Source organism: Bufo gargarizans, chromosome 2 (genome assembly GCF_014858855.1).
Source record: "Bufo gargarizans isolate SCDJY-AF-19 chromosome 2, ASM1485885v1, whole genome shotgun sequence".
In the NCBI taxonomy this organism is placed as follows: domain Eukaryota; kingdom Metazoa; phylum Chordata; class Amphibia; order Anura; family Bufonidae; genus Bufo; species Bufo gargarizans.
The window spans coordinates 687,023,786-687,167,964 of NC_058081.1; the positions used below are offsets into that span (position 1 = coordinate 687,023,786).

Sequence of the window (144,179 nt, forward strand, 5' to 3'; positions counted from 1 at the left end):
TATGTCTTGACACACGTCATATTCTGTTACCAAATAAAGACTTTTTTGGCAATCTACAACATCTGTATTAGTCAGTGTGCAATTTAAGATACACCCATCATTTTCTGTGGTTTGAAACACACACATTTTTTTTCTTCAAAAAACTGTATTTTCCAGATCTGCAAGTGTTGAATTCAAGTTTAATACAGGTCCTTCTAAAAAAAATTAGCATATTGTGATAAAGTTCATTATTTTCTGTAATGTACTGATAAACATTAGACTTTCATATATTTTAGATTCATTACACACAACTGAAGTAGTTCAAGCCTTTTATTGTTTTAATATTGATGATTTTGGCATACAGCTCATGAAAACCCCAAATTCCTATCTAAAAAAATTAGCATATTTCATCCGACCAATAAAAGAAAAGTGTTTTTAATACAAAAAAAGTCAACCTTCAAATAATTATGTTCAGTTATGCACTCAATACTTGGTCGGGAATCCTTTTGCAGAAATGACTGCTTCAATGCGGCGTGGCATGGAGGCAATCAGCCTGTGGCACTGCTGAGGTGTTATGGAGGCCCAGGATGCTTCGATAGCGGCCTTAAGCTCATCCAGAGTGTTGGGTCTTGCGTCTCTCAACTTTCTCTTCCCAATATCCCACAGATTCTCTATGGGGTTCAGGTCAGGAGAGTTGGCAGGCCAATTGAGCACAGTAATACCATGGTCAGTAAACCATTTACCAGTGGTTTTGGCACTGTGAGCAGGTGCCAGGTCGTGCTGAAAAATGAAATCTTCATCTCCATAAAGCTTTTCAGCAGATGGAAGCATGAAGTTCTCCAAAATCTCCTGATAGCTAGCTGCATTGACCCTGCCCTTGATAAAACACAGTGGACCAACACCAGCAGCTGACATGGCCCCCCAGACCATCACTGACTGTGGGTACTTGACACTGGACTTCAGGCATTTTGGCATTTCCCTCTCCCCAGTCTTCCTCCAGACTCTGGCACCTTGATTTCCGAATGACATGCAACAGTCCAGTGCTGCTTCTCTGTAGCCCAGGTCAGGCGCTTCTGCCGCTGTTTCTGGGGAATGCGGCACCTGTAGCCCATTTCCTGCACACGCCTGTACACGGTGGCTCTGGATGTTTCTACTCCAGACTCAGTCCACTGCTTCCGCAGGTCCCCCAAGATCTGGAATCCGTCCTTATCCACAATCTACCTTAGGGTCCGGTCACCTCTTCTCGTTGTGCAGCGTTTTCTGCCACACTTTTTCCTTCCCTTCCCACTGAGGTGCCTTGATACAGCGCTCTGGGAACAGCCTATTCCTTCAGAAATTTCTTTCTGTGTCTTACCCTCTTGCTTGAGGGTGTCAATGATGGCCTTCTGGACAGCAGTCAGGTCGGCAGTCTTACCCATGATTGCGGTTTTGAGTAATGAACCAGGCTGGGAGTTTTTAAAAGCCTCAGGAATCTTTTGCAGGTGTTTACAGTTAATTAGTTGATTCAGATGATTAGGTTAATAGCTCGTTTAGAGAACTTTTTCATGATATGCAAATTTTTTTAGATAGGAATTTTGGGTTTTCATGAGCTGTATGCCAAAATCATCAATATTAAAACAATAAAAGGCTTGAACTACTTCAGTTGTGTGTAATGAATCTAAAATATATGAAAGTCTAATGTTTATCAGTACATTACAGAAAATAATGAACTTTATCACAATATGCTAATTTTTTGAGAAGGACCTGTATATACAGCTTTCATATTCTGTTACCAAAATTACCTTTTTTGGCAATCTACAACATCTGGATTAGTCAGTGTGCAATTTAAGCTAGAAATACACCCATTTTCTGGGGTTTGAAAAACACACTTTTTTGACAAAAAACACTATTTTCAGGCCTTGCAGCATCAGCACGTGTGAAATTACAGGCTTATATACTGCTGTCAAATTCAGTTGTTAAACAAACACTCGTTTGGGCACAAAAAATTTAGTTGGCAGCCTTTGATGCAGATGTCATTGTGAAATACACCCTTAATACATTTGGGTTACATTCAGAGAATTTAAATACCAATATTGAATTCAGGCCTACACTGGTTCACACCGTGTGAGATACTCCTTCTACATACAGGGGTTTGATTCAGGCATTTGAAATACAGCAATTTGAAATACAGCCATTTTGGGCAAGAAACATTTACTTCAGGCCTACAGTTGTTCAGGCCGTGTGAGATACCCCCTCTACATACAAGGGTTTGAATCAGGCATTTGAAATACAGCCATTTTGGGCAAATATATACATACAAGGGTTTGAATCAGGCATTTGAAATGCAGCCATTTGAAATACAGCCATTTTGGGCAAAGATTTACTTACTTCAGGTCTAGAGTGGTTCAGACCATGTGAGATACCCTCTCTACATACAGGGGTTTTGAAACAGAGCTGCTACGAAATCTCGTAGCAGCGATATTCCTTAAAAATTACCCTAACATGTCAGAGCTGCTGCATAAAGTGAGGGCCGTCTGTGCGCGCTTTCGGCGTTCTCACCCTGCTGCTGCTAGCCTATCAGCGCTGCAGCCTAACTTCGGCCTTCCCGCTCACCGCCTCATATGCAACGTGCCCACAAGGTGGAACTCCACCTTGCACATGCTGGCCAGACTGTGCGAGGAGCAGCAGGCGATAGTTTAGTTTCAGATGCAGCACGCACAGGTGAGTCGCTCGGCGGAACAGCACCACTTCACCAATGACTGGGCCTCCACGCGAGACCTGTGTTCCTTGTTGCGCTGTTTTGAGTACTCCACCAACATGGCCAGTGCCGATAACGCCGTTCTCAGCGTTACTATCCCACTTCTATGCCTCCTTGAAAAAATGCTCCTGGCGATGATGGAAGAGGATGTGGCACAGGAGGAGGAGGAGGAGGAAGAGGGATCATTTCGTAGGGTTTCCGGCCAGTCATTCCCAAGTGGCTCCGAGGGTGGGTTCCTGCACCCACCAACCCAAGGTACACAATTGTCCAGCCAGGGCACAGTTCTGGAAGATGAGGAGGTGGAGGATGAGGAGGAGGAGATGGAGGAGGAGAAACCATGTTCACAGCAGGGTGCCACCCAGACCAGCTCATGCCCATCACTGGTGTCTGGATGGGGGGATACAGAGGACACAGACAATACACCTCCCACAGAGGACAGCTTTTCGTTGCGTCTGGGCAGCCTGGCACACATGAGCGATTACATGCTGCAGTGTCTCCGCAACGACTGCCGAGTTTCCCACATTCTAACTTGTGCTGATTACTGGGTGGCCACGCTGCAGGATCCCCGTTACAAGGACAATGTACCGTCCTTAATTCCGTCACTGGAGCGTGATCGTAAGATGCGCGAGTACAAGCGCACGCTGGTAGACGCGCTGCTGGTGGCATTCACACCTGACAGCGAGGGGCACAGTGGAAGCACAAGGCAAAGGCAGAGGACGAGGAAGAGGTTGCCAACGCAGCTGGGGCACCTCCAGCACCTCAGAAGGCAGGGTTAGCATGGCCGAAAGGTGGAAAAGCTTTGTCAGCACGCCACAACAACCAGCACCACCAGCTGATATGGAACGTCTTAGCAGGAGACAGCATTTCACCAACATGGTGGAGCAGTGTGTGTTCACACGCCTACACGTACTGAATGATGTGTCTGCCCCTTCATCTTCTGGATATCCAAATTGGGCACATGGCCTGTGCTTGCCCTTTACGCCTTGGAGGTGCTGGGAGCGTCATCACAGACAAGCGCAGCCGCCTGTCCACAGCCAATGTGGACAAGCTCACGTTCATTAAAATGAGCCAGGCATGGATCCCTCAGGACTTGTCCGTACCTTGTGCAGAATAGACATGTATACCGGCACTAAGCAGCCATTGTTATACTGCAGCGCAATTGCTCATGTTTGTATTTTGGATATTTCACACTCTTTTGGAGTGTACCCTCATTTTACAAAATTAAATTAAAACCAAAAACCTGTGTTTGCTATCTCGTCCTCCTCCACCTCCGCTTCCACCTACACCGCTATGTCCACCGCCTCCTCAAACTCCTACTCCATATAAAACTCCACCTCATAAATCCATTTTTTTTGTACGTGTTTTATTTTATATAATTTCACTACTTTGTCATTTACATTTTCGGGTGAAATTAACAATTTTTGGGGTGTATAGTACCACTGCTATACCTAGTAGACAGGTAAAAAATAAATAAAAAATTGTCATTTACATTTTAGGGTGAAATTCACCAAATTTGGTGTGTATAGTACCACTGCTATACCTAGTAGACAGGTTAAAAAAAAAATTGTCAGTTACATTTTATGGTGAAATTAACACATTTTTAGGTGTAATATACCCCTCCTCTACCTAGTTGACATTTAAATTAATTTCAATAATTTTTCTGTTACATTCTTGGGTTGACATTATACAATTTTAGATGTGAATAAACACCTGCTATACATACAGTAGGTGACAGTGAATAAAATTTAATAAATTATTCAGTAATTAATGCACACCACATCCTTTCATTCAATGCTTAATACACATGACAGCTTCCCCAGCACACTCAGCTCTACTATATCTCTATATATGACAGCTCCCCCAGCACACCCAGCTCTGCTACATCTATACACATGACAGCTGCCCCTGCACACTAAGCTCTGCTATATCTCTATATATCTATCTACTATATAGTAATACTTAGAGATATATAGATATAGCAGGGGGTTGCTGATAGTACAGTGTACCCCTGTCCACTACACAAGCGCACCCACATACATGTATCTGATTTCATGTGGCCTAGCTAGCAAGATCTCTAGCATCATCTGCATCCCGTTCTGTACCAAGTCAACTCTGCACTAAATGCCACAAGCCGCTTTTAGGCTTCACTTCTATTTACTAGGTTACCTAGGTGACGCATACACTTTGCGTCCCACGTGATCACCAGACCATCTCAAAATATTGGCTGAGTGATCACTATTCTGGCCCGCCCCCCGCCACAATCCCGCCCTTCCCACGTGATACTGTCGGCGTGTGGCGTCACTGGCTGCCTCCGCCCCCTGCCCTGTGTGCGGTGACTCTCCTCAGGTTTCCCTGGTGTTTGGGTCACGTGACCGGGCGGACGGCGGTGCTCCTGGATGGCGTCGCGCGGCGATGACGTCAGTGGGAGGGAGGGGCGACTGAGATGGAGCGCGGCCATTTAAACTCGCTATTGAGGCACACATTTGCGGCTGGTCTACCATATTGTTACCCCCAACCACAGGGGTTTCATGAGTTTGGGATCATCATATCCCCCAGACCGTCCTGCACGGGACCACCCCTCCTGCGCCACTCTGCATCCCACCCTGGGTTAAGCAGACTCTGCATCCCACCCTGGGTTTAGCAGACCACAGGCCTTTACAGCCTGTTCTTTTTCCCCAGTGTCAAATTAGCCTAAGGTCAGATACCTGCGGCTACACTGTTACCTCCTGCAGTCGTTCCCCTGAAGAAGTCACGGACAGAAACGTGCCACGTCGGGAGACCACTGGAAGTATCACCATCCATCCATCACTGGTAAATCATTTTTGTAGTTTTAGGGTACAGGTCCACTATAGGGACAGGCTACCGGACGGGGTCGCCTTTTCCAAGGCGAGTGCTCTGTGTAGACAGGTAGTAGCATAATAGCCCCTTTCATCTTGACAGGGATATATAGGACCCCTCCTACTTTCTGATCTACCCAACTACACAGCAGAAGCACCTCCACCCCGCCGGCACACACCCAGTGTCTTCTGTCTCCTGTCATCAAGGAACCTCACCCACTATCTACTAAGGGTCTGGTAAGACTGCTCGCGTCCTCACCGACGGAGCAGAATTTTTTATCTGTACCAGCTGGGCATCATTAAGTTGGTCCTATTCGTATATGTATGTTTCTAATGTTTAGTGAGTCCTTTTTATCCTGTCTACCTTATTATATATTAAAAGCTATATTTTAAATAAGTATACTCCCCCCTTCCTCTGGATAGGGGCCCATTGCCTGTCTACTAGGTATAGCAGTGGTACGTCACACCCAAAAATTGGTGAATTTCACCAGAAAATGTAACTGCCAATTTATAAAAAATTTTCGGTCTACTAGGTATAGGAGTGATATATCACACCCAAAAATTGGTGAATTTCACCAGAATATATAACTGACATTTTTTGTTTAACCTGTCTACTAGGTATAGCACTATACTATACACTATGGTACTATACACCCCAAAATTGGTGAATTTCACCCGAAAATGTAAATGACATTTTTTTTTTTTAACCGGCCTACTAGGTATAGCAGTGGTACTATATATCCAAAATTTGGTGAATTTCACCCGAAAATGTAAATGACAATTTTTATTTTTTTGTTTAACCTGTCTACTAGGTATAGCAGTGGTACTATACACCCACAAATGTATTAATTTCACCAGAAAATGTAACTGACTATTATTTTAATTCTTTTTTTACCGGTCTAAAAGGGATAGAAGTGGTACTATACACACCAAAATTGGTTAATATCACCCGAAAATTTAAATTAATTATTTTTTTCTGGCCTACTAGGTATAGCAGTGGTACTATACACCCAAAAATTGGTTAATTTCACCTGAAAATATAAATGGCAATTTTTTTTTAACGGCCTCCTAGGTATAGCAGTGGTACTATACATAAAAAAATTGGTGAATTTTACCCAAAAATGTAAATGACAATAAAAAAAATTTTAAGGCCCCTTTCACACGGGCGAGTATTCCGCGTGGGTGCAATGCGTGAGGTGAACGCATTGCACCCGCACTGAATCCGGACCCATTAATTTCTATTGGGCTGTGCAGATGAGTGGTGATTTTCACGCATCACTTATGCGTTGCGTGAAAATCGCAGCATGCTCTATTTTGTGCATTTTTCAAGTAACGTAGACCCCATAGAAATGAATGGGGTTGCGTGAAAATCGCAAGCATCCGCAAGCAAGTGCGGATGCGGTGCGACTTTCACGCTCGGTTGCTAGGAGGCGATCAGGATGGGGACCCGATCATTATTATTTTCCCTTATAACATGGTTATAAGGGAAAATAATAGCATTCTGAATACAGAATGCATAGTACAATAGCGCTGGAGGGGTTAGAAAAAAATAAAAAATAATTTAACTCATCTTAATCCACTTGCTCGCGCAGCCGGCATCTCTCCTGTCTCTTTCTTTGCTGATTGCAGGACCTGTGGTGACGTCACTCCGGTCATCACATGATCCATCACCATGGTAAAAGATCATGTGACGGACCATGTGATGACCGGAGTGACGTCACCACTGGTCCTGCAATCAGCAAAGAAAGAGACATGAAAGATGCCGGCTGCGCGAGCAAGTGGATTAAGGTGAGTTAAATTTTTTATTTTTATTTTTTTAACCCCTTCAGCGCTATTTTACTATGCATTCTGTATTCAGAATGCTATTATTTTCCCTTATAACCATGTTATAAGGGAAAATAATACAATCTACAGAACACCGATCCCAAGCCCGAACTTCTGTGAAGAAGTTCGGGTTTGGGTACCAAACATGCTTGATTTTTCTCACGCGCGTGCTGAACGCATTACAATGTTTTGCACTTGCGCAAAAAATCGCGCATGTTCCCGCAACGCATCCGCCTCTTATCTGGGCCAAAAATATGACGCCCGTGTGAAAGAGGCCTAACTGGCCTACTAGGTATAGCAGTGGTACTTTACACCCCAAAATTGGTTAATTTCACCCCAAAATGTTAATGAGAAATGTTTTATTTATTTTTCTAACCAGCCTACTTGGTATTGCAGTGGTACTATACACCCAAAAATGTGATAATTTCACCAGAAAATGTTAATGACAAATTTTTTTAGCGAACAAATTTTTTTTTGCGAATATAGCGAATAAATTCGTTATTTTGAATATTCGTCCTTTTTTTCCCAATGTGTACTGTTATTCCACTTTGGCATGCTGCTCCCCGCTACAGTGCTATAGTCATTTTTTTTAATAGTGTACATATTTTCCAAAACTAAAGTCCAGAAGAGGCAAAAAAAATTAGACAAAAAAATATAGATTATAGCACTATATTAGCTAAATTACAGTCTATATCTGTATTTTACGAATATTCGTAATATTGCTCTAACTTCGTCTTTTAGAATATTCGTAATATTCTAAAAGACGAAGTTAGAGCAATATTATGAATATTCGTAAAATACACATATAGACTGTAATTTAGCTAACATAGTGCTATAGTAATTTTTTTAATAGTGTACATATTTTCCAAAACTGAAGTTCAGAAGAGGCAAAAAAAATTATAGCACTATATTAGCTAAATTGCAGTCTAAATGTGTATTTTACGAATATTCGTAATATTGCTCTTACTTCGTCTTTTAGAATATTCGTAAAATACACATATAGACTGTAGTTTAGCTAATATAGTGCTATAGTAATTTTTTTAATAGTGTACATATTTTCCAAAATTGAAGTTCAGAAGAGGCAAAAAAATTACACAAACAAAAAAAGATTATAGCACTATATTAGCTAAATTGCAATCTACAGACGTGGACAAAATTGTTGGTACCCTTTGGTCAATGAAAGAAAAAGTCACAATGGTCACAGAAATAACTTTAATCTGACAAAAGTAATAATAAATTAAAATTCTATAAATGTTAACCAATGAAAGTCAGACATTGTTTTTCAACCATGCTTCAACAGAATTATGTAAAAAAATAAACTCATGAAACAGGCATGGACAAAAATGATGGTACCCCTAGAAAACACAGAACATAATGTGACCAAAGGGACATGTTAATTCAAGGTGTGTCCACTAATTAGCATCACAGGTGTCTACAACCTTGTAATCAGCCATTGGGCCTATATATATGGCTCCAGGTAATCACTGTGTTGTTTGGTGATATGGTGTGTACCACACTCGACATGGACCAGAGGAAGCAAAGGAAAGAGCTGTCTCAAGAGATCAGAAAGAAAATTATAGACAAGCATGTTAAAGGTAAAGGCTATAAGACCATCTCCAAGCAACTAGATGTTCCTGTGAGTACAGTTGCACATATTATTCATAAGTTTAAGATCCATGGGACTGTAGCCAACCTCCCTGGACGTGGCCGCAGGAGGAAAATTGATGACAAATCTAAGAGACGGATAATCCGAATGGTAACAAAAGAGCCTAGAAAGACTTCTAAAGAGATTCAAGGTGAACTTCATGCTCAAGGAACATCAGTGTCAGATCGCACCATCCGTCGTTGTTTGAGCCAAAGTGGACTACATGGGAGACGACCAAGGAGGACACCATTGTTGAAAACGAATCATAAAAAAGCAAGACTGGAATATGCCAAACTACATGTTGACAAGCCACAAAGCTTCTGGGAGAATGTCCTGTGGACAGATGAGACAAAAATCGAAGTTTTTGCCAAGGCACATCAGCTGTATGTTCACAGACGAAAAAATGAAGCATATCAAGAAAAGAACACTGTCCCTACTGTGAAACATGGAGGAGGCTCTGTTATGTTCTGGGGCTGCTTTGCTGCGTCTGGCACAGGGTGTCTTGAATCTGTGCAGGGTACAATGAAATCTCAAGACTATCAAGGAATTCTAGAGAGAAATGTACTAGCCAGTGTCAGAAAGCTTGGTCTCAGTCGCAGGTCATGGGTCTTGCAACAGGACAATGACCCAAAACACACCGCTAAAAACACCCAAGAATGGCTAAGAGGAAAAAATTGGACTATTCTAAAGTGGCCTTCTATGAGCCCTGACCTCAATCCTATTGAGCATCTTTGGAAGGAGCTGAAACATGCAGTCTGGAAAAGGCACCCTTCAAACCGGACACAACTGGAGCAGTTTGCTCATGAGGAGTGGGCCAAAATACCTGCTGAGAGGTGCAGATGTCTCATTGACAGTTACAGGAAGCGTTTGATTGCAGTGATTGCCTCAAAAGGTTGCGCAACAAAATATTAAGTTAGGGGTACCATCATTTTTGTCCATGCCTGTTTCATGAGTTTATTTTTTTACATAATTCTGTTGAAGCATGGTTGAAAAACAATGTCTGACTTTCATTGGTTAACATTTATAGAATTTTAATTTATTATTACTTTTGTCAGATTAAAGTTATTTCTGTGACCATTGTGACTTTTTCTTTCATTGACCAAAGGGTACCAACAATTTTGTCCACGTCTGTATATGTGTATTTTACGAATATTCGTAATATTGCTCTAACTTCGACTTTTAGAATATTTGTAATATTTTAAAAGACGAAGTTATAGCTATATATAGAATATTCGTAAAATACACATATTAGCCTAGCCATAGTCATAGGAACGTTGCCTTATACTGTCAAAAGAAAAATCGCAATAAGCGAATAATTAAATCGTATATTATTCGCGATAAATAGGATAATGACGAATATTCAAATTCGACGAATATAAGACAAATATTCAATCGAATATTCGCAAAATATCGCGAAATCGAATATGGCACCTCCTGCTCATCACTACACACCACCAGGCCGGGCTTGAGGCTGACTGGCACAAACCACTCATTGGTCTGTTGTTCAAGGCCCATCCACAGCTCCTGCGCGGTGTGGGGTTTGTCCCCCAAACAGATACGATTTAAAACTGCCTGCTGTCGTTTACCCCCTGGCTGTGCTGAAGTTGGTGGTGAAGGTGTTACGCTGACCTGATGAGGAGCTGGTAGAGGATGAGGAAGCAGAGTAGGAGGAGGAAGCAGCAGGAGGCAAACTGAAGTGCCCTGCAATCCTTGGTAGTGGAAGGACATGCGCCAAACTGCTATCCGCCTCAGGCCCAGCCGCCACTGCATTTACCCAGTGTGCTGTTATGGAGTTATAACGGCCCTGACCGTGCTTACTGGTCCACGTATCTGTAGTCAGATGCACCTTGCCACAGATGGCGTTGCGCAATGCACACCTGATTTTGTCCCCTACTTGGTTGTGCAGGGAAGGGATGGCTCACCTGGAAAAGTAGTGGCGGATGGGCACGACATACTGTGGGACAGCCACCGCCATAAGGCCTTTAAAACTATCCATCTCCACCAGACGGAATAACAGCATTTCAAAGGCCAGTAATTTAGAAATGTTGGCTTCAGGGCCAGGGATCGCAGGTGGGTAGGGGGGTACTTCCTCTTCCTCTCCAGCATTTGGGAGATGGAGAGCTGAACGCTTCCTTGGGACATTGTGGAGATGCTTGGTGACCCAGGTGGTGGTGTTGCTGGCAGATCCTCTGTTTGAGGGGCGGCAGGTGGCACTGTCACTCCAGAGGTGGATGAAGAGGCCGAGACCGCAGCAGAAGAGGAAGCAGGAGGAGCCAGAGACCTTTCTTGGTTTTTGAGGTGTCTATTCCACTGCAGCTCAAGCTTTGCACTTAAATGCATGGTCATGCAGGTTGTGCTCAGGTTGAGAATGTTTATGCCTCGCTTCAGGCTCTGATTGCACAGCGTGCAAACCACTCGTGTCTTGTCGTCAGCACATTGTCTGAAGAACTGCCACGCCAGGGAACTCCTTGGAGCTGGCTTTGGTGTGCTTGGTCCCTTGCGGTGGTGGGCAGTAGCAGGCGTACTGTCTAGTAGACATCCGCTCCGCTTTTGCACCCTGCTCCCTCTTCTGCTGTGTTGGTGGCTCTGTGCGACCCCCGCCTCTTCCTCCGAACTACATAGGTCACTTCGCATGACCTTGATTCCATGTGGGGGAGGACCTCATCGTCCTCCATATCATCTTCCACCCAGTCTTCACCCCTGCCTTCCTTGTCGGTCTGCACACTTTCGAAAGCTCCAGCAGTTGGCACCTGTGTTTCGTCATCATCCGAGACGTGCTGCGATGGTCCTCCCATGTACTTATCTTGAAAGATAATTGGTTGGGCATCGGTGCACTCAATCTCTTCCACTTCTAGGACAGGGCTAGGTGGGTGGCCCTGGGAAACCCTGCTAACAGGGTTGGGGCTCAGACTGCTTGGCTGATTTGCAAGGGGGTAAGGTTAAAGACTGCTGGACATTGGCTGCAGATGCCAACTGTGGTCTTTCAGCAGGAGACTGGGTGGGAGACAATGTGAAAGGACTGGATCCACAGTCAGCAACCCAATCTACTATTGCCTGTACTTGTTCAGCCTCACCATTCGTAGAGCAGCATTAGGCCCGACCAAATACCGCTGCAGGTTCTGTCGCCTACTCGCACCTGAGGAAGGGGTTTCACTTGTGCGTGTAGCTGGCACAGAACGACCACGTCCTCTCCATGCAACAGAAGCTCCACCAGCAGCACCATGACCGGGGCCACATGCCTTATTTGACGCTCCCCTCATTATTTTCGAATTTAGGATCTTGCCCTAAAAGGGTGTTTAATTAATAGTAGAATAGAACGACAGTATGTAGAGGGTGTATCTCACATGGCTTAAACCAGACTAGGCCTCAATTAAATATTTCTTTGCCCAAAATGGCTGTATTTCAAATGGCTGTATTTCAAATCCCTGAATCAAACCCCTGTATGTAGAGGGTGTATCTCACACGGCCTGAACCAGTGTAGGCCTGAATTCAATATTGGTGCACCAAATGGCGGTATTTAAAATCTCTGAATGTAACCCAAATGTATTAAGGGTGTATCTCACAATGACATCTGCATCAAAGGCTGCCAACTAAATTTTTTGTGCCCAAACGAGTGTTCGTTTAACAACTGAATTTGACAGCAGTATATAAGCCTGTAATTTCACACGTGCTGATGCTGCAAGGCCTGAAAGTAGTGTTTTTTGGTCAAAAAAGTGTGTTTTGAAAACCCCGGAATATGATGGGTGTATTTTTACCTTAAATTACACACTAACTAATCCAGATGTTGTAGATTTCCAAAAAAGTCTTTTTTTGGTAACAGAATGTAACACTAAAAAAATTGGACTCCCTGAAGCGAAACACGTTGGACAGGTGAAGTGACACTGGGAAGGGGATCACTATCTTGTTTGATTAACTTTGTAACTTGCTGACTGTGATTGTATTTACGTTCTGTAAACCCTGCGCAGTACTGCTGTTACACTTGCAGGCTGTGTGCTTGCTTGATCCCTGCACATTTTCCTCACACCGGTGGTGTGCAGTGGACCAGGCACGTTCCAGCCTCCATTCAGTATTACCACATATAACTCTCTGCACTTGTATATGATTATTACTATCCCCTTCCCATGTGCTCTCCTCATATTCTTGCTACCACACTGGTTCATGTTTACTCCCCTTGCTATATGTATTCTTTAAGTGATATCTAATAAATTACATTTTGCTACGTTGTTGGACTCATGTGCTAATTTGTTGGGTATGCACACCAATTTTTTTTAGGTTTTGTTTCATGATGGAGGTGTTGTTGAATTTAATACTTGGAGATCTGGAAAATACCGTTTTCTGGTAAAAAAGTGTGTTTTTAAAACCCCAGAAAATGATGAGTGTATTTCTACCTTAAATTGCACACTGACTAATCCACAGTTGTAGTTTGCCCAAAAAAAATGTGATTTGCAATGTCCCAAAAGCTCAGATGCAGTGCTGGTGCCGCCCACTAACTAACAGAATTATAAAAGTTATATTTTTTTTAGTCAATGGCCTCAGGGCAGGGTAGATCGCTGAGTTCCCTGAAATCACCAGTCCAGCAGCATCCTCTCCCTACACTAGTAGCAGCAGAGTGACGTGCAGCGCTACGTGACTCCAGCTTATATCCAGCCTGGGTCACATGCTGCTCTGGCCAATCACAGCCATGCCATTAGTAGGCATGGCTGTAATGGCTTCTAAGGTCACACAGTTAAACGCTTGTTGATTGGCTGCTCTGCAGCCTTTCAAAAAGCGCCAAGAAAGCGCCGAACACCGAACCCAAACTTTTACGGAAATGTTTGGGTTCAGGTCCGGAGTCCAAAAATCCTAAAGTTCGGTACGAAGCCGAACCTTATAGTTCGGGTTCGCTCAACCCTAGTCAGCAGTGGCGTAACTACCAGGGAAGCAGGGGAAGCGGCTGCTTCGGGGCCCGTGCTGACAAGGGGCCCGGCGCCTAGCAGCGTGTGCGTGTGACTCTCAGATGATTGTTTAATAAAGCGGCTGCCCCTTCACATACATCGGGGGCCCCTTCACATACAGCGGGGGCCCCTTCACAATTCACATACAGTGCGGCACCCCCCCCCCCTGCCAGCATCTCTCTGGTCTAATTAGGCCCGCCTACTGACCTGACCTGAGGAGGAGGAGGGAGCGGCAGGCGGGAGAAACAGGCATGAAGAGGAGCTCCACGGAAGCAGCGCAGTGCACATGTGCAAATCAGTCACTGGGCTTTTGGGGGACAAACCTGAAAACTTTTCAGGTATGTCCCCACGTAGTGTTGTGCCTTGGGGCTATGTAGCAGGCAGCTTGTGCCCTTGGTTGCTGAGCTGAGCACTGTCTGCAGCCGACCAGTGCACAGCTTCCTGTGTGATCTGTTTGCAGTCAAAGATCGTGTCTGTGTTTAACCTGCTGAATCCCTGCACCCTTTTTCCCTCAGCTTCTGTCTCCTGCTTTGGACTCTCTGCCAGCCTGACCAAAAATGGTGAGTCTGTGCCCCCTGCCCTGTACTATGACCCCTGCCCTGTACTACGCCCCCTGCCCTGTACTGTGCCCCCTGCTCTGTGCCACAAGCCCTGTGCCCCTGGCCCTGTACTGTACCCCCTGCCCTGTGCCCCCTGCTCTGTGCCACAAGCCCTGTGCCCCTGGCCCTGTACTGTGCCCCCTGCTCTATGCCACAAGCCCTGAGCCCCCAGCCCCGTAGTGTGCCCCCTTCTCTATACTGCGGCCCCTGCCCTGTACTGTGCACCCTATGCTGTATTGTGCCCCCTGCCCTGTGTCCTATTCCCTGCTCTATGTCCCATTATAATACTGTGTAGGAGGCATATTACAGGAGTATAAGGAGGTACCCCTATACTTTGCCCTCTTATACTCTACACTGTGCCCCTGGTCATATATTGCACTGTGCCCCCTTATACTCTGTTATCCAGTCACTGTATGGCGGTGTTATCCAGTCACTGTATGGCGGTGTTATCCAGTCACTGTATGGCGGTGTTATCCAGTCACTGTATGGCAGTGTAAGGCTACTTTCACACTTGCGTTCGGAGCTGATCTGTCTGGTGTCTGCACAGACGGATCCCCTCATATAATGCAAACGATGGTATCCGTTCAGAACGGATCCGTCTGCATTATATTTCTGAAAAAAATCAAAGTCTAATTGTTAGTCAGACGGATCCATCCAGACTTTGCATTGAAAGTTAATGGGGGACGGATCCGTTTGAAATTGCACCATATTGTGTCAACATCAAACGGATCCATCCCCATTGACTTACATTGTAAGTCTGGACGGATCCGTTTGGCTCCGCACGGCCAGGCGGACACCAAAACGCTGCAAGCAGCGTTTGGGTGTCCGCCTCCTGAGCGGAACGGAGGCCAAGCAGAGCCAGACTGAGGCATTCTGAGCGGATCATTATCCACTCAGAATGCATTGGGGCTGGACGGATGCGTTCGGGGCCGCTTGTGAGAGCCTTCAAACGGAACTCACAAGCGGAGCCCCGAACGCTAGTGTGAAATTAGCCTTAACCAACCACTGTATGGTGCTGTTATCCAGTCATGATATGGTGTTTTAACGTTGCAGTGTTTGTTATCCAGTCATGGTATGAGCTATTATCCAATATGGTGGTATTTAGTCTCTGTATGTTGGTAATATATAGTCACTAAATTTATTATTATTCAGGGGTATAAATCATTTTTTGTTTTTTTCTAAAGGGAAGTGGAGATCTTGATGTTCCTCAACGCCATAGTCATGCTGAAGAACAGGCGGAGTAGTAAGTCTTAGAATTTTCAATATTAAAGAGCATGTGTAAGCATGATCAACCCTAGTAAACCATATTGCCTGGTAGGGTTGATCATGCTGAGTACTAGGATCTGTATTTTATGTTTATGCTAACTAGGTTCTCGGCCCTTGTCTGAGCCCCCTGACCTGTGCCCCCCTTGCGTCTGTCTACGTTCCACTGGTCTAGATCGTGAGTAGCCAAATGAGTGGGGTTTACACAGGAGGAGGGACTTGCAAAGCACCCGGGGGGCCCATACAAAAATTTGCTGTGGGGCCCAGTCACTTCTAGTTACGCCCCTGCTAGTCAACAATATCTATTCCTGGATAACTCCTTCAAGAATCGGTTAAATTCTGACAAGGGACAAATTGTGATGTCTGTGGTGTTCCTGATATGCTCTGCTGTGCTACATGGGGTTACACAGACCAGAGAGAGTGTCCATACTGACCACTGTCCACTTCCAAAAGTGCCTACAATGGGCATATCAGCATCAGAACTGGACCATAGAACAATGGAGGCAGACGGCCTGCTCTGATAGAAACATAGGAACATAGAATGTGTCGGCAGATAAGAACCATTTGGCCCATCTAGTCTGCCCAATATACTGAATACTATGAATAGTCCCTGGCCCTATCTTATATGAAGGATGGCCTTATGCCTATCCCATGCATGCTTAAACTCCTTCACTGTATTTGCAGCTACCACTTCTGCAGGAAGGCTATTCCATGCATCCACTACTCTCTCAGTAAAGTAATACTTCCTGATATTACTTTTAAACCTTTGCCCCTCTAATTTAAAACTATGTCCTCTTGTAGCAGTTTTTCTTCTTTTAAATATTCTCTCCTCTTTTACCTTGTTGATTCCCTTTATGTATTTAAAAGTTTCTATCATATCCCCTCTGTCTCGTCTTTCTTCCAAGCTATACATGTTAAGGTCCTTTAATCTTTCCTGGTAAGTTTTATCCTGCAATCCATGTACTAGTTTAGTAGCTCTTCTCTGAACTCTCTCCAAAGTATCAATATCCTTCTGGAGATATGGTCTCCAGTACTGCGCACAATACTCCAAATGAGGTCTCACTAGTGCTCTGTAGAGCGGCATGAGCACCTCCCTCTTTCTACTGGTAATGCCTCTCCCTATACACCCAAGCATTCTGCTAGCATTTCCTGCTGCTCTATGACATTGTCTGCCTACCTTTAAGTCTTCTGAAATAATGACCCCTAAATCCCTTTCCTCAGATACTGAGGTTAGGACTGTATCACTGATTTTATATTCTGCTCTTGGGTTTTTACGTCCCAGGTGCATTATCTTGCACTTATCAAAATTAATTTAGTTGCCAGATTTTTGACCATTCCTCTAGTTTTCCTGAGTCCTTTTACATTTGGTGTATCAACCCTGTTACAAATCTTTGTGTCATCAGCAAAAAGACACACCTTACCATCGAGGCCTTCTGCAATTTCGCTGATAAAGATATTAAACAATATTGGTCCCAGAACAGATCCCTGAGGTACCCCACTGGTAACAAGACCATGGTCTGAATATACTCCAATGACTGCAACCCTCTGTTGCCTGTCCCTCAGCCACTGCCTAATACAGTCAACAATATGGGAGTCCACGCACAAAGACTGCAATTTATTGATAAGCCTTCTATGTGGGACAGTATCAAAAGCCGTACTAAAGTCCAGATAAGCGATGTCTACTGCACCTCCGCCATCTATTATTTTAGTCACCCAATCAAAAAAATCTATAAGATTAGTTTGACATGATCTCCCTGAAGTAAACCCATGCTGTTTTTCATCTTTCAATCCATGGGATTTTAGATGTTCCACAATCCTCTCCTTGAGTATGGTTTCCATTAATTTCCCCACTATTGATGTCAGGCTTACTGGCCTATAGTTGCCTGATTCCTCCCTACTACCTTTCTTGTGAATGGGCACAACATTTGCTAATTTCCAATCTTCTGGGACGACTCCTGTTACCAGTGATTGGTTAAATAAATCTGTTAATGGTTTTGCTAGTTCACCGCTGAGCTCTTTTAATAGCTTTGGGTGTATCCCATCAGGCCCCTGTGACTTATTTGTATTAATTTTAGACAGCTGACTTAGAACCTCTTCCTCTGTAAAGACACATGCATCAAAAGATTCATTAGTCTTCTTTCCTGAGGTCCTTTTCCTTCATTTCCCTTTGTAAAAACTGAACAGAAGTATTCATTGAGGCAGTCAGCTAGTTCTTTATCTTCTTCCATATACCTTTCTTCTTTTGTTTTTAATTTGGTAATTCCTTGTTTAGTTTCCTTTTTCATTTATGTATCTGAAGAATGTCTTATCGCCTTTTTTCACTGACTGAGCTAATTTCTCTTCTGCCTGTGCTTTAGAAGCTCTTATAACTTGTTTGGCCTCTCTCTGCCTAATCTTATAAATTTGCCTGTCATCCTCTTTTTTATTTTTTTTTATAATTACTAAATGCTATCTTTTTGTTTTTAATGATTTTGGCCACTTCTGCTGAGTACCACAGTGGTCTCTTCCTTTTTTTGCTTTTACTGACAAGCCTAATGCAATTTTCTGTTGCCTTCAATAGTGCCACTTTTAAGTAGTCCCATTTCTCCTGGACTCCATTGAAACTGTTCCAATCTGATAGGGACTCGTATACCACTAATCTAATTTTAGAAAAGTCAGTTTTTCTAAAATCTAAAACTTTTGTTTTTGTGTGGTGTGACTCAGTCACTGTACTTATAGTAAACCACACTGACTGGTGATCACTAGATCCCAAGCTTTCCCCTACAGTAATATCAGATACCAAATTCCCATTTGTGAATACTAAATCTAAAATGGCCTCCTTCCGGGTTGGCTCCTCAACTACTTGCTGTAGAGATAATCCCAGTAGGGAATTTAGAATATCTGTACTCCTGGCAGAACTAGCTATTTTGGTTTTCCAGTTTACATCAGGAAGATTAAAGTCTCCCATAATGATAACTTCCCCCTTCAATGTCATTTTAGCTATTTCCTCAACTAGTAGATCATCTAATTCTTTGACTTGGCTAGGTGGTCTATATATCACACCTACACGAGTTACCTTATGATTATCAAGCTGCAAGGTAACCCAAACTGACTCTAAATTGGTCTCGCTAACTTGTATCAAATTAGATTTCATGCTATCTTTCACATACAGGGCCACCCCTCCCCCTTCTTGCCTTCTCTGTCTTTCCTATATAGAGAGAACCCTGGTATTGTTATATCCCAGTCATTACTCCCATTGAACCACGTCTCAGTAACAGCCACTAAATCTATATTCTCAGATGCCATTATAGCCTCAAGTTCATTGATCTTATTCCCTAAACTGCGAGCATTTGTAGACAAGAATCTGAGCTTGTCATTTCTTAACCTTTGTGCTACTGGCATCTTCTGGCATTGTTCCGGGGGGCAGTCGGACTGCTGGATTATCACTCTTTTGCCCCCCTTTCCTAGTTTAAATGCTCCTTAGCAAATACTTGGAACTGTTCACTGAGGACATTCGTTCCCTTGAGAGAAAGATGCAAACCATCTTTCTTGTACAGTTCTTTTCCATTCCAACGAGAGCTAACATGAGACACAAAGCCAAACCCTTGGTTCAGACACCATTCACCAAGCCATACATTGAATTCCTTAATGCGCATCTTCCTGTCATGCTGAAGGTTATGCACAGGCAAAACTGCAGAGAATGAAACAGTTGATGCAACCTCCCGTATATCATTTCCAAGTGTGTGAAAAGCTTCCTTCACCTTTGAAACCTCATTGCAAGCCAGATCATTTGTCCCAAGATGGACAATAACATCCACCTCCCTTTCCTGCTTTGCTTGCCTAACAATATTAAGGATCCGTCGTCTATCCCTGCTAGCGGTAGCACCAGGGAGACATCTCACAACACCATTTTCCTCAAACTTCACACCTCTTATGATGGAATCGCCCACCAACAGCTGCTTACTATCAGTCCTCACCTTCTCCTTTTTGTCTTTGGCTGCAGTCTTGCATACTTTAGGCATGGGAGATGATTGTTTCTCACCCACTGTGCTTGAGCCATCCTCCATGTTGCTCTTGCACTCTGAAAGTGCTGCAAATGAATTATGGAGAGCCACAGAATGTGGGACATGTCTTCTATCAACAACTCTCAGTCTACCAGAACCTACAGTAACCCATCTTCCATTTCTAGGGGGCCTCTGTGGCAGTGGCATTGCTGAGTTTGTTTAATGGTTAATTTGCAAATCTCAGATTTAAAAAAATGCAATTTCCTGCTGCATTATGGAGAGCTGTCTACAGATCAGACAGTATCCAAACCTCCGAAGAGTGGAACCTGAAATGAAAGCACAACAATTCCTGCACAGAACCAGGTCTGCCATTTTAAAGAGGGGAAAGATTTTAAACAAACAAATCTTACTTGTTTAAATGGTATCCACCTCCAGATCACCTTCTAAATATCTCCTGAATATCTCCAATGCACTTATAAAAATCAGCACTTTGAAAAAGCATCAAGATATAATTAGGCAAGCTAATACTATGTGGATATATTTACACACACTCCCATAAAAGCTCCTCCCCCAACTAAAAATGTAACACCTTAACCACCTATGCTCATTTGCAATCAGACAATAGTGATAACTTGTTTAACAAATTCCTTACCTGTTTTGAAACACAGGGTCTGAGTATCCACCAGAAACACAGCTCAAGTTCTATTTTGAAACACAGGGTCTGAGTATCCAGCAGAAACACAGCTCAAGTTCTGCTACAGTGGAAAAACTCTAAGTTAGTCTAAGATAGTCTCCTGAATATCTCCAATGCACTTATAAAAATCAGCACTTTGAAAAAGCAGCAAGCTATAATTTGAACGACATTACTTCATGTGGATGTCCATCCAACAAGTCCAATCCATGGAAGCCACACCTCAGAATTTACAGGACTTAAAGGGCCCGATGCTAATGCCAGATAACACAGGACATCTTCAGAGTTCTTGTGGAATCCATGTCTTGATAGTTTTGGTGGCACAAGGGAAACAACACAATACATCATGTCCCCAGATACTCAATATTCTTCACTTCACCTATTAGTTTTAATGGGAACATAAGTTTAAGGGGAACATAAAAATCTTGCTACTACAGCACATAGGAATATTGATGGGCATTTTGGGTGGCCACAGCACCGTAGGAGCCTCAGGGCAAAGACGGCCGGCCACCCAAAGCAACCTATTGAAATCTACCATTGGCTCTATTGATTGTAGGTCTACATATTACAGGACGGTAATGCTATACACACAGCTAAGGCTAGGTATGCAGCGTCCCTGCCACTCTCTGGTCTCTGGGGGGGGGGCTTTTTTCATTACTTTCAGGAAACTGACAGTAATATGACTGCCATTGTTAGGTACTGTAATCCTTTCACAAATATTTAACCTTTAAGTATGGATCAGGTAAGATAGAGTATTTTCAGATTTCATGGTTTGATCTACATGGTTTTACAAGAATTCTTTAGAAGCTGTAGAACTGGTTCCCTTATGCTCCCGCTAGGTATCTGTGTACACATTTGCACCTTGTACAAGCTGCAGTATAAAAGGGCTTCTCTCTCGAAAGCTTCCCTGCAGAGACATACAATGAGGTCGACTGGTGGTCCTGTAGGGGAAAAAGTAAGTACATCTCTGTAATATGCACTTATCTACTCGTCAGACATAGTTTTAAATCTCCATCCAGCTGTTCCTCCCTGTCGCGAGCTGTACAAATACAGCAAAAACAGCTAAACTCTGAGAGCCCCAACAGAGTCACTCATCATGACATGGCAAATCTAAGGAAGTCATGATTTATGTTATTGTCCTGTTTTACATAGACTTGTTGCAACCAGGTTTTATTCATATGACAGTCCCTTATCAGAGATACTTCTCCATATGACTTTTCTGCGCGATACACATTTTACACCTCCTTTCATAATCACAATTTATAACAGTTAAATGCTTTCCAAAAATTGGGCACATTTTCCAATATTCCACTCAACTTGATCTGTACCCCTACTCTCTAGTGGCAACATAGCAACTGTTTTAGCTGCTTCTATAGTACGTGCAACTTTGACTGTAGATAGATTTTCTATATTACACCTACTGATGCACTGACAATTTACTAATCCACTAATCCCACAAGAGAAGATCTAGTTAGGTATCACAGGTAGCTGCTATGATGGAAGCCTGGCTTTGGGGATTTGTCTTATGCATTACATAGCCCGGCCGGAGATGTAGCTAGGTTTCTATTCATGTGGGGCAAAACATTCAATTTGGCACCCTCCCCCTTTGGAAGCTTGAGGTAGTGTGGCCAATTATCATGCAGCAAAATCACACAAGCTTTATCAGAAGTTTTTGCAAAGAGGTTGTCAGGGTTTACTCTTTTTACAGGTGCAACACATTACAGATTAATGTAAAAACACAGTAAAGTGCATTCGAAAAGGCTTTAAACCATTTCACTTTGTTTTCACATTTCCTTATGTAGCTCCTTTTGCTAAATAAAAATATCCACTTTCCCATCATTCTACACTCACTACCCCATAATGAGAAATTGAAAACATAATTTTATAAAAGTTTTTGGTGAATTTAATGAAAAAGAAAAACGTTAAGTTTCATACGGGCATTATTATTCAGATCCTTGGCTGTGATACTTGACATTTAGCTTTAGGGGCCTCCCATTTCTCTAAATCATCTTTGAGATGTTTTAACACCTTGATTGGAATCAACCTGTGGGAAACTCAATTAATTGGTCTTGATTTGGAAAGATAGTCTAGTCTCACAGCTGACAATGAATATCAGAGCAAAAACCTAGCCATTAGGACGAAAGAACTGCCTGAGCTCAGGGATAGGATTGTGTGAAGGCACAGATCTGAAGAAGGGGACAGACATTCCCAAAAGCACTATTAACTATTAAATTGAAGAAATTTGGAACAACCAGGACTCCAACTAGAGCTACCTGCCCCACCAAACTAATAAATTGGGGGAGAAGGGCCTTGATAAGAGAGGTGACAATGAACCCATTGGTCACTCTGGCTAAGCTCCAAAGATCCTGTGTGCATATGAGAGAAACTTCTAAAATGTCAAACACCACTTGCAGCCTCCACCAATCTAAAAGACTCTCAGACTGTGAGAAACAAGATTCCCTGGTATGATAAAACCAAGATTAAACTTTTTGGCCTCAATTGTAAGCATCATGTCTGGAGGAAACCAGACACTGTCCTCAGTGAACAGATCAAAGTATTTGCTAAGGAGCATTTCAACTAGGAAAGAGGGGCAAAAGAGTGATAATCCAGCAGTCCGACTGCCCCCCGGAACAGAAGATGCCAGTAGCACAAAGGTTAAGAAATGACAAGCTCAGATTCTTGTTTACAAATGCTCGCAGTTTAGGGAATAAGATCAATGAACTTGAGGCTATAATAGCATCTGAGAATATAGATTTAGTGTCTGTTACTGAGGCGTGGTTCAATAGGAGTAATGACAGGTATATAACAATACCAGGGTTCTCTCTATATAGGAAAGACAGAGAAGGCAAGAAGGGGGATGGGTGGCCCTGTATGTGAAAGATAGCATAAAATCTAATCTAAGTTAGCGAGAACAATTAAGAGTCAGTTTGGGTTTCTGGAAAACCAAAATAGCTAGTTCTGCCAGGAGTACAGATATTCTAAATTCCCTTCTGGGATTATCTATACATCAAGTAGTTGAGGAGGCCATTTTAGATTTAGTATTCACAAATGGGAATTTGGTATCTGATATTACTGTAGGGGAAAGCTTGGGATCTAGTGATCACCAGTCAGTGTGGTTTACGATACGTACAGTGACTGAGTCACACCACACAAAAAACTAAAGTTTTAGATTTTAGAAAAACTGACTTTCCTAAAATTAGATTAGTGGTATACAAGTCCCTATCAGATTGGAACAGTTTCAATGGAGTCCAGGAGAAATGGGACTACTTAAAAGTGGCACTATTGAAGGCAACAGAAAATTGCATTAGGCTTGTCAGTAAAAGCCAAAAAAGGAAGAGACCACTGTGGTACTCAGCAGAAGTGGCCAAAATAAAAAAGATAACATTTAGTAATTATAAAAAAAAAAACGAGGGTGACAGGCAAATTTATAAGATTAGGCAGAGAGAGGCCAAACAAGTTATAAGAGCTTCTAAAGCGCAGGCAGAAGAGAAATTAGCTCAGTCAGTGAAAAAAGGCGATAAGCCATTCTTCAGATACATAAATGAAATTAGCAAACTAAAACAAGGAATTACCAAATTAAAAACAAAAGAAGGAAGGCATATGGAAGAAGATAAAGAACGAGCTGACTGCCTCAATGAATACTTCTGTTCAGTTTTTACAAAGGAAAATGAAGGAAAGGGACCTCAGTTAGGAAGGAAGACTAATGAATCTGTTGATGCATGTGTCTTTACAGAGGAAGAGGTTCTAAGTCAGCTGTCTAAAATTAATACAAATAAGTCACAGGGGCCTGATGGGATACACCCAAAGCTATTAAAAGAGCTTAGCTGTGAACTAGGCCCGTGGTGCTCGGGCTCAGACATGTCCTCCAAGCAGGTCATGTTGGCTAAATCTCAATTTTACACCAGTATGAGGGTTAGTAAGACCGCATAGTGCACCTGTCTTTGTTTTTGTTATGTTATTTTGACTGCTTATCACATCCACACAATTGCCATCCTGTGTAGGATGTCCATTGTGGTACTTGTGGTCCGCTGCAGGCATCCTCCATTGTATGCATTTTTTATGCACCACTGCATATGGGGTTGAGCACTTCCTGCTTTTTAATACCACACTAATTTGTAGTGTGTATAGGGAGAGGAATTACCAGTAGAAAGAGGGAGGTGCTCATGCAGCTCTACAGAGCACTAGTGAGACCTCATTTGGAGTATTGTGCTCAGTACTGGAGACCATATCTCCAGAAGGATATTGATACTTTGGAGAGAGTTCAGAGAAGAGCTACTAAACTAGTACATGGATTGCAGGACAAAACTTACCAGGAAAGATTAAAGGACCTTAACATGTATAGCTTGGAAGAAAGACGAGACAGAGGGGATATGATAGAAACTGCTAAATACATAAAGGGAATCAACAAGGTAAAAGAGGAGAGAATATTTAAAAGAAATAAAACTGCTACAAGAGGACATAGTTTTAAATTAGAGGGGCAAAGGTTTAAAAGTAATATCAGGAAGTATTACTTTACTGAGAGAGTAGTGGATGCATGGAATAGCCTTCCTGCAGATGTGGTAGCTGCAAATACAGTGGAGGAGTTTAAGCATGCATGGGATAGGCATAAGGCCGTCCTTCATATAAGATAGGGCCAGGGACTATCCATAGTATTCAGTATATTGAGCAGACTAGATGGGCCGAATGGTTCTTATCTGCCAACACATTCTATGTTTCTATTTCCTGCCCAATACCATCCTTACAGTGAATGATGATGTAGCAGCATCATGCTGTGGAAACAGGAGAATGGACAGGGTTGAGGGAAAATTGAATGGACTAAAGTATAGAGATATTCTAAATAAAATAAATCTGATCCAGTGAGTTCTGGACCTTAGACTGGGCTGAAGGTTCACCTTCCAACAAGACAATGACCCTAAGCCCACGGCCAAGATAACACAGGAGAGGCTTAGGGACAACTCTGTGAATGTCTTTAAGTGGCCCAGCCACAGTACTAACTTGAATCTAATTGATCATCTCTGGAAAGATCTGAAAGTGGCTGTCCACCGGTGGTCTCCATCCAACCTGACAGAGATGTAGAGGTTCTGGCTGAAAATTTCCAAATCCAGAAGATTGGAATCACTCCAACTAAATCCTGAGTAAAGGGTCTGAATACTTATGTAAATGCAGGATTTTAGATTTTCTTTTCATTATTGGTCATTGAGTGCAGAATTAGTGGGAAAAACTGTAATTTTAAGGCACTTTATTTTTATGCTTCCACTGGTGGTATAAGTTCTGACAATTTTCTAACGTGTAGCACCGACACATGATCCTGTGTAGGCATACAAAGACATATGTTGACCATTCATTCCTATAGTAAAAATAAGCCTTAAACAGCATGCAGATGGATAACCATGGTGCATGGTGACCTACGTGTGTGCATTAGGACCCTGTGTCAGACTGGGGTTACTTGGGTCCATCAGAGGGAATCATTTTCTGGGCCCACCCCTTATATCATCAGTAGAGTCTAATAGGTTTTTGATCAAAGAAACAGCCCCTAGAGGCAACTGAAGCCAACCCAATGTTTTTTAATTTCTCTTGGATCTTGGATCACCTAGTACACTTTTAAGTCAGTACAGTGCCCCACCTGCCCTCCATCCTAACGTTACTTTGGGAATTTGCCCCTCTTCCCCCACAGTTACCTCCTGAGCTAAGGAATATGGTGAGGAGCTCTGGACAAGATATGAACAGGGAGTTCTTTAAAATTTTCAGAAGTTGAAAAACTCTTTACATCGGTGAATTAATACTCCAATTCAGTGCAAAAAAGGAGGTGCAACATATACCGTACAGTGCCCACATAATATGGCCATAGCGTACCCACAACTAAATGTGAGATGAGTTTTCATGGAGGGAAATTTAAAGTTGAAATAGACTGCATGAAGTGAAATTGGGGTGGAGAGACCCTTAAAAAGTGGGGGCCCAAGTTCATTTTCCCCTTTTGCTTATGCTGTATTCTGCCCTGTGTGCTGTAGATCCAGTTCTACAACATTACATTCCAGGACTGGTTCTTTCTTCTATAAACCTTGATTTTATCTAAGCTCTGTAGATACTTCATGTGCGTGTTTCTCATTTTTCTCATAAATATATTTTTAGTTTTGTTTTTTTAATAAGTGGTAAAACCAGGATCCCTTGTATGATAATGTCACCACATGTCATCTACAGTATAGGCATGGCATGATAATGCGTGCCTGATCCTGAGGGTATGAGGGGCATATATACCCCCCAGTTCTGCCCTGAGCCCAGGATAGCGGTCAAATGCTTGGTTGGCTGGCAGTTATTCCTCCAGACTTCTCCATTAACTTGCCCTCGGGTTTGATCATGCCACCTGCTGTAGTTTCCCGCCAAAGGGAAACCGATGCAAGAACAAGTCCTATTGGATCACTTCTGACATCCAGCACATCAGTTATAACGCCGGATGTCTCCTTGTGCCAGACAGTTGATGCTGAATTTTTCCATCCAGTTCCTTCAGACTATGGACACTAGACCACTGCTGGCCAGTAGAGTTGAGCGAACACCTGGATGTTCGGGTTCGAGAAGTTCGGCCGAACATCCCGGAAATGTTCGGGTTCGGGATCCGAACCCGATCCGAACTTCGTCCCAAACCCGAACCCCATTGAAGTCAATGGGGACCCGAACTTTTCGGCACTAAAACGGCTGTAAAACAGCCCAGGAAAGGGCTAGAGGGCTGCAAAAGGCAGCAACATGTAGGTAAATCCCCTGCAAACAAATGTGGATAGGGAAATTAATTAAAATAAAAATTAAATAAATAAAAATTAACCAAAATCAATTGGAGAGAGGTTCCATAGCAGAGAATCTGGCTTCCCGTCACCCACCACTGGAACAGTCCATTCTCAGATATTTAGGCCCAGCACCCAGGCAGAGGAGAGAGGTCCCGTAACAGACAATCTGGCTTCATGTCAGCAGAGAATCAGTCTTCATGTCATAGCAGAGAATCAGGCTTCACGTCACCCACCACTGTAAGAGTCCATTTTCATAAATTTAGGCCCAGCACCCAGGCAGAGGAGAGAGGTCCCGTAACAGAGGATCTGGCTTCATGTCAGCAGAGAATCAGTCTGCATGTCATAGCAGAGAATCAGGCTTCACGTCAGCCACCACTGCAACAGTCCATTGTCATAAATTTAGGCCCAGCACCCAGGCAGAGGAGAGAGGTCCCGTAACAGAGGATCTGGCTTCATGTCAGCAGAGAATCAGTCTGCATGTCATAGCAGAGAATCAGGCTTCACGTCAGCCACCACTGCAACAGTCCATTGTCATAAATTTAGGCCCAGCACCCAGGCAGAGGAGAGAGGTCCCGTAACAGACAATCTGGCTTCATGTCAGCAGAGAATCAGTCTGCATGTCATAGCAGAGAATCAGGCTTCACGTCAGCCACCACTGCAACAGTCCATTGTCATAAATTTAGGCCCAGCACCCAGGCAGAGGAGAGAGGTCCCGTAACAGACAATCTGGCTTCATGTCAGCAGAGAATCAGTCTGCATGTCATAGCAGAGAATGAGGCTTCACGTCACCCACCACTGCAACAGTCCATTGGCATATATTTAGGCCTAGCACACAGGCAGAGCAGAGAGGTCCCGTAACAGACAATCTGGCTTCATGACAGCAGAGAATCAGTCTGCATGTCATAGCAGAGAATGAGGCTTCACGTCACCCACCACTGCAACAGTCCATTGGCATATATTTAGGCCTAGCACACAGGCAGAGCAGAGAGGTCCCGTAACAGACGATCTGGCTTCATGTCAGCAGAGAATCAGTCTGCATGTCATAGCAGAGAATGAGGCTTCACGTCAGCCACCACTGCAACAGTCCATTGGCATATATTTAGGCCTAGCACACAGGCAGAGGAGAGAGGTCCCGTAACAGACAATCTGGCTTCATGTCAGCAGAGAATCAGTCTGCATGTCATAGCAGAGAATGAGGCTTCACGTCACCCACCACTGCAACAGTCCATTGGCATATATTTAGGCCTAGCACACAGGCAGAGCAGAGAGGTCCCGTAACAGACGATCTGGCTTCATGTCAGCAGAGAATCAGTCTGCATGTCATAGCAGAGAATGAGGCTTCACGTCACCCACCACTGCAACAGTCCATTGGCATATATTTAGGCCTAGCACACAGGCAGAGCAGAGAGGTCCCGTAACAGACGATCTGGCTTCATGTCAGCAGAGAATCAGTCTGCATGTCATAGCAGAGAATGAGGCTTCACGTCACCCACCACTGCAACAGTCCATTGGCATATATTTAGGCCTAGCACACAGGCAGAGCAGAGAGGTCCCGTAACAGACAATCTGGCTTCATGTCAGCAGAGAATCAGTCTGCATGTCATAGCAGAGAATCAGGCTTCACGTCAGCCACCACTGCAACAGTCCATTGTCATAAATTTAGGCCCAGCACCCAGGCAGAGGAGAGAGGTCCCGTAACAGAGGATCTGGCTTCATGTCAGCAGAGAATCAGTCTGCATGTCATAGCAGAGAATCAGGCTTCACGTCAGCCACCACTGCAACAGTCCATTGTCATAAATTTAGGCCCAGCACCCAGGCAGAGGAGAGAGGTCCCGTAACAGACAATCTGGCTTCATGTCAGCAGAGAATCAGTCTGCATGTCATAGCAGAGAATCAGGCTTCACGTCAGCCACCACTGCAACAGTCCATTGTCATAAATTTAGGCCCAGCACCCAGGCAGAGGAGAGAGGTCCCGTAACAGACAATCTGGCTTCATGTCAGCAGAGAATCAGTCTGCATGTCATAGCAGAGAATGAGGCTTCACGTCACCCACCACTGCAACAGTCCATTGGCATATATTTAGGCCTAGCACACAGGCAGAGCAGAGAGGTCCCGTAACAGACAATCTGGCTTCATGACAGCAGAGAATCAGTCTGCATGTCATAGCAGAGAATGAGGCTTCACGTCACCCACCACTGCAACAGTCCATTGGCATATATTTAGGCCTAGCACACAGGCAGAGCAGAGAGGTCCCGTAACAGACGATCTGGCTTCATGTCAGCAGAGAATCAGTCTGCATGTCATAGCAGAGAATGAGGCTTCACGTCAGCCACCACTGCAACAGTCCATTGGCATATATTTAGGCCTAGCACACAGGCAGAGGAGAGAGGTCCCGTAACAGACAATCTGGCTTCATGTCAGCAGAGAATCAGTCTGCATGTCATAGCAGAGAATGAGGCTTCACGTCACCCACCACTGCAACAGTCCATTGGCATATATTTAGGCCTAGCACACAGGCAGAGCAGAGAGGTCCCGTAACAGACGATCTGGCTTCATGTCAGCAGAGAATCAGTCTGCATGTCATAGCAGAGAATGAGGCTTCACGTCACCCACCACTGCAACAGTCCATTGGCATATATTTAGGCCTAGCACACAGGCAGAGCAGAGAGGTCCCGTAACAGACGATCTGGCTTCATGTCAGCAGAGAATCAGTCTGCATGTCATAGCAGAGAATGAGGCTTCACGTCACCCACCACTGCAACAGTCCATTGGCATATATTTAGGCCTAGCACACAGGCAGAGCAGAGAGGTCCCGTAACAGACAATCTGGCTTCATGTCAGCAGAGAATCAGTCTGCATGTCATAGCAGAGAATCAGGCTTCACGTCAGCCACCACTGCAACAGTCCATTGTCATAAATTTAGGCCCAGCACCCAGGCAGAGGAGAGAGGTCCCGTAACAGACAATCTGGCTTCATGTCAGCAGAGAATTAGTCTGCATGTCATAGCAGAGAATCAGGCTTCATGTCAGCCACCACTGCAACAGTCCATTGGCATATATTTAGGCCTAGCACACAGGCAGAGGAGAGGTTCATTCAACTTTGGGTAGCCTCGCAATATAATGGTAAAATGAAAATAAAAATAGGATTGAATGAGGAAGTGCCCTGGAGTCCAATAATATATGGTTATGGGGAGGTAGTTAATGTCTAATCTGGACAAGGGACGGACAGGTCCTGTGGGATCCATGCCTGGTTCATTTTTATGAACGTCAGCTTGTCCACATTGGCTGTAGACAGGCGGCTGCGTTTGTCTGTAATGACGCCCCCTGCCGTGCTGAATACACGTTCAGACAAAACGCTGGCCGCCGGGCAGGACAGCACCTCCAAGGCATAAAAGGCTAGCTCTGGCCACGTGGACAATTTAGAGACCCAGAAGTTGAATGGGGCCGAACCATCAGTCAGTACGTGGAGGGGTGTGCACACGTACTGTTCCACCATGTTAGTGAAATGTTGCCTCCTGCTAACACGTTGCGTATCAGGTGGTGGTGCAGTTAGCTGTGGCGTGTTGACAAAAGTTTTCCACATCTCTGCCATGCTAACCCTGCCCTCAGAGGAGCTGGCCGTGACACAGCTGCCTTGGCGACCTCTTGCTCCTCCTCTGCCTTGGCCTTGGGCTTCCACTTGTTCCCCTGTGACATTTGGGAATGCTCTCAGTAGCGCGTCTACCAACGTGCGCTTGTACTCGCGCATCTTCCTATCACGCTCCAGTGCAGGAAGTAAGGTGGGCACATTGTCTTTGTAGCGTGGATCCAGCAGGGTGGCAACCCAGTAGTCCGCACAGGTTAAAATGTGGGCAACTCTGCTGTCGTTGCGCAGGCACTGCAGCATGTAGTCGCTCATGTGTGCCAGGCTGCCCAGGGGTAAGGACAAGCTGTCCTCTGTGGGAGGCGTATCGTCATCGTCCTGCCTTTCCCCCCAGCCACGCACCAGTGATGGACCCGAGCTGCGTTGGGTGCCACCCCGCTGTGACCATGCTTCATCCTCATCCTCCTCCACCTCCTCCTCATCCTCGTCCTCCTCGTCCTCCAGTAGTGGGCCCTGTCTGGCCACATTTGTACCTGGCCTCTGCTGTTGCCAAAAACCTCCCTCTGAGTCACTTCGAAGAGACTGGCCTGAAAGTGCTAAAAATGACCCCTCTTCCTCCTCCTCCTCCTCCTCCTCCTGGGCCACCTCCTCTTCCATCATCGCCCTAAGTGTTTTCTCAAGGAGACATAGAAGTGGTATTGTAACGCTGATAACGGTGTCATCGCCACTGGCCATGTTGGTGGAGTACTCGAAACAGCGCAACAGGGCACACAGGTCTCGCATGGAGGCCCAGTCATTGGTGGTGAAGTGGTGCTGTTCTGTAGTGCGACTGACCCGTGCGTGCTGCAGCTGAAACTCCACTATGGCCTGCTGCTGCTCGCACAGTCTGTCCAGCATGTGCAAGGTGGAGTTCCACCTGGTGGGCACGTCGCATATGAGGCGGTGAGCGGGAAGGCCGAAGTTACGCTGTAGCGCAGACAGGCGAGCAGCAGCAGGATGTGAACGCCGGAAGCGCGAACAGACGGCCCGCACTTTATGCAGCAGCTCTGACATGTCGGGGTAGTTGTGAATGAACTTCTGCACCACCAAATTCAGCACATGCGCCAAGCAAGGGATGTGCGTCAAATTGGCTAGTCCCAGAGCTGCAACGAGATTTCGCCCATTATCACACACCACCAGGCCGGGCTTGAGGCTCACCGGCAGCAACCACTCGTCGGTCTGTTGTTCAATACCCCGCCACAACTCCTGTGCGGTGTGGGACCTGTCCCCCAAACATATGAGTTTCAGAATGGCCTGCTGACGTTTACCCCGGGCTGTGCTGAAGTTGGTGGTGAAGGTGTGTGGCTGACTGGATGAGCAGGTGGAAGAAGAGGAGGAGGAAGCCGAGAAGGAGGAGGTGGCAACAGGAGGCAAAGAATGTTGCCCTGCGATCCTTGGCGGCGGAAGGACGTGCGCCAAACAGCTCTCCGCCTGGGGCCCAGCTGCCACTACATTTACCCAGTGTGCAGTTAGGGAGATATAGCGTCCCTGGCCGTGCTTACTGGTCCACGTATCTGTGGTTAGGTGGACCTTGCTACAGATGGCGTTGCGCAGTGCACACTTGATTTTATCGGATACTTGGTTGTGCAGGGAAGGCACGGCTCTCTTGGAGAAGTAGTGCCGGCTGGGAACAACATACTGTGGGACAGCAAGCGACATGAGCTGTTTGAAGCTGTCTGTGTCCACCAGCCTAAATGACAGCATTTCATAGGCCAGTAGTTTAGAAATGCTGGCATTCAGGGCCAGGGATCGAGGGTGGCTAGGTGGGAATTTACGCTTTCTATCAAATGTTTGTGAGATGGAGAGCTGAACGCTGGCGTGTGACATGGTTGAGACGCTTGGTGACGGAGGTGGTGGTGGTGGTGTTGGTGGTACATCCCCTGTTTGCTGGGCGGCAGGTGCCAACGTTCCTCCAGAGGCGGAGGAAGAGGCCGAGGCGGCAGCAGCAGAATAGGCCGAGGCGGCAGCAGCAGAAGAGGTAGCAGGGGGAGCCTGAGTGACTTCCTTGGTTTTAAGGTGTTTACTCCACTGCAGTTCATGCTTTGCATGCAGGTGCCTGGTCATGCAGGTTGTGCTCAGGTTCAGAACGTTAATGCCTCGCTTCAGGCTCTGATGGCACAGCGTGCAAACCACTCGGGTCTTGTCGTCAGCACATTGTTTGAAGAAGTGCCATGCCAGGGAACTCCTTGAAGCTGCCTTTGGGGTGCTCGGTCCCAGATGGCGGCGGTCAGTAGCAGGCGGAGTCTCTTGGCGGCGGGTGTTCTGCTTTTGCCCACTGCTCCCTCTTTTGCTACGCTGTTGGCTCGGTCTCACCACTGCCTCTTCCTCCGAACTGTGAAAGTCAGTGGCACGACCTTCATTCCATGTGGGGTCTAGGACCTCATCGTCCCCTGCATCGTCTTCCACCCAGTCTTGATCCCTGACCTCCTGTTCAGTCTGCACACTGCAGAAAGACGCAGCAGTTGGCACCTGTGTTTCGTCATCATCAGAGACATGCTGAGGTGGTATTCCCATGTCCTCATCATCAGGAAACATAAGTGGTTGTGCGTCAGTGCATTCTATGTCTTTCACCGCTGGGGAAGGGCTAGGTGGATGCCCTTGGGAAACCCTGCCAGCGGAGTCTTCAAACAGCATAAGAGACTGCTGCATAACTTGAGGCTGAGACAGTTTCCCTGGTATGCATGGGGGTGATGTGACAGACTGATGGGGTTGGTTTTCAGGCGCCATCTGTGCGCTTTCTGCAGAAGACTGGGTGGGAGATAATGTGAACGTGCTGGATCCACTGTCGGCCACCCAATTGACTAATGCCTGTACCTGCTCAGGCCTTACCATCCTTAGAACGGCATTGGGCCCCACCATATATCGCTGTAAATTCTGGCGGCTACTGGGACCTGAGGTAGTTGGTACACTAGGACGTGTGGATGTGGCAGAACGGCCACGTCCTCTCCCAGCACCAGAGGGTCCACTAACACCACCACGACCATGTCCACGTCCGCGTCCCTTACTAGATGTTTTTCTCATTGTTATGGTTCACCACAACAACAAATATATTATTTGGCCCAATGTATTGTATTCAAATTCAGCGGGATATAAATTTGAGGCCTAGTATTTAGGCGCTGGGTGACCGGTATGGATTTAGTGACAGAATTAGACTTGGAAATGCACAGAAGCGGGTGTGTGTGAAGTTATTCTGAATGACCCAATGTGCACCTTGAATATTATATACCCTTTTAGGGATAGATTTCAAATAGCTCTGATATAGCAGAAACCACTAAATTATGAAATTGTTAAATTGGGAATTGTATTTAAACCCAGAACAAAAAATGTGCTTTGACGGACACTAAATAACTTTCCCAGCCACAACAGGACAGCGTTAACGAGAGATTTAGCAGGATATAAATTTGAGGCCTAGTATTTAGGCGCTGGGTGACAGGTATGGGTTAAGTGACAGAATTAGACTTGGAAATACACAGTAGCGGGTGTGTGTGAAGTTATTCTGAATGACCCAATGTGCACCTTGAATATTATATACCCTTTTAGGGATAGATTTCAAATAGCTCTGATATAGCAGAAACCACTAAATTATGAAATTGTTAAATTGGGAATTGTATTTAAACCCAGAACAAAAAATGTGCTTTGACGGACACTAAATAACTTTCCCAGCCACAACAGGACAGCGTTAACGAGAGATTTAGCAGGATATAAATTTGAGGCCTAGTATTTAGGCGCTGGGTGACAGGTATGGGTTTAGTGACAGAATTAGACTTAGAAATACACAGTAGCGGGTGTGTGTGAAGTTATTCTGAATGACCCAATGTGCACCTTGAATATTATATACCCTTTTAGGGATAGATTTCAAATAGCTCTGATATAGCAGAAACCACTAAATTATGAAATTGTTAAATTGGGAATTGTATTTAAACCCAGAACAAAAAATGTGCTTTGACGGACACTAAATAACTTTCCCAGCCACAACAGGACAGCGTTAACGAGAGATTTAGCAGGATATAAATTTGAGGCCTAGTATTTAGGCGCTGGGTGACAGGTATGGGTTTAGTGACAGAATTAGACTTGGAAATACACAGTAGCGGGTGTGTGTGAAGTTATTCTGAATGACCCAATGTGCACCTTGAATATTATATACCCTTTTAGGGATAGATTTCAAATAGCTCTGATATAGCAGGAACCACTAAATTATGAAATTGCTAAATTGGGAATTGTACTTCAACCCAGAACAAAAAATGTGCTTTGACGGACACTAAATAACTTTCCCAGCCACAACAGTACAGCGGTAACGAGAGATTTAGCGGGATATAAATTTGAGGCCTAGTATTTAGGCGCTGGGTGACAGGTATGGGTTTAGTGACAGAATTAGACTTGGAAATACACAGTAGCGGGTGTGTGTGAAGTTATTCTGAATGACCCAATGTGCACCTTGAATATTATATACCCTTTTAGGGATAGATTTCAAATAGCTCTGATATAGCAGGAACCACTAAATTATGAAATTGCTAAATTGGGAATTGTACTTCAACCCAGAACAAAAAATGTGCTTTGACGGACACTAAATAACTTTCCCAGCCACAACAGTACAGCGGTAACGAGAGATTTAGCGGGATATAAATTTGAGGCCTAGTATTTAGGCGCTGGGTGACCGGTATGGATTTAGTGACAGAATTAGACTGGGATATGGCCAAAAAATAACCACACTATTGCTGGTTAAATGCACTTGGTGACGGGCGCAGCTTGCCCCTGATTTAGTATATGGCCAAAAAATGAACAGACTATTGCTGGTTAAATGCACTTGGTGTCACAGCTTGACGCACCACACTACTGAGGGTTAAATGCACTTGGTGACGGGCGCAGCTTGCCCCTGATGTAGTATATGGCCAAAAAATGAACAGACTATTGCTGGTTAAATGCACTTGGTGTGACAGCTTCACCCTGATGTAGGCTTTAGCCAAAAAACAACCACACCATTGAGGGTTAAATGCACTTGGTGACAGGCGCAGCTTGCCCCTGATTTAGTATATGGCCAAAAAAATGAACAGACTATTGCTGGTTAAATGCACTTGGTGTGACAGCTTCACCCTGATGTAGGCTTTAGCCAAAAAACAACCACACCATTGAGGGTTAAATGCACTTGGTCGCAGCTTGGATGCACTTGGTCGCAGCACCGCACAAGACACAAAATGGCCGCCGATCACCCCAGAAAAAAGTGACTGACAAACGGTCTGGGCAGCCTAAAAACAGTGAGTGAGCATTTGAATTTCAGCAGCTCAATGATGCACAGCTGCAGATCGATCGATTAATCAAGTGAAGTCCTTTGGAGGAGTTAATCTGCCTAATCTCGCCCTACTGTCGCATCCGCAACCTCTCCCTACGCTAATCAGAGCAGAGTGACGGGCGGCGCTATGTGACTCCAGCTTAAATAGAGGCTGGGTCACATGGTGCTCTGGCCAATCACAGCCATGCCAATAGTAGGCATGGCTGTGACGGCCTCTTGGGGCAAGTAGTATGACGCTTGTTGATTGGCTGCTTTGCAGCCTTTCAAAAAGCGCCAAGAAAGCGTCACAAAAGCGCCAAGAAAGCGACGAACACCGAACCCGAACCCGGACTTTTACGAAAATGTCCGGGTTCGGGTCCGTGTCACGGACACCCCAAAATTCGGTACGAACCCGAACTATACAGTTCGAGTTCGCTCATCCCTACTGGCCAGATTTGTTGCGGCACCTTCTTGAGTCAAACACATTCTCAATACTCTTAGAAGGCAGGAAAACACAGGTGTCATTAACTCATTAAAGCTACTCATGATACCCCACTAATTCTTTGGGTTTTTCCATGCATTATTCAAATCTTGACCAACGTGACCAGTTGGTGCAAATGCCGAAGTTCCCCATTCTTGGAAACCATCACCACCTGGGACCTGCTCCTATCTCAAGAAAAGGATCCCATGAAGGGAAGGAAAGCACAATGCATTTGTGTGGCCACCCTCCGCTCACTACTATGGGAGTTCCCAAAAATAGCAGAGCACTGGCTGTCTCATAGCAGTGAATGGAGAGGGAACAGCGTACCCAATCCAATGATGTCACGGTCATCGGTCGCATGGCCTAGGCGCAGCTCTGCCTCATTTAAATGAATGGGGTTGGGCTCTGATACCAAGTACAGCTGTTATACAATGTACGGCGCCGGCGATTAGCTGAAAGGCAGGGATGATGGAAGTCAGACCCCCACTGATCTCATATTGATGACCTATCCTGAGGAGAGGTCAACAGTATAAAAAAAGTCCCTTAACTTCGTAAAATACGGCCTTCTCCAGCATTCACATGCCTGAATCTAATATAGTACCCAGGACCTGGGAGACATGGGTGCTTGACGGTTGATGTAACACCTATAGACTTCAATGGAAAGGTTGTCTCTTCCCATCTTGCATTCTATTTGTGGTCAGGACCAGATGCCTTGCTTTGCACAATGGGGATCTCAGCACCCCTCTTCTCCTGATATACACCTTTCAGACATGCATATCACATTCAGTGAAAGACCCCATTTAAAGGGGATATATTATGCAGTTTGCATCTCATTTATGAAGGCCGCTGTGATTTTGCAATGTGTTCCTTTTGCTTTTATCACCCCCATCTTTTGTTCTGGACTTTGGTCACATGACCATGTCCCGGCAGCACATTCTTATTTCCTGTGATGTTATGTCCATGTCTACAGCACCACCTAGTGGCGGGAACGGTTAGTACAGTGATATACAATTTATGTAACATCTTTCATTAACGCTCTTTAAATAATGTGCCTCCAAAGTACAGTAATAAAATGCATCTCATGTTGAAAAGGTTAGTAGATGTGTTTCTGCCTGAGCTCACCTTCCAGTGAAATGAATGCTAGCCATAAGAGGGGGAGTCCCTGGTACTATGGCTTGTCTGAGGGCTGCCATGTGAGCATCCCTAAAGGTGTCTCAGTGCAGAAGTATCTAGCTAAAATTCCTGCCCTAGCACATTGGCTTGTTGCTCTCGTCTAGTACTTGGGCACGTTACCAGCCAGCACTTTCCATATAGCCATGCCCCTGCCTGAGCAACGTGTACAAGACTGACGGACATGCAGGAAGGATAGAGAAGGGAAGAAACTAATAAAAGCGCCCAGAATGCTGACGACGCAGTGCGATGCTGCCAGACTTAGATAATTTATAATTACTTAACAGTTTGACGCTATTTTACGCATTATAATTAGGTTATTAGCTTTTGTGGCTATAAAAATAATATATTGTTTTGTACTTTTAGGTACAAAACTAACACCCCTATCATCTATCATTGCCTGGCTTCAGTCACATGAAAATGAATCCTGCTGTTATCTTCCTTCTTTTAGTGATCGGTGAGTATATTTCAGCTCTTTTCGGTGCATACAAGTTGCATATAGAATAGATAATGTTATCATTTGTCAATTAAACACCATTTTAATGCTCATGTAATTTTGATAAAATGCTGTCATTACATTACTTATCCTGAACTGATACTAAATTACATCCTGTATTATACTCCAGAGCTGCACTCACTATTCTGCTGGTGCAGTCACTGTGTACATACATTACATTACTTATCCTGTACTTATCCTGAGTTACATCCTGTATTATACTCCAGAGCTGCACTCACTATTCTGCTGGGGCAGTCACTGTGTACATACATTACTTATCCTGTACTGATCCTGAGTTACATCCTGTACTATACTCCAGAGCTGCACTCACTATTCTGCTGGTGGAGTCACTGTGCACATACATTACATTACTTATCCTGTACTGATCCTGAGTTACATCCTGTATTATACTCCAGAGCTGCACTCACTATTCTGCTGGTGGAGTCACTGTGCACATACATTACATTACTTATCCTGTACTGATCCTGAGTTACATCCTGTATTATACTCCAGAGCTGCACTCACTATTCTGCTGGTGGAGTCACTGTGTACATACATTACATAACATCCTGTACTGATCCTGAGTTACATCCTGTATTATACTCCATAGCTGCACTCACTATTCTGCTGGTGCAGTCACTGTGTACATACATTACTTATCCTGTACTGATCCTGAGTTACATCCTGTATTATACTCCAGAGCTGCACTCACTGTTCTGCTGGTGCAGTCACTGTGTACATACATTACATTACTTATCCTGTACTGATCCTGAGTTACATCCTGTATTATACTCCAGAGCTGCACTCACTATTCTGCTGGTGGAGTCACTGTGCACATACATTACATTACTTACCCTGTACTGGTCCTGAGTTACATCCTGTATTATACTCCAGAGCTGCACTCTCTATTCTGCTGGTGAAGTCACTGTGTACATACATTACATTACATATCCTGTACTGATCCTGAGTTACATCCTGTATTATACTCCAGAGCTGCACTCACTATTCTATTGGTGGAGTCACTGTTACATACATTACGTATCCTGTACTGATCCTGAGTTACACCCTGTATTATACTCCGGAGCTGCACTCACTATTCTGCTGGATGAGTCATTGTGTAAATACATTACTTATCCTGTACTGATCCTGAGTTACATACTGTATTAAACTTCAGAGCTGCACTCACTATTCTGCTGGTGGAGTCTCTGTGTAATGCAGGGCAGGACAAGGTCTCCATGGTGAGTAATTCCTCTCCACAGTGGCCAAAAGATGAGGACCCTGAACAGGGACCCTCTACTATTAACTTACAATTCTCTAATAATGTACAGTATATGGAAAATCGCTTTCTGTAACTTTGAAAGCCTTGTTAAAATCACATTTCCCAAAGCAGGCAATGAACAAGCAGGATATGCTAAGAAATATTGGAGGGAGAGAGATTTATGAGGGCAATATTTGAAGTCAGTGTTCTATGAGTCTTTTTAAAAATGTCCCAGTAATAAATTTGTAGTGAAACTCATTAACAAAGCTTACTACACCAAAGCTCCCCCTGGTGGTGGCTGCAGGCATGAAGAATGTCATCATTTCATACCATCTAGAACTTGTCATATGTTCTCTGACATTGTTATTAATACTGAAAAGAAAAATAAACAGATTACAAATGTATAATAAGAATTAATATTAATGTTCTTGTGTTTCAGTTGAGTACAGTGCATCAGAAAACACAGGTAAGCCCAGTGTATGAACTTCTAGAAGCTTAGATATCTCTAAAACTGCAGGAAACCATCAGAAGGATATTATTAATGTGTCACTCGGTTTTTAAACATTTTACAAACTATTTTCATACGTAAATACATTCACATCTACTGCTTTTCAAATGATATAGTAATCTACATAAATTATATCACTTCACCTCATCTTTACTTATTTAGCTTGTATAGGTGGAGCATCTGAGCATTTCTCAGGGCTCATGCACACAACTGCATGTATTTTACGGTCCGCCCAAAAAAAAGGACCGTAAATGGACCAAAAAAAAAGGACCGTAAAGGACCATATTTTGCGGAATGGAACAGCTGGCCCCTAATAGAATAGTACCATCCTTGTTCGTAATGCGGACAAAAATAGGATATGTTCTATTTTTTTGCAGAACGGACATATGGACATACGGAAATGAAATGCACGTGGAGTAACGTCCGTTTTTTTTTGTGGACCCATTGAAATGAATGGTTTCGTATTGGTCCGCAAAAAAAACAGAACAGACATGGAAAGAAAATACGTTTGTGTGCATGAGCCCTTTCTCCGATGCTCCCCCTTGTTCTGTGCTGCGTCTCTCAGGGCAAGGTCTGTTTTGTTTACTTCCTCAATATTCTAGACGGAGGTTTCCACCTAATAGTGACCCTGGTGACGTCACCGGCACAAATGGACAGTCTATAGCGCTGCCCTAGGCTCTAGAACAGCCTGCGGCACTGCTATAAGACAGACCATTTGTGTCGGTGACGTCATTTAGATCACTACTAAGCGGAAGTCTCCGACTAGCATATCAGTAGTAAAGAAAAAGCTCTTGCCCTGTGAGATGCAGGAGAAGGGGGAGCTTCAGAGCAAGAAATTCTCCACTCCAACACTCATATAAGCTAAATAAGTGGAGATGAGGGTATGTCCGGGTTCAGCTCCGAACCTAGACAAATCCTTTAATCTTTACTAATCCTGAGTTACATCCTGTATTATACTCCAGAGCTGCACTCACTATTCTGCTGGTGCAGTCACTGTGTACATACATTACTTATCCTGTACTGATCCTGAGTTACATCCTGTATTATACTCCAGAGCTGCACTCACTATTCTGCTGGTGCAGTCACTGTGTACATACATTACATTACTTATCCTGTACTGATCCTGAGTTACATCCTGTATTATACTCCAGAGCTGCACCCACTATTCTGCTGGTGCAGTCACTGTGTACATACATTACTTATCCTGTACTGATCCTGAGTTACATCCTGTATTATACTCCAGAGCTGCACTCACTATTCTGCTGGTGCAGTCACTGTGCACATACATTACATTACTTATCCTGTACTGATCCTGAGTTACATCCTGTATTATACTCCAGAGCTGCACTCACTATTCTGCTGGTGGAGTCACTGTGTACATACATTACATTACTTATCCTGTACTGATCCTGAGTTACATCCTGTATTATACTCCAGAGCTGCACTCACTATTCTGCTGGTGCAGTTGCAATGAGCAGGATCGTGATACGGTGGCCAACTATGCAGTGGGTCAGGATAGATGTATATAAGTCTATGGTTGGTTCGTGACGCCAATTGCAGCTTGCGCAGGTACTGTAGCAGGGCCCTTTAAGATGTTATAACTCACGTACCAGTTGAGGAATACCAGAGTGGGGATAGTGTCTCTGTGTAATGTCAACGGTGTCTCCTACCTTGGTACGGCTGGACGCCTGGATCCTGGCTCACTTGCAATAAATTGAGTGTAGTTAATAGGAGTAATTGAGGAACTTTGGTAGCAGTAAATGAGATCCAGACTGGTGATATAATCCAACTTGTCTTTACTGAATAGCAGCATAAATCCATACGAGTTACAGCAATAGTCTTGGGTCCCAGCAGGTATTGGCAATATGTGGCAGGGATCAATATCTCTTCTGCTTCTTATCATATGCATGGAGAATCTGGCAGGAATCTGTCTTCTGCTCTGTCTTCTGCTTGGTGTGGGCCTGACTAACTGAGGAGGAATTTGGCTTCTCCTGGTCTCTGGATATGTACTCACAGTGTTGCTCACTGGGAATGGTTCTTCCTGGAGGACTGGAGGTGGCTGCTTGCTTGTCAACCAGCTGAGGCTGATGGCTCAGGCTGGGAATGTTCTCTGGTCTCAACCGAGACAGGGTCCTGGTTTGGGATCCCTATTTTCTGTGAGCTCCTACTAACACAACCTACCCCTAGCTGGGGTGGCTGGTACACTAACTAGAACTTCCTTCTCCTCCTCATGAGACAGGACATGGAACCGGCCCACTTCTGCTTACATAGGGGGGAGGACTAAACTGGAATGAACTATTACAGTCTAGCAATACTAAACTGGCTAAGGTCCTGCTACATACTGCTGCCACCTGCTGGTGCACATGGAAATCACAGCATAATATATAAAACAGGCCTAGAAAATACATATATTAACCAGAAATTATACAGACGGACAATACACATACACTTAACATGTGGTAGCGGGGAAAAAGAGTTTGGTAACATACTCCGGGTCACTGTGTAGACACATTACATTACTTATCCTGTACTGATCCTAAGTTACATCCTGTATTTTACTCCAGAGCTGCACTTGCTATTCTGCTGGTGGAGTCACTGTGTACATACATTACATTACTTATCCTGTACTGATCCTGAGTTACATCCTGCATTATACTCCAGAGCTGCACTCACTATTCTGCTGGTGCAGTCACTGTGTACATACATTACATTACTTATTCTGTGCTGATCCTGAGTAACATCCTGTATTATATTCCAGAGCTGCACTCACTATTCTGCTGGTGCAGTCACTGTGTACATACATTACATTACTTATCCTGTACTGATCCTGAGTTACATCCTGTATTATACTCCAGAGCTGCACTCACTATTCTGCTGGTGCAGTCACTGTGTACATACATTACTTATCCTGTACTGATCCTGAGTTACATCCTGTATTATACTTCAGAGCTGCACTCACTATTCTGCTGGTGCAGTCACTGTGTACATACATTACTTATCCTGTACTGATCCTGAGTTACATCCTGTATTATACTCCAGAGCTGCACTCACTATTCTGCTGGTGCAGTCACTGTGTACATACATTACATTACTTATCCTGTGCTCATCCTAAGTTACATCCTGTATTATATTTCAGAGCTGAACTCACTATTCTGCTGGTGCAGTCACTGTGTACATACATTAAATTACTTATCTTGTGCTGATACTGAGTTACATCCTGTATTATACTCCAGAGCTGCACTCACTATTCTGCTGGTGCAGTCACTGTGTACATACCTTACATTAGTTATCCTGTACTGATCCTGAGTTACATCCTGTATTATACTCCAGAGCTGCACTCACTATTCTGCTGGTGCAGTCACTGTGTACATACATTACATTACTTATCCTTTACTGATCCTGAGTTACATCCTTTATTATACTCCAGAGCTGGTGCAGTCACTGTGTACATACATTACATTACTTATCCTGTACTGATCCTGAGTTACATCCTGTATTATACTCCAGAGCTGCACTCACTATTCTGCTGGTGCAGACAGTGTGTACATACATTACATTACTTATCCTGTACTGATCCTGAGTTACATCCTGTGTTATACTCCAGAGCTGCACTCACTATTCTGCTGGTGGAGTCACTGTGTACATACCTTACATTAGTTATCCTGTACTGATCCTGAGTTACATCCTGTATTATACTCCAGAGCTGCACTCACTATTCTGCTGGTGCAGTCACTGTGTACATACATTACATTACTTATCCTTTACTGATCCTGAGTTACATCCTTTATTATACTCCAGAGCTGGTGCAGTCACTGTGTACATACATTACATTACTTATCCTGTACTGATCCTGAGTTACATCCTGTATTATACTCCAGAGCTGCACTCACTATTCTGCTGGTGCAGACAGTGTGTACATACATTACATTACTTATCCTGTACTGATCCTGAGTTACATCCTGTATTATACTCCAGAGCTGCACTCACTATTCTGCTGGTGCAGTCACTGTGTACATACATTACTTATCCTGTACTGATCCTGAGTTACATCCTGTATTATACTCCAGAGCTGCACTCACTATTCTGCTGGTGCAGACAGTGTGTACATACATTACATAACTTATCTTGTATTATACTCCACAGACTGGGAACCTAAAGTAGACCTGGAAAAAAATAAAAATAAAAGTGAAACTTTTTTAACTTATTTTTTTATAGTGGAGCCCAAATTGACTTAGGGTAGGGTCAACACAAGTAGTTAGAGCCAAATATCATCATAAAATACTGCCCCAGAACCACAAAATGTTCTTCCTATGTGGTGGCTGCACCAGGTGTCACACTCTGTATTCCTACTCCATTTGGCTTAGGATGGCAGTACAGGTAAATTCAGGATTTAGGAGGGAAACCTCAGATCAGTACTTACCAGGGTGGTCCCTGGGGGTCTTTCGAATGGTAAGTTCCCCTGTAGGGTCTATAGCCAGTCCACCCTGTCTGAGAACTCTTCTGACCCCGCTCCACTTCCGCTGCTTTTTTTTCACTGTACAGAGAATATTCTGCAGTGTTGCACTGTATAGAGAATATTCTGCAGTGTTGCACTGTACAGAGAATATTCGGCAGTGTTGCACTGTACAGAGAATATTCTGCAGTGTTGCACTGTACAGAGAATATTCGGCAGTGTTGCACTGTACAGAGAATATTCGGCAGTGTTGCACTGTACAGAGAATATTCGGCAGTGTTGCACTGTACAGAGAATATTCGGCAGTGTTGCACTGTACAGAGAATATTCGGCAGTGTTGCACTGTACAGAGTATATTCGGCAGTGTTGCACTGTACAGAGAATATTTCTGCAGTGTTGCACTGTACAGAGAATATTTCTGCAGTGTTGCACTGTGCAGAGAATATTTCTGCAGTGTTGCACTGTGCAGAGAATATTTCTGCATTGTTGCACTGTAGGAGATGTGTTGCTTTCAGTTTTGCCTAATTTTAATGTCGCTGCAGTATACCATGTCACCTCACATTGTTCGATTTTGAGCCCTTGTGCCTGATGGGGCTTGAACACCCATCTTCCTTATAGATGACACCTACTGCAGTAGGTGGGACCCCGGAGTTATTGTTTGGTTGTCAGAATATTTGTATCTTTGGAGGTGACTACAGCATAATGCATTATGTGAATCGAGAGAACCCTAGATAAAAAATTATTAAAGCATTTACATGGTTAAATTTAAAAAGGGCAAGGATTATGCAAATGAGTGGGTGTTTCTGTACAGATAAGGGGAGTGGCTAAAGCCCCTGTGAATGGGAACTGACATATTGGGGGTTATTTTTCTGTTGTGCTGGGCTAATGTCGCTTCTTCATAAATTCTCTTAAATCGAGGTGTCCTCTATCCGTATGGAGCTCCACTGGACAAAGAAACCATGAAAGCAGATGATGGAGCATCCAGTGCGATTACAGCCACAGTCCCTGTTTTCGGGAAGCAGTATTTATCTATATATGTGAGTATATATGTGGACTGTATATGTGAGTACAGTGAGGAACAGAATTATTTGAACACCCAGCGATTTTGCAAGTTCTCCCACTTAGAAATCATGGTGGGGGGGTCTGAAATTCACATTGTAGGTGCATTCCCACTCTGAGAGACAGAATTTAAAACAAAAATTAAGGAAATCACATTGTATGATTTTTTAAGAATTTATTTGTTTTGCACTGCTGAACAAAAGTATTTGAACACCTGAGAACATCTGTGTTAATATTTGGTACAGAAGCCTTTGTTTGCAATTACAGAGGTCAAACATTTCCTGTACCAGGTTTGCACACACTGCAGCAGGGATTTTGGCCCACTCCTTCACACAGATATCCTCCAGATCTGTCAGGTTTCGGGGCTGTCACTGAGCAACACAGAGTTTCAGCTCCCTCCAAAGATGTTCTATTGGATTTAGGTCTGGAGACTGGCTAGGCCACTCCAGAACCTTGATATGCTTCTTACGGAGCCACTCCTTGGTTATCCTGGCTGTGTGCTTCGGGTCGTTGTCATGTTGGAAGACCCAGCCACGACCCATCTTCAATGCTCTGACTGAGGGAAGGAGGTTGTTGCTCAAAATCTCACAATAAATGGCCCCATTCATCCTCTCCTTAATACAGTGCAGTCGTCCTGTCCCCTTCGCAGAAAAGCACCCCCAAAGCATGATGTTACCACCCCCATGCTTCACAGTAGGGATGGTGTTCTTGGGATGCAACTCATCCTTCTTTTTCCTCCAAACACGACACTGAAGTTTTGAACAAAAGGTTCTACTTTGGTCTCCTCTGACCACATGACTTTCTCCCATGCCTCCTCTGGATCATCCAGATGGTCATTGGCAAACTTCAGACGGGCCTGGACATGTGATGACTTGAGCAGGGGAACCTTCCGTGCAATGCATGATTTGAAACCATGACTACGTAATTTTCTACTGACAGCAACCTTTGAAACTGTGGTCCCAGCTCTCTTCATGTCATTTACCAGCTCCTACCTTGTAGTTCTGGGCTGATTCCTCACCTTTCTTATCATCTTTGATACCCCACGAGGTAAAATCTTGCATGGAGCCCCAGTCCGAAGGGAGACAGACAGTTGTCTTTAGCCTCTCCTATTTTCTAACAATTACTCCAACAGTTGATCTATTTTCACCAAGCTGCTTAGCAATTGCTCCGTAGCCCTTTCCAGCCTTCTGGAGGTCCACAATTTTGTCTCGTGTCTTTCGACAGCTCTTTGGTCTCGCCAATGGTAGTAGTAGGCGCCTGACTGACTGTGGGGTGGACAGGGGTCTTTAAAGAGCTCAGACAGGTGCTACTAAGTTAGATTAATGAGTGGAGTAGAGGTGGACTTTTTAAAGGCACAGTAACAGGTCTTTGAGAGCCAGAATTCTTGCTGTTTCTCAGGTGTTCAAATACTTATGTTCAGCAGTGCAAGACAAATAAATTCTTTAAAAATCATACAATGTTATTTCCTGATTTATTTATTTTATTCTGTCTCTCAGAGTGGGAATGCACCTACAATGTGAATTTCAGACCCCTCCATGATTTCTAAGTGGGAGAACTTGCAAAATCGCAGGGTGTTCAAATACTTCTGTTCCTCACTGTATATATGTGGACTGTACATGTGAGTATATATGTGGACTGTATATGCGATTATATGTGGACTGTACATGTGAGTATATATGTGGACTGTACATGTGAGTATATATGTGGACTGTACATCTGAGTATATATGTGGACTGTACATCTGAGTATATACAGTACAGACCAAAAGTTTGGACACACCTTCTCATTCAAAGAGTTTTCTTTATTTTCATGACTATGAAAATTGTAGATTCACACTGAAGGCATCAAAACTTTGAATTAACACATGTGGAATTATATACATAACAAAAAAGTGTGAAACAACTGAAAATATGTCATATTCTAGGTTCTTCAAAGTAGCCACCTTTTGCTTTGATTACTGCTTTGCACACTCTTGGCATTCTCTTGATGAGCTTCAAGAGGTAGTCACCTGAAATAGTTTTCACTTCACAGGTGTGCCCTGTCAGGTTTAATAAGTGGCATTTCTTGCCTTAAAAATGGGGTTGGGACCATCAGTTGCGTTGTGGAGAAGTCAGGTGGATACACAGCTGACAGTCCTACTCTATAGACTGTTAGAATTTGTATTATGGCAAGAAAAAAGCAGCTAAGTAAAGAAAAACGAGTGGCCATCATTACTTTAAGAAATGAAGGTCAGTCAGTCCGAAAAATTGGGAAAACTTTGAAAGTGTCCCCAAGTGCAGTCACAAAAACCATCAAGCGCTACAAAGAAACTGGCTCACATGTGGACCGCCCCAGGAAAGGAAGACCAAGAGTCACCTCTGCTGCGGAGGATAAGTTCATCCGAGTCAACAGCCTCAGAAATCGCAGGTTAACATCAGCTGCTCAAATTAGAGACCAGGTCAATGCCACACAGAGTTCTAGCAGCAGACACATCTCTAGAACAACTGTTAAAGAGGTTGTCCAGGTTCAGAGCTGAACCCGGACATACCCTTATTTTCACCCCGGCAGCCCCCCTGAGCCTAGCATCGGAGCATCTCATGCTCCGATGCGCTCCCTTGCCCTGTGCTAGATCGCGCAGGGCACGGGCTCTTGTGTTTTCAATAACACACTGCCGGGCGGTAACTTCCGCCCAGCAGTGTGTTTGGTGACGTCACCGGCTCTGAGGGGCGGGCTTTAGCTCTGCCCTAGCCAGTAAAATCTTGCCCATCAGTGCCGGTGACGTCACCGGGGCTCCTGTCAGCCCCATAGAGAGCCCGGTACGTCACCGGAACTCAGAAAAATGCCTTTGCCCTGTGCAATTTAGCGCAGGGCAAAGGAGAGCATCGGAGCATGAACTGCTCCGATGCTCATGTGAGGGGGGCTGCCGGGGTGAAAATGGAGGGCTGTCCAGGTTCAGCTCTGAACCTGGACAACCCCTTTAAGAGGAGACTGTGCGAATCAGGTCTTCATGGTAGAATATCTGCTAGGAAACCACTGCTAAGGACAGGCAACAAGCAGAAGAGACTTGTTTGGGCTAAAGAACACAAGGAATGGACATTAGACCAGTGGAAATCTGTGCTTTGGTCTGATGAGTCCAAATTGGAGATCTTTGGTTCCAACCACCGTGTCTTTGTGCGACGCAGAAAAGGTGAACGGATGGACTCTACATGCCTGGTTCCCACCGTGAAGCATGGAGGAGGAGGTGTGATGGTGTGGGGGTGCTTTGCTGGTGACACTGTTGGGGATTTATTCAAAATTGAAGGCATACTGAACCAGCATGGCTACCACAGCATCTTGCAGCGGCATGTTATTCTATCTGGTTTGCATTTAGTTGGACCATCATTTATTTTTCAAGAGGACAATGACCCCAAACACACCTCCAGGCTGTGTAAGGGCTATTTGACCATATAGGAGAGTGATGGGGTGCTGCGCCAGATGACCTGGCCTCCACAGTCACCTGAACCCAATTGAGATGGTTTGGGGTGAACTGGACCGCAGAGTGAAGGCAAAAGGGCCAACAAGTGCTAAGCATCTCTGGGAACTCCTTCAAGACTGTTGGAAGACCATTTCAGGTGACTACCTCTTGAAGCTCATCAAGAGAATGCCAAGAGTGTGCAAAGCAGTAATCAAAGCAAAAGGTGGCTACTTTGAAGAACCTAGAATATGACATATTTTCAGTTGTTTCACACTTTTTTGTTATGTATATAATTCCACATGTGTTAATTCATAGTTTTGATGCCTTCAGTGTGAATCTACAATTTTCATAGTCATGAAAATAAAGAAAACTCTTTGAATGAGAAGGTGTGTCCAAACTTTTGGTCTGTACTGTATGTGGACTGTATATGTGAGTATATGTGGAATGTATATGTGAGTATATATGTGGGATGTAGATGTGAGTATATATGTGAACTGTATATGTGAGTATATATTTGGATTGTACATGTGAGTATATGTGTTGACTGTATATATGTGGACTGTATATGTGAGTATTGGCTGTTGCCTACATGCAATGTGCAAAAATGTAACAATTCTAACTTTATTTTTCAAATTTTTTGCCCCAGGTGAACAACAATGGCCTCCTGTCATTCGATGTGCTTCTTAATAACACATTTATACAACGTTTCCCCTTTGCTGATGGAACCTTACTGGCGCCATTTTGGGCTGATGTGAATAATGAAATATCCGGGAACATATACTACAGGATGAGCCAAAATTCCAGCCTGATAACCCAGAATGCAAATGACCTGGCATCGTATTTCCCAGGAATTAGCTACACGCCAAAGTGGGTTCTGGTAGCAACCTGGGATAAAGTTGCATTTTACAAATCAGCGACAAACAGGGTACGTACTCATCCCAATCTGTTAAGTGGCCCTGTGGTATTATGCGGGGCACTGGATGGTGGTATTGTATGGACACTATATACCTGTAGTGGTAATCAGGGGTGCACCTAGCCGTTCTGCTGCCTGAGCCTAAAACTGAAATGGTGCCCCAACCCCCCATTAACCCCCCAATGCCAATTTCTTTACCTATCCCTTGCCTCCATCCCTCCTGTTAAAGACATACTTGGAAAACATTACATACAGAGCTACAAAACATACAGGGTAATACAGCGCCACATACTGCGCCCACTGTGCTTCCCAATACTATACTGCAGAAACAGATAATCCTCCCCCTGCTGCCCCCCTCTTGCCCCTACCTGGTGATGCCTGAGGCAATCGCCTCAACTCGCCTCATTGGTGGTGCACCCTGATGTAATATATGCACCGTATGGTACTGTACCATGTTCACTCTATGCCACTGCTATCTTAAAGGAGTTTTCCAGGCTCCTGATATGGATCAACTATTGCCAAAATAGATCACCAGTATCTGATTGGTGGAGGTCGGACACCCTACACCCCCACTGACTAGCCGTTCCTTGCAGCCTCTGGAATCAAAGCTACATTCATAGGGTGGTGGCCAAATGCGGACTCAACTCAAACTGACTTCAGATAATATCCTTACGATAAATTCACCCCTTACCCCTTACCCCGTGTGATTAGGAAACAAAGGCGAGAAGCATGTTTGGACTGGCCCACATGGGAACAGGTGAATCCCCTGGTGCGCCCCTGAGCAATCCTATTACACCTTTCTGCACTGACTGCGGATCCAAATTGCCATTATACTGCTGTCTTCAGGTTTGCAATAGATGATACCTCTGTAATTCCAGCAAACCATTCTTGTTATTGGGGTGCAAGTGCTGTGTGATACAGCCATTAACAGGGTGTATTACTAGGAAATATCTCTACGTCTTATTAGCCCTTGTGTGGTGCAGTTATATGTTCTAAAGCATTTTTTGGCTTGTATTAGTGGGGGGGGGGGAGTATTATTATATTATTTTTCGTTGTGTGGTGAAGTGAGAAAATGACAGCCTTTTTTGGGGTGTAATAATTTTCTTTCGATGTATTTATTTGATCTAACAGTATGTCAGACAGAGAAGTGTCAGGCCCTGCACAGGGGAGGTGCAGAGGCCTAAATGTTTCTGGTGCAGGCACAGGTCACAGCAGAGTAAGGGGGCGTGGCAGCAGGGGTCACTTCCAGAGGACTGAGCTCCCAGTGTCGGCTAGCAGTCGTGTCTTGACCAGCGGCTCTTGAATGGTTGACTCAGTCATCCACTTCGTCCCAAGTCCACACTATGTCTCCTTGCCACTCTGTGGCCTCCTCATACTGCTGCTGCCACCTTCACACTATGTCAATGGGTCACTCTGTGGCCTCCTCATGCTGTTGCTGCTGCTGCCACCTACGCACTATGTCACCTTGCCACTCTGTGGTTTCCTCATGCTGCTGCTAAATCAAGATTATGTGCAACGGGTGTCTCCCCCTAGGGCCCTCTATAATGCGCATCCCAGGTGTAGGAAATGCCAAGTGGTATACTGCGGCCTAAAATGTCTCTTTATGTGTGTCACAGTGCTCCTACATGGACATGGCTGGACCCCAGGCTTTGGGTCCGAAGCAATAAATAGGGGGAATAATTGAGGGATAAAAGAATAACTTGAGTCTAGACCTTGATATGAAATTTAATGGCAGCTTTACTTTGCATAAACGTTCTCCAGAACGATTTACAGCCTTTGTCTTGGTTCGAGCAGGCTTTTGTATGAAACTGGCAGGCAAACTCCACTCTGCTACATCTGTTTCTCTCTGAACCTGCTGTACTGACAGGCTGGCTGTATAACTCTGCTTCTTCTGTATGCTGCACTTCACTTTGTAGTCTGATTCTAGGTTATGCCAGGGAACTTTCCTCCTGGCTGCTGAGGCTTTAAGCTTTGGCCTCCATGGCGAACAGAGCTTAAGGTGCTCTGGCTTGCGTGGGCACATCCGTCAGAGACATGCCCCTGCACACCTTTTCCTTAGCTGGGGGTAAGCTGACTGACTAGAACCTCTGCCCCACCCTTCCTGCAGGAAGTAGGGCTGGACCACTCCCCTACAGAAGGGGGTTAGAATGGAATGTTAAGTTCCCCTCTCTCTAACTATAGCTCTGTCATATTTGCTCCACTTGCTGGTGAACCAGGAAAATTACATGAACAGTTACATAACATTAGAAATGCACAGTGTGGATTACCTGGAATAAATGCATATTATGACATGAGGTTAGACCAATAAAGACAGTAGCAAGCTGCAGAAGTGGTAACACAACTATGGGGTGTTACATATGTCACTGGGTCACTCTGCAGCCTCCTCATGCTGCTGCTGCTGCCACCTCCACACTGTCACCTTGCCACTCTGCTGCCACCTCAACACTATGTAAATGGGCCACTCTGTGATCTCCTCATGCTGCTGCTACCTCAACACTATGTCATTGGGCCACTCAGTGGACTTCTCATCCTGTTCCCACCCTCCCACTTCATGACTGGGCCACTATTTTGCCTTTCGGCCTGGCTGACATAATAATTTATTTGACCTTTCTTCTGATCTGTCAGAAGGAAGGAAAAATGAGACGCGCAATGGATCCTGTCTGTGTAGCAGCTGTAAGGCCTGTATGGTCCCATCAGAATTGGCTTAGTATTTGGTAGCCAAAAGCAGGAGAGGGTACAAAACACAGAAGACATGCAAATATTAGATTCATGTGTCATCTCTGTTTTGGATCCACTCCTGATTATTTTTTGGCTTTAGCAATAGTGATGAGTGGCAGGTGCAATATCCGAATTTGCTATATTTAGCAAATATTTGGTAGAACATTTATCATATATTTGCGAATTCACGAATTCGAGATAATTTTTTTGATCGCGAAAAATCGGCAATATAATATTTGCGTAATGCGCGCGCAATACAGGCGTGGCTCACTATAGCTACATTTTTCAAGCTGCTAGAAGTTTCCTGGATAAAATGGTTGGCACGGCAGAACATTGCAATAGCTTTATATACAGATAGAGTGCTCCAATATGTTTGCGATTGCGAAATCGGCACCAATGATGCAAATATTTTGCTGCAATATGTGCAACTTTACATTTTACAGGTCTGACTACTTATTAGTGATTGGTGCACTAAGTATTGTTGCGAACTTGTGACATCACAGCACTATGTCTGTATGAATGTATGGACAGCAGAATCTACCATCGACACTATATATCTAACCTACACTGACTATCTCCCATTAACTATCTGTATTATATATATACAGTACAGACCAAAAGTTTGGACACACCTTCTCATTCAAAGAGTTTTCTTTATTTTCATGACCTTGAAAATTGTAGATTCACACTGAAGGCATCAAAACTATGAATTAATACATGTGGAATTATATACATAACAAAAAAGTGTGAAACAACTAAAAATATATGTCATATTCTAGGTTCTTCAAAGTAGCCACCTTTTGCTTTGATTACTGCTTTGCACACTCTTGATGAGCTTCAAGAGGTAGTCACCTGAAATGGTCTTCACTTCACAGGTGTGCCCTGTCAGGATTAATAAGTGGGATTTCTTGCCTTATAAATGGGGTTGGGACCATCAGTTGCGTTGTGGAGAAGTCAGGTGGATACACAGCTGATAGTCCTACTGAATAGACTGTTAGAATTTGTATTATGGCAAGAAAAAAGCAGCTAAGTAAAGAAAAAAGAGTGGCCATCATTACTTTAAGAAATGAAGGTCAGTCAGTCCGAAAAATTGGGAAAAGTGTCCCCAAGTGCAGTCACAAAAACCATCAAGCGCTACAAAGAAACTGGCTGACATGCGGACCCAGGAAAGGAAGACTAAGAGTCACCTCTGCTGCGGAGGATAAGTTCATCCGAGTCACCAGCCTCAGAAATCGCAGGTTAACAGCAGCTCAGATTAGAGACCAGGTCAATGCCACACAGAGTTCTAGCAGCAGACACATCTCTAGAACAACTGTTAAGAGGAGACTGTGTGAATCAGGCCTTCATGGTAGAATATCTGCTAAGAAACCACTGCTAAGGACAGGCAACAAGCAGAAGAGACTTGTTTGGGCTAAAGAACACAAGGAATGGACATTAGACCAGTGGAAATCTGTGCTTTGGTCTGATGAGTCCAAATTTGAGATCTTTGGTTCCAACCACCGTGTCTTTGTGCGACGCAGAAAAGGTGAACGGATGGACTCTATGTAAGGGGGGAATATTAATCACCAATAGAGTTGAGCGAACACCTGGATGTTCGGGTTCGAGAAGTTCGGCCGAACATCCCGGAAATGTTCGGGTTCGGGATCCGAACCCGATCCGAACTTCGTCCCGAACCCGAACCCCATTGAAGTCAATGGGGACCCGAACTTTTCGGCACTAAAAAGGCTGTAAAACAGCCCAGGAAAGAGCTAGAGGGCTGCAAAAGGCAGCAACATGTAGGTAAATCCCCTGCAAACAAATGTGGATAGGGAAATGAATTAAAATAAAAATTAAATAAATAAAAATTAACCAAAATCAATTGGAGAGAGGTTCCATAGCAGAGAATCTGGCTTCCCGTCACCCACCACTGGAACAGTCCATTCTCAGATATTTAGGCCCCGGCACCCAGGCAGAGGAGAGAGGTCCCGTAACAGAGAATCTGTCTTCATGTCAGCAGAGAATTAGTCTGCATGTCATAGCAGAGAATGAGGCTTCACGTCAGCCACCACTGCAACAGTCCATTGGCATATATTTAGGCCCAGCACCCAGGCAGAGGAGAGAGGTCCCGTAACAGACAATCTGGCTTCATGTCAGCAGAGAATCAGTCTGCATGTCATAGCAGAGAATCAGGCTTCACGTCAGCCACCACTGCAACAGTCCATTGGCATATATTTAGGCCCAGCACCCAGGCAGAGGAGGGAGGTCCCGTAACAGAGAATCTGTCTTCATGTCAGCAGAGAATTAGTCTGCATGTCATAGCAGAGAATGAGGCTTCACGTCAGCCACCACTGCAACAGTCCATTGGCATATATTTAGGCCCAGCACCCAGGCAGAGGAGGGAGGTCCCGTAACAGAGAATCTGTCTTCATGTCAGCAGAGAATTAGTCTGCATGTCATAGCAGAGAATGAGGCTTCACGTCAGCCACCACTGCAACAGTCCATTGGCATATATTTAGGCCCAGCACACACACAGGCAGAGGAGGGAGGTCCCGTAACAGAGAATCTGTCTTCATGTCAGCAGAGAATTAGTCTGCATGTCATAGCAGAGAATGAGGCTTCACGTCAGCCACCACTGCAACAGTCCATTGGCATATATTTAGGCCCAGCACCCAGGCAGAGGAGGGAGGTCCCGTAACAGAGAATCTGTCTTCATGTCAGCAGAGAATCAGTCTGCATGTCATAGCAGAGAATGAGGCTTCACGTCAGCCACCACTGCAACAGTCCATTGGCATATATTTAGGCCCAGCACCCAGGCAGAGGAGAGAGGTCCCGTAACAGACAATCTGGCTTCATGTCAGCAGAGAATCAGTCTGCATGTCATAGCAGAGAATGAGGCTTCACGTCAGCCACCACTGCAACAGTCCATTGGCATATATTTAGGCCCAGCACACACACAGGCAGAGGAGAGAGGTCCCGTAACAGAGAATCTGTCTTCATGTCAGCAGAGAATCAGTCTGCATGTCATAGCAGAGAATGAGGCTTCACGTCAGCCACCACTGCAACAGTCCATTGGCATATATTTAGGCCCAGCACACACACAGGCAGAGGAGAGAGGTCCCGTAACAGAGGATCTGGCTTCATGTCAGCAGAGAATCAGTCTGCATGTCATAGCAGAGAATCAGGCTTCACGTCAGCCACCACTGCAACAGTCCATTGTCATAAATTTAGGCCCAGCACCCAGGCAGAGGAGAGAGGTCCCGTAACAGACAATCTGGCTTCATGTCAGCAGAGAATCAGTCTGCATGTCATAGCAGAGAATCTGGCTTCACGTCAGCCACCACTGCAACAGTCCATTGGCATATATTTAGGCCTAGCACACAGGCAGAGGAGAGGTTCATTCAACTTTGGGTAGCCTCGCAATATAATGGTAAAATGAAAATAAAAATAGGATTGAATGAGGAAGTGCCCTGGAGTCCAATAATATATGGTTATGGGGAGGTAGTTAATGTCTAATCTGGACAAGGGACGGACAGGTCCTGTGGGATCCATGCCTGGTTCATTTTTATGAACGTCAGCTTGTCCACATTGGCTGTAGACAGGCGGCTGCGTTTGTCTGTAATGACGCCCCCTGCCGTGCTGAATACACGTTCAGACAAAACGCTGGCTGCCGGGCAGGCCAGCACCTCCAAGGCATAAAAGGCTAGCTCTGGCCACGTGGACAATTTAGAGACCCAGAAGTTGAATGGGGCCGAACCATCAGTCAGTACGTGGAGGGGTGTGCACACGTACTGTTCCACCATGTTAGTGAAATGTTGCCTCCTGCTAACACGTTGCGTATCAGGTGGTGGTGCAGTTAGCTGTGGCGTGTTGACAAAAGTTTTCCACATCTCTGCCATGCTAACCCTGCCCTCAGAGGAGCTGGCCGTGACACAGCTGCCTTGGCGACCTCTTGCTCCTCCTCTGCCTTGGCCTTGGGCTTCCACTTGTTCCCCTGTGACATTTGGGAATGCTCTCAGTAGCGCGTCTACCAACGTGCGCTTGTACTCGCGCATCTTCCTATCACGCTCCAGTGCAGGAAGTAAGGTGGGCACATTGTCTTTGTAGCGTGGATCCAGCAGGGTGGCAACCCAGTAGTCCGCACAGGTTAAAATGTGGGCAACTCTGCTGTCGTTGCGCAGGCACTGCAGCATGTAGTCGCTCATGTGTGCCAGGCTGCCCAGGGGTAAGGACAAGCTGTCCTCTGTGGGAGGCGTATCGTCATCGTCCTGCCTTTCCCCCCAGCCACGCACCAGTGATGGACCCGAGCTGCGTTGGGTGCCACCCCGCTGTGACCATGCTTCATCCTCATCCTCCTCCACCTCCTCCTCATCCTCGTCCTCCTCGTCCTCCAGTAGTGGGCCCTGGCTGGCCACATTTGTACCTGGCCTCTGCTGTTGCCAAAAACCTCCCTCTGAGTCACTTCGAAGAGACTGGCCTGAAAGTGCTAAAAATGACCCCTCTTCCTCCTCCTCCTCCTCCTCCTCCTGGGCCACCTCCTCTTCCATCATCGCCCTAAGTGTTTTCTCAAGGAGACATAGAAGTGGTATTGTAACGCTGATAACGGTGTCATCGCCACTGGCCATGTTGGTGGAGTACTCGAAACAGCGCAACAGGGCACACAGGTCTCGCATGGAGGCCCAGTCATTGGTGGTGAAGTGGTGCTGTTCTGTAGTGCGACTGACCCGTGCGTGCTGCAGCTGAAACTCCACTATGGCCTGCTGCTGCTCGCACAGTCTGTCCAGCATGTGCAAGGTGGAGTTCCACCTGGTGGGCACGTCGCATATGAGGCGGTGAGCGGGAAGGCCGAAGTTACGCTGTAGCGCAGACAGGCGAGCAGCAGCAGGATGTGAACGCCGGAAGCGCGAACAGACGGCCCGCACTTTATGCAGCAGCTCTGACATGTCGGGGTAGTTGTGAATGAACTTCTGCACCACCAAATTCAGCACATGCGCCAAGCAAGGGATGTGCGTCAAATTGGCTAGTCCCAGAGCTGCAACGAGATTTCGCCCATTATCACACACCACCAGGCCGGGCTTGAGGCTCACCGGCAGCAACCACTCGTCGGTCTGTTGTTCTATACCCCGCCACAACTCCTGTGCGGTGTGGGGCCTGTCCCCCAAACATATGAGTTTCAGAATGGCCTGCTGACGTTTACCCCGGGCTGTGCTGAAGTTGGTGGTGAAGGTGTGTGGCTGACTGGATGAGCAGGTGGAAGAAGAGGAGGAGGAAGCCGAGAAGGAGGAGGTGGCAACAGGAGGCAAAGAATGTTGCCCTGCGATCCTTGGCGGCGGAAGGACGTGCGCCAAACAGCTCTCCGCCTGGGGCCCAGCTGCCACTACATTTACCCAGTGTGCAGTTAGGGAGATATAGCGTCCCTGGCCGTGCTTACTGGTCCACGTATCTGTGGTTAGGTGGACCTTGCTACAGATGGCGTTGCGCAGTGCACACTTGATTTTATCGGATACTTGGTTGTGCAGGGAAGGCACGGCTCTCTTGGAGAAGTAGTGCCGGCTGGGAACAACATACTGTGGGACAGCAAGCGACATGAGCTGTTTGAAGCTGTCTGTGTCCACCAGCCTAAATGACAGCATTTCATAGGCCAGTAGTTTAGAAATGCTGGCATTCAGGGCCAGGGATCGAGGGTGGCTAGGTGGGAATTTACGCTTTCTATCAAATGTTTGTGAGATGGAGAGCTGAACGCTGGCGTGTGACATGGTTGAGACGCTTGGTGACGGAGGTGGTGGTGGTGGTGTTGGTGGTACATCCCCTGTTTGCTGGGCGGCAGGTGCCAACGTTCCTCCAGAGGCGGAGGAAGAGGCCGAGGCGGCAGCAGCAGAATAGGCCGAGGCAGCAGCAGCAGAAGAGGTAGCAGGGGGAGCCTGAGTGACTTCCTTGGTTTTAAGGTGTTTACTCCACTGCAGTTCATGCTTTGCATGCAGGTGCCTGGTCATGCAGGTTGTGCTCAGGTTCAGAACGTTAATGCCTCGCTTCAGGCTCTGATGGCACAGCGTGCAAACCACTCGGGTCTTGTCGTCAGCACATTGTTTGAAGAAGTGCCATGCCAGGGAACTCCTTGAAGCTGCCTTTGGGGTGCTCGGTCCCAGATGGCGGCGGTCAGTAGCAGGCGGAGTCTCTTGGCGGCGGGTGTTCTGCTTTTGCCCACTGCTCCCTCTTTTGCTACGCTGTTGGCTCGGTCTCACCACTGCCTCTTCCTCCGAACTGTGAAAGTCAGTGGCACGACCTTCATTCCATGTGGGGTCTAGGACCTCATCGTCCCCTGCATCGTCTTCCACCCAGTCTTGATCCCTGACCTCCTGTTCAGTCTGCACACTGCAGAAAGACGCAGCAGTTGGCACCTGTGTTTCGTCATCATCAGAGACATGCTGAGGTGGTATTCCCATGTCCTCATCATCAGGAAACATAAGTGGTTGTGCGTCAGTGCATTCTATGTCTTTCACCGCTGGGGAAGGGCTAGGTGGATGCCCTTGGGAAACCCTGCCAGCGGAGTCTTCAAACAGCATAAGAGACTGCTGCATAACTTGAGGCTGAGACAGTTTCCCTGGTATGCATGGGGGTGATGTGACAGACTGATGGGGTTGGTTTTCAGGCGCCATCTGTGCGCTTTCTGCAGAAGACTGGGTGGGAGATAATGTGAACGTGCTGGATCCACTGTCGGCCACCCAATTGACTAATGCCTGTACCTGCTCAGGCCTTACCATCCTTAGAACGGCATTGGGCCCCACCATATATCGCTGTAAATTCTGGCGGCTACTGGGACCTGAGGTAGTTGGTACACTAGGACGTGTGGATGTGGCAGAACGGCCACGTCCTCTCCCAGCACCAGAGGGTCCACTAACACCACCACGACCATGTCCACGTCCGCGTCCCTTACTAGATGTTTTTCTCATTGTTATGGTTCACCACAACAACAAATATATTATTTGGCCCAATGTATTGTATTCAAATTCAGCGGGATATAAATTTGAGGCCTAGTATTTAGGCGCTGGGTGACCGGTATGGATTTAGTGACAGAATTAGACTTGGAAATGCACAGAAGCGTGTGTGTGTGAAGTTATTCTGAATGACCCAATGTGCACCTTGAATATTATATACCCTTTTAGGGATAGATTTCAAATAGCTCTGATATAGCAGAAACCACTAAATTATGAAATTGCTAAATTGGGAATTGTATTTCAACCCAGAACAAGAAATGTGCTTGAACGGACACTAAATAACTCGCCCAGCTACAGCACTAAGGACAGATTTAGCTGGATATAAATTTGAGGCCTAGTATTTAGGCGCTGGGTGACAGGTATGGGTTTAGTGACAGAATTAGACTTGGAAATGCACAGTAGCGGGTGTGTGAAGTTATTCTGAATGTCCCTATGTGCACCTTCAATATGATCTACCCTTTTAGGGATAGATTTCAAATAGCTCTGATATAGCAGAAACCACTAAATTATGAAATTGCTAAATTGGGAATTGTATTTCAACCCAGAACAAGAAATGTGCTTGAACGGACACTAAATAACTCGCCCAGCTACAGCACTAAGGACAGATTTAGCTGGATATAAATTTGAGGCCTAGTATTTAGGCGCTGGGTGACAGGTATGGGTTTAGTGACAGAATTAGACTTGGAAATGCACAGTAGCGGGTGTGTGAAGTTATTCTGAATGTCCCTATGTGCACCTTCAATATGATCTACCCTTTTAGGGATAGATTTCAAATAGCTCTGATATAGCAGAAACCACTAAATTATGAAATTGCTAAATTGGGAATTGTATTTCAACCCAGAACAAGAAATGTGCTTGAACGGACACTAAATAACTCGCCCAGCTACAGCACTAAGGACAGATTTAGCTGGATATAAATTTGAGGCCTAGTATTTAGGCGCTGGGTGACAGGTATGGGTTTAGTGACAGAATTAGACTTGGAAATGCACAGTAGCGGGTGTGTGAAGTTATTCTGAATGACCCTATGTGCACCTTGAATATTATATACCCTTTTAGGGATAGATTTCAAATAGCTCTGATACAGCAGAAACCACCAAATTTTTAAATTGCTAAATTGGGAATTGTATTTCAACCCAGAACAAAAAATGTGCTTTGACGGACACTAAATAACTTTCCCAGCCACAACAGGACAGCGGTAACGAGAGATTTAGCGGGATATAAATTTGAGGCCTAGTATTTAGGCGCTGGGTGACCGGTATGGATTTAGTGACAGAATTAGACTGGGATATGGCCAAAAAATAACCACACTATTGCTGGTTAAATGCACTTGGTGATGGGCGCAGCTTGCCCCTGATGTAGTATATGGCCAAAAAATGAACAGACTATTGCTGGTTAAATGCACTTGGTGTCACAGCTTGACCAACCACACTACTGAGGGTTAAATGCACTTGGTGACGGGCGCAGCTTGCCCCTGATGTAGTATATGGCCAAAAAATGAACAGACTATTGCTGGTTAAATGCACTTGGTGACGGGCGCAGCTTGCCCCTGATTTAGTATATGGCCAAAAAATGAACAGACTATTGCTGGTTAAATGCACTTGGTGTGATAGCTTGACCAACCACACTACTGAGGGTTAAATGCACTTGGTGACGGGCGCAGCCTGCCCCTGATGTAGTATATGGCCAAAAAATAAACAGACTATTGCTGGTTAAATGCACTTGGTGTGACAGCTTCACCCTGATGTAGGCTTTAGCCAAAAAACAAACGCACCATTGAGGGTTAAATGCACTTGGTGACAGGCGCAGCTTGCCCCTGATGTAGTATATGGCCAAAAAATAAACAGACTATTGCTGGTTAAATGCACTTGGTGTGACAGCTTCACCCTGATGTAGGCTTTAGCCAAAAAACAACCACACCATTGAGGGTTAAATGCACTTGGTCGCAGCTTGTGCTGGCGCACCACAAGACACAAAATGGCCGCCGATCACCCCAGAAAAATGTGACTGACAAACGGTCTGGGCAGCCTAAAAACAGTGAGCAATTGAGGATCAGCAGCTCAATGATCCACAGCTGCAGATCGATCAGTTAAACAAGTCCTTTGGAGGAGTTAATCTGCCTAATCTCGCCCTACTGTCGCAGCCGCAACCTCTCCCTACGCTAATCAGAGCAGAGTGACGGGCGGCGCTATGTGACTCCAGCTTAAATAGAGGCTGGGTCACATGGTGCTCTGGCCAATCACAGCCATGCCAATAGTAGGCATGGCTGTGATGGCCTCTTGGGGCAAGTAGTATGACGCTTGTTGATTGGCTGCTTTGCAGCCTTTCAAAAAGCGCCAAGAAAGCGTCACAAAAGCGCGAAGAAAGCGACGAACACCGAACCCGAACCCGGACTTTTACGAAAATGTCCGGGTTCGGGTCCGTGTCACGGACACCCCAAAATTCGGTACGAACCCGAACTATACAGTTCGAGTTCGCTCATCCCTACAACCCACCCGCCTAGCTCTATACTGTCCCTACAGTTTGTTTGCAGAGCAGAAGCATGCTCTACAGCGCAGCAGTGCAGGGGTTCACCAGGGGTTGCAGGGGATAACCAGCGGGGCTAACTGCAAGGGTTAACCAGGGGAATGGGGGTGTGGCAGGGGTTAACCAGGGGTGGTACACAGTATTCAGGGGGTACCTCAGAGTAAGGGTTAAATCAGGGGCACAGGAGGGGTTGAGGCACAGCAGGATAGGGGTCAGGGATATGCCAGGGGTTAAGGGGTACTGGCAGGGAAGGGGTTATGTGCAGCAGGGCAGTAGGAATGGAGGAGGGTTCGTTGGTTGGATAGGGTTAAGGGAGGGGGGGGTGATACTTAATGTTTATGCTCGTATGTCCAGGGTGATTCTACGCTCCTCCTGAGCGCCGATCGCGCTTTCTCCTCATGGTGGGGTAGGGGCGGCAGAGGTCCGGTCAGGCTGTCCTCAGCGCAGGATGCGCTCACAAGGTGGGGGGGTCCCGATGCCCTGAGCGCCGATGCGCTCTCCAGTGGGGGCCCGATCCTAACTCAACTTGAGCGCAGGACGCGCTCTCCTCATGTCCTGGCCCAGACCCTAACTAACCTATTGAGTGCCGGGCCGCCGGATATTTAAACCCGGCCGCCCGCACTCCCGCGCTGCGCCGCCCACCAAGGGGCGCGCGCGCGCGCCCTCATCATCCACGTGGGCCGGCGCAGTGATATGACGTCACTGCGCCGGCCCGCACATCGGGGACGCGCTGCAGACAGGCGGGAGATCCTTTGATCTCCCGCCTGTAGCTCTCAGCATTCCGGACATCGCAATGGTAATTGCGATGCCGGAATGCACATAATAGAGGGAGCGGAGGTGTCTCCTCTCTCTCTATCATGTTCAATTATCTCCAGCAGGGCTGCAGATAATTAGAACAAAAGGATTCAAATTCATTAGAATTTGAATCCTTTTGAGGTCACCAGAATGACCGGACCTTATCCGGTCATCCTGGCGCCTTTACTCAGAATACATCAATGTGAATGCTTGGGCCACATTCACATTGATGCATCTGGGTCCATGTAGGGGGGGGGGTTATATGATATACATGAGTATGGATGCTTGGGGCACATCCATACACATGTATATACATTAATAAGGGGGCACAGATTATATAAGGGGGCACAAGGCCCCTACATACACTATAAGGGGGCACAAGGCCCCTACATTCATTATAAGGGGGCACAAGGCCCCTACATACATTATAAGGGGGCACATATTTCCCACAGGGGCCACCATGAGCCCCTGGGGATCACCATGGGCAGACGTGCGCAGATGCTGGGCACATCTGCGCACATCATCCCATGGTGCGTTGGTTAATGTATGCATATATACCATACATGCCCGCACGGGTTTGCGGGCATGCATGGACATATATGCATCCGTCTCAACCCTTCCTCAACACTCTACATGCCTGGTTCCCACCGTGAAGCATGGAGGAGGAGGTGTGATGGTGTGGGGGTGCTTTGCTGGTGACACTGTTGAGGATTTATTCAAAATTGAAGGCATACTGAACCAGCATGGCTACCACAGCATCTTGCAGCATGCTATTCCATCCGGTTTGCGTTTAGTTGGACCATCATTTATTTTTCAACAGGACAATGACCCCAAACACACCTCCAGGCTGTGTAAGGGCTATTTGACCATGAAGGAGAGTGATGGGGTGCTGCGCCAGATGACCTGGCCTCCACAGTCACCAGACCTGAACCCAATCAAGATGGTTTGGGGTGAGCTGGACCGCAGAGTGAAGGCAAAAGGGCCAACAAGTGCTAAGCATCTCTGAGAACTCCTTCAAGACTGTTGGAAGACCATTTCAGGTGTCTACCTCTTGAAGCTCATCAAGAGAATGCCAAGAGTGTGCAAAGCAGTAATCAAAGCAAAAGGTGGCTACTTTGAAGAACCTAGAATATGACATATTTTCAGTTGTTTCACACTTTTTTGTTATGTATATAATTCCACATGTGTTAATTTATAGTTTTGATGCCTTCAGTGTGAATCTACAATTTTCATAGTCATGAAAATAAAGATAACTCTTTGAATGAGAAAGTGTGTCCAAACTATTGGTCTGTACTGTATGTATAAGCTAACTAACTAATGTAATGACACAGGAAAGCACAGAGCACAGCAATGACACTGCTCTCTCTCTCTCAGATCTGCAAAATACTGCATACAAAGGCTGCTGGGGAGGTTCTTATATAGTAAGGGGGAGGCAACTTTCCAATTGGTTGCTAGGGATGTTGCTAAACGCTGACAAAGATATTTCACACTATTATATATAGCATCAGTACTGTTTGCCAGTGTTATCTGGGTATTGTATATCACTATACAGCAATGCTTACAATTGTTATTTGACACTACTGAAGTGAAATTCTGTTAGGAAATTGTGACACTACTTTTGTTTGGGCATTATATGGCACTTATAGTCAAGTTACGTCATTCTGATCTACAGCTAATATCCAGAGTAACCTCCATGTGCAGCACGGACAGCAGCTAGACAGATCGGGGGGACGGACTCCATAAGGTCCTGGTAGGTTGTCACAGGTATCTGGCGCCATGTTGACTGCAGCGCATCCCACAGCTGCTGGAGAGGGTGTGGGGGGGATCCATAGAGTGAGCATGACTAGTGGTCCCACAGATGCTCAATTGGGTTCAAGTCTGGGGAATTAGGGGTCAGGGTAGTGCTTGGAACCAATGTCGGACATTTCTAGTTGTGTGACATGTCTCATTGTCTTGCTGGAAGATCCCATGCACAACAGGGAAGACAATCAGCATGTATGGGTGTACTTGATCTGGAAGTAAGGATTCATACCCAAATCAGTTGAGAGTGCCTTCCACATAGATAGGTGAACTCATGCCACCACCAGCTTGAGTTGTTCCAGCAATGGTTGCAGGGTGTTTATGTCCCTGATATCTCTCCCTTGATACGTCAATGTCCATCCGTAAAACATGTGACTCATCGGGGAAGGCATTGGTCCAATTCCAATACTCCTGAAGACTTTTCTTTTTTCTGCCGATGCAACTTCGTTGGCTAAGGTTCAGTGGCCATCTGTCTGCTTTGGAGCCGCATATGCAGTAAGGTTCTCTGAATTGTTGTTTTAGACACACGTCTTTGTAGCCGACGTTCACCTCTCACACCAGTGGTGCTCCGTTGTATCCCTGTTTCTTAATCACAATGGTGTCGTTTGTCCTCTCACCATACACTTTCACCACAGCAGCACAAGAACGGTTCTGTGCAGTTTGAGAAATACTGCTATCCTTGCCCCGAAAGCCAATAATCATCTCTTTTGGCAACTCTGATAAATCGCTCGAGGGATATATGTGCAGACAGCCTATCAAATACCTTATAGACCTACTAAGCCAGCTCACCACATGTGACGTCCTTCGTTAGCTACACGTTGCCGATGTCAAAAGTAGGAAATAGTCACTATATAGCAGTAGATATTTCATGGCATTGTAATTTCTTACAATGTAGAGGTAATGCATAGGGTTGAGCGAAAATGAACTTCAAAGTCCGGGTTCGTACCGAACTTTGCGAGTTTGAGTACCCATACCTGGACTTTTTCACTGAAGTTCAGGTTCGAGTGATTTTATTATTTTCTGTTATAACATGGTTATAACGGAAAATAACGGAAAATAGTAGCATTCTTAACATAGAATGCTAAATAAAATGGCCATTGACGGGTTAAAAATAATTTAAAAAAACTCACCTCATCCACTTGATCGCGCATCCGGTATCCTCTTCTTTCTTCAGGACCTGAAAAAGGACCTGCGATGACATCACCGCGCTCACCATGTGATGAGCGGTGTGACGTCATGGCAGGTCCTTTTGCAGATCCTGATGAAAGAATAGGATACCAGCTGCGCGATTAAGTGGATGAGGTGAGTTTTTTTAAAATTATTTTTAACCCCTCAATGGCCATTTTATTTAGCATTCTATCTTAAGAATGCTATTATTTTCCGTTATAAACATGTTATAAAGGAAAATAATAAAGTGAAGTTCGGGTTCGCATTGACTTTAATGGGGTCCGGGTTTGGGTTCGGTGTTCGGGTCAAGTTCGGGCCCCGAACCCAATCTTTGACCTGAAGTTAGGGCGAACCCGAATTTCACCGGGTTCGCTCATCCCTAGTAATGTTATTTGGCATTATATAATGGTGTTATGCCATAGTATCACGTCATTGTATGATTTTCTTCAAGTTCTAATCTTGATTGTCTTCCTAAAATGTTTGGCACATATTTTTCTGCAATATTGAATTCTATTCACTTTCCTTCCTTCTACGTGTCTTCAGAACAGCTGATAACCCCTGATGTCCTCTACAAGGCATTACAAATGTAGATCCAACCAGAACTTACTGCAGTTGTCTACTCTGACATGTTGTATGTCACATTTGTAGGTGAACACGTTTCAGGCTGTCCTGAGCTCTGATGAAACCATGACCTTTGTCATGTACAACTATGCTGAGATCGAGTGGACAACAGGGACTAATCAAGGTGGAAACTCCGAAGGACTTAGCGATGGTGATGGCAGTATTCCAGCTTTGGTATGTGCAAAAGTTAAACAGTTCTTTTATATTCCATAGTTTTAAATCCTCATCTATTCTACAACTCAAGAATGCAACAAGCAATAGCTACGAAAAGCCAAATAAATATGTAGTCCGTACTGAAACAATATATAAAGAAAACTATTAAAATTTCTCATAGTTGTCTACCATGCAGAAAATCTAAATGCCTTACACCCCTGACTCGTAACAGTGCATACAGATAAGGTAATTGTAACGTAATAATGGTCATGAGTAACATCAAAACTGGTCTGGTCTGGTGAATAATGCATGTTAATAAGGCAAAGTAAACATTATAAACATTGTGAGGCAGTGACAGGCCTCATATATGAAGCATAGGCGTGTGCAGCCTATTGCATTAGGGTGTGCACCCTAAAGCTCAAACACACACACCGCGCGCGTGTATGCATGTGTATATATATATATATATATATATATATATATATAGCCTTTATGCCATTAGCCTCCATTATCAGCCCTTATGCCTCATTAGCCCCCATTAAGCCTCATTAGCTCTCATCATCAGCCCTTATACCTCATTAGCCCCCATCATCAGCCCTTATGCCTCATTAGCCCCATCAACAGTCCTTAAGCCTCATTAGCCCCCATTATCAGCCATTATGCCTCATTAACCCCCATTATGCCTCTCATTAGCCCCCATTATGCCTCAATAGCCCCCATTATGCCTCATTAGCCCCCATTAGGCCTCAATAGCCCCCATTATGCCTCATTAGCCCCCATTATGCCTCATTAGACCCCGTTATGCCTCTTATTAGCCCCCATATGCCTCATTAGACCCATATGCCTCATAAGCCCCCATTATGCCTCTCATTAGCCACCATTATGCCCCCAGCAGCCTCATTTTCGCCTGCGATCCTCTTCCTCCTGCTGTCAGCTGTGCTCTGACCTGGCGTGCACAGCGTGACCTCACAAAGCGCCTCACGCTGTGCGTAGCCCTGCACAGCCGACAGCCAAGGACCAGGAAGCAGTAAGTACATAGCGTTCACCGCTTCCTGGTCCTCTGGTACTAATGAGCACTTCCAAAATAGAAGCGCTTCATTAGTATATGCCGGCCAGCAGGCTTGATTAGTGTTTGCCAAGGCACACCCGGCACACCCCATGCGCACGCCTTTGATATGAAGGAAGGTATGTGTCACCTAGAATAGTGCGGGAAACCTATAAGAGGAGATGCATATGAGGCTTTGCTGTGGTTCACCTTAGACGTGCCACCAAGGTGCCCGATAGTTTTGATCGAGCACCATAGTGCTTGGGTGCTCTGGCCAAACACATCGGGATGCTCGGGTGCTCTACCAAACACCCGAGTAGAATAGAAGTCAATGGGAGAACCCAAGCATTAAACCAGGCACCCCCTGCTCTGAAGAGGGGAGGGTGTCTGGTTCATAGGAAACTGATGGAAGGTCAGAAACTGATGGAAACACCACCGAAATGGTTCAGGAACAGCATGGGGAGGATGTCTGGATGCATCTTAGACTCCCAGGTCGCTGCTGGGAACGATGTTGTCCGAGTAGTACGCCACTTTTACAGACTGACAATAATATGCACCAAACCGAAGATAAAATCGATTTTAGAGAAAAAACTGTTAGGAAACATTCTTTCCTGTATATTTACTTGTATATAACGTACAAGTGCTGCCAAAAATTACAAGGAAGAGGCACTCCGATACAGCCTGTATATCACATAAAGGAGGGCCTCATTCACATTGTGGTACAATTGTTCATGTAGTTGGATTCCTGCACTGATAAACCGTATGCACTATGTGAAAGGGCTGCCAAAAATTACAAGGAACCGGAACTCCAATACACCCTTTGTTACACATAAAGGAGGGCATCATACACAACCTTGAAAAATTATGATTGATGGCCTGCTGGTGACCCTCAAAAACATTTGGAGCAAGGGCCTGCTTATCTGACCATCTACAACATTATGGGCGAGGGCCTGCTGCCGCTTTGGTGACTCTTGATAACCTGGGGCCAATCGCACGTCCCTGTGGCGGCGACGATCCATTCGGATGTCTGCCCTGCTGGTGAGCTGACCCTGTAAAACATTGTAGGTGAGGGCCTGCTGGTGAGCTGACCCTGTAAAACATTATATACGAGGGCCTGCTGGTGAGCTGACCCTCTAAAAAATTATATGCGAGGGCCTGCTGGTGACCTGACCCTGTAAAACATTGTAGGTGAGGTCCTGCTGGTGAGCTGACCCTCTAAAAAATTATATGCGAGGGCCTTCAGGTGAGCTGACCCTGTAAAAGATTGTAGGTGAAGGCCTGCTGGTGAGCTGACCCTGTTAAAAATTATATGCGAGGGCCTGCTGGTGAAATGACCCTGTAAAACATTATATACGAGGGCCTGCTGGTGAGCTGATGAGCTGATCTTGTGAAACATTGTATGCGAGGGCCTGCTGGTGAGATGACCCTCTAAAAAACCTATATGCAACGGTCTGCTGGTGAGCTGACCTTCTTAAAAATTATATACAAGGGCATGCAGCTGAGCTGACCCTGTAAAACATATGCGAGGTCATTATATGTGACGAATAAGCAAGAGTCAACCTGTCAGCATTTTCATTTGATAGGCGGATAGGCTTATCTGACATGCTCAGACAAGATTTGTAACAGGGTTGATGTTCCTGGAGGGATACACCAAATGGAAAAGGACTTAGGAAAACTAGAGGAATGGTCAAAAATCTGGCAACTAAAATTTAATGTTGATAAGTGCAAGATAATGCACCTGGGGCGTAAAAACCCAAAAGCAGAATATAAAATCAGTGATACAGTCCTAACCTCAGTATCTGAGGAAAGGGATTTAGGGGTCATTATTTCAGAAGACTTAAAGGTAGGCAGACAATGTCATAGAGCAGCAGGAAATGCTAGCAGAATGCTTGGGTGTATAGGGGGAGGAATTACCAGTAGAAAGAGGGAGGTGCTCATGCCGCTCTACAGAGCACTAGTGAGACCTCATTTGGAGTATTGTGCGCAGTACTGGAGACCATATCTCCAGAAGGATATTGATACTTTGGAGAGAGTTCAGAGAAGAGCTACTAAACTGGTACATGGATTGCAGGATAAAACTTACCAGGAAAGATTAAAGGACCTTAACATGTATAGCTTTGAAGAAAGACGAGACAGAGGGATATGATAGAAACTGCTAAATACATAAAGGGAATCAACAAGGTAAAAGAGGAGAGAATATTTAAAAGAAGAAAAACTGCTACAAGAGGACATAGTTTTAAATAAGAGGGGCAAAGGTTTAAAAGTAATATCAGGAAGTATTACTTTACTGAGAGAGTAGTGGATGCATGGAATAGCCTTCCTGCAGATGTGGTAGCTGCAAATACAGTGGAGGAGTTTAAGCATGCATGGGATAGGCATAAGGCCATCCTTCATATAAGATAGGGCCAGGGGCTATCCATAGTATTTAGTATATTGGGCAGACTAGATGGGCCAAATGGTTCTTATCTGCCGACACATTCTATGTTTCTATGTTACATCCTATGTTGAGTGGCGACAGCCACAACTCAGTCTGGTCTCTTATCCCCTGCCACAGCTCTGCGGCGGTGTGCTGTTTGTCCCCTAAGCATATAAGCTTTAGCACGGCCTGTTGCCGCTTCCCCACTGCAGTCCTGCACTGCTTCCAGCAACCAACTGATGACTGACTGGTGCTGCATGTGGATAATTCGGAGGTGGAAGTGGAGGAGGAGGCGGAGGAGAAGAAGTGGGGGTTGGAGCCACTAACGTAGGTGGTGGCGGAAACCCTGATCGAATTAGGGCCCGCAATCCTTGGCGTCGGTAGCACCTATGCCATCCCAGGGTACGAGTTGTTCCCGGCCACCCCAACATTCACCCAGTGTGCCGTCAGGGAAATGCAGCATCCCTGGCCGAATGCACTTGTCCATGAGTCTGTGGTTAAGTGGATCTTCACAGTAACTGCGTTGGTCAGGCCACGTGTGACGTTACGGGACACATGTTGGTGTAAGGTGGGCATGGCACACCTTAAAAAAATAGTGGCTGCTGGGGACTGCGTAATGCGGGACAGCCACCGACGTCAGGCTGCGGAAGGCCTCAGTGTCCACAAGCCTAAATGTCAACATTTCCAGGGCCAGTAATTTGAAAAGCTGCGCATTTAGTTCTATGGCCTGTGGGTGGGTGGCTAGGTATTTTTACTTGCGTTCAAATGCCTAGGGTATCGACATCTGTTCACTGCGCTGGGACATGGAAGTGCATGTGGTCGCTTATAGTGCTTGCGAAGGTCCAGGTGCAGGGCGGGAGGTATCCGGGTCTGTGTCTTGGACAGGGGATTGGCCAGCACGTAACATAGGGGAAGAGAAGGCAGTGGTGTGACCCTCAGACACAAATTGAGAACCCAGGCATTCGGCCCACCTATTACGGTGCTTTTGATGCCATGTGGCAGATCATGCTGGTGGTGGTGAGGTTTCTAGTGTTAACTCCTCTGCTTATTTTTGTATGGCACAGGTTGCAAATTACAATTCTTTTGTCGTCCGCACTTTCCTCAAAAAAGCGCCAGACGGTGAAACACCTACCCCTTGGCAAGGGAGATTGCTGCAAAGGTGTACTCCGGGGAACAGTTGCGGGCCTGTTTGGTGTTGCCGGCCATCTCCCTTTTGCCACCCCACTGCCGTTTCCAGCCTGTTGCAGTGCAGCAGATCCTTCCACCTCTGTACTGCTGTCCTCGCTCGGCTTCCCACCTTCCCAGGTTGGGTCAGTGACTTCATCGTCCACTACCTCCTCTTCCACTTCCTCACTCTGCTTATCCTCCTGACTTGTTGACCTAACAACAACCTCAGTGATTGACAACTGTGTCTCATCCTCTTCATCCACCTCGTTAAACAGTAATTGCTGTTCCCCACCATCATCTTCTTGTGATTGTGGATGCTTAAGAGTTTGGGAATCAGAGCACAAGATCTCCCCATGTCCCTTTTCAAGCGTGCTTGACGAGAGGGCTAAATCAAGGAATGGCGCTGAAAAGAGCTCCTCGGAATATCAGAGTGTGGGATCACTTGTTTGCCAAGACTCTCCATGGTGGGAAGATCAGGGTGAGGATTGGGTTGAGCAGACTCTTTGCTACTGAAACTGGACTTGGTGGAAGACAGGGTGGTCTGACTTCAAGAGTGGTGTCTGCGCTGCCCTGCAAACTGGGACATGAAGCTAGGTATCGCGGATGATTGTTTTTCTTGTGCTCTGGCAGCAGACACAGTTTCACCGCGCCCAGGGCCCCGGCCTCTGCGTGCACCATCAGCATCACGGCTATTGGCCCGTCCCTTACTGCTCTCCTTCTTCATATTAAATGTTATATATGATTGAAAGTATGTCACACATACAGTAGAGCAGGATTTGGAAGTGTATGCGCAAACAAATTTAAAAAGGTATTTGGGATGTGGAAACGTCACACAGGAGATATCCCGCAGATAATGTCAATGCCGTCACCAGCGGCTAATGAAAAATTACAGGGAATGTCACAGGTATTTGGGATGAGGAAATGTTATACAGGAGAGGTACCACCGGTAATGTCACTGTACGCAGCGTCTACGCAAAAAAGTACACTGTATGCCACAGATACATTTTTTAAGCGCACACGTTACACTGCAGATGTGGCCCTGGTAATGTCACTGTCAGAAGCGGACACCGTCTGTTGAAAAAGTACACTGGATGTCACAGATTTTTTGAGGATGCGCACACTTTACACTGGAGATGTGGCGCAGATAATGTCGCTGTCTGCAGCGGCCTAACTATTGTACGCTATTTAGCGCAGGATGCGCTAAAGATAGATTTTGCTGCCACACATAATAGTCCATAGAAGGAATTTTGGGTCTGTTAAGCCTTAACTATTTAGCGCAGTTTGCGCTAAAAAAAAAAGATATTGCTGCTGCCACACAACAATAGCCCTTAAAAGGACTTTTGGGTCTCTGAAAAGTTTTTCTAATAAAATTTATCCTATTTCACTCCCTACACTGTCTGTCCCTTCCTCAGCACAGCTCTCCCTGACTAAGAATGAGCCGAACATGCATCATCGGGTGCTATCATCGGCTAGCCCATCACAGTAATGCCAGCAGCCAACATGCTACGGCAATACAGTGAGGGCAGTACTCACCTGCGCGTTTATTGGCTGCGTAGCAGGCAAGAAACGTGCGGGCCGAGACTTAAGCACTGCACTCGAGCACATGTGGTATTCGGTCGAATACCGCCATGTGCCGAGCATCTAGATGCTCGAGCCGAACAGGTGTTCGACGGAGCATGCTCGATCATTATTAGTGCCCAGCCTTGGTGGAGTGAAAGCCAGCACCTAGTGTGTCCGCTGTTGGTACCTAGTATAGCTGGTATCAGCTAATCCCGGCCTGGCTTTCATTGGGAATAAGCAAAGAGCTGGGTGGGTGCTTATTCCCCACGATCCACTACAGGTTTCACAGGTGGCCCATGTCCACGATTGTGATTTAAAAAGTCAGCAGCATGAAGCAGGGTGTGTCTGTATGAGAGAGAGGCTTACAGATCACAGGGCACAAGACATGTGTAAAGCAACACGGGCCTGTATCATGTTTGTTTGTGTGTTATGGACTGACTACCTGACCCGGCTGCGATCTGGCTGTACTAAGCTATAAATTGGCTGGAATAATAAATAAATAAAACGTATTGAAGTGACTTTGTTGTGTCCCTGACTTTCTTCAACACTGGTCATAGCAGCTGACGGCTCTACAACATGGTAAGTCACACATCACCTGTTTAAATTTCACATACTGCAGACAACCATGAGCAATTCATTTAAATTTTTTTTTTTTTATGTATAGTGTTTCAATTAAAACTTCATAGTAATTTTTGTAAAACTTTTTGGTGGCTTATTTGGCTTTTCTAGCTTTTGTAGGCAGGGGCGGACTGGCAGCTTAAAGTGACCCTGGACATAAACTAAGTGGCCCTATGTTGTAAGCAGGTCCAAATTGACAGAAGGCGAAGCAACACAAGTAGGAAGCATCAGCAATACAATAGTGCAAAATACCGTCCCATCAGAACTATATACCATTGTGTAGCACAATATATTGCCACTAAACCTGTCCCTCTGTGGTGGCCATCAATAGAGGCCATTTCCTGGCTTAGGAGGTAAGATGCGGGCCATAGCAGATGAATTCAGGAGGGCATGTGCAGTCAGGTACATGGATACCTAATTCTCATAACATGGGCCCTCTGGGAAATTTCCCTGTAAGGTCTATGGGCAATCCACCCCTGATTGTAGGACATATGTGTAAATTAACCTCATGGGTATGTTTTGATCCATTGGTAAACAGTATAATAGAGATTAATTAATTGATTCTAAATTAATTGGATTTGTTTAGAATTTCACATAAATTGGCAAAGTTTTTGAGTTTCATTTCCTGGTAAGTGGGGGAGGGGGGGGGGGGGTGCCTGGGGGAAGGAGGACTTGTCCTGAACAACAAGGCATTCTATAGTGTTCTTAGCAGAAGTACCTGCCAGAATTCCGTTATAACTGAATATAAGGCCTCATGCACACGACCGTTCCGTTTTTGGCGGTCCGCCCGAGTGCCTTCCGCAATTTGTGGAACGGAACAGACGGCCCATTGTAGAAATGCCTATTCTTGTCTGCAAAACAGACAAGAATAGGACATGTTATATTTTTTTTGCGGAGCCACGGAACGGAGCAATGGATGCGGACAGCACACAGAGTGCTGTCCGCATGTTTTGCGGCTCCATTGAAGTGAATGGGTCTGCATCCAAGCCACAAAAACTGCAGCTCGGATGCAGACTAAAACAACGGTCGTGTGCATGAGGCCCAAGGCTCACTTTTTGTGGGCCACCCTGTAGTATATATTTTCATGTGTTTATTAGGTATGGAGAACCTCTTACCCGTCTTTTTTCCATTTTCTAACTGGGTAGCATTACACACCTCTTATAATGATCTCAATACTTAGACAGGGGCTTCTGGGTTACTTTGTACCAATGAATTCCTGAAGAACGATTTGCAGGTTTGGTGGAGAAGCTGTGTAATATTGTATTACCAGATCCCCCTAATCTTTGCATGTTGTCTATGTTTTAATATAATTTTAGGAATTTATATCCTACTAGGGGTGATTATAGCAAAAAAGAATCACCACAATGAAGCCCATTGTTTAAAAGAAGTTTGAAGAGCTGAACTTGCCTTTGGTTGATCTAAAATACGCTAAGAAGATCATGAGTTTCTCCAAAATCATCTCAGCTGCAACTATAGGGTAGAAGAGTGCAACTAGACGGGCCAGCTTACTGTACACATGATCTTGCCATGTGGAGCCAGCCACTTTATCTAGTCTCACCCAAAGGGTTTGTAGGTTGGTTGAAACGCTAGACAAACCTTGCAAGTCATTGGGATTTTCTAGGATTAGGAAAACATGGGTACTTTCTTCCAAAATATAGCCAAAACTGTCCCCATTGTGGCATTGTGGCTTCACCCAATTCACTTCAATTAAAGATGAGCTTCAGTACCAGACACACCCCATACGAGATATGGGTGCTCCTGTTTTTGGAAAATGGTGACCATGTTTTGTAACCCTATTTAGGAACTTTATTGTTTTATGTAGTAGATATGCGAAGATGCAGAAATGATTAAAAATCTGATGTTTCATAGGCTGGAGGTAATAATGGTGCAACAATCAGTTACTTCGAGATACCTGGGTCCTTAACATCCGCTATAATTAATATAACCACCACCAGTAATGTTGAAGTTCCTGGACGATGGGTATTCAGAGTAGACGAGTCAAAAGTCATCTCTCCCAATGTAATCAGCAGTAAGTATACCTTTAGCGTTTATTAAGTAGTTTGGATGGGTTTCAAATGAATTGCATCTTTTCATGTGAAAATGATAAAAAAAAGTCAATCGCTGTACCATACACTTACACAATACATACAAAGACAACACATTTCGTCATTTTCTACTCTTTCAAGATTTTCGTCGCCTTTCGATATTGAGTTTTTCCTGCCTACTTTTAAAGGTTGTGAAAAACTTTGTCTCATTTCATCAATGCTTCTATCCTATGATGCCATTGAGAAGAGCAAACAGGAAAAAGGCATGTTCCCGGATCTTACAGACCATGTGCCTAGCGCTTATTGGAATCGCCAACATATTTCATCTTCCATCATAAAGACATCTGTATTTTAATTATTGAGATGCACAAATAGTTTTATGTTAAGAAGATGTGTTCTTCAAATGTAGATTGTCCCAGACAAGGACAAAGTCTTATTGGTAAGTATGAGGATGTTCCTCAGAACTAGTGATGAGCGAAGTTCTGAGAAATTCGATTTGGCTGCTCTTTGCTAAAATTGCTACAAAAAGCTTTTAATAAAAGCTATAACCTATAAATCAAAATTAAACGCTTGTCTCCACAAGTGGAATAAAATTGTCTGTTACATCCATATAAAACTATGGTAAGTTTTCATTAATGGAATTGGCACGAGGAAAATAATGTACAAGCATGTATAAGAACTGCCACATTTTGGGAGATGTCCCTCTATGCCGTTATTGACCTCCAAAGCTAAAGTTAACCAACCTTCATATCCTTGGATGATCCACTGGAATAAGACTCTAAAGGACAATGAATATATCATCCTGGTAAAACAGACCAACTTACATGTCCTCAAAGGTAAGTCTGACTGCTACCATTTATTATAATTTTGAATGTGTGACCATCTTTGATGTACAGTCAGTAATTTGTATTTTTTTGTATCCATTTTTTATCTATTTAGCCTCCCATATTGTTGGTTCCACCATGGAGCAGGGTTAAGCTCCACCAATATTTTTCAACAGATGCAGGAAGGACCTTGTCGTGGTTCTGTTGCTCACAACCTGTGGTCATCACTGTATATGCTTAGTAGATATGCCCCCTTCACAGTAGACATGCCCAGATATGTGCCCCCTCACAGTAGATATGCCAAGATATGAGCCCCTTCAAAGTAGATATGCCAAGATATGTGCCCCCTCACAGTATATATGTCAAGATGTGCGCCCCCTTCACAGTAGATATGCCAAGATATGTGCCCCCCTCACAGTAGATATGCCCAGATATGTACCATCTTCACAGAAGTTATGCCAAGATTAGGGAAACAGCCCATTGTTTTCATCAATATCCTAAATATTCCTGAACTCAATGCTCACTGGGGGATGAACAAGGGGCTCAACTTTGATACCTGCCCAGGGTTCCAATTTATCTAAAACCAACCTACATAGCTTGAGTAGATGAGGGCTTCAGTATGTAAGTAAATCATGTGATCACTGCCATCTTGGAGCTATGAACATCATGGCCGCCATATCCATTGCTTACACAAGGGACCCATGGGCAAAAGAAGGCTTCATATGTCAGCACACAACAGATTAGGTCATTTCTGAAATTCCATCAACAGGGGGTCAATGCCTTTAAACGAGTTGTCTGATCAGATCGCAATAGCTCCTGCCCCTGACATGCCCATCTTATGTTGCCATTCGTAGCCGCAACCAGCCAGGCTCAAGTCTGCCAGAGTGGGAGCCATTCATACAGACTCTGTGTCTGTTCTGGCTTATACAGGAGAAGCTCAAGCAGGGGACCTCCCTTTATAATGTGGATTATTAAGGTATTTGGGTGGGAGAGGTCTTCATGAGATAACCTATTTAATTGCTAAGAGTCTACATTTCCCCAATTTGTTCTCCTTTACATTGCAGTGAAAACCACTGGTTGTGCTAACGCTTCCTTGATTGGGTTGCATAGGGGTCTTTGGGACCTTGCAGCACCGAGGCTCTTGCCTTTAATCTGAATTGGGCACAGATCAGTGTTTAGACTGAATTTCTATACTTACCAACCAGCCACCAGTTTTTCTGACAGTAGCAAAGTGTTACTATAAGGCCTCATGCACACGGACGTTCCCCTGCCGTGGTCGTATTGCGGCCCGCAAACAAAGGGTCCACATAATGCGGGCACCACGGATGCGGACCCATTCACTGCAAAAATATAGAACATGATCTATTTTTTAGCGGTGGGGATGGATCACAGACCCATTTAAGTTGAATTGGTCTCGATCCGTCCCGGCCGCCGCACAGACGTTGCCCGTGCATTGGGGACCGGATGCACGGAACGGACGCACAACGGCCGTGTGCATGAGGCCTAAGGCTTATTTACAGGACGAGCCAGGTTGATAAAGATGGTGCACAGGAACATGGCTCATTACAAGGCAGGACTCTTAGGGCTCTTTCACACGAGCTGATGCCGTGAGGGTAATCCGATGCGTGAAAGAGAGCCAAGCCCCGTTCCGGACAGCAGGGACACGGAGCAGTAACATGATTAATAATGCTCCATGCCTCGCTGTATTCTTTTTACTACAAAATCACAGTGAGATAAAGTTATCACTGTGATTTTGTAGCAAAAAAGTCAAAAAGAGGCACAGAGCATAATTAATCATGTTAATGCTCCGTGTCTCTTCTGTCCGGAACGGGGCTTGGCTCTCTTTCACGCAGTGCATTTCCATGCACGGCATCCACTCGTGTGAAAGAGCCCTTATAGATGTTCTGTAACCAGCCATACATCTGTGTGTCCATCATGAGGTCTGACATTATCCACTAGAGATGAGCGAAAAGATTGTAACCCTCAGATGCCGCGTTCATACATGATCCCGACATCTGAGAGTAAAAACAGTGTGAAATTTGCGGGAAAAATAATAAAATCATACTAACCTCCTCCATTTGCTCCCGAGATTACGTATATTGGTAAATTGAATACTTTTTCAGGGTGCATGCAATTAGCGTAAACACCGTTACGAGCAGAATTAGCATTTTACTAAGAAAGTGTGGAGTAAAATTGTATAAATTAAAGGGACGGTGTCACCTCTACTAATTTTCTATCAATTAAAACCAGATAGTGCCACATATCCTTTTTTTTTATTTTTTATGTGAAAATACTTTCTGATTGTAGATTTGTATCCTGTTTCCTGAATATGACTATGGGTTGGTCATGCTGCCAGAGCTGTTGATAAAATCTTTTAGAGATATAATTTACGGCAGCCACCATGGGCCATAGACACAGTCATCTGGAAGGGACTGATTGACTTCTGTGGGAGAGTTTTCTAGGCATGCTCTGTGACTGTCCAGAGGTCATTGTGCAGACAGGGGGAGTAGATAAGCTGTGACCGCCACCTATTGTGAATAGGGTGGCCACTGGCTTCACCCTAGAAAGCTGAACCTCACTGACCACGCCCACAATGCCCCAAATCACATGAAGTCACACCCCCACCTCCGTGAAGCCACACCCCCACCATGGCCCGGAAAAACACGGTGGAGGAGAGGGTAGAACTTTCAGACCAGAAGGTGAGCTGGGGGCAGCCCGGGGCGCTTCTCCCCCCCTCAGTCAGCCACAGGGAGCCATGTCTGCAGCTCTAGTGACTGACTGGGGGTAAGAGAAGCCTCAGTCAGTTGCTGCAGCTCACTCTCAGACAGCGCAGTGCTGCTGTCTGAGTGTGAGCTACTGAAAGGGTGGACATCCCTTTGTCCGTCCAGGCACTACGCCTGGACGGGAGCCAGAAAACCGGACTGTCCGGCCTAAAACCGGACGTCTGGCCACCCAGCGTGCATTCAGTGTTATCTATTTATAGAGGTAATATCTGTCAATGTAATCCTGCCTGTGATGCTATTAAGACTGTGTGTCTTCCGCTTCCAATCTATATACAGGGCTTTCCTGCTTCCCACGAAGGAACCTGGTATCTGCGGTGGTAATTCATTGCAGCACTTGCAGACAAACCGGCCAGGAGGAATAATAAAGGAACAATCCTGTATTATATAGCTGGCTACTTGGACTGTGCATCGCTTATTGGAAACTTACTACAGCACCCGATTTGTAGGGACCTGGTATCTGCTGTGGTAATCCATTGATAGTGGTTGATTGTTGGTCTATACCTCCGCTACTACGTGGCGTCCAACAGAGCGGTCAGTATCCGACCTTACCTCCCTCCTGTGGATGATTCCGGCCGTGTTAGTTCGCTGTCTGGGTACGATACCCTGCGTGGTCCCGGCGTTATCAGCTCGGCGTCCCACGTGTTCAGGTAAATTTGTTCAGGTAAATTAGGTAAGGTCGGATACTGACCGCTCCGTTGGACGCCACGTATTAGCGGAAGTATAGACCGACAATCAACCACTATCCATTTCTATTATTCGATTTCATCATCCGAAAAAGTCACTTTTCAAACATCTATTCTCTTGAAGTATTTCATATTCAAATTTACACTGTCTACTATAGTTAAAACTGTGGATTTTGTTTGCTAAACATCGAGTGAGAGGACCATCCAAATACCACCCATAGGCTTTAAGAATTGGGACTATAATTTATACCAATGCGAATTTATGTTGGTGTGCGATTTTTAGCCATATGAATATACATTCTTATCTGTGATTTTATGCATACTCTATTAATCATCGTAAGTGTTTTTATCTGCAATTTTATACATATTGTATGAACCATCTCATACGCATTTTACATTTTGCTCTGCAAATAAATTGTATATTCCTTATATACTCACTCATGGTGTAAAAAGGTCGAGTGCCAGTCACTTCATTCTATATTGAATTGGCATGTGTCATCCCTCTGTGAGCTATGGTACTGTTCTTCATCTCCAGACACATTCAAAGCACTTTTCAAAAGCAAGAGGGGGAGGTAAACAACCGATAACATGAGAAGCAGACATTAAAGTTTCTTGGGTCACTTGTACTATCGATTTATGCAAAGATGAGTGAAAAGTTAGTGACCATTTAAATATAGTCGTGACATAGAAAATTATAAATAACCAGCAAAAATCCCCCCCATATTCCTATGGATAATAATGAGCACCAATAAATCTCCCGTCTTCCACTGGTGGAGGATGAGACCATTTTTTTTAACTGTAACCCTTTATCTCCTTTATGCATGTCTCGTACTTCCCTTGACATAAGTTCTGTAATAAAAATTTCCAACCATAGATACCTTTAGGGGTTTCTCAAGCCCATAATGAAAGCACCTTTTTGCCCTGTGAGTGCTATCGGTGGCTCGACACTCAATGATGACTGAAGATGAAGAAATGCAACAAGAACAACGGCTTTTACTGATCTCGCTTGAAGCAACAAGCCTGGTGGATTTAAGAGTCTTATAAGAGGAAACTACAGTAGCCTACTGCTTACAGTCAGACATGGGATAACAAGCGTATGGTTATAAACATCTCTCAATAAAGGAACCTGCTTGGTCAGTGCATTGACTCTGGCGGTGCACCCAGCTTCCCTGGTTGACAATACTATGTGTCTGAGTCTTCCTTTGCTTTACAGCTATGGCTTTTCTGCTTTACAGAACCGATTTTTTTGGGGTATGTGGTGCATTCCACACTCACTGGGAACACATTAACACTTGATCAGCTTAGATGCTTCCAGGTAGATGTTTTTTATGCCTCACAAAGCATATCCACACTTTGCACTCACTGCCTGTTAGCAGTCATGGTATCTCTCATTGAGACAGATATGGGAGAAAAAAATGTAGAGGGTTAATCACAAGACTTACTTGGAACCCAATCCAAGAAGTCTATATAATTACTTGCAGGGCGCCAAAGGAGGAAAGAATGGAAGTGAATAGTGCAGAGAATATGGTAAGGATAATCGATAGGCAGCCGAATGTGGTCGGTAGTGTGAACTGGTTCAACACATACATGGAGTAAAAGAGAGGAAAAATAAAGTGAGTGACCACAGTGTGAGGCGCCAGTCGAGGAAGGGAAAAATAACAATGACAGTAGCTGAAAAATATGTATATTTTTTGACCCTAGAGATCAATGATAATGATACCAGAGGAATCGAGATTTTAGACTAATTATTGGTCAATGGATAGCAGTAAAAGCAATCTGAAGGATGCAACACGGGATTAGACCCTGAGCATTCAAATCCTGAATAGGCTGAGTAGACAAAATCTGGAAACAATAAAGATCACACTGGTGATACTAGGTTTTAGAACCATGCAGGGTCAATCCAAATGCATAAAAATGTATATAAATACATATAGTCAATTTAAAATCAATAGATAATAATAGTGTCACAACCAGACAGCTGAGAAGCTCTGACAGAAGCCTTTCAGAACCTCCTCCTTGAGTTTTCTTTGTTGTGGTGTTCAGTTCCTCATCTCGTTAGCCTCTCTCAGCTGTCATGTAGTTGGACTGATTGCATCCCTTCAAATTCCGCCCCATAATGCATTACTGGGCGGCTTATACTACTTCCTGGAGTGTGTGTGCATGCTGATCCTGTTTCCCAGTCTGCTACAAAGTTAAGTGCTGTACATTTATCTGTTATTTTCTGTTTGCTGGATCCCAGGTGACTCTGACTCCCTCCGTGTCTGGTGTAGGGAGCCGGTGGTCGTGTCCCCTCACTATTGTAGGGTGTTCAGGGGTTATATAGTCGAGGTACGTGGATATGCAACCATTCACCTTTGGGATTTTTGCATAGGCTGAGCAGCCAGGGATAGTGCCAGGTCTTGTGCAGGGGTCTCCCTTTTGGTTCCTTAGCTTTGGATCCAGTGAGTCATATATGCATGTAGCATTGTCTTGTTTCCTGTACACCGTCCGTGACATTATAAGCCGCCAAAACAGTCTCAAGCATGGATCCGGTTTCACTTTTGGCTGAACGCCTTCAGGGTCTTTCATTGGAGGTAGCTGATCTCCGCAGGAATTTTTCTCAGCTTCAAGTGACCGGTTCAGCTGGCGTTCATGGAGTTTGTTCTGAGCCTAAGATCTCGCTCCCGGATACGTTTTCCGGGGGTAGTGAGAATTTTGTGCGTTTTAGAGAGGCTTGCCAACTCCATTTTCGCCTTCTTCCCCATTCCTCTGGTGATGAGGAATGGAGGGTGGGGATCATTATATCACTGCTCAGGGGTAACGCTCAGTCCTGGGCCTTTTCGCTGCCGGAGGGGGCACGGCCCCTCCGTTCAGTGGATGAATTCTTTTTAGCCCTGGGTCAGATATACAGTCATGTGAAAAAATTAGGACACCCTTTGAAAGCATGTGGTTTTTTGTAACATTTTTAATAAAAGGTTATTTCATCTCCGTTTCAACAATACAGAGAGATTAAAGTAATCCAACTAAACAAAGAAAACTGAAGAAAAGTCTTTTCAAGATCTTCTGTAAATGTCATTCTACAAAAATGCCTATTCTAACTGAGGAAAAAGATAGGACACCCTCACATGTATTCCCTCTTAAATTGGCTCAGATCTCACACAGGTATATCACACCAGGTGCACATAATTAGTAGATCGTTACTCTGCATGTTGAATGAGGCTTGCCCTATTTAAACCTCAGACATTTAGTTTGGTGTGCTCCTGACTGTTGAAGTGAGAGTGAGCACCATGGTGAGAGCAAAAGAGCTGTCAGAGGACTTCAGAAAAAAGATTGTAGCAGCCTATGAGTCTGGGAAGGGATTTAAAAAGATCTCAAAAGATTTTGAAATCAGCCATTCCACTGTCCGGAAGATAGTCTACAAGTGGAGGGCTTTCAAAACAACTGCCAACATGCCCAGGACTGGTCGCCCCAGCAAGTTCACCCCAAGAGCAGACCGCAAGATGCTAAAAGAGGTCTCCAAAAACCCTAAAGTGTCATCTCGAGAACTACAGCAGGCTCTGGCTACTGTTGATGTAGAAGTACATGCCTCTACAATCAGAAAGAGACTGTACAAGTTTAACTTGCATGGGAGGTGTGCAAGGAGGAAACCTTTGCTTTCCAAGAGAAACATCGAGGCCAGACTGACATTTGCCAGAGATAAAGTTGACAAAGACCAGGACTTCTGGAATAATGTTCTTTGGACAGATGAGTCCAAAATTGAATTATTTGGACACAACAGCAGAGGACATGTTTGGCGTAAACCAAACACAGCATTCCAAGAAAAGAACCTCATACCAACTGTGAAGCATGGAGGTGGAAGTGTCATGGTTTGGGGCTGCTTTGCTGCAGCAGGACCTGGTCAGCTCACCATCATAGAATCCACGATGAATTCTACTGTGTATCAGAAGGTGCTTGAAGAACATGTGAGACCATCAGTTAGAAAATTAAAGCTGAAGCGGAACTGGACCATGCAACATGACAATGACCCAAAACATACTAGTAAATCAACCAAAGATTGGCTGAAAAAGAAGAAATGGAGAGTCCTGGAATGGCCAAGTCAAAGTCCAGATTTGAATCCCATTGAGATGCTGTGGGGTGACTTGAAAAGGGCTGTACGTGCAAGAAACCCCTCAAACATCTCACAGCTGAAAAAGTTCTGCATTGAGGAGTGGGGTAAAATTTCCTCAGACCGATGTCGAAGACTGGTAGATGGCTACAAGAACCGTCTCACTGCAGTTATTTCAGCCAAAGGAGGTAACACTCGCTATTAGGGGCAAGGGTGTCCTATCTTTTTCCTCAGTTAGAATAGGCATTTTTGTAGAATGACATTTACAGAAGATCTTGAAAAGACTTTTCTTCAGTTTTCTTTGTTTAGTCGGATTACTTTAATCTCTCTGTATTGTTGAAACGGAGATGAAATAACCTTTTATTAAAAATGTTACAAAAAACCACATGCTTTCAAAGGGTGTCCTAATTTTTTCACATGACTGTATGATGATCCAGATCGTATTGCTCTGGCTGAGTCTAGACTACGTCTATTATGCCAGGGTAAACAATCCGCAGAGATATACTGCTCAGAATTTCGGAGATGGGCAGCTGATACTGGTTGGAATGATGCTGCACTCCGAAGTCAATTTTGCTATGGTCTTTCAGAGGGATTAAAGGTGCATTTGCCTTTCATGAAAGGCCTATTTCCTTGGACTCTGCTATGTCTCAGGCCGTTCGTATTGACAGGCGTCTTAGAGAGAGAGGAGAGATCTCTCCTTCCTGTCATACTCAGTCCCAGGACAGTGCAGCGGTCTCATTCTGTGCGCAGGGGTCTCAGTCACTGTCAGCCCCTTCTGAGCAGGAGCCCATGCAGCTGGAGTTGATTGCTTCTGACAAAAGAAGATTCAGCCCGCATGGGAGGGTTTGTTTTTGTTGTTGAGGTATAAATCATTTGGCAAATGTTTGTCCCTCTAGGAGATTCAGGCAGTTCTCTGGGAGTAATAAAGAAACAAAGAGGAAAAAATCTTTTAAAAATGTTCCGTCTGTTACTATTGGCAGGGTTGAGGCGGAAATTGAAGGTTTTCCGTTTGCTTGTAGTTCCCGTTTTGTCCTGCCTGCCAGGGTGGCGCTAGAGAGCAAGAGCATTTTTTGTGAGATTTTTGTGAATAGTGGAGCAGCGGTCAATCTTATTGATAATCAATTTGCAATAACTCATGGTTTCCAGGTGTGCGCTTTGGGAAAGGATATTCCTGTTTTTGCTATTGATTCCGCTCCACTTTCTCAGAAATCATTAAAGGGCATAGTTCACAATATCCGTTTGATTGTGAGTGATGCTCATGTTGAGGATGTGTCATGTTTCGTCCTTAGCGGTTTGCCTACTCCTCTAGTGTTGGGGCTACCCTGGCTCACTAAACATAACCCCACCATTGATTGGCAAGCGAGGCAAATAAATGGTTGGAGTGACTTTTGCAGAGAGACTTGCCTCACGACATCTGTTTCTGAGGTTGCTACTAAGACTGTACCATCTTTTCTCTCTGAATTTTCGGATGTCTTCTCTGAGAGTGGAGTTCAGGATTTGCCGCCGCACAGGGAGTACGATTGCCCTATTAATCTCATCCCAGGCGCCAAGCTGCCTAAATCTCATTTATACAATCTTTCCCAACCTGAGAGGATCGCTATGCGTGCTTATATCTCTGAGAGTCTGAGAAAAGGACACATACGACCCTCGAAGTCACCTGTTGCCGCTGGTTTTTTCTTTGTTAAGAAAAAAGATGGTTCTTTAAGACCTTGTCTGGATTTCAGGGAGCTGAACAGTATCACTATTCGTTACCCTTATCCGCTTCCTCTGATCCCGGACCTGTTTAACCATGTTGTTGGGGCTAAAGTCTTTTCCAAATTAGATCTAAGAGGGGCATACAACCTGGTCAGGGTCAGAGAAGGAGACGAATGAAAGACGGCCTTCAATACCCCTGAGGGCCATTTTGAAAATTTGGTTATGCCTTTTGGTTTGATGAATGCCCCAGCCGTTTTTCAGCATTTCGTGAACAGCATTTTTTATCATTTGATGGGAAAATTTGTATTAGTGTATTTGGATGACATTTTGATTTTTCTCCTGATTTCAAAACTTATAAGGAACATTTACGTCAGGTCTTGCTCATTCTGCGGGAGAATAAATTATATGCGAAACTGGAAAAATGTGTGTTTGCGGTTCCAGAAATTCAATTTCTGGGGTTTCTTCTCTCCGCTTCCGGTTTTCGCATGGACCCCGAGAAGGTCCGCGCTGTGCTTGAGTGGGAGCTTCCTGAGAATCAGAAGGCGCTGATGCGTTTTTTGGGCTTTGCCAATTATTACAGGAAGTTTATTTTGAATTATTCCTCTATTGTCAAACCACTCACTGATATGACCAGAAAGGGGGTAGATTTTTCTTCTTGGTCGGTAGAGGCGCGTAAGGCTTTTTCTAATATCAAGGAGAGTTTTGCTTCCGCTCCCATCTTGATGCAACCTGATATTTCTTTACCCTTCATAGTTGAGGTTGATGCTTCTGAGCTAGGTGTGGGTGCGGTCTTGTCTCAGGGTTCCTCTCCTGCCAAATGGCGACTGTGTGCTTTTTTTCGAAAAAACTCTCCTCCGCAGAGAGAAATTACGATGTGGGAGATAGGGAATTGTTGGCCATCAAGTTGGCTTTTGAGGAATGGCGCCATTGGCTAGAGGGAGCCAGACACCCTATTACCGTGTTTACTGACCATAAAAATCTGGCCTACTTGGAGTCAGCCAAGCGTCTGAACCCGAGACAGGCCAGATGGTCTTTGTTCTTTTCAAGATTTAATTTTGTTGTCACGTTCCGCCCTGGGGTTAAGAATGTGAAGGCAGATGCCCTGTCACGTTGTTTTCCGGGAGGCGGGAATTTTGAAGACCCGCGTACCATTTTGGCCGAAGGTGTGGTGGTCTCTGCTCTTTTTTCTGAATTGGAGGCAGAGGTGCAGGCAGCCCAGTCAGAGGCTCCTGATCTTTGTCCTCTTGGGAGGTTGTTTGTGCCTCTCGCTTTAAGACACAAGATTTTTAAGGAACACCACGATACGGTCCTTGCTGGGCACCCGGGGGCAAGAGCCACAGTGGATCTCATCGCTCGGAGATTCTGGTGGCCTGTGCTTCGTAAGTCGGTTGAGGGCTTTGTGGCAGCCTGCGAGACTTGCGCTCGTGCCAAAGTCCCTCATTCACGGCCGTCAGGTCCTCTCCTTCCCTTACCCATTCCTTCCCGTCCTTGGACACATCTGTCCATGGACTTCATAACAGACCTGCCTCGTTCCTCGGGGAAGACTGTGATTCTGGTGGTGGTGGACCGTTTTAGCAAAATGGTGCATTTCATCCCTTTTCCTGGTTTGCCCAATGCTAAGACGCTGGCGCAGGCATTTATTGATCACATTGTCAAATTGCACGGTATTCCTTCAGACATAGTCTCTGATAGGGGCACGCAGTTTGTTTCCAGATTCTGGAAGGCTTTCCGTTCTCGCTTGGGGGTTCGGTTGTCATTCTCTTCTGCTTTCCACCCGCAGTCGAATGGCCAGACGGAGCGCGTCAATCAGAATCTGGAGACATATCTGCGCTGTTTTGTGGCAGAGAATCAGGAGGATTGGTTTTCTTTTTTATCCCTTGCTGAGTTTGCTTTAAATAACCGTCGTCAGGAGTCCTCTGATAAGTCACCATTTTTTGGTGCATATGGGTTTCATCCGCAGTTTGGGACTTTCTCGGGAGACGGGTCTTCTGGTTTACCTGATGAGGACAGATTCTCCTCATCTTTGTCATCTATTTGGCAAAAGATTCAGGATAATCTAAAGAGCATGAGTGAAAGATATAAGCGTGTGGCAGATAAGAGACGTGTGCCTGGTCCGGACCTAAATGTTGGTGATCTGGTGTGGTTGTCTACCAAGAATATCAAATTGAAGGTTCCCTCCTGGAAGTTGGGTCCTAGGTTTATTGGGCCTTACAAAATCCTGTCTGTTATCAATCCTGTTGCCTACCGTCTTGATCTTCCTCAGACTTGGAAGATCCATAATGTTTTTCATAAGTCCTTATTAAAACCTTATGTTCAACCCATTGTACCCTCGGCTTTGCCTCCTCCTCCAATTATGGTTGATGGGAATCTTGAATTTCAGGTCTCTAGGATTGTGGATTCTCGTCTTGTCCGCGGTTCTCTCCAGTACCTTGTTCATTGGGAGGGTTATGGTCCTGAGGAGAGGATGTGGGTCCCAGTGACGGACATTAAGGCCACTCGTCTCATCAGGGCTTTCCATAGGTCCCATCCTGAGAAGGTGGGCTCTGAGTGTCCGGAGTCCACTCGTAGAGGGAGGGGTACTGTCACAACCAGACAGCTGAGAAGCTCTGACAGAAGCCTTTCAGAACCTCCTCCTTGAGTTTTCTTTGTTGTGGTGTTCAGTTCCTCATCTCGTTAGCCTCTCTCAGCTGTCATGTAGTTGGACTGATTGCATTCCTTTAAATTCCGCCCCATAATGCATTACTGGGCGGCTTATACTTCTTCCTGGAGTGTGTGTGCATGCTGATCCTGTTTCCCAGTCTGCTACAAAGTTAAGTGCTGTACATTTATCTGTTATTTTCTGTTTGCTGGATCCCAGGTGACCCTGACTCCCTCCGTGTCTGGTGTAGGGAGCCGGTGGTCGTGTCCCCTCACTATTGTAGGGTGTTCAGGGGTTATATAGTCGAGGTACGTGGATATGCAACCATCCACCTTTGGGATTTTTGCATAGGCTGAGCAGCCAGGGAAAGTGCCAGGTCTTGTGCAGGGGTCTCCCTTTTGGTTCCTTAGCTTTGGATCCAGTGAGTCATATATGCATGTAGCATTGTCTTGTTTCCTGTACACCGTCCGTGACAAATAGTCACGACTCACTTCACAGGGAGGAAATTTTTGAGGGATAAAACTCAAGACACCCAAAAAGAATTTCCTCCCAATCCTGGGGCACTTCAAAAGGTCTTAGGAAGAGGCGGCAGTTCCACACTTGGTACTTCTTGCAAGTTCCTTTATTTCCAATACAACAGGAAAAATAGAGCTCTACTCGTTTCGGGGCACAAAGTAAGTCCCCTTCATCAGGGGACTATTGATTTTAAATCGACTATATGTATTTATATACATTTTTATGCATTTGGATTGACCCTGCATGGGTCTAAAACCTAGTATCACCAGTGTGATTTTTATTGTTTCCAGATTTTGTCTACTCAGCCTATTCAGAATTTGAATGCTCAGGGTCTAATCCCGTGTTGCATCCTTCAGATTGCTTTTACTGTTATCCATTGACCAAAAATTAGTCTAAAATCTCGATACCTCTGGTAACATTTTTCATTGATCTCTAGGGTCAAAAATATACATATTTTTCAGCTACTGTCATTGTTATTTTTCCCTTCCTCGACTGGCGCCTCACACTGTGGTCACTCACTTTATTTTTCCTCTCTTTTATCTCTCATTGAGACACATACAACTGCAGGTGTGGTAGATAGAAAGAGCAAGTCAGCTACCCCTTTTACAGGCTACCCTCTCCACTGTGTTGCGCAGGTTATCTGTAGCCCTATTTATGCCCTGAGGTGTTGTGCTCTTATGACTAGTACCTCACCTAAAATGAAGCATATCATACAACTGGATCCATTCTGAACGGATGCAGCCAGTTGTATTATTAGTAGAGTTGAGCGAACACCTGGATGTTCGGGTTCGAGAAGTTTGGCCGAACATCCCGGAAATGTTCGGGTTCGGGATCCGAACCCGATCCGAACTTCGTCCCGAACCCGAACCCTATTGAAGTCAATGGGGACCCGAACTTTTCGGCACTAAAAAGGCTGTAAAACAGCCCAGGAAAGAGCTAGAGGGCTGCAAAAGGCAGCAACATGTAGGTAAATCCCCTGCAAACAAATGTGGATAGGGAAATGAATTAAAATAAAAATTAAATAAATAAAAATTAACCAAAATCAATTGGAGAGAGGTCCCATAGCAGAGAATTTGGCTTCACGTCACCCACCACTGTAAGAGTCCATTTTCATAAATTTAGGCCCAGCACCCAGGCAGAGGAGAGAGGTCCCGTAACAGAGAATCTGGCTTCATGTCAGCAGAGAATCAGTCTGCATGTCATAGCAGAGAATGAGGCTTCACGTCAGCCACCACTGCAACAGTCCATTGGCATATATTTAGGCCCAGCACACACACAGGCAGAGGAGAGAGGTCCCGTAACAGAGAATCTGTCTTCATGTCAGCAGAGAATTAGTCTGCATGTCATAGCAGAGAATGAGGCTTCACGTCAGCCACCACTGCAACAGTCCATTGGCATATATTTAGGCCCAGCACACACACAGGCAGAGGAGAGAGGTCCCGTAACAGAGAATCTGGCTTCATGTCAGCAGAGAATCAGTCTGCATGTCATAGCAGAGAATCAGGCTTCACGTCAGCCACCACTGCAACAGTCCATTGGCATATATTTAGGCCCAGCACCCAGGCAGAGGAGGGAGGTCCCGTAACAGAGAATCTGGCTTCATGTCAGCAGAGAATCAGTCTGCATGTCATAGCAGAGAATGAGGCTTCACATCAGCCACCGCTGCAACAGTCCATTGGCATATATTTAGGCCCAGCACCCAGGCAGAGGAGGGAGGTCCCGTAACAGAGAATCTGGCTTCATGTCAGCAGAGAATCAGTCTGCATGTCATAGCAGAGAATGAGGCTTCACGTCAGCCACCACTGCAACAGTCCATTGGCATATATTTAGGCCCAGCACACACACAGGCAGAGGAGAGAGGTCCCGTAACAGAGAATCTGTCTTCATGTCAGCAGAGAATTAGTCTGCATGTCATAGCAGAGAATGAGGCTTCACGTCAGCCACCACTGCAACAGTCCATTGGCATATATTTAGGCCCAGCACCCAGGCAGAGGAGAGAGGTCCCGTAACAGAGAATCTGGCTTCATGTCAGCAAAGAATCAGTCTGCATGTCATAGCAGAGAATGAGGCTTCACGTCAGCCACCACTGCAACAGTCCATTGGCATATATTTAGGCCCAGCACCCAGGCAGAGGAGGGAGGTCCCGTAACAGAGAATCTGGCTTCATGTCAGCAGAGAATCAGTCTGCATGTCATAGCAGAGAATGAGGCTTCACATCAGCCACCACTGCAACAGTCCATTGGCATATATTTAGGCCCAGCACCCAGGCAGAGGAGGGAGGTCCCGTAACAGAGAATCTGGCTTCATGTCAGCAGAGAATCAGTCTGCATGTCATAGCAGAGAATGAGGCTTCACGTCAGCCACCACTGCAACAGTCCATTGGCATATATTTAGGCCCAGCACACAGGCAGAGGAGAGAGGTCCCGTAACAGAGAATCTGTCTTCATGTCAGCAGAGAATTAGTCTGCATGTCATAGCAGAGAATGAGGCTTCACGTCAGCCACCACTGCAACAGTCCATTGGCATATATTTAGGCCCAGCACACACACAGGCAGAGGAGAGAGGTCCCGTAACAGAGAATCTGTCTTCATGTCAGCAGAGAATTAGTCTGCATGTCATAGCAGAGAATGAGGCTTCACGTCAGCCACCACTGCAACAGTCCATTGGCATATATTTAGGCCCAGCACACAGGCAGAGGAGAGAGGTCCCGTAACAGAGAATCTGGCTTCATGTCAGCAGAGAATCAGTCTGCATGTCATAGCAGAGAATGAGGCTTCACGTCAGCCACCACTGCAACAGTCCATTGGCATATATATTTAGGCCCAGCACCCAGGCAGAGGAGGGAGGTCCCGTAACAGAGAATCTGGCTTCATGTCAGCAGAGAATCAGTCTGCATGTCATAGCAGAGAATGAGGCTTCACGTCAGCCACCACTGCAACAGTCCATTGGCATATATTTAGGCCCAGTACACAGGCAGAGGGGAGAGGTCCCGTAACAGAGAATCTGTCTTCATGTCAGCAGAGAATCAGTCTGCATGTCATAGCAGAGAATCAGGCTTCACGTCAGCCACCACTGCAACAGTCCATTGGCATATATTTAGGCCCAGCACACAGGCAGAGGAGAGAGGTCCCGTAACAGACAATCTGGCTTCATGTCAGCAGAGAATCATTCTGCATGTCATAGCAGAGAATCAGGCTTCACGTCACCCAACATTGGAACAGTCCATTGGCATATATTTAGGCCCCGGCACCCAGACAGAGGAGAGGTTCATTCAACTTTGGGTTGCCCCGCAATATAATGGTAAAATGAAAATAAAAATAGGATTGAATGAGGAAGTGCCCTGGAGTCCAATAATATATGGTTAAGGGGAGGTAGTTAATGTCTAATCTGGACAAGGGACGGACAGATCCTGTGGGATCCATGCCTGGTTCATTTTTATGAACGTCAGCTTGTCCACATTGGCTGTAGACAGGCGGCTGCGTTTGTCTGTAATGACGCCCCCTGCCGTGCTGAATACACGTTCAGACAAAACGCTGGCTGCCGGGCAGGCCAGCACCTCCAAGGCATAAAAGGCTAGCTCTGGCCACGTGGACATTTTAGAGACCCAGAAGTTGAATGGGGCCGAACCATCAGTCAGTACGTGGAGGGGTGTGCACACGTACTGTTCCACCATGTTAGTGAAATGTTGCCTCCTGCTAACACGTTGCGTATCAGGTGGTGGTGCAGTTAGCTGTGGCGTGTTGACAAAAGTTTTCCACATCTCTGCCATGCTAACCCTGCCCTCAAAGGAGCTGGCATTGACACAGCTGCCTTGGCGACCTCTTGCTCCTCCTCTGCCTTGGCCTTGGGCTTCCACTTGTTCCCCTGTGACATTTGGGAATGCTCTCAGTAGCGCGTCTACCAACGTGCGCTTGTACTCGCGCATCTTCCTATCACGCTCCAGTGCAGGAAGTAAGGTGGGCACATTGTCTTTGTAGCGTGGATCCAGCAGGGTGGCAACCCAGTAGTCCGCACAGGTTAAAATGTGGGCAACTCTGCTGTCGTTGCGCAGGCACTGCAGCATGTAGTCGCTCATGTGTGCCAGGCTGCCCAGGGGTAAGGACAAGCTGTCCTCTGTGGGAGGAGTATCGTCATCGTCCTGCCTTTCCCCCCAGCCACGCACCAGTGATGGACCCGAGCTGCGTTGGGTGCCACCCCGCTGTGACCATGCTTCATCCTCATCCTCCTCCACCTCCTCCTCATCCTCGTCCTCCTCGTCCTCCAGTAGTGGGCCCTGTCTGGCCACATTTGTACCTGGCCTCTGCTGTTGCCAAAAACCTCCCTCTGAGTCACTTCGAAGAGACTGGCCTGAAAGTGCTAAAAATGACCCTCTTCCTCCTCCTCCTCCTCCTCCTCCTCCTGGGCCACCTCCTCTTGCATCATCGCCCTAAGTGTTTTCTCAAGGAGACATAGAAGTGGTATTGTAACGCTGATAACGGCGTCATCGCCACTGGCCATGTTGGTGGAGTACTCGAAACAGCGCAACAGGGCACACAGGTCTCGCATGGAGGCCCAGTCATTGGTGGTGAAGTGGTGCTGTTCTGTAGTGCGACTGACCCGTGCGTGCTGCAGCTGAAACTCCACTATGGCCTGCTGCTGCTCGCACAGTCTGTCCAGCATGTGCAAGGTGGAGTTCCACCTGGTGGGCACGTCGCATATGAGGCGGTGAGCGGGAAGGCCGAAGTTACGCTGTAGCGCAGACAGGCGAGCAGCAGCAGGATGTGAACGCCGGAAGCGCGAACAGACGGCCCGCACTTTATGCAGCAGCTCTGACATGTCGGGGTAGTTGTGAATGAACTTCTGCACCACCAAATTCAGCACATGCGCCAAGCACGGGATGTGCGTCAAATTGGCTAGTCCCAGAGCTGCAACGAGATTTCGCCCATTATCACACACCACCAGGCCGGGCTTGAGGCTCACCGGCAGCAACCACTCGTCGGTCTGTTGTTCTATACCCCGCCACAACTCCTGTGCGGTGTGGGGCCTGTCCCCCAAACATATGAGTTTCAGAATGGCCTGCTGACGTTTACCCCGGGCTGTGCTGAAGTTGGTGGTGAAGGTGTGTGGCTGACTGGATGAGCAGGTGGAAGAAGAGGAGGAGGAAGCCGAGAAGGAGGAGGTGGCAACAGGAGGCAAAGAATGTTGCCCTGCGATCCTTGGCGGCGGAAGGACGTGCGCCAAACAGCTCTCCGCCTGGGGCCCAGCTGCCACTACATTTACCCAGTGTGCAGTTAGGGAGATATAGCGTCCCTGGCCGTGCTTACTGGTCCACGTATCTGTGGTTAGGTGGACCTTGCCACAGATGGCGTTGCGCAGTGCACACTTGATTTTATCGGATACTTGGTTGTGCAGGGAAGGCACGGCTCTCTTGGAGAAGTAGTGGCGGCTGGGAACAACATACTGTGGGACAGCAAGCGACATGAGCTGTTTGAAGCTGTCTGTGTCCACCAGCCTAAATGACAGCATTTCATAGGCCAGTAGTTTAGAAATGCTGGCATTCAGGGCCAGGGATCGAGGGTGGCTAGGTGGGAATTTACGCTTTCTCTCAAATGTTTGTGAGATGGAGAGCTGAACGCTGCCGTGTGACATGGTTGAGATGCTTGGTGACGGAGGTGGTGGTGGTGGTGTTGGTGGTACATCCCCTGTTTGCTGGGCGGCAGGTGCCAACGTTCCTCCAGAGGCGGAGGAAGAGGCCGAGGCGGCAGCAGCAGAAGAGGCCGAGGCGGCAGCAGCAGAAGAGGCAGCAGGGGGAGCCTGAGTGACTTCCTTGGTTTTAAGGTGTTTACTCCACTGCAGTTCATGCTTTGCATGCAGGTGCCTGGTCATGCAGGTTGTGCTCAGGTTCAGAACGTTAATGCCTCGCTTCAGGCTCTGATGGCACAGCGTGCAAACCACTCGGGTCTTGTCGTCAGCACATTGTTTGAAGAAGTGCCATGCCAGGGAACTCCTTGAAGCTGCCTTTGGGGTGCTCGGTCCCAGATGGCGGCGGGCAGTAGCAGGCGGAGTCTCTTGGCAGCGGGTGTTCTGCTTTTGCCCACTGCTCCCTCTTTTGCTACGCTGTTGGCTCGGTCTCACCACTGCCTCTTCCTCCGAACTTTGAAAGTCAGTGGCACGACCTTCATTCCATGTGGGGTCTAGGACCTCATCATCCCCTGCATCGTCTTCCACCCAGTCTTGATCCCTGACCTCCTGTTCAGTCTGCACACTGCAGAAAGACGCAGCAGTTGGCACCTGTGTTTCGTCATCATCAGAGACATGCTGAGGTGGTATTCCCATGTCCTCATCATCAGGAAACATAAGTGGTTGTGCGTCAGTGCATTCTATAGCTTTCACCGCTGGGGAAGGGCTAGGTGGATGCCTTGGGAAACCCTGCCAGCGGAGTCTTCAAACAGCATAAGAGACTGCTGCATAACTTGAGGCTGAGACAGTTTCCCTGGTATGCATGGGGGTGATGTGACAGACTGATGGGGTTGGTTTTCAGGCGCCATCTGTGCGCTTTCTGCAGAAGACTGGGTGGGAGATAATGTGAACGTGCTGGATCCACTGTCGGCCACCCAATTGACTAATGCCTGTACCTGCTCAGGCCTTACCATCCTTAGAACGGCATTGGGCCCCACCATATATCGCTGTAAATTCTGGCGGCTACTGGGACCTGAGGTAGTTGGTACACTAGGACGTGTGGCTGTGGCAGAACGGCCACGTCCTCTCCCAGCACCAGAGGGTCCACTAACACCACCACGACCATGTCCACGTCCGCGTCCCTTACTAGATGTTTTTCTCATTGTTATGGTTCACCACAACAACAAATATATTATTTGGCCCAATGGATTGTATTCAAATTCAGCGGGATATAAATTTGAGGCCTAGTATTTAGGCGCTGGGTGACCGGTATGGATTTAGTGACAGAATTAGACTTGGAAATGCACAGAAGCGTGTGTGTGAAGTTATTCTGAATGACCCTATGTGCACCTTGAATATTATATACCCTTTTAGGGATAGATTTCAAATAGCTCTGATATAGCAGGAACCACTAAATTATGAAATTGCTAAATTGGGAATTGTACTTCAACCCAGAACAAAAAATGTGCTTTGACGGACACTAAATAACTTTCCCAGCCACAACAGGACAGCGGTAACGAGAGATTTAGCGGGATATAAATTTGAGGCCTAGTATTTAGGCGCTGGGTGACCGGTATGGATTTAGTGACAGAATTAGACTGGGATATGGCCAAAAAATAACCACACTATTGCTGGTTAAATGCACTTGGTGACGGGCGCAGCTTGCCCCTGATTTAGTATATGGCCAAAAAATTAACAGACTATTGCTGGTTAAATGCACTTGGTGTGATAGCTTGACCAACCACACTACTGAGGGTTAAATGCACTTGGTGACGGGCGCAGCTTGCCCCTGATGTAGTATATGGCCAAAAAATGAACAGACTATTGCTGGTTAAATGCACTTGGTGACGGGCGCAGCTTGCCCCTGATTTAGTATATGGCCAAAAAATGAACAGACTATTGCTGGTTAAATGCACTTGGTGTGACAGCTTCACCCTGATGTAGGCTTTAGCCAAAAAACAACCACACTATTGAGGGTTAAATGCACTTGGTCGCAGCTTGGATGCACTTGGTCGCAGCACCGCACAAGACACAAAATGGCCGCCGATCACCCCAGAAAAAAGTGACTGACAAACGGTCTGGGCAGCCTAAAAACAGTGAGTGAGCATTTGAATTTCAGCAGCTCAATGACCCACAGCTGCAGATCGATCAATAATCAAGTGAAGTCCTTTGGAGGAGTTAATCTGCCTAATCTCGCCCTACTGTCGCAGCCGCAACCTCTCCCTATGCTAATCAGAGCAGAGTGACGGGCGGCGCTATGTGACTCCAGCTTAAATAGAGGCTGGGTCACATGGTGCTCTGGCCAATCACAGCCATGCCAATAGTAGGCATGGCTGTGACGGCCTCTTGGGGCAAGTAGTATGACGCTTGCTGATTGGCTGCTTTGCAGCCTTTCAAAAAGCGCCAAGAAAGCGTCACAAAAGCGCCAAGAAAGCGACGAACACCGAACTTAGACTTTTACGAAAATGTCCGGGTTCGGGTCCGTGTCACGGACACCCCAAAATTCGGTACGAACCCGAACTATACAGTTCGAGTTCGCTCATCCCTAATTATTAGGACAGAAGTGTTTTGCTGTGGTTTTGAGATCCACTGCCCGACCTCAAAACCATATAGCAATGACACTGATGTGAAAATAGCCTAAGCTTGATGACACTGAAGTGAACTTCTTGGAGAGCTTGTCCTGGTCAAATAGACCGGGACAGCATATGGGACAACAGCACTGCCACTCAGTCTCCCATTACATAGGATGGCACTGGTCTAATGTTACCGGTCTGTTGCAGGATTTCCTCTGCTTGTCAGAGGAAACTGGAACTGTGCATGCTTCCCTTATCCTCTGACAAGTAGAGAAGAACCACAGACATAATGAATAGGCCACTTCACCAGGAGATCTCAATATGGACATGGCAGGCATACATATCAGGACACGGTAGAAAATAATAGGGGAGCTATCGCTATCAGTAATGTAAAGCTTTTCATTGACATCAGATAAAGGTTGGCTGAAATAGTCAATGGTGACCTTTTTGGCTGACCATTATTTGAAAATGTAATGTGAAAAATAGCAATGACGAACACTCGACTTCTGCCTGGTTAAATAGTATTGTCCATGGTTGGCCAAAACTACATCTGTATGGCAGGATAAGCTGAATTTGGCTGAGCATTTGCCACTTTGACAATTCTTTTGTCTTATTGGCCAGTTTAGTTTCTAGTGTTGCTCGTAAGATCGGTCATATGAATCCCGTGGACGACTGATAGCACACATTACTTACCTAGAATAAAAGTATAAAGTAATAGCTTGTAAATACATTCACAATAGGCCTGAGGATTCTGACAAAATACCACTACATGACACTTAGGCTCCTGCTACAGATGTGAGCCTAGCCTAAAGTGTCTATTTGTTTTCTGTACATTACACTTTCCCCTCTGCTAGGACCCGCAGCTATTTTTCCTGGTACACCTTCTCCTGCATTCAGTGGTGGACTGAGATTCACTTTCTCTTCTCAGCATAGTGATTTCATAGTGAAGCCGCTGAAGCAGGCCAGACACCCTTCATTCATCCCTACTTCTAGATTCTTAGAATTATATAGCTGTATCTCTGTTTCTAGATAACTGTGATGGGTACGGCATTACATACCATAGTGAAATCATTGGAGCTGTCTGTGAGGAACTATGTGCGATAGGCTGGCAGCACGGGCGCTAGGGGTCCCCTTTAAGATGGGAAAGGTGGTTGTCATGACGCCAGTTGCCTTGAAGCAACAAGGGCACAAGGCCACTTTTAAAGATATGGTGGTAGATGGTACCCAGGGTAGGAATGCTAGAGTTGTGTGGGGTGGCCTAATGTCCCTTAAAAGTTGTTGCACTTGTCACGGTGCTCCTACCTGGATACACTGGAACCCCAAGCGTGTCCGTCCATTGCAGAAAAAGGTGTAGTTGAATGGTGGGATGATGAAATAAATCGGAGTCCAGACTTGGTATAACATTGAACAACAGCTTTACTTGAATTAACTCTCATTAGGTCACCAGCAGGCTTTGGGATTAATTCTGGCCAGCAAACACACTCTGCTCTGCTACATCTGTTGCTCTCTGGCTCTGCTGTGCTAACAAGATTAAATAGGAAACTTTTCCTTTGCTGTTCTTAACTTTCTGTATTCTGGTCTGTCTTTGTCTTTATCCAGAGGAGCTTTCTCTCCTTCTGTCTCTATGCCCAGCAAAGCGGAAGGTGCTCTCGCTGGCCTAAGCAAGGCTCGTCCAGGAGCTCGTGCTCCTGCTTCCTTCCCCAGGGAGGGGGTCCTCTCAACTCCCTCTAACTAGACTGAACTCCTCCCCAGAGGGAGAGAAGAGAATGGAAAGAAGGTTCCATCCTCTGTCCTTGTAGCTCTGCCATTGTTGCCGCCATCTGTTGGTGAACCAGGCACATTACACATAATCACAAATGCAAATACACATTTTACAGGATCTGGAAATTAATATACAGTACAGACCAAAAGTTTGGACACACCTTCTCATTCAAAGAGTTTTCTTTATTTTCATGACTATGCAAATTGTAGATTCACACTGAAGGCATCAAAACTATGAATTAACACATGTGGAATTATATACATAACAAAAAAGTGTGAAACAACTGAAAATATGTCATATTCTAGGTTCTTCAAAGTAGCCACCTTTTGCTTTGATTACTGCTTTGCACACTCTTGGCATTCTCTTGATGAGCTTCAAGAGGTAGTCACCTGAAATGGTCTTCCAACAGTCTTGAAGGAGTTCCCAGAGATGCTTAGCACTTGTTGGCCCTTTTGCCTTCACTCTGCGGTCCAGCTCACCCCAAACCAGAGGGTGTGGCAGCTGCAGAGAGAGCAGAGCCTCTAGGTGTATTGGCAACGTCCCCGTTGCTCCTAGAGGCTCATTTGCATATAATAAAACATCATTTTTCTCAGCAATGCGGGCACATATGAACATGGGACCAACACAGATGCCTTCAGCTGCCAAGTGCACATGTAACAGGTCAGCCGGTGTCATAGGTACAGATCTGTTGACAGACTGTTCCAAGTACAGCATGCGCTAATTGGGTACTGATTGTAGCTGCTAATATGAGCCTTTTTGTATATTTTCATATGGTCGAAGATATATCTGATTACAGAGATCCAAAACTTTCCCAAAAGTTTCCTTTCACACAACTATAACAGTACATGATGACATTCTTGCTATCTGCAGCCACCACTAGAGGGAGCTTACTGCATACACAGTAGGGAGTAAACTCCGGAGCTCCCTCTAGTGCTGGCTGCAGACAGACAGAATTTTGGCAATGTTTATGCTGGAGATTTGGAGCATAGCTGTAACTACTATAAAAAATATATGACAAATTCACTTTAAATGCCGGGGTGGAGCGAGTGAGTATATGGTTATTACAATTACCCAGGTACACATATTTTTGATTATTAGGTATAATTTTTCTCTAGCTTAAACAAAGTATTTTGCTAATGGGACAAACTGAGCAGCTATATCCAAAACCTTCATTGCTGTCCTCATGTAGAAGCTCCAGTCCTCATCGCCGTCCATTGGGCCTTTATTTCCCCTCTTATCTATAACCTTTTTCATAAATTCACTTTGCAGTGTAACAATTTCCTTCCATGCCGCCTGTGTCTGCTTGTTTTCTGCTTGGATTGCTTTATGTGCAGCCAGTAGATTCCTCCTCTCGAGCAGTAGTTGGTCTCGTTCCTCCTGTAGTTGGTCTCGTTCATCCTGTAGTCGTCTCCATTCATGTTCTAATCGAGTCCCTTCACTGCTCAATTTGTTGCCATTGAAAACCTGAGGATAAAAGAACTGAGAATCATATTCCCTCCATGTGAGCTCCACATTTACCGCACTTTCAGGATGCGTCCGCCCTCACAATACAAATTCAATACATTATCGCAACACACTACCAAAACCCTTGTATGCAGTTCACATCACAACCACTAGGTGTCCACATGTAGACACATTTAGCATAACATTTTACTGGAAAAATATCACCAAATTATTTTTATTTTTTTATTTTTTTTCAGATCTGGTTATCTCATGCCACAAATCATAGGACAGGGGTGGGCAACCTGCGGCACTCCAGCTGTGGTGAAACTTCTATTCCCAGCAAGCTCTATTTATTTCTATGAGAGTTCCTAGATGAGCACAGCAAGTATGCATGCTGGGAGCTGTAGTTTCACAACAGCTGGCGTGCCGCAGGTTGCCCACCCCCGTCATAGGATATGTTGACCCAATAGAAAAGTTAGAAAGGAATCCGGAGATGTTGTTTATTAGTTAAAAAAAAAAAAAAAAAAGGTATCAGTTCTGATTAACCCCTTCCTGACAGTGATTTTCCATTTTAGCGTTTTGGCTTTTTGCTCCCTGCCTTCTTTGAGCCATAGCTTTTTTTTAAATCTTTCTGTTTACATAGCCAGACAAGGACTTCATTTTTGCGGGACAAGTTGGACTTTCTAAGGCCTCCTTCACACGGGTATTGCGGGTGAGGGTCGGATGCATTCAGGGTGCATTGCAGGAAACCCGCTCGAGTAGGCACAGAATTTCAGTAAGTTTTGGATGTGATTGCGTTCCGTTGCTCAGTTTTTTCCGCGCAAGTGCAATGCGTTTTGCACGCTCGTGAGAAAAAACTGAATGTGGTACCCAGACCCGAACCTGGACTTCTTCACTGAAGTTTGGGTTCGGTGTTCTGTAGATTTTATTATTTTCCATTATAACATGGTTATAAGGGAAAATAATAGCATTCTTTAATACAGAATTCAAAGTCCAATGTCAATTGAGGGTTAAAAAATAATAAAAACATAACTCACCTCATCCACTTGATCACACAGCTGGAATCCTCTTTTGTTCTTCTTGAAGGACCTGCAAAAGGACCTTCTATCTTCATTCAGCAGGACCTGTGCTGACGTCACCGCGCTAACCACAAGGTGAGAGCAATGATGTCAGTGAAGGTCCTTTTGCAGGTCCTTCAAGAAGAACAAAAGAGGATTCCGGCTGTGCGATCAAGTGAATGAGGTGAGTTATGTTTTTATTATTTTTTAACCGTCAATTGACATTAGACTTTGAATTCTGTTTTAAAGAATGCTATTATTTTCCATTATAACCATGTTATAATGGAAAATAATAAAGTAAATGGGGTCCCGGGTCACTCATCCCTGGTCTCCTTAGCAACCATGCGTGAAAATCACAGCGCATCCGGACTTGCCTTTCGGATGCGATGCGATTTTCACGCAGCCCCATTCATTTCTATGGGGGCTGCGTTGCATGAAAAACTCTGAATTTAGAACATGCTGTGATTTTCACGTAGACCTCATCGCCGTCTATTGGGTCTTTATTTACCATCTTATCTATAACCTTTTCCATAAATTCACTTTGCAGTGTAACAATTTCCTTCCATGCCGTCTTTGTCTGCGTGTTTTCTGCTTGGATTGCTTGATGTGCAGCCAGTAGATGCCTCCTCTCGAGCAGTAGTTGGTCTCGTTCATCCTGTAGTCGTCTCCATTCATGTTCTAATCGAGTCCCTTCACTGCTCAATTTGTAGCCAGTGAAAACCTGAAGATAAAAGAACTGAGAATCATATTCCCTCCATGTGAGCTCCACATTTACCGCACTTTCAGGATGTGTCCGCCCTCACAATGCAACTTCAATACATTATCGCAACACACTACCAAAACCCTTGAATGCAGTTCACATCACAACCACTAGGTGTCCACATGTAGACACATTTAGCATAACATTTTCCTGGAAAAATATCACAACATTTTATTTTTTTTTTTTTTCAGATCTGGTTATCTCATGCCACAAATCATAGGACAGGGGTGGGCAACCTGCGGCATTCCAGCTGTGGTGAAACTACTATTCCCAGCAAGCTCCATTTATTTATATGAGATTTCCTAGACAAGCACAGCAAGTATGCATGCTGGGAGCTGTAGTTTCACAACAGCTGGCGTGCCGCAGGTTGCCCACCCCCGTCATAGGATATGATGACCCAATAGAAAAGTTAGAAAGGAATCTAGAGATGTTGTTTATTAGTTTAAAAAAAAGGTATCAGTTCTGATTAACCCCTTCCTGACAGTGATTTTCCATTTTGGCTTTTTGCTCCCTGCCTTCTTTGAGCTATAGCTTTTTTTTTATCTCTCTGTTTACATAGCTATACGAGGACTTAATTTTTGCAGGACAGGTTGTACTTTCTAAGGCCTCCTTCACACGGGCGTTGCGGGTGAGGGCCGGATGCATTCAGGGTGCATTACGGAAAACCCGCGCGAGTAGGCACGCAATTTCAGTCAGTTTTGGATGTGATTGCGTTCTGTTGCTCAGTTTTTTCCACGCAAGTGCAATGCGTTTTGCACGCTCGTGAGAAAAAACTGAATGTGGTACCCAGACTCGAACCTGGACTTCTTCACTGAAGTTTGGGTTCGGTGTTCTGTACATTTTATTATTTTCCCTTATAACATGGTTATAAGGGAAAATAATAGCATTCTTTAATACAGAATTCAAACTCCAATGTCAATTGAGGGTTAAAAAATAATAAAAAAATAACTCACCTCATCCACTTGATCGCTCAGCCGGAATTCTGTTCTTTGTTCTTCTGGAAGGACCTGCAAAAGGACCTTTGCTGACGTCACCGCACTCACCACAAGGTGAGCGCAGGTCCTGCTGAATGAAGATAGAAGGTCCTTTTGCAGGTTTTTCAAGAAGAACAAAGAAGAGGGTCCCAGCTGTGCGATCAAGTGGATGAGGTTAGTTATGTTTTTATTATTTTTTAACCCTCAATTGACATTGGAGTTTGAATTCTGTATTAAAGAATGCTATTATTTTCCATTATAACGATGTTGTAATGGAAAATAATAAAGTAAATGGGGTCCCGGGTCGCTAATCCCTCGTTTCCTTGGCAACCATGCGTGAAAATCACAGCGCATCTGCATTTGCTTCCGGATGCGTGCGATTTTCACGCAGCCCCATTAATTTCTATGAAAAACTCAGAATATAGAACATGCTGCAATTTTCACGTAACGCACAAGTGATGCGTGAAAAACATCGCTCATGTACACAGCCCAATTGAAATGAATGGATCAGGCTTCAGTGCGGGTGCAATGTGTTCAACTCATGCATTGCACCCGCGCAGAATACTCGCCAGTGTGAAAGGGTATACTGTAATTGATTACTGCATAGGATGTAGTGGAAAGCTGAAAAAAAAAATCGAAATGTGGTGGAACTGTGAAATAAATGCAATTCCACCACAGTTTTATGGGTTTCGGTTTTACAACTGACTTGTGCTCTTTGTTCCTTTGTTCTCTGGGTCAGTATGATTACAGCATTACCAAAATTATTTTTTTTGTTCTTATTTAATACTAAAAAAAAATAAAAAATAAAAGTTTTTTCTTTTCATCACCATATTCTGACCCCCATAACATTTTTTTATAGATATTTCTATGGAGCTTTGTGAGAGCTTATTTTTCCAGGACAATCTGTAGTTTTTGTGTGAATACTATTTTGGCGTGTGTATGTCTTCCTGATCACTTTTTATGCAATTCTTTAGGGGAGGTGAAGTGATAAAAAAAATGGTAAATCAGACATTTAGATTTTATTTTCCCCGTTATGCCATTCACCTTATGGGATAATTTTATATCTTAATAGTATGAGTATTTTTGGACGTGGTGATGTCTTTGATGTTTATTTTTTTATTAGTTATTTAGAATTTAGGGAAAGGGGGAGATTTTAAATTTTGTATATTTTTTTATATTTTTGAAAACTTTTTTTTACAGTTTTTTTGTTGTTTTTTTGTTTTTGTTTTTTACTTTTTAGGCCCCTAAGTGGACCCCAAAATGCAGTTATTATATTGAAATTTATATAAAGTAATAGAATTGTATCCATTACATTATATAACGATCTCACAATTTAGTGCTGCCCGCTGCTGGCCTGATTTGTAATATACAAGTAATAAGCCTAGAAGCCTAGTACAGGCCCTGGCTTATTACAGCAATGGAACAACTTCCCTGATCTCAGTCAGGGGAAGGCGTTCCTGCCAGGGAAGGGAGCGCTTCCAAGCTTTTGGCCTTTCAGATGCCATTCAGATGTTGCATTTTCTCTCTCTCTCTCTCTATATATATATATATATATATATATATTTATATATAAAACCAGTCATTGTAATCCTATCTGTGATGGTAATGAGATGTCTGCAGAAACACAGAGCATTGAGCCGAAATCTTAAGCCTATTATTAGGCAGAGGGAAAACTGCAACATTACATTATTTTTAAGGGACATAGAAAGCTTCAAAAATACTTAATTTTGCAAAATACGTTTACAATAAAAACTTGATTTAAAAAATAGGTTGTAATTTTTGGATGACATGTGTAGTTTAATAGTGTATCAACTTACCATTCCAATTAAGAGCAACGAGATAAGTTGTGTTGCATACTGAGCCATAAAGGGCTTCACTGTGGTCCACACTTTTCTTTTCTGCCTCGGTAAAAATACAGATAAAGATAATTTTGAAGAATAATAATAAAACTGTATAAACAGCAGAAACAACAGTTACCATTCACACATTCCTTTCTACTACTGACAATGATATTTCATCTACAGTATATACTGTAGGACTAAACATATAATAAAAGTCCTAAATTTATATACAGTTGCAAGAAAAAGTATGTGAACCCTTTGGAATTATATGGATTTCTGCACAAATTGGTCATAAAATGTGATCTGATCTTCATCTAAGTCACAACAATAGACAATCACAGTCTGCTTAACTAATAACACACAAAGAATTAGATGTTACCATGTTTTTATTGAACACACCATGTAAACATTCACAGTGCAGATGGAAAAAGTATGTGAACCCTTGGATTTAATAACTGGTTGAACCTCCTTTGGCAGCAATAACTTCAACCAAACTTTTCCTGTAGTTGCAGATCGTGCACAACGGTCAGGAGTAATTCTTGACCATTCCTCTTTACAGAACTGTTTCAATTCAGCAATATTCTTGGGATGTTTGGTGTGAATCGCTTCCTTGAGGTCATGCCACAGCATCTCAATCGGGTTGAGGTCAGGACTCTGACTGGGCCACTCCAGAAGGCGTATTTTCTTCTGTTGTTGATTTACTTCTATGCTTTGGGTCGTTGTCCTGTTGCAACACCCATCTTCTGTTGAGCTTCAGCTGGTGGACAGATGGCCTTAAGTTCTCCTGCAAAATGTCTTGATAAACTTGAGAATTCATTTTTCCTTCGATGATAGCAATCCGTCCAGGCCCTGACGCAGCAAAGCAGCCCCAAACCATGATGCCCCCACCACCATACTTCACAGTTGGGATGAGGTTTTGATGTTGGTGTGCTGTGCCTCGTTTTCTCCACACATAGTGTTGTGTGTTTCTTCCAAATAACTCAACTTTGGTTTCATCTGTCCACAGAATATTTTGCCAGTAATGCTGTGGAACACCCAGGTGCTCTTGTGCAAACTGTTAACGTGCAGCAATGTTTTTTTAGACAGCAGTGGCTTCCTCTGTAGTATCCTCCCATGAAATCCATTCTTGTTTAGTGTTTTACGTATCGTAGATTCGTTAACAGGGATGTTAGCATATGCCAGAGACTTTTGTAAGTCTTTAGCTGACACTCTAGGATTCTTCTTCACCTCATCGAGCAGTCTGCACTGTGCTCTTGCAGTCATCTTTACAGGACGGCCACTCCTAGGGAGAGTAGCAGCAGTGCTGAACTTTCTCCATTTATAGACAATATGTCTTACCATGGACTGATGAACAGCAAAGCTTTTGGAGATACTTTTATAACCCTTTCCAGCTTTATGCAAGTCAACAATTCTTAATCGTAGGTCTTCTGAGAGCTCTTTTGTGCGAGGCATCATTCACATCAGGCAATGCTTCTTGTGAAAAGCAAACCCAGAACTGGTGTGTGTTTTTTATAGGGCAGGGCAGCTGTAACCAACACCTCCAATCTCATCTCATTGATTGGACTCCAGTTGGCTGACACCTCACTCCAATTAGCTCTTGGAGATGTCATTAGTCTAGGGGTTCACATACTTTTTCCACCTGCACTGTGAATGTTTACATGGTGTGTTCAATAAAAACATGGTAACATTTAATTATTCGTGTGTTAATAGTTGAAGCAGACTGTGATTGTCTATTGTTGTGACTTAGATGAAGATCAGATCACATTTTATGACCAATTTGTGCAGAAATCCATATAATTCCAAAGGGTTCACATACTTTTTCTTGCAACTGTATCTATGTATGTGCAGTAATATGCTAAGCTCCCCCTAGTGGTGGTTGTAGGCATCCAGAAATTTGTCAGATAATTAATTAGATATCTTTAAACATATCTATACATGTATGGCGGATGTTGGATCTTCAAAGCTGGAGCCAGATCCAGAGCAGAGAGAGCTCCTTAGCCACCGAGTTCCTGCTGTTTCTGTGATCAGTGAGGTCACCAATTGTGGACATTTAACCCCTCAGACACTGTGGTCAAATATGACCACAGCATTTGAAAGGTATAAAACAAACAGAAGTGCACGCTTCCCGGGCAGGAATGCCTTCACCTGGATGAGATCAGGTAAAGATTTCCATATTATTAATAGGCCAGAGCCAGTACAAGGCTTCTAGACCTTTTACTGGTATATTCCAATGCTAGTCTGCAGGTGGCAGCACAGCTTTGGAATATACTGATCTTTGTATTCTGTAATGCATAAACTTTCATTACTAAAAAATTTTTTTTTTTAAAGTTGCATCACCTCCCCCAAAAAATGTATAATAATTCTTACACACCCCAAAATATGAATCAAAACTACAGATCATGCTGCAAACAAATGAGCCTTCACACAGGCTTGTAGATATAACTATAAAAAAAATGATGTTTTTTTTTATAGGGGATTTTTCCCAAAGTTTTTATTTTTATTAAAACGCAAGAAAAAGTACATAAATGTAGTATTGTTGTAATATTACTGACCTAGAGAATGAAAGGAACGGGTCACTTTCAATACATAGTGAACGTTGTAAGAACAAAATCAATACAACTGGCGGAATTGTGTTGTTTCTTTTTTTTTTGCCCAATTCCACCCCATTTAGAATTTTTCCAGCTTCCTACTACATTGTATGCAACAGTAAATGGTGCCATTAAAGTGCAACTTGTCCCACAAAATATCCCTCAGATGTCTATGTGGATGCAAAAATAAAAACGTTATGGCTCTAAGAATGATAGGAGTTAAAAATGAAAACTAAAAAATAGAAAAAGGCCTGGTCCGGAAGGGCTTATGGAAAGTATTTTATAAAATGGCCACCTTATTCATGACTTCACTTTGCAATGCCACAGTTTTCTTCCAAGCTGCCTTTAGCTGTTCGTATTTTGCTTTGATTGCTTGCTGTGCAGCCGGTACTTGATTCCTCTCGAGCAGTAGCTGGTTTTGTTCATCCTTTATATGGTCCTGTTCATCCTGTAATTGTCTCCATTCTTCTTCTAACTGATTCATATTTGCTTAATTGGTAACTCAAGAAAACCTGGAAGACGAGAGAATTGCTTCTATATAACTGAGAATCAGATAACCTTCATGTGAGCTCTACATTCACAGCACGTTGACATAAGGTTCGTTACAAGAAAAAGGTCCTCTGTCTTCTTCATTTAATAGAGTTTAGCAAATTCAAATAAATTCAACCCAAATCGATAGTAAGCAAATTGCCATGATATGTTGTGTATAAGACGCCTCTTTAATCAGTGGTGCACCTAGCCTTTCTTCTGCCTGAGGTGAAAACTGAAACCCCCCCCCCCCATGCCAATTTCTTAACCTAACCCCTTTGCCACAATGAAAGCGCTCATTCCCTATGGCCCTTCCGCTACCCCTCTCTTGCCCCTACCTGGTGCTGCCTGTGGCAATCGCCTCACCTGACCTTATTGGTAGTGAACCCCTGTCTTTAACCCTCTTTAACGGCGAGACAACATTAGTAATGTCAGAATGACAGTGACATATATGGCTATGAGTAAACGGATGGTAGCTGACGGTAAAAAAAAACGGCCTGTTTTATAGCACTGTACATGGTGGTATCAGAGGAAGCAGTGGCTTGTTTTGAACAAATGGTCCAACAGTTATCCTTTCTTGGGATGTAGCAACAGAAAGTTGTTACGGAAAGTGGAGAAGCAGTGTTTATTTTCCAAAAGCCATCAAAAAAATTCTCCCCTTTTTGGGAGCAATTTCAGGTTTGTTAAATTGTGCAGGCTAGGGTTCCCAGCAGCAGCAGTACAGGATGGAGGATAATGGACAAGACAGGAGATGTGCAGCTATGTAGGGGTAGTATTAACGGCAACAGTAGCAAAGTGTGGAACATAATGGATACAACAGGAGATGTGCAACTGTGTAGGGGTAGTAGTAGTGGCAACAGCAGCACAGTATAAAGCATAATGTATACAACAAGAGATGAGCAGATGTGAAGGGATAGTAGAAGTAGCAGCAAAAGCAGCACAGTATAGACCATAATGGGCAAGGAAGTAGATATCTGGCTGTGTAGGATCAGTAATAGTGGAAGCAGCATCACAGTATGGAGCATAATGGATACAACAGGAGATGTTCAGCTTTGTAGGGGTAGTAGTATCGGCACCCGCAACACAGTATTTACCATAATGGACAAGAAAGTAGATAAGTTGCTATTTAGAAGTAGTAGCAGCAGCATATTATTGTTTCCGTCCATGCTTTTTGTTATGGATGACTAATAATGGAGTGCAGGAGAAGGAGGAGTAGTCAGAGCAGTAGAAGAAGTAACTTATGAACAACCAAGTTCTACTTGTGGCTGCGGCCTGGCTACTAAAAGACGGGGTCATGCACATCTTAGTAGCTAATCTCCCCTATTCTTTTCACAAACAAACAGGCTCGGACTGGCCCACAGGGGTACAGGGGAATATCCTGGTGGGCCACTGAGCAAGGTGGGCCCCTAGTCTCCCACCTGCTGCACAAGTGGCACATAACACATTAGATTCACTGCACTACATACATATATTCAATGTACTGCACCTCAGCCAGCCTATGTTCATATAAAAAACTGTTCGATTTATTATATTTGAATGTATCCGTACGGTGGGCCCCCAAAATAAAATTTTACTGGTGGGTCCTAGGTACCCCAGTCCGACACTGCAAACATATATTATAGGAGGAAAACTTTAGAAATAACCTTTATTATATATAGTGTGTGTTAAAACTGCTACACTCACAGGATGCACGGGAGAGAATTGGTCTGGTGAACCACTTGAAACTCCAAGGGCCATTGCCATATACACTTTAACTGACAGGGGTTGACCTTATCAAGGCGATTATTTTGCTTTTGCCCAGTTTACTGTCTAGCAACCGTTTACCAGCATGAGTTTAGGGACTAATAGGACGTCCATATACTGTATCCATACTCTGTCAACCACTTGACTCAGCTCCACGTTACAATGAACACACTTGTTCTGATTAGTGATGAGTGAACCCGTGGAAATTTGGGTTTGACGGGTTCGGCCGGACTTCAAAGTTTGGTTTCAGGACCCGAACTTGACCGAAACCCCTTTTAAGTCAATGGGGACCCGAACTTCACTTTATTATTTTCCATTATAATATGGTTATATCGGAAAACAACATAATACTTAAGACAGAATGCAAAAGGGACTCTTTTGGAGGCATTCCATTTTGCTCTCAGTCATAATAGTCAAAATAAGTCTATAGGCAGTATAACGGATCCGTCCTGCTTTCCGTTATGCAGGACAGGACTCACGCATATAACGGAAACCAGGACGTATCAGTTATAGAAACATAGAATGTGTCGGCAGATAAGAACCATTTGGCCCATCTAGTCTGCCCAATATACTAAATACTATGGATAGCCCCTGGCCCTATCTTATATGAAGGATAGCCTTATGCCTATCCCATGCATGCTTAAACTCCTCCACTGTATTTGCAGCTACCACTTCTGCAGGAAGGCTATTCCATGCATCCACTACTCTCTCAGTAAAGTAATACTTTCTGATATTACTTTTAAACCTTTGCCCCTCTCATTTAAAACTATGTCCTCTTGTAGCAGTTTTTCTTCTTTTAAATATTCTCTCCTCTTTTACCTTGTTGATTCCCTTTATGTATTTCAAAGTTTCTATCATATCCCCTCTGTCTCGTCTTTCTTCCAAGCTATACATGTTAAGGTCCTTTAATCTTTCCTGGTAAGTTTTATCCTGCAATCCATGTACCAGTTTAGTAGCTCTTCTCTGAACTCTCTCCAAAGTATCAATATCCTTCTGGAGATATGGTCTCCAGTACTGAGCACAATACTCCAAATGAGGTCCCACTAGTGCTCTGTAGAGCGGCATGAGCACCTCCCTCTTTCTACTGGTAATGCCTCTCCCTATACACCCAAGCATTCTGCTAGCATTTCCTGCTGCTCTATGACATTGTCTGCCTACCTTTAAGTCTTCTAAAATAATGACCCCTAAATCCCTTTCCTCAGATACTGTATCACTGATTTTATATTCTGCTCTTGGGTTTTTACGCCCCAGGTGCATTATCTTGCACTTATCAACATTACATTTTAGTTGCCAGATTTTTGACCATTCCTCTAGTTTTCCTAAGTCCTTTTCCATTTGGTGTATCCCTCCAGGAACATCAACCCTGTTACAAATCTTTGTGTCATCAGCAAAAAGACACCTTACCATTGAGGCCTTCTGCAATTTCGCTGATAAAGATATTAAACAATATGGGTCCCAGAACAGATCCCTGAGGTTCCCCACTGGCAACAATATACTAATATACTAATATTATATACTAATAACAAAAAGAATATACTCCATTGACTACAACCCTCTGTTGTCTGTCCCTCAGCCACTGCCTAATCCTTTCAACAATATGGGAGTCCAAGCCCAAAGACTGCACTTTATTGATAAGCCTTTTATGTGGGACAGTATCAAAAGCCTTACTAAAGTCTAGATAAGCGATGTCTACTGCACCTCCACCATCTATTATTTTAGTCACCCAATCAAAAAAATCAATAAGATTAGTTTGACATGATCTCCCTGAAGTAAACCCATGCTGTTTTTAGTCTTTCAATCCATGGGATTTTAGATGGTCCACAATCCTCTCCTTAAGTATGGTTTCCATTAATTTCCCAGCTATTGATGTCAGGCTTACGGGCCTATAGTTGCCCGATTCCTCCCTACTACCTTTCTTGTGAATGGGCACAACATTTGCTAATTTCCAATCTTCTGGGACGACTCCTGTTGCCAGTGATTGGTTAAATAAATCTGTTAATGGTTTTGCTAGTTCACCGCTGAGCTCTTTTAATAGCTTTGGGTGTATCCCATCAGGCCCCTGTGACTTATTTGTATTAATTTTAGACAGCTGACTTAGAACCTCTTCCTCTGTAAAGACACATGCATCAAAAGATTCATTAGTCTTCTATCCTAACTGAGGTCCTTCTCCTTCATTTTCCTTTGTAAAAACTGAACAGAAGTATTCATTGAGGCAGTCAGCTAGTTCTTTATCTTCTTCCCTATACCTTCCTTCTTTTGTTTTTAATTTGGTAATTCCTTGTTTTAGTTTCCTTTTTTCATTTATGTATCTGAAGAATGTCTTATCGCCTTTTTTCCCTGACTGAGCTAATTTCTCTTCTGCCTGTGCTTTAGAAGCTCTTATAACTTGTTTGGCCTCTCTCTGCCTAATCTTATAAATTTGCCTGTCATCCTCATTTTGTGTTTTTTTTTTTTATTCCTAAATGCTATCTTTTGGTTTTTAATGATTTTGGCCACTTCTGCTGAGTACCACAGTGGTCTATTCCTTTTTTTGCTTTTACTGATAAGCCTAATGCAATTTTCTGTTGCCTTCAATAGTGCCACTTTTAAGTAGTCCCATTTCTCCTGGACTCCAATGAAACTGTTCCAGTCTGATAGGGACTCGTATACCGCTAATATAATTTTAGGAAAGTCATTTTTTCTAAAATCTAAATGTTTGTTTTTGTGTGGTGTGACTCAGTCACTGTACTTATAGTAAACCACTGTCACGACCCTTGGTCATGGTCGTGACTCCTGTAATCGCATGCAGTTGCCTGCGGTCTTGGTGTTGTTGTCAATCACAGGTGAGGGCTATAGTATGTTGCCTCACCTGTGGTTGCCGCTGGCAACATTGTGTATGTGGCAGCAGAGCAGCCTGAGCGGCGCTAGGCAGCTTGCTGCAGTAGGCATGCGGTTGCACCTGGCTACCTCTCTTTATAGGTGTGCCTTTTATCGGTGTGCACGGGGTGCTATGTGTTGTGTGCACTTCCCCTTTAAGTTGATGTCTTCCCTTCCCTGGTGTTGGAAGGGTTAACTTCCTTCCTAGTGTGTGTGTGCACTGGGTGTGTCTCACTGTGGGTGTGGCTACTTGGCCCTATAAAGCCTCAGTGAATAGCAGTAATCAGTGGGGGTTCTTCAGCCATGCTTGCTGGAGACATCCTCCTGGTTATTTACCATCTGCCAGTGAGGGCCACTCACCTAAAGAATTATTAGGAACACCATATTAATACGGTGTTGGACCCCCTTTTGCCTTCAGAACTGCCTTAATTCTATGTGGCATTGATTCAACAAGGTGCTGATAGCATTCTTTAGAAATGTTGGCCCATTTATGTAACATAAACTTGTGCATATTTTTGAATCTTTATTGCCTATCCTCTTTGTTTTCTTGTATTTTTAAATGCTGAAAATGAAAAGAAAAATATTTATAAAAAAAGAAAAAAAAAAGAAATGTTGGCCCATATTGATACGATAGCATCTTGCAGTTGATGGAGATTTGAGGGATGCACATCCAGGGCACGAAGCTCCCGTTCCACCACATCCCAAAGATGCTCTATTGGGTTGAGATCTGGTGACTGTGGGGCCATTTTAGTACAGTAAACTCATTGTCATGTTCAAGAAACCAATTTGAAATGATTCGACCTTTGTGACATGGTGCATTATCCTGCTGGAAGTAGCCAACAGAGGATGGGTACATGGTGGTCATGAAAGGATGGACATGGTCAGAAACAATGCTCAGGTAGCCCTTGGCATTTAAACGATGGCCAATTGGCACTAAGGGGCCTAAAGTGTGCCCAGAAAACATCCCCCACACCATTACACCACCACCACCAGCCTGCACAGTGGTAACAAGGCATGATGGATACATGTTCTCATTCTGTTTACGCCAAATTCGGACTCTACCATTTGAATGTCTCAACAGAAATCAAGACTCATCAGACCAGGCAACATTTTTCCAGTCTCTAACAGTCTAATTTTGGTGAGATCATGCAAATTGTAGCCTCTTTTTCCTATTTGTAGTGGAGATGAGTGGTACCCGGTGGGGTCTTCTGCTGTTGTAGCCCTCCTTTCTTTCCCATTCTGACATTCAGTTTGGAGTTCAGGAGATTGTCTTGACCAGGACCACAACCCTACATGCATGGAAGCAACTGCCATGTGATTGGTTGACTAGATAATCGCATTAATGAGAAATAGAGCAGGTGTTCCTAATAATTCTTTAGGTGAGTGTATATAGCGAGAGCAAAGTCGGAAGTGCTTATGAGTATATATACACACTGATCAGACACCACTGCAGACAAGAGATCATTATGGGTTCATGAATGCAGCAGTCACTTTCAGTCTGTGGTAGTTTCTATCCTAGGAAGGGGCAATAATCTCCGAGCATTTAAGAGACTGATTGTTTTGGGGTAAAAGTTGTTCTTCAGCCTAGTGGTGCATGTAGGGCTCTAAGTCGCCTACCAGAGGGTAGGGGAGTGAAAAGGCTGTGGCCGGAGTGAGTTGGATACCCGCAGATAATTTTTACCCTGTTGCTGCAGCGAGCAGTGAAGATGTCATCCAGTGATGGTAACTGAGTACCAGTAATTCTGCCAGCCATTCTGATGATGCGCTTGAGGGTCTTCTTGTCCTCAGAAGAGCAGCCGGAGTACCACACTGTGATGCAGTATGTGATAACAGATTCTATGGTGCACCTGTAAAAATTGACAAGCAGCTGTTTTGGAAGTTGTGCTTTCTTCAGACTCCTCAGAAAATAAAGCCTCTGAAGGCCTTTTTTGGTCATTTCTGTTGTGTTTTTTATCCATGACAGGTCCTGACTAATATGAACTTCCAAGAATCTGAAACTTTGAACTATCTCCACGTTTCCACCATTAAAGCTAATGGGATGGTGTCCATTTTGTTTCTTCTTCCTAAAAAACAGAATTAGCTCCTTTGTTTTCTTGGTATTGAGTATGAGGTTGTTGTTCTTACTCCATCTCTCTAGGTTCTCAACCTCTTTCCTATAGGCTGTTTCATCATTGTTGGAGATTAGGCCTATCACTGTCGTGTCATCTGCAAATTTTATAATGGTATTGTGAATAGGTTTACAGTCATTTGTGAAGAGGGAGTAAAGGAGAGGGCTCAACACACAGCCTTGCGGTACCCCAGTGTTAAGGATGAAGAAAAGTGCTTGCCCATGCGTTTGATTTGTGGTGTTTTTGTAAGAAAATCCAGTATCCAGTTGCACAGGTGTGAGCTGAGACCCAAGTTGTTCAGTTTCGTTGCCAACTTGTTGGGAGGGATGGTGTTAAAGGCCAAGCTGTAATCAATGAACAGCATCCTCAGTTGACCTATGTGCTCTGTAAGCAAACTGGTATTGGTCCATGGAGGTGCAGATCTTGCTCTTCATGTGCCTGAGGACAAGTTGTTCAAAGCACTTCATAGCAATAGGAGTGAGAGCCACCGGGCGATAATCACTTAAGGTCTTCACCTCGACCTGTTTTGGAATTGGGACAATTGTGGAGGACTTTAGGCAAGTGGGGACAATGGCCTGCTCTAGTGAGCTGTTAAACATACTGGTAAACACTGTTTTCAGCTGTTTAGCACAGTTTTTTAGGGCTTTTCCAGGAACTTCATCAGGGCCAGCTGCTTTGTGGGTATTAATGTGGTTTAAGGCCCATTCTGCCTCATGTGCTCTCAGCATCAGGGAACATGATGGAGCCTCTTGCTGGGCTAATTTGATGATAGGCAGCTCATTGTCTCTGTCAAATTGTCCAAAAAAATGATTTAGGTCATCAGGAGAGAAAGAATTTCCAGTGTTGATAGAACAGGTGTTGCTCTTATAATTCGTAATGGACTTGATACCATGCCACATGCATCGGGAATCAGAGCTTGTAAAATGATGTTGTATTTTGGTTTTGTAGCAGTGCTTCGCCTCCTTAATGCTCCTCTTCAGATTGGACCTGGCTGTTTTGTACTCCTCTGGGTCTCCCTTTCGGAAAGCAATGTCACGTGCCTTCAAAAGATTTCGGACCTTTCTGTTTATCCATGGTTTCCTATTTGGGAAGGTCCGAATGATTTTGGTATCAGTGACATTGTCCATGCAAAATGTAATATAGGATAGGACAGAGGAGGCATATATGTTTAGGTTTGTGTGATTTTCCTTTGTAGCTGCCTGTTTAAACAAATCACAATCTGTGTCCCGGCTAAGGACCTGTGGTGACGTCACATCACATGGTCCCTCACCATGGTGATTAACCATGTGATTGGACCATGTGATGAGCACAGTGACGTCATCAAAGGTCCTATTCCTGTGCACAGCAAAGAAGAAGACAGAAGAGAAGCCGGGCTGCGCGATCAAGTGGATTAAGGTGAGTTAAATTATTATTATTTTTTTTTAACCCCTCCAGCCTTATTGTACTATTCGAAGATGAAAGGAATACTGAAGTCACCCAAAAGGTAACGTAGGACACCAGCGCTGGAATAACAGAGCCCAACCACTGCCACTTTCTATGTCTGGATTAGTGCAAAAGTATTGGTATGAGGAGGAGAGGAAAGGGGCAGATGGTGGGATTGGAACGAAAAAAAATATGTAAATATATGGTAGAGAGAGAGGCTGCCTGATGCACTGGTCAAGTCTGTTATATTGAATTCAGGGAAAAAAGGCAGGTTCAAGCAAGGATAATTCTCACAGTGTGCGGTGTATAATACGATGTATAATTTATACCTGATAGGATCCTACCTGATGACAGTCTGTATTATGTCCTCTCCGGTTAGTTTCTTTCTTTTTAAAGTCCAATAGATGTGCTGTAAAAAGTCTGTCCTGTGTGCTCACCTTCTAGCACAGACGCTGCCCCGGCCGGAAGCAAGCGTGGTGCGAGGGAGCTGGTTGTTACCGTCGTCCTGGAGACCGCTGCGGTGACGTCACCTGTATAGGTACTGTAGCCGTCGTAGGACAAAAACCTCCAACGCGTTTCGGAGCCTATCGGGCTCCTTCGTCAGGGATGGTTAGCGCATTGTCCGTGCGGGTTTAAGTAGTCTATCCGGTCTCCATGGTGACGGGAATCGGCTTGTACAGGGCAGATGTGTGAAGCGGAGGGCACAGTGTTTATTCCTGAATCGTGCTTGGGGGTATGTATTATTATTAAGTGTGTCCCACTAAAGGGTGCCTGTGAATTTTAAGTATACATTGAATGCTGGTTATATTGATAATGAGGGCATAGATATATGGATAGTGAATTGTATGATGGATCTAATAGTGGTTGGTGCTTAGTGAAAAGCAAAAAGTTCGATTTCTTGATTTAACCCTGTGGGTGCCAAACTGTTACATTTGAAGATCCACTTGCTTTCCATCCTCGACATCAGTTTGATATAGTCTCCTCCCCTACTATCCTGTTTAATTTTTTCGACTCCTATAACAATGGATCCCGCAAATTTTCCCTGATGGAAGTTGGCATAGTGGCGTGATAGCGGATGGTGGTCTGCCATAAACCGACGGACACGAATAGCTTCATTCCCTTGGAAAGTTGCCATCTACCCTTATGGCTCAATAACATCCCCTTTAGTCAGTATATAAGAGCCCGCAGAAACTGCACCACCACCGAAGATTACCATAAGGAAGTTGATATATTAAATAAAAAATTCATTGAGAAAGGCTACAAGGAAGAAACACTGACTCCCATCACCAAAACCGTGATTGACATGGATAGAAATAAATTACTTGGAGAACAAATAAAAACTAAAATGGAACAACATATAAGTGATGACACTGATGACATCCAAGTACCAATCATCACCACATATAGTGCAGGGGCCAATTATTTTAAGAAAATTATCTATAAATATTGGGATATCCTTAAATATGACAAAACGATCGGGAACAAAATCCCCCCCAAACCGACATTCATTTTTAAAAAATCTGCTAATTTAGGCAACCTTGTAGCTCCGTCTGTCAAAAAGAATACAGTGAGTAAGAAAGCCAATGTCAGAAAAGGCTTTTTTCCATGCAAATTATGTAAAAATTGTAAAATCTCTAGACTCCAAACAAAACCCATACTAGAATTCGATACCCCTCAGGGCAAATTCACCATTAAGGATCATATCTCTTGCCACACCAAGGGGGTGATCTATGCCATCAAATGCCCGTGCCAAAAGATTTATATAGGACGCACCAAAAGGGAGCTCAAAACCAGAATTAGGGAGCATGTTAATAACATACACAAAAAGGCAGACCACCATCCGCTATCACGCCACTATGCCAACTTCCATCAGGGAAAATTTGCGGGATCCATTGTTATAGGAGTCGAAAAAATTAAACAGGATAGTAGGGGAGGAGACTATATCAAACTGATGTCGAGGATGGAAAGCAAGTGGATCTTCAAATGTAACAGTTTGGCACCCACAGGGTTAAATCAAGAAATCGAACTTTTTGCTTTTCACTAAGCACCAACCACTATTAGATCCATCATACAATTCACTATCCATATATCTATGCCCTCATTATCAATATAACCAGCATTCAATGTATACTTAAAATTCACAGGCACCCTTTAGTGGGACACACTTAATAATAATACATACCCCCAAGCACGATTCAGGAATAAACACTGTGCCCTCCGCTTCACACATCTGCCCTGTACAAGCCGATTCCCGTCACCATGGAGACCGGATAGACTACTTAAACCCGCACGGACAATGCGCTAACCATCCCTGACGAAGGAGCCCGATAGGCTCCGAAACGCGTTGGAGGTTTTTGTCCTACGACGGCTACAGTACCTATACAGGTGACGTCACCGCAGCGGTCTCCAGGACGACGGTAACAACCAGCTCCCTCGCACCACGCTTGCTTCCGGCCGGGGCAGCGTCTGTGCTAGAAGGTGAGCACACAGGACAGACTTTTTACAGCACATCTATTGGACTTTAAAAAGAAAGAAACTAACCGGAGAGGACATAATACAGACTGTCATCAGGTAGGATCCTATCAGGTATAAATTATACATCGTATTATACACCGCACACTGTGAGAATTATCCTTGCTTGAACCTGCCTTTTTTCCCTGAATTCAATATAACAGACTTGACCAGTGCATCAGGCAGCCTCTCTCTCTACCATATATTTACATTTTTTTTTTCGTTCCAATCCCACCATCTGCCCCTTTCCTCTCCTCCTCATACCAATACTTTTGCACTAATCCAGACATAGAAAGTGGCAGTGGTTGGGCTCTGTTATTCCAGCGCTGGTGTCCTACGTTACCTTTTGGGTGACTTCAGTATTCCTTTCATCTTCGAATAGTACAATAAGGCTGGAGGGGTTAAAAAAATAATAATAATAATTTAATAATAATAATTTAACAACAGCTCCTTCCGACACTTAGCAGCGGAGTCAGTTTCTACTGATTATTCACAGACCCACCAGTAGGGAGCGCAAGGTGGACTTATCTTCTACTTATTATTGTACTATTCATTCTGTATTAAGATTGCTATTATTTTCCCTTATAACCATGTTATAAGGGAAAATAATACAATCTACAGAACACCTAACCCAAACCCGAACTTCTCTGAAAAATTTCGTGGTTTGGGTAACCTAACATGCCGATTTTTCTCACGCGCGTGCAAAACGCATTACAATGTTTTGCACTCGCGCAGAAAAATTGCGCATTTTCCCGCAACGCTCCCGCATCTTATCCTGGCAAAAAACATGACGCCTGTGTGAAAGAGGCCTTAGGCTTAAGGATAAGACAAATGTATTAGACAACATGAGGCATTTGATAAATGTGGTATTAAGTACGCTAACACAGATTCATTGCGCCTGCTCCCCATACAATAGTAAGCGATTTGTGACAAAGCAATTTGAGGCAGCCGAAAATGATTTTTCAAAACTTCGCTCATCTCTAGTCATCAGAATTAAAATCCCCGAAAACCCCTTTAACAATCTAGATCCTAAAGATTGAAGTAAATAGAATTATTGGAACTTTAAATTATAGGGAGTTGGCCTGATGTGAAGGTGTTGTTTTGTTTTTATTTTTTATTTTTTCTCTTTCCGCTCCTGGTGACTCGTCTGGGTTTGGTGGTTGGGGGATTAGGGGCTTTAGTAATTTATCAATATTTTATGTTTGTATTTATCTGTATTTATGTTCCCAATTTGGTTAATAAGATTAAAAAGCAACTTTCCACTGTATATCATATATATGTGTCTGTCTGTCTATCTATCTATCTATCTTATATCTATTTATTCACTGCTGATTTACTGCATGGAAAATCATGACCCGCTCTCTCTCTTTCTTTGCCCAATTAGCCATTTTCCCTCCCCGGCATCATGTGACTTGTTAGTGGTACAAGGTCTCAGGTGTGAATGGGGAGCAGGTGTGTTACATTTGGTGTTATCGCTCTCGAACTCTATCTTACCGGTCACTTGAAGTTCAACATGGCTCCTCATGGCAAAAAATAATAGTTGCTCTACATAAAGATGGCCGAGGCTATAAGAATATTGCTAACATCCTGAACCTGAGCTGCATCACGGTGGCCAAGACCATACAGTGGTATAACAAGACAGGTTCCACTCAGAACAGGCCTCACCATGGTCGACCAAAGAAGGTGAGTGCACGTGCTCTGTATCATATCCAGAGGTTCTATGACTGCTGCCAGCATTGCTGCAGAGGTCATAGGGTGGGGGTCAGCCAGTCAGTGCTCAGACCATATGCCGAACACTGGATTACATTGGTCTGCATGGCCCAGAAGGAAACCTCTTAGAAAGATTATGCACAAGAAATCCCACAAACAGTTTGATGAAGACAAGCAGACTAAGGACATAGATTACTGGAACCATCCTGGGGTCTGATGAGACCAAGATAAACTTATTTGGTTCAGATGGTGCCAAGTGTGTGTGGCGGCAACCAGGTGAGGAGCACAAAGACAAGTGTCTCCTGCGTAGAGTCAACCATGGTGGTGTGAGTGTCATGGTTTGAGGCTGCATGAGTGCTGTCGGCTGTGGGCAGCTACAGTTCATTGAGGGAACCATGAATACCAACATGTACTGTGACATACTGAAGCAGAGCATGATCCCCTCCCTGGAGAAACTGGTCTGCAGGGCAGTGTTCCAACATAACGACCCCAAACACACCTCCAAGATGACCACTGCCTTGCTAAAGGTGCTGGACTGGCCAAGCATGTCTCCAGCATGTCTCCAGACCTAAACCCTATTGAGCATCTGTGGGGCATCCTCAAATGGAAGGTGGAGGAGCGCAATGTCTCTGACATCCACCAGCTCAGTAATGTCATCATAGAGGAGAGGAAGAGGATTCCAGTGGAACCTGTGAAGCTCCCGTTAAATCCATGCCTAAGAGAGTAAAGGCAGTACTGGAAAATATTGGTGGCCTCACAAAGTATTGGCACTTTAGGCGCAATTTGGCCATTTTCACTTAGGGGTGCGCTAGACATGTTGATAAAAGCTACTCCTCATTAATAAATGTAACTCCTTTTATTCAATACCCAAGCAACTTAAACCTAGAAATGTAACAGCAGAGTTTATAAAGTAAGACACCTCCCACCTTTACAGATTACACCTTGGTCCAGAATGGCCCAGAGACATAGTGTTTAGGTAGCAGCAGCATGAGGAGACCACAGAGTGGTGATGTGGCAGCAGCATGAGGAGACCACAGAGACGTGATGCGGCAGCAGCATGAGGAGACCACAGAGTGGTGATTCGTCAGCAGCATGAGGAGACCACAGAGTGGTGAAGTTGCAACAGCATGCGGAGACCACTGAGTGGCACAATGACATAGTGTGGAGGTGGCAGCAGCAGCATGAGGATGCCACAGAGTGGCTCAGAGACACAGTTGTGAGTTGGCAGCAGCATGAGGAAGCCACAGAGTGGCAAGGTGACATAGCGTGGAGGTAGCAACAGCAGCATGAAGAGACCACAGAGTAGTGCCATTGCAGCAGCATGAGGAGACCACAGAGTGGTGATGTGATAGCAGCATGAGGAGACCACAGAGTGGTGATGTGGCAGCGGCATGAGGAGACCACAGAGTGGTGATGTGGCAGCGGCATGAGGAGACCACAGAGGAGTGATGTGACAGCTGCATGAGGAGACCACAAAGTAGTGATGTGACAGCAGCATGAAGAGACCACAGAGTAGTGATGTGGCAGCAGCATGAGGAGACCACAGAGTGGTGATGCGGCATCAGCATGAGGAGTGTGGAGGTGGCAGCAGCAGCAGAATGAGGAGGCCACAGAGTGGCCAAGAGACACAGTTGTGAGTTGGCAACAGCATAAGGAGGCCACAGAGTGGCAAGGTGACATAGTGTGAAGGTGTCACGACCATGGTCATGGTCGTGACTCTTGTATCCGCATGGTTTTGCCTGCGGTCTGGTTTGGTTGTTCAACCACTGGTGAGGGCCGCTAGTATGTTGCCTCACTTGTGGTTGCCGCTGGCAACATGTAGTTATTTCACAGTTTAGCACCCTGAGCTGGTGCTAGGCAGCTTGCTGCAATGTGCATGCGGTTGCACCTGGCAACCTATCTTTGTTAGGTGTGTCTTTTGTATGTCTGGTGTGCACAGGGGTTTAGCTATGTGTGCACCTTCTCCTTTAAGTGGCTGTCTTCCCTTCCCTGGTGTGAGAAGGGTTAATTCCCTTCTGTGTGTGTGAACACTGGGTGTGTCTGTGTGGGTGTGGCTACTTGGGCCTATATAGCCTCTGCGGAGAGCAGTAGTCAGGGGGGTACTTCAGCCATAGTCTGCTAGAGTCGTCCTCCTACTTTATACCATCTGCCAGTGAGGGCCACCCTTGTGGTCATAGATGTTTATATGTTCAGTTGATGTTGTATTCCTTTTGTTATTTAATGCAGCTATGGATCTGGGTTCCTGTGTGTGTATGTGTGTTGGCTGTGTCCATTTAAGTATGGTGTGGACATCAGCGTGTCAGCACAGGGATCCAGTCAGCAAGGCTGTGGCAGGTAGGTGGAACTAGTGCAGTTCACCTGCCATATCCATAGGTCTGTTTTTGTACCCTTTTTCCTTGCAGCTTGGCCAGGGAGACTCCTGTTCCTCTGTGCCTAGGAGGAACAGGTCGTCTTACTCTGATCCTAGTTCAGGGCCACCCTGAGTGCTAGCAGGGACTATTAGGTTCCGGTGTATGAGCCCTCCCACCATCAGGGTTGGCTCATATGGTTAGGAGTCAGGGTCAGGTTAGGGACGAGATAGGAGGTGACCTGCTCCCTAATTCTGTCGTCCTGGCCGAGCAGCGACCAACATCATCTGGCATCGCACGGCTGAGGGTTTTCCCCATCCTCAGCCGTGACAGAAGGTGGCAGCAGCAGCATGAGGAGACCACAGAGAGGCTCAGAGACAGAGTTTGCAGCAGCATGAGGAAACCATAGAGTGGCAGAGTGACATAGTGTAGAGGCAGCAGCAGCCGCATGAGGAGACCACAGAGTGGCCCAGATACACAGTTGTGAGTTTGCATCAGCATGAGGAGGCCACAGAGTGGCAAGGTGACATAATGTGAAAGGGGCAGCAGCAGAAGAATACCACAGAGTGGCACAATGACATAGTGTGGAGGTGGCAACAGCATCATGAGGAGACCTGAGTGGTGAGGTGACAGCAGCATCAGGAGACCACAGAGTGACCCGGTGACAGAGTGGGGAGGTGGGTGGCAATAACAGTACCCGCTGATGATGGTGGGTGTAAGAAGGAGCACTTGGCATCATATGTATAGCATCAGGCGGGTGACAGCATCAGAATAGTAGCTGAGGCAGGTAGCCAGAAGAAACCGATCTCTTTTGTCAAAGTGTTGGTGTGGCACCATGCATAATCTAGTCTGATGCATCAGGAATTGGTGGGTGGAAATCCTGGCTGATCCACGCATCATTCATCTTGACAAAGTTTAGTCTCTACACATTTTGGGTGGACAGGTAAGTACTCCTCACCTGTCGTTCTGATGCCACACTGCTAGTCGGTCAGGAAAACTTGCCCCGGGCAAACTCGGCCAGTTGCGGTCACAAATCCAGTTTGGCTGCCCAGTAGTCTGGAGGATCTTTGACGTGGGGTGACAGGGTATACTCCAAGTATGCCACAACCTGCTGGTTCTGCTCTACATTTATCTATTGCTGCTGGTGAGTAGATTCTTCAGTAGGCGAGTGAATAAAACTGCTCATCAGCGACTCTAGACTTAAGTTTCTGCTGATGGAGCTGGTGCTGCTCCTGCCAACCGCCAGCCCACCAGCAGCCCAGGCAATGGAACGTGAGCACAGGGGCCCCGTGGTCAGACCTGCGCGAGGATTGGCGATGGCGCACATAGGCAGTGGCCAACTGACTATATAGGATGTCTCGATAATGCTTCAGTTTGTCCTCCCTCTCAGCGGGTGTAAAAAAGGACCATTTTGGACCAGTAGCGAGGATCTAACATGGTGGAGAGCCAGTAGTCATCCCTCTGGCGAATAGTGACAATTCGGCTGTCACTACGCAAGCAAGTAAGCATGCATTGGGCCATTTGCGCAAGTGGCTCGGAGGGACTCCCCGCCTCCATCTCCACTGCATACTGCCACGGTGTGTCTGGGTCTTCTGCCTCGTCTTCCTCATCGCCCTGTAGCTCCTATGACTGCTCCTCCTCTCCTGTGACCTGTGTAGAAAAAACACCCATTTCTCTACGCATTACTTGTGCTCGAATGTCCTCCTCCTCTAGTTCAGCCCCCACAGGGCTCATGTGGCTGTTAGATGTAGCCGCCACATCTCCTGTCCCCTGGCCAGCCAGATTTAGCAAAAATCTGTTCCAGGACATGAATCAGTGGAATGACGTTGTTCATCCCGTAGTCCTGGCGACTGACAAATAAAGTGGCCTCCTCAAAGGGCCCGAGCAAACGGCAGATGTCACGGGCTAACATCGAAGTTACACAGGGGAGTGCCTCTGTCCGCCTGTATCATCAAGAAATCATTTATGGCCTTTCTCTGGTCATATAGTCCAACATTTTGAGGGTGGAATTCCAATGGGTGGAAACATTGCATATAAGCCTATGTTGGGGATGCCGTTCTTCCGCTGCAGCTCAAGGAGAGTGTGCTTTGCGGTGTACGAGTGGCAGAAGTGCATGCAAAGTTTCCTGGTCATTTTCAGGATGTCTTGCAGATGGGTGGAAGACTTCAGGAACCGCTTTACAACCAGATTAAACACGTGTGCCATGCAGGGCGCATGGCTCAGCCCTCCTTGACTCAGCACCGACACCATGTTCTTCCTGTTGTCGGTCACCATGGTTCCGATTTTGAGTTGTCGAGGAGAAAGTCAGGATTAAATTTCTTGCTAAAGGACACAGAGCAGTTCCTCCCCTGTGTGACTCCGTTCGCCCAGGGAAACCAGGTGCAGAACAGCGTGAGAGTGATGAGAGGGGACACACATGGCTTGCAAACACTACATGCCTCCAACAAAATTCTTGGATCTCTACATGAAAATAATGTATTTGATGTAAATCGCGAGAGGGGCATAGTTGGAGACATTTGCAGCGTCCCACTTAGTGATGATTGTGGGCACTTCAAACTTCTGTATATATCATGTAAATGTATTGTTGTGTGAACTGTAAATTCCTTATAACAGGCTGTTTTAGAGGAGAGTGTCATTACATCTATTCACCCCTAGGCGGTGCTGGCACCACTTTTATATATATCAGAGGGTATGCTAATACAAAGGATAACAGTGGAAGAACAGGAAGGAAGCTAGTTATGCTTGAGGAGGTGTGCAGCAGCACCTGTCCAGGATGTAGCTGCCATTTTAGCCCCTTGGCTGTAGCCAGGCTGAGGGAGCATGGAAACCAGCCTAAGGGTCCATTCACACGTCCGCAAATGGGTCCGCATCCGTTCCGCAATATTGTGAATGGGTGCAGACCCATTCATTCTCTATAGGCCGGAAGAGATGCGTAGAGATGTGGAACTTCCGGGCCGCGGCTCCACGAAAAAATAGAACATGTCCTATTCTTGTCCACAATTGCGGACAAGAATAGGCAATTCTATGGGGGGTGCCGGCCGGGTGTATTTCGGATCCGCAATACCCTTACAGCTACCTTGCACAGACCAGAGTTGCTTATGGATATAGAGTGAGTCTAGTGGAGATAGAAGCAGCATTAGCTCATGGGCAGTGACTGGGAGAAGCCTAAAAGCGCCTGGACACAACCGACGACTATACGCGTGGCTGTGTATCATCACATTCCTCTAAGGACATTGTGGAACAGAGTTTAGGAAAGCATCCCGTACAAAGAATGGAGCAGAGGATTTTGCCTGCAGTTAGGGAGGCCGCCCTGTGGATTGCTAATTACAAGTAAGAAGTTATTATATTCGGTACCTGAGTGCTAGAGCGTGGACATAGTGTAGACAGATAGAAGAAGGAATCAGCATGTTTGCAATAAAAATGTTCACCAATGACAGGATGATGGAATTCGGTTCATACAGAAGAAAGTCTCCAATCACCCTCAATTTTCCCCCAAAAAGCCTGTTTTGCATGAAAAATTTCACCACTACGTAATTTGGTCCAGACCGCAAAAAGGGATTTACCACATATAACTGCACCGCTGAACGGCAAATAGGCCCTAATTAATTTCAATTTTTACAATACAGACGGCTTTCAATCATATAACTGCACCGCTGACTGGCAACTATACTTTTGGTTTGCCACTAATACACGGCAAAGCAGGCTTTAAAACAGATAACTGAACCGCTGTGTGGCAAATATATATTTTCTTTTTTGCTAATACACGTCACAGAAGGCTTTACCACAGATAACAGCATCGCTGAGCGGCAAATTTTTCTTTTATTTTCACAGCAATACAAGCCACAAAAGGCTTTAAAAGATATACGGTAACTGCACCGCTGACCGGCATATATATTTTGGTTTTGCCACTAATACATGACCACGGGCGGACTGACCATTCAGGCACTCGGGCATGGACCAAGGGCCCGCGGCCACTAGGGGGCCCCGCAGTGCTCCAGATGGCGACCAAAACGGTCGCCGATGCGCCTTAAAATTTGCCGATAGTGACAAGACCTTTTAGTCTTGTCGCCATTTACAACAGGAAGCCCGCATCCATCGTGAATAATCTATCCAACTTCTCCAAACAAAGACCACCCTGCCAGCATCTCCCAACCAACCATCACATCCCAGCTGCCAGCCAATCATAGCCTGCCTTTCATTCTTTCCAAAGGCTTACATGGAAATACGAGGAATACCACTGGTGGTTTGAGCACGGCTCGCCAATTGTTGGTGGCTGCAGCAGCGGGTGGGGCGGCAGGGAAGTGTATGCCAGGGTAACCGGGTCCCAGCCACTGCTTCTGGGATGCTCGTATTTACCTTTCTCATCGCCGTGCGCCGCGGGCTGGACCAGCTGTGAAGGTGCAGGAGCAGATATGTCCAGGGAGGTGTCCTTACAAGGGGTGCTGGCTGAGCGACTCGCCGGCTGCACAGTGACCCGCTGTGATTGATTACTATGGGGGCAATGGTTGACCTGTGTGACCCAGTCACTGCCCCCTTCTTTACCTCCCTCCCCAGTCTCCTTGTGGTAGCCTTGCAGGATTTGATGACCTCATTGCTGGACCTGCCTGGTATATGTAGCCTCATGATTTCCGCTCTGTGCACAGATCCCCTGTATATTGTGTATAGGGCATCTGCTGAACTTGGCAGGGGGTGACAGGTGCACCCACAAGCCTACAGGAAGGAGTCCACCTCCTCATGTCTCCTATCACCCCTGGCCTCATGTCAAAGGATTGTGCACCAGTTAATGATGGGATGGTCTGCTGAAGTGCCCATTTACACCTAGATGATTGCTGGAATGGCATCTGTAAAAATGATGCCCTAGGCTTCTCCAAAATCACACCAAAGGTGCACAGCGGGAGTTTTAAATGATCAGATTATGACGCTCCCAAGGGCCATGATAAAATGTAAAGGTAATTTCAAGTTATCCCCTATCCGCAGGATAGAGGGTAACTATTAGATCATGAGAATGGGGGGTTCTGTACCCCACAGGGGGCCTTGAAATAAATGGCCATGTCAGGCCATTCATTTTGGGGGCCCCTTCAGGGTACCAGACCCCGTTCATGATTGGTGGAGGTGCCAGCAGTAGGACCCTCACTGATCAAATAGTTATGCCCTATCCTGTGCCTAGGGGATAACTTGAAATTACTGGAATACCCCTTTAAAGGACTTATTCAGGTCTTTAAAATTGATGGCACCAATGCTCAGCCACTGCTAAACGTACAGCCGTGGTTCGATGCAGAGCACCACCGAGTACTCTGACCCCCTCAAGCAGCTGATTGACTGGGATGCTGAGAGTTGGAGCCTCACATGACCTAATATTAAAGGGGTCGTCTCACTTCAGCAAATGACGTTGATCATGTAGAGAGAGTTACTACAAGCCACTTACTAATGTATTGTGATTGTCCATATTTGTCTCCTGCAATTCAGCAGGGTCTGATTTGAGGTCTTATTGGGCCCTTTTAACATTTGGGGTCTGATTGGTGGCCTGTCCTGAGGTGTAATGAAAAATATTTTTTTTTCTTATTGTTCTCTAAAACCTAGGTGTGTCTTATAGGTCTCCTTCCTTCCTGAACTTCAGAGCGGTGCCCACTTCCAGCCCTGAGCCCAGATGCCCAGAGCACTGATCCTGAGCCGCTGGAGTCTTCAGAACTGGAAGTATTTACAGGAATTCACTGTAAGCTATATTATATATATTACTTGTTTTATGTGAGTGTGGGTGCTGGGTGGTTGGAAAAGAGGGTGGGGGGGATGGAGAAGGGGGAGGGTGGGGGGGATGGAGAAGGGGGAGGGAGGGGTGGATGGAGGGGTACAGTACTATCTGCAGATTGTAAAAAATAAAAAATAAAGTATTCTGCAAAATACTATATATTTGTGTCAGAAGTTGTGCTTTTTAAATTTTTAGAATAATGATACAGCCATTGTATTTGATACTTTTGAGCTGATTCTTTTTTTTTTTTTCTGTATATTAAGGGACACTATAGTCACCAGAACCACAACAGCTAAACGTCGTAGTTCTGGTGTCTATAGCATGTCTCTGCAAGCTTTTTAATGTAAACATTGCCTTTTCAGAAAGAAATGGCAGTATTTACATTACTGCCAAGTAACACCTCTACTGGCCACTCATCAGACGGCCACTCATCAGACGGCCATTCATCAGACGGCCACTCATCAGAGGGCCATTCATCAGACGGCCACTCATCAGACGGCCACTCATCAGAGGGCCATTCATCAGACGGCCATTCATCAGACGGCCACTCATCAGACGGCCACTCATCAGACGGCCACTCATCAGACGGCCACTCATCAGACGGCCACTCATCAGACGGCCACTAGAGGTGCTTCCTAGTCCAGTGTTGCACAACGTGCAACACTGACATTCACACTAAACACTCCTCATAGAAATGCATTGATTCAAAGCATCTCTATGAAGCCACACATGCGCAATAGCCTCCCAATGCTTCCCTATGGGAAAGCAGTGGATTGGCTATGATTGACACACACTACACATTCCTGTGCATTGTATTGATGAGGTGATCTGTAATACACTCACACACTGCACATTCCTGTGACTTATATTGCTGTAGAGCTTGCGGTACTCACACACTACACTTTTCTATGCATTTTATTGCTGAGGTGATCTGTGATGTACTTGCACATCGCACATTACTGTGAGTTGTCTTGCTGTGAAGCTCTGCCATACACTGAGTCTGAGATACGCTTATGTTGTGGTGGAGGGCGTGATTATTTTTTTTTAAATTAGCAAACATTTATTTTGAACAGAGTGAAGAGAAATTCTGTACCAAGTGTAAGTAATGTGGGCGGCACGATATATGGGTGGGGCTATGTGTGGGTGTGGCTTGAGGGTGGGCGGGGACACAGGGCCCCATAATCTCCTATTGCCCGGGGGCCCCTATGAGTTGTCAGTCCGCCCCTCTACACGACAAAAAGGGTTGTAATTTTCGCACTTCACCACACAACGGCTAATAAGCCCTTTTCTTCCCACTAATAAAAGCAAAAAAATGCTTTAGAACATATAACTGCACCGCACAAGGGCAAATAAGGCATAGAAATCTTTCCTTGTAATAAACCCTGTTAATGGCTGTATCACACAGCACTTACACCCTAATAACAAGAACGGTTTGCTGGAATTACAGAGCTGTATAATGGCAATTTGGATCCCCAGTCAGTGCAGCAAGGTGTAATATGATTGTTCCTATTACCCAGGCTGTAAACTCCCCTATTGGACCCTGTTCTGCTTCAACACTCTAGAATAATTCCTCCTTATCCGTTTCCTACACTTCTAATGAACTTTCCCTGAACTTCTATTGAGCAAAATATAAGTTTGAAAGTCTTTCTTACCACTGTCCCTAGCGCCTGCTGACGTCTCTCCCTGCACTGAGTACATTGGAAAATGGCAGAATCCAAGATGGCTGCCGCTATTTATAGGGCTGTGACATCACAGGGCTGGGTGGCTGCTGATTGGCTGCATGCATGGCATTGTGGGTGATCCCTCCTTACCAGAGTTCCCTTCTCCATGTCCTCACACGTGCAGCAGCCATTTTAGGAAAAAATGTGATTCGTTACCACGAAGTGCGAGGAAATTCGGCTTCGGTGCAAATTAAATTTTTCCTGAAATTTGGATTGAATTCCACTTCGTCAGATTCGATTCGCTCATCTCTAATAATGACCCATATACAGATTACACCTTGTCCATCTATATAATGTCCCCCCATACAGATTATACCTTGTCCCTCTATAAAATGACCCCTTATACAGAATACACCTTGTCCATGTATACAGTTGCAAGAAAAAGTATGTGAACCCTTTGGAATGAGATGGATTTCTGCACAAATTGGTCATAAAATGTGATCTGATCTTCATCTAAGTCACAACAATAGACAATCACCGTCTGCTTAAACTAATAACACACAAATAATGTTACCATGTTTTTATTGAACACACCATGTAAACATTCACAGTGCAGGTGGAAAAAGTATGTGAACCCTTGGATTTAATAACTGGTTGAACCTCCTTTGGCAGCAATAACTTCAACCAAACGTTTGCTGTAGTTGCAGATCAGACGCGCACAACGGTCAGGAGTAATTCTTGACCATTCCTCTTTACAGAACTGTTTCAGTTCAGCAATATTCTTGGGATGTCTGGTGTGAATCGCTTTCTTGAGGTCATGCCACAGCATCTCAATCGGGTTGAGGTCAGGACTCTGACTGGGCCACTCCAGAAGGTGTATTTTCTTCGGTTTAAGCCATTCTGTTGTTCATTTACTTCTATGCTTTGGGTCGTTGTCCTGTTGCAACACCAATCTTCTGTTGAGCTTCAGCCGGTGGACAGATGGCCTTTAGTTCTACTGCAAAATGATTGATAAACTTGGGAATTAATTTTTCCTTCGATGATAGCAATCTGTCCAGGCCCTGACGCAGCAAAGCAGCCCCAAACCATGATGCCCCCACCACCATACTTCACAGTTGGGATGAGGTTTTGATGTTGGTGTGCTGTGCCTCTTTTTCTCCACACATAGTGTTGTGTGTTTCTTCCAAACAACTCAACTTTGGTTTTATCTTCCATGGAATATTTTGCCAGTACTGCTGTGGAACATCCAGGTGCTCTTGTGCAAACTGTAAACGTGCAGCAATGTTTTTTTGGACAGCAGTGGCTTCCTCTGTGGTATCCTCCCATGAAATTGTCACGAGGGTGTCAAGAGCCACGTCTGACTCCGTTATACCCGGGGTCAGGAAGTCGCAGCGGGTGGCTGCGCGCTCTATGTCTAAAGATCACAGTGTTTCTTAGTGTTTGTTTTCTGTGTTTGCCTTGCTATCCTTTTTGTCTCACTCAGGGATCCGTAGCTTCTCCTCCTCAGCTGTTTCTTGTCTGCCACTCCCAAACTCCTTATATTCTCCTCTCACACTTCTCTTGTTGCCAGTTATAGAGCTTCCTGCCTGGACATCTATGCTGACCCACTGGAGCTGAGAATCTGGTTGTTGTTCCAGAGTGCTACCCTCCGGATCCCTGTTGGGCTTTTGTTGTCTCCTGTTGTTGCCCTCCTGGGAATATATGTTTAGTTTGTATTGTCTGTCCTCCCCTTGGTGTTTTCCTTTAGAGCTAGTGGTGCGGACTAGTGTTCCCACCGCCCTGTTCACTATCTAGGGCTCATCCTAGGGAAAGCCAGGGTTTTAGGCACGTGATCGGCGTACGGGTGAGGAACCCGTCTAGGGACGACAGGGCAGCCAGGCGCCAGTCGCAAGGTGAGTCAGGGGTCACCACCTTCCCTCTCACTAGGGCAGGGCCTCCCTCTTTTCCTCCCTCCGTGTCACGTATGTGACAGTTACGCCGATCGTGATAGAAATCCATTCTTGTTTAGTGTTTTACTTATCGTAGATTCGCTAACAGGGATGTTAGCATATGCCAGAGACTTGTAAGTCTTTAGCTGACACTCTAGGATTCTTCTTCACCTCATTGAGCAGTCTGCGCTGTGCTCTTGCAGTCATCTTTACAGGACGGCCACTCCTAGGGAGAGTAGCAGCAGTGCTGAACTTTCTCCATTTATAGACAATTTGTCTTACCGAGGACTGATGAACAGCAAGGCTTTTGGAGATACTTTTATAACCCTTTCCAGCTTTATGCAAGTCAACCATTCTTAATCGTAGGTCTTCTGAGAGCTCTTTTGTGCGAGGCATCATTCACATCAGGCAATGCTTCTTGTGAAAAGCAAACCCAGAACTGGTGTGTGTTTTTTATAGGGCAGGGCAGCTGTAACCAACACCTCCAATCTCATCTCATTGATTGGACTCCAGTTGCCTGACACCTCACTCCAATTAGCTCTTGGAGATGTCATTAGTCTAGGGGTTCACATACTTTTTCCACCTGCACTGTGAATGTTTACATGGGGTGTTCAATAAAAACATGGTAACATGTAATTCTTTGTGTGTTATGAGTTTAAGCAGACTGTGATTGTCTATTGTTGTGACTTAGATGAAGATCAGATCGCATTTTATGACCAATTTGTGCAGAAATCCATATCATTCCAAAGGGTTCACATACTTGCTCTTGCAACTGTATAATGATCTCCTATACAGATTGTACCTTGTCCCTATATATAATGACCTCATACAGATAAAACCGTGTCACACTATATATATATAATGACTCCATATACAGATGACACTTTTCCCCTTTTATATAATGACCCCCCCCATACAGATTACACCTTGCCCTCTATACATTGATCCCATATACAGATTACATCTTGTCCTTTCATATACATTAATATTGCTCACCGTCTATTACAGGGAGATTTCTAATGATGCTGGAGCCTCGTCTCCTATGTAAACCCCTGGGTTTCGTTTCCTTTCTTAGAGTCAAATATACGTCATTGGCTGTAAATTGACTTTGGCCTTTAGAACAGGACTAACCTGTTTGAGTCTTTTATATGTTGCTCGAAGTTATTTTCTATGATAAGCCACATGTATAAAGAGAAAGGAGAACTTTACATCTGGTGATGTGTAAACCTAAAGTTATATACATTGTATACAGGGAAGCAACTTAAACCTAAAAATGTAACAGTAGAGTTTATACAGATTACACCTTGTCCCTCTATATAATAACCCCCTATGCAGATAATATCTTATCACTCTAAATATTTTCCCCCATCATACAGATTACCATTCATGTTATCCCTCTTTATAATGACTCCCTCTACAGATTACACCTTGTCCCTCTATATAATGACCCCCATACAGATTACACCCTGTCCCTCTATATAATGACCCCCTCTACAGATTACATTGTATCCCTCTTTATAATGACCCCCTCTACAGATTACACCCTGTCCCTCTATAAAATGACCCCCTATGCAGATTACACCTTGTCCCTCTATATAATGACCCCCATACAGATTACACCCTGTCCCTCTATATAATGACCCCCATACAGATTACACCCTGTCCCTCTATATAATGACCCCCTATACAGATTACATTGTATCCCTCTTTATAATGACCCCCTCAACAGATTACACCTTGTCCCTCTATATAATGACCCCCTCTACAGATTACACCTTGTCACTCTATATAATGACCCCCATACAGATTACACCCTGTCCCTCTATATAATGACCCCCTATACAGATTACATTGTATCCCTCTTTATAATGACCCCCTCCACAGATTACACCTTCTCCCTCTATATAACAACCCCCTCTACAGATTACACCTTGTCACTCTATATAACGACTCCCTATACAGATTACACCTTGTCCCTCTATATAATGACCCCCTCTACAGATTACACCTTGTCCCTCTATATAACGACCCGCTCTACAGATTACACCTTGTCCCTCTATATAATGACCCCCTCTACAGATTACACCCTGTCCCTCTATATAACGACCCCCTCCACAGATTACACCTTGTCCCTCTATATAACGACCCCCTCTACAGATTACACCTTGTCCCTCTATATAACGACCCCCTCCACAGATTACACTTTGTCCCTCTATATAACGACTCCCTATACAGATTACACCCTGTCACTCTATATAACGACCCCCTCTACAGATTACACCTTGTTACTTTATATAATGACCCCCTCTACAGATTACACCTTGTCCCTCTATATAATGACCCCCTCTGCAGATTACACCCTGTCCCTCTATATAATGACCCCCTATACAGATTACATTGTATCCCTCTTTATAATGACCCCCTCTACAGATTACACCTTGTCACTCTATATAACGACTCCCTATACAGATTACACCTTGTCCCTCTATATAATGACCCCCTCTACAGATTACACCTTGTCCCTCTATATAACGACCCCCTCCACAGATTACACCTTGTTCCTCTATATAATGACCCCCATACAGATTACACCTTGTCCTTTCATATACATTATTTTGCTCACCGTCTATTACTGGGAGATTTCTAATGATGCTGGAGCCTCGTCTTCTATGTAAACCCCTGGGTTTCGTTTCCTTTCTTAGAGTCAAATATACGTCTTTGGCTGTAAAATGACTTTAGCCTTTAGAACAGGACTAACCTGTTTGAGTCTTTTATATGTTGCTCGAAGTTATTTTCTATGATAAGCCACATGTATAAAGAGAAAGGAGAACTTTACATCTGGTGATGTGTAAACCTAAAGTTATATACATTGTATACAGGGAAGCAACTTAAACCTAAAAATGTAACAGTAGAGTTTATACAGATTACACCCTGTCACTCTATATAACGACTCCCTGTACAGATTACACCTTGTCCCTCTATATCAGTGTTTCCCAACCAGTGTGCCTCCAGCTGTTGCAAAACTACAACTCCCAGCATGCCCGCACAGCCAAATGCTGTCCGGGCATGCTGGGAGTTGTAGTTTTGCAACAGCTGGAGGCACACTGGTTGGGAAACACTGCTCTATATAATGACCCCCTCTACAGATTACACCCTGTCCCTCTATATAATGACCCCCTCTACAGATTACACCCTGTCCCTCTATATAATGACCCCCTCTACAGATTACACCCTGTCCCTCTATATAATGACCCCCTCTACAGATTACACCTAGTCCCTCTATATAATGACCCCCTGTACAGATTACACCTTGTCCCTCTATATAATGACCCCCTCTACAGATTACACCTTGTCCCTCTATATAATGACCCCCTCTACAAATTACACCTTGTCCCTCTATATAATGACCCCTCTACAGATTACACCTTGTCCCTCTATATAATGACCCCCTCTACAGATTACACCCTGTCCCTATATATAATGACCCCTGTACAGATTACACCTAGTCCCTCTATATAATGACCCCCTCTACAGATTACACCCTGTCCCTCTATATAATGACCCCCTCTACAGATTACACCCTGTCCCTATATATAATGACCCCTGTACAGATTACACCTAGTCCCTCTATATAATGACCCCCTCTACAGATTACACCCTGTCCCTCTATATAATGACCCCCTCTACAGATTACACCCTGTCCCTCTATATAATGACCCCCTCTACAGATTACACCCTGTTCCTATATATAATGACCCCCTATACAGATCACACCTTGTCCCTCTATATAATGACCCCCTGTACAGATTACACCCTGTCCCTCTATATAATGACCCCCTATACAGATTACATTGTATCCCTCTTTATAATGACCCCCTCTACAGATTACACCTTGTCACTCTATATAACGACTCCCTATACAGATTACACCTTGTCCCTCTATATAACGACCCCCTCCACAGATTACACCTTGTTCCTCTATATAATGACCCCCTCTACAGATTACACCTTGTCCCTCTATATAACGACCCCCTCCACAGATTACACCTTGCCCTCTATACATTGATCCCATATACAGATTACACCTTGTTCCTCTATATAATGACCCCATATACAGATTACATCTTGTCCTGTCATATACATTAATATTGCTCACCGTCTATTACTGGGAGATTTCTAATGATGCTGGAGCCTCGTCTTCTATGTAAACCCCTGGGTTTCGTTTCCTTTCTTAGAGTCAAATATACGTCTTTGGCTGTAAAATGACTTTAGCCTTTAGAACAGGACTAACCTGTTTGAGTCTTTTATATGTTGCTCGAAGTTATTTTCTATGATAAGCCACATGTATAAAGTGAAAGGAGAACTTTACATCTGGTGATGTGTAAACCTAAAGTTATATACATTGTATACAGGGAAGCAACTTAAACCTAAAAATGTAACAGTAGAGTTTATACAGATTACACCCTGTCCCTCTATATAATGACCCCCTATGCAGATAATATCTTATCCCTCTAAATATTTTCCCCCATCATACAGATTACCATTCATGTTATCCCTCTTTATAATGACCCCCTCTACAGATTACACCTTGTCCCTCTATATATTGACCCCCTCTACAGATTACACCTTGTCCCTCTATATAATGACCCCCATACAGATTACACCCTGTCCCTCTATATAATGACCCCCTATACAGATTACATTGTATCCCTCTTTATAATGACCCCCTCTACAGATTACACCTTGTCCCTCTATATAATGACCCCCTCTACAGATTACACCTTGTCCCTCTATATAATGACCCCCTCCACAGATTACACCTTGTCCCTCTATATAATGACCCCCTCTACAGATTACACCTTGTCCCTCTATATAATGACCCCCTCTACAGATTACACCCTGTCCCTCTATATAATGACCCCCTCTACAGATTACACCCTGTCCCTCTATATAATGACTCCCTATACAGATTACACCCTGTCCCTCTATATAACGACCCCCTCTACAGATTACACCTTGTTACTTTATATAATGACCCCCTCTGCAGATTACACCCTGTCCCTCTATATAATGACCCCCTATACAGATTACACCCTGTCCCTCTATATAATGACTCCCTATACAGATTACACCCTGTCCCTCTATATAACGACCCCCTCTACAGATTACACCTTGTTACTTTATATAATGACCCCCTCTGCAGATTACACCCTGTCCCTCTATATAATGACCCCCTATACAGATTACACCTTGTCCCTCTATATAATGACCCCCTATACAGATTACACCTTGTCCCTCTATATAATGACCCCCTCTACAGATTACACCTTGTCCCTCTATATAATGACCCCCTATACAGATTACACCTTGTCCCTCTATATAATGACCCCCTCTACAGATTACACCCTGTCACTCTATATAACGACCCCCTCTACAGATTACACCTTGTCCCTCTATATAATGACCCCCTCTACAGATTACACCCTGTCACTCTATATAACGACCCCCTCTACAGATTACACCTTGTCCCTCTATATAATGACCCCCTCTACAGATTACACCTTGTCCCTCTATATAATGACCCCCTCTACAGATTACACCCTGTCCCTCTATATAATGACCCCCTCTACAGATTACACCCTGTCCCTCTATATAACGACTCCCTATACAGATTACACCTTGTCCTTCTATATAATGACCCCCATACAGATTACACCCTGTCCCTCTATATAATGACCCCCTCTACAGATTACATTTTATCCCTCTTTATAATGACCCCCTCTACATATTACACCTTGTCACTCTATATAACGACTCCCTATACAGATTACACCTTGTCCCTCTATATAACGACCCCCTCTACAGATTACACCTTGTCCCTCTATATAACGACTCCCTATACAGATTACACCCTGTCCCTCTATATAACGACCCCCTCTACAGATTACACCTTGTCCCTCTATATAACGACCCCCTCTACAGATTACACCTTGTCCCTCTATATAACGACCCCCTCCACAGATTACACCCTGTCACTCTATATAACGACCCCCTCTACAGATTACACCTTGTCCCTCTATATAATGACCCCCTCTACAGATTACACCCTGTCCCTCTATATAATGACCCCCTCTACAGATTACACTTTGTCCCTCTATATAACGACTCCCTATACAGATTACACCCTGTCACTCTATATAACGACCCCCTCTACAGATTACACCTTGTTACTTTATATAATGACCCCCTCTACAGATTACACCTTGTCCCTCTATATAATGACCCCCATACAGATTACACCCTGTCCCTCTATATAGAGACCCCTATACAGATTACATTTTATCCCTCTTTATAATGACCCCCTTTACAGATTACACCTTGTCCCTCTATATAATGACCCCTATACAGATTACACCTTGTCCTTCTATATAACGACCCCCTCCACAGATTACACCTTGTCCCTCTATATAATGACCCCCTCTACAGATTACACCTTGTCCCTCTATATAATGACCCCCTCTACAGATTACACCCTGTCCCTCTATATAATGACCCCCTATACAGATTACACCCTGTCCCTCTATATAACGACCCCCTCCACAGATTACACCTTGTCCCTCTATATAATGACCCCCTCTACAGATTACACCTTGTCCCTCTATATAATGACCCCCTCTACAGATTACACTTTGTCCCTCTATATAACGACTCCCTATACAGATTACACTTTGTCCCTCTATATAATGACTCCCTATACAGATTACACCCTGTCACTCTATATAACGACCCCCTTTACAGATTACACCTTGTTACTTTATATAATGACCCCCATACAGATTACACCTTGTCCCTCTATATAACGACCCCCTCCACAGATTACACCTTGTCCCTCTATATAATGACCCCCTCTACAGATTACACCTTGTCCCTCTATATAATGACCCCCTCTACAGATTACACTTTGTCCCTCTATATAACGACTCCCTATACAGATTACACTTTGTCCCTCTATATAATGACTCCCTATACAGATTACACCCTGTCACTCTATATAACGACCCCCTTTACAGATTACACCTTGTTACTTTATATAATGACCCCCATACAGATTACACCTTGTCCCTCTATATAATGACCCCCTCTACAGATTACACCCTGTCCCTCTATATAATGACCCCCTATACAGATTACACCTTGTTACTTTATATAATGACCCCCATACAGATTACCGTACATTTTATCCCTCTGTATAATGACTCCCTGTACAGATTACTTTCACACCTGCGGCAGTGTGATCCAGCAAGCGGTTCCGTCGTCGGAACTGCCTGCCTGATCCGCCGATCTGGATGTGACTGAAAGCATTTGTGAGTTCTGTCTCTTCACTTGTCATGCGGACAGATGGATCCGTCTTCTATCTTTTTTCACATTTTTACCGGTCTGCGCATGCGCAGACTGGAAGGACGGATCCGGCATTTCAGTATTTTAAATGCCGGATCCGGCACTAATACATTCCTATGGGAAAAAATGGCATTCCGGCAAGTCTTCCGTTTTTTTTTTGCCAAAGATAAAACCGTAGCATGCTACGGTTTTCTTTTTTGTCTGATCAGTCAAAATGACTGAACTGAAGACGTCCTGATGCATCCTGAACGGATTACTCTCCATTCAGAATGCATGGGGATATGCCTGATCAGTTCTTTTCCGGTATAGAGCCCCTGTGACGGAACTCAGTGCCGGAAAAGAAAAACGCTAGTGTGAAAGTACCCTTAGGCTCCTTTCACACTGGCGTTTGTGAGATCCGTTCAGGAATCTCTGAAGCGGTCCAAAACGGATCAGTTTTGCCCTAATGCATTCTGAATGGAAAAGGATCCGCTCAGAATGCATCCGTTCAGTCTCCGTTCTGCTTGCAGCGTTTTGCTGTCCGTCTGACGAAACTGAGCCCAACGGATCCGTTCTGACACAATGTAAGTCAATAGGGACGATCCGTTTTCTATGACACAATATAAACGGATCCGTCTCGAACATGTTAAAGATAATACAAACGGATCAGTTCTGAACGGATGCAGACGGTTGTATTATCTGAATGGATCCGTCCATGATGGATCCGCACAAAATGCGAGTGTGAAAGTAGCCTTACACCTTGTCCTCTATATAATGACCTCATATAGATAAAACCGTGTCCCACTATATAAGGACTCCATATACAGATGACACTATTTCCCTTTATATAATGACCCCCCCATACAGATTGCACCTTGTTCCTCTATACATTGATCCCATATACAGAATACATCTTGTCCTCTATACATTGACCCCCCCCCATACAGATTACACCTTGTCCTCTATACATTGACCCCCCATACAGAATACATCTTGCCCTCTATACATTGACCCCCCGAACAGATTACACCTTGTCCTCTATACATTGATCCCATATACAGATTACATCTTGTCCTATATACATTGACCCCCCCCATACAGAATACACCTTGTCCTCTATACATTGACCCCCCATACAGATTACACCTTGCCCTCTATACATTGATCCCATATACAGATTACATCTTGTCCTCTATACATTGACCCCCCCCCATACAGATTACACCTTGTCCTCTATACATTGACCCCCCATACAGATTACACCTTGCCCTCTATACATTGATCCCATATACAGATTACATCTTGTCCTTTCATATACATTAATATTGCTCACCGTCTATTACTGGGAGATTTCTAATGATGCTGGAGCCTCGTCTCCTATGTAAACCCCTGGGTTTCGTTTCCTTTCTTAGAGTCAAATATACGTCTTTGGCTGTAAATTGACTTTTGCCTTTAGAACAGGACTAACCTGTTTGAGTCTTTTATATGTTGCTCGAAGTTATTTTCTATGATAAGCCACATGTATAAAGTGAAAGGAGAACTGTACATCTGGTGATGTGTACACCTAAAGTTATATACATTGTATACATGGAGCTCCCCCTAGTGGTGACTATTGGCCAACTGTATGGAAAGAAGAGGATTTGGGGCTTTGTATCAGAAACTTGTATCATTAAACCCTACAAAATAAAATCCTGACATATATGAAATATTACCTGGAATACGACTTTCTCCTACAACAATCCTCCCACATTCCTATGTAAAACATGCGATGCTGTACCAGTAGAAAGTTGGTATAATGGAGAGGATTTTTCCATGTTCATCATGGGCCACTACTCATTTTAAAACCCCCTTTAAAATGTCTTTTTTTACCTTTGAACATTGAGGAACATATGATTTGCAGTGCCTTGCAAAAGTATTCACCCCCCTTGACTTTTTTCGTATTTTGGTGCCTCACAACCTGGAATTAACATGGATTGTTTGAGGATTTGCATCATGTAATTTACAGAACATGCCGACAACTCTGAAGATGTTTGTTTTATCTTTTTATTGTGAAGCAAACAACAAATAGGACAAAATAACAGAAAAAGTCAATGTGCATAACTATTCACCCCCTAAAGTCAATACTTTGTAGAGCCGCCTTTTACGGCAATCACGGCTCCAAGTCGCTTTGGATAAGTCTCTATGAGCAGTTGCCACATCTTACCACTGGGGTTTTCGCCCATTCCTCCTTGCAGAACTGCTCCAGCTCCTTCAGGTTGGATGTTTGCACTTGTGAACAGCAATCTTTAAGTCTGACCACAGATTTTCTATTGGATTGAGATCTGGGCTGTGACTCGGCCATTTACATGTTTCCCCTTAAACCAGTCAAGTGTTGCTTTAGCCGTGTGTTTGGGGTCATTGTCCTGATGGAAGGTGAACCTCCATCCTAGCCTCAGATCACGCACAGAGTGGGACAGGTTCTGCTCAAGAATATCCCTGTATTTAGCACCATCCATCTTTCCCTCAACTCTGACCAGTTTCCCAGTCCCGTCCCCCCAGCATGATACTGCCTGTCTCCTCAGACCAGAGCACCTTCCTCCATACATTTTGGGAGTCTCCCACAGGCCTTTTCGCAAACTCACAACGTGCCTTATTGTTTTTAGCTGACAGTAATGGCTTTCTTCTGGCCACTCTGCCATAAAGCCGAACTCTATGGAGCGTACGGCTTATTGTCGTCCTATGTACAGATACTCCAGTCTCTGCTGTGGAACTCTGCTGCTCCTCCAGGGTTACCTTAGGTCTCTGTGCTGCCTCTCTGATTAATGCCCTCCTTGCCCTGTCCGTGAGTTTTGGTGGGCGCCCGTCTCTTGGCAGGTTTGCTGTTGTGCCATGTTCTTTCCATTTGGTTATGATAGATTTGATGGTGCTCCTGGGGATCATCAAAGATTTGGATGTTTTTTTATAACCTAACCCTGACTTGTACTTCTCAACAACATTGTCCCTTACTTGTTTGGAGAGTTCCTTGGTCTTTATGGCAGTGTTTGGTTAGTGATGCCTCTTGCTTAGGTGTTGCAGCCTTTGGGGCCTTTCAAAAAAGGTGTGTATATGTAATGACAGATGATGTGACATTTAGATTGCACACAGGTGACATCCTTTCACTAATTATGTGACTTCTGAAGGTAATTGGCTGCACCAGAGCTTTTTATAGGCTTCCTAGCAAAGGGGGTGAATACATACGCACATGCCAATTTTCTGTTTTCTATTTTCTAAACAATAGTTTTATGTATATATTTTTCTCATTTCACTTCACCAACTTAGACTATTGTGTTCTGATCCATCACATAAAATTCAGATTAACAAAACATTGAACTTAAGGCTGTAATGTAACAAAATACGGAAAAAAAATTTCATGGGGGGTGAATACTTTTGCAAGGCACTGTATTTTGCTTATTTTTGTTGAGATCAAGAACATTTGTTCTTCCCTCTTGTTCTATCTTCCACAACTTGGGCGTAGATTATGCAGGCTTTCAGCAGTGCTTTAAAGTTGTCATCTGTCCTTCAGTTTTTTATCCTCAAATAATGAGATGACTCTACAGATCCTAGCCTCTAATGATAATAAGATGACTCTGCTGACCCTACCCTCCAATGATAATGAGATGCCTCTACTGACCCTAGCCTCCATTGATAATGGGATGACCCTACTGACCCTAGCCTCTAATAAAAATGAGATGACTCTATTGACCCTGCTCTCTAATGATAACAAGATGACTCAGGTAACCCTAGCTACCAATGATCATGAGATGACTGTGCTCACCATACCCTCCAATGATCATGAGTAGTGTTGAGCAAATTGAAGCATCTGAAGTGTAATTCAATCCGAAGATTTAGAAAAGTTTGATTCGCCATGAATCCGAATTTCGTTGTGCTTCACGCTAATTAATAGGATTGTATCTAATACAGGTCCTTCTAAAAAAAATTAGCATATTGTGATAAAGTTCATTATTTTCTGTAATGTACTGATAAACATTAGACTTTCATATATTTTAGATTCATTACACACCAACTGAAGTAGTTCAAGCCTTTTATTGTTTTAATATTGATGATTTTGGCATACAGCTCATGAAAACCCAAATTTCCTATCTAAAAAAATTAGCATATTTCATCCGACCAATAAAAGAAAAGTGTTTTTAATACAAAAAAAGTCAACCTTCAAATATTTATGTTCAGTTCTGCACTCAATACTTGGTCGGGAATCCTTTTGCAGAAATGACTGCTTCAATGCGGCGTGGCATGGAGGCAATCAGCCTGTGGCACTGCTGAGGTGTTATGGAGGCCCAGGATGCTTCAATGCGGCGTGGCATGGAGGCAATCAGCCTGTGGCACTGCTGGGGTGTTATGGAGGCCCAGGATGCTTCGATAGCGGCCTTAAGCTCATCCAGAGTGTTGGGTCTTGCGTCTCTCAACTTTCTCTTCCCAATATCCCACAGATTCTCTATGGGGTTCAGGTCAGGAGAGTTGGCAGGCCAATTGAGCACAGTAATACCATGGTCAGTAAACCATTTACCAGTGGTTTTGGCACTGTGAGCAGGTGCCAGGTCGTGCAAGATAATGCACCTGGGGCGTAAAAACCCAAGGGCAGAATATAGAATATTCGACACAGTCCTGACCTCAGTATCTGAGGAAAGGGATTTAGGAGTAATTATTTCAGAAGACTTAAAGGTGGGAAGACAATGTAATAAAGCAGCACGAAATGCAAGCAGAATGCTTGGATGTATAGGGAGAGGTATAAGCAGTAGAAAGAGTGAAGTGCTTATGCCGCTGTACAGAACACTGGTGAGACCTCACTTGGAGTATTGT

The 144,179-nt window shown here is 44.8% G+C and overlaps 2 protein-coding genes across 2 annotated transcripts; one reads left to right on the top strand and one right to left on the bottom strand.

Annotated features, from left to right (window-relative positions):
- The first annotated feature begins 14,214 nt into the window (after nucleotides 1-14,214).
- On the top strand, nucleotides 14,215-76,502 carry LOC122926309 (alpha-tectorin-like). Its single transcript, XM_044277682.1, has 11 exons — nucleotides 14,215-14,294; nucleotides 14,472-14,516; nucleotides 15,740-15,798; nucleotides 38,173-38,263; nucleotides 40,000-40,026; nucleotides 45,440-45,558; nucleotides 49,660-49,938; nucleotides 66,549-66,695; nucleotides 75,350-75,509; nucleotides 76,254-76,361; nucleotides 76,465-76,502. Exons 4-11 carry the CDS (start codon nucleotides 38,221-38,223, stop codon nucleotides 76,500-76,502), a joined length of 921 nt encoding a protein of 306 aa, XP_044133617.1. The 5' UTR covers nucleotides 14,215-14,294; nucleotides 14,472-14,516; nucleotides 15,740-15,798; nucleotides 38,173-38,220.
- Nucleotides 76,503-99,358: 22,856 nt separating this feature from the next.
- LOC122926984 (paramyosin-like) lies at nucleotides 99,359-140,720 on the bottom strand. The gene is made up of 5 exons (XM_044278515.1): nucleotides 140,677-140,720; nucleotides 107,701-107,917; nucleotides 104,794-104,874; nucleotides 101,751-101,963; nucleotides 99,359-100,205 (listed from the first exon to the last, which is right to left on the bottom strand). The coding sequence occupies exons 2-5, from the start codon at nucleotides 107,887-107,889 to the stop codon at nucleotides 99,858-99,860; spliced, it is 831 nt and encodes a 276-aa protein (XP_044134450.1). The 5' UTR covers nucleotides 107,890-107,917; nucleotides 140,677-140,720; the 3' UTR covers nucleotides 99,359-99,857.
- Nucleotides 140,721-144,179: the final 3,459 nt, after the last annotated feature.

Excerpts from the sequence above, each read along its gene's own strand:
- LOC122926309 (XM_044277682.1), top strand. The coding sequence starts at position 38,221 with ATGAAAATGAATCCTGCTGTTATCTTCCTTCTTTTAGTGATCG. Across the intron at positions 38,264-39,999 it reads CTTCCTTCTTTTAGTGATCG|TTGAGTACAGTGCATCAGAA; the intron begins GTGAGTATATTT and ends CTTGTGTTTCAG. Across the intron at positions 45,559-49,659 it reads AGCAGTATTTATCTATATAT|GTGAACAACAATGGCCTCCT; the intron begins GTGAGTATATAT and ends TTTTTGCCCCAG.
- LOC122926984 (XM_044278515.1), bottom strand. The coding sequence starts at position 107,889 with ATGAATCAGTTAGAAGAAGAATGGAGACAATTACAGGATGAACAGGAC. Across the intron at positions 101,964-104,793 it reads CGTTGCTCTTAATTGGAATG|GTTTTCACTGGCTACAAATT; the intron begins GTAAGTTGATAC and ends TTTTATCTTCAG. Across the intron at positions 100,206-101,750 it reads AAAAGGTTATAGATAAGATG|GTTTTCAATGGCAACAAATT; the intron begins GTAAATAAAGAC and ends TTTTATCCTCAG.